The sequence below is a fragment of the Pelophylax lessonae genome (assembly GCF_965119305.1).
Source record: "Pelophylax lessonae genome assembly, chromosome: 7".
Classification (NCBI taxonomy): domain Eukaryota; kingdom Metazoa; phylum Chordata; class Amphibia; order Anura; family Ranidae; genus Pelophylax; species Pelophylax lessonae.
In genome coordinates, this window is record NC_138774.1 from 98,501,954 (window position 1) to 98,646,132 (window position 144,179).

A 144,179-nucleotide genomic window follows, 5' to 3' on the forward strand; every position below is an offset into this window, starting at 1 on the left:
AACAGGTGAGAGAGCAGGGGGATTTGTGAACAAGTGAGAGAGCCGGGGGGGGGGGTGGATTTGTGAACAGGTGAAAGAGTTTTTTGTGTGGGGGGGAGGGGAGGATTTTTAAACAGGTGAGAGAGCTGGGGGGGGGGGGGGATTTGTGTACAGGTGAGAGAGCTTTTTTGTGGGGGTGTCTTACAGTCACGTTACATATTAATGGCCCCTGAACAATACTCCCGAATTCTGCACTCTGTACAATGGCTTTCACGTTACATACTCCTGAGCCCTGCCCTTTGTATGTTGGAATGCACGTTACACTGGTCTCTGTGTGCTGGGCTCCTTGTTACATATTCCTGACCACTGCACTCTGTGCACAGGGCTATATGTTGCATAATCCAAAGACTCGGTATGTGGGGATTACAGCAGTCTAAAGCATGCAAAATACATCGCAGTGTACAGATTTCAGCAGCCAGGAGTATGTAAGGTACAGCAGAACTGACAGAGTGCAGTGGTCAGAAGTATGTAAAATACAGCCTAGTATATAGAGAGCATTGGGTCATGATTATATAATGTATAGCACAGTATACAGGGTAGCGGTTAGGAATGTGTATCATACACCTCAGATTATGTATGTACAGTGTACCTTACATGTTCCGGATCATAGTCTTTATGCTGTGCTGTGTGGTACATACTGTACCTTTTAATGTTATGTTCTGTATATGTTTATGGCTGCTGTACCCTGGTATGATATGCACTCCTCAGCACTGCACAATATATACTCCTGAGCCCTGTACTCTGTGTGCTTCACTTTTCTGAATCTTGCGCCATCTGCGATACGCAATTCGAAGCCTCGATCACACCCACTATTTGGCGACTGTGTCATTTTTATCTCTGAGAAAGGCATGGCGTACAGTCAGCACCAGTGTCTAGGTGCACAGCTATGCTAGCTCATGGGGTTGATTTACTAAAATGGGAGAGAACACAATCTGGTGCAGCTCCATACCTCCCAACCTTTGAACTTCAGAATGAGCGACATTCAACGGAGAAAGTGATCTGCAGCCTGCACAGCGCACCGTGGCAAAATGTGGGTGTGGCCAAATTTTTAACAGTGGGAGAGGTTTAAGGAGTGTGGTTAAACAAAACCTGGGCTTCCATGTACCTATACAGGGGTCAGCAGGGCAGGGCCCAGGGGTCAGTATGGCAGAGAAGAAGGGTCACAAGGGCAGAGGACAGGGATCAGCAGGACGGAGAACAGGAGTCAGTAGGGAAGGCACAGGGGTCACCAGAACAGAAGACAGGAGTCAGTAGGGCAGGGCACAGGGGTCGCCAAGACAGAGGACAGGAGTCAGTAGGGAAAGCACAGGGGTCACCAGAAAGGAAGACAGTAGTCAGTAGGGAAGGGTACAGGGGTCAGCAGGACAGAGAACAGGAGTAAGTAGGGAAAGGTACAGGGGTCAGCAGGACAGGGGACAGGAGTCAGCAGGCAAGGCACAGGGGTCACCAGGACAGAAGAGAGGAGTCAGTAGGGAAGGCACAGGGGTCACCAGGACAGAAGAGAGGAGTCAGTAGGGCAGGGCACAGGGGTCGCCAGGACAGAGGACAGGAGTCAGTAGGGCAGGGCACAGGGGTCAGCAGGAAGGAAGACAGTAGTCAGTAGGAAAGGGCACAGGGGTCAGCAGGACGGGAAACAGGAGTCAGTAGGGAAGGGTACAGGGGTCAGCAAGACAGAGAACAGGAGTAAGTAGGGAAGGGCACAGGGGTCAGCAGGAAGGAAGACAGTAGTCAGTAGGGAAAGGTACAGGGGTCAGCAGTACGGAAGACAGGAGTCAGTAGGGAAGGGTACAGGGGTCAGCAGGACAGAGAACAGGAGTAAGTAGGGAAGGGTACAGGGGTCAGCAGGACAGGGGACAGGGCTGCAGGGGGCACAGGTGAAATCTGGTTGGGAGGGCACTGGTGCAATCTGGGGGGAGGGCACTGGTGAAATCTGGGAGGGGGTCACAGGTGAAGTCTGGGGGGAGGGCACAGGCGAAATTTGGGGGAGGGCACTGGTAAAATCTTTGGGGAGGGCACAGGTGAAATCTGAGAAGAGGGCACAGGCGGAATCTGGGGAGAGGGCACAGGTGAAATCTGGGGGGAGGGCACAGGTGAAATCTGGAATTGGGGACAACCCCACCACCTCCGTAGCTCCGGGCATAACATGACTCTACTCACCTTCCCCCTCATGTCTGCATCACAGCCGAGGAGGAGGCGCTCTGCCATGCACTGTATATGCATCCCAATCCGCACAGTGCTCTGCTCCTCACCTGTACACTGACTGGCAGGGGTGTTGAACTTCCCTCTCCTGGTGCTCTCAGCACGTAATGTTGACAGTCCAGGCCGTGAGATTAGCGTTAATGTGGAGATCATCACCACCGGGCCTTACAGTGAGCGCACCCTGCACAGCATACACGGGAGTCGGGAGGGCACCCGCAGGACTAATTCTGTGCCCCTCTAGATGTTTCACCCGGGGGCCACCATCCCCCGTGCACCACTGGGAGGAGTCACAAGCTGCTCTGCCAAGCACTGTATATGTGTGCGGCAGTGGATATCTCTCACTGCCGGCTGCCTGTCACACATACACAGCAGCGCAGAACCCGAAACACCCCACACAAGACGCAGGGCGGGTGTTACCAATGCTGACGCTAGTGCATGCTTGCGGGCAAGCCACTGGAGCCAAGTGCTGGAACTTGTTCCAACACTTGGCTCCACTCCGGGACAAAGCCTTGATACGCTGGGACTTAGATTAAATGGGCAGGCGAATCCAGGACAGTTGGGAGGTATGCAGCCCTGCAAAGAAACCAATCAGCTTCCAGTTTCTTTTGTCAAAGCTTAAAGCGTTTGTTACCCCAACACTTCATATTCCTGATATGTGCCTGCTCTACCATGTACTTGTATGAGAAAGTATCCTGTACTCTTTGTATTGCTTCCATTATGTGAAATTCCTGGTGTTCCTGCCAGTGACCCTAGTCCCTCTGCTTTCTTATTAAAACTGACCACACCAAGCATGAGGGCGCATCGTAGTCAGTTCTCTAGCTGTGCTGGGGACTCAGTATGCTCTCCTCCAATGATCAGACTTCTCCTGACATGGTCCGCTGCACAGCCATTCACTGGGATGCTCAGTGTGTGTCTGCTTCTTCTCCCCCCAGCTCTTATGCAGCTGAGAACAGAGGGGATCTGATCACTTACAAAAAAAAAAAAAGGTATTTATTATGTTTTTTTTTTTTATATCTATACACAAATGTTTTGCCTTTTATTTCTATTTTAAAATGAATGGGTTGTTCTACGGGGTGATCGACGCAATCACTTTAAGGCCCCTTTCACACATGCGGACTGTTCAGATCCGCCTGTCAGTTTTTTTGGCGGATCTGAACGGTCCCCCCATGCATCCCTATGGGGCATATGGGGCAGAAAATCTTATAGTGTGTATGGCCCATTAGAAGCTGATTGGCTGCCATGCACAGCTGTACCAGATTTTGCACTCGCCAGTTTTCATAAGGCCCCTTTCACACTTGTGTGACCTAAAAGCCGCTCGATTTTGCTGCGATTTTGCCTGGACTTGAAGCAATGCCTGTGTAATCTTGAGGGCTATGGACCTCAAAACGCATCAAAGTCGGACCAAAGTAGTGCAGGGACTACACGCACAGATATGAATGGAACTGTACTCATTGGAAATCACGGGGTACGACTTGCATAGTTGCCAACATTTAAAATAAATTTCCAGGGACACTTTGCAGCACAACTATCAATTGCCACACCCATGTCCCTGAAGCTCCGCCCACTCTGCATAACTAATTTCGCCTATTTACCAGCTTATAGAGTCTACTCAATATAGAGAGAATTACAGGAAATTTAAAAGGGAATTTCAAACGTAAAGCCACAGTAGCAGAGTTGGAATAATTCTCCCATTCAGTTGCACTACTTCTGCGTAACATTTATGAGCAGTCCGATTAACAGGCGCTTCCAGGGACAAAATAAATTACCTGGGACAGGCTCCTATTTGCAGGGACTGTCCCAGGAAAAAGGGACAGTTGGCAAGTATGGACTTGCCATGGGACTTTGCAGGCCCAAGTTGCAGGACAAATCGCTCAAGTGTGAAAGAGGCCTAAATCAACCCCACTTGCCTCATCTCTCTTGCAGAAAAGCACTTCACAAGCTAGAGGGCGCTCTTGTTACTGGGCGCTAACCTATACTTTCTCTTGTATGCTTTCATGGTTTGCAGTGAACAGTTCACACACAAGAGGCGCTGTTGTACCTAAGCACCAACTACAATTAGCATTTGTCTCCATCACACGGGGTTTGCAGTGAGCACTTCACACACTAGAGGGCACTATTGTGGCTGGGCGCACAGCTTTTTTATTGCACTTCTCTCCATATAAAGTTTTTAGTGAGCGCTTCACGCACTAGAGAGCGCCGTGTCCCCGCGCAAGCGCGTATAGCAGGCGGCTTCCATCCAATCGCTGCAAGGGAAAGGATCACGTGACGCGTCAAAGGAAAGGGCGGGAAGAGTGAACGTCACGTGGACCGTCAATTAGGTAGTGACGTGTGCAGGCCCCGCCCCCCGTTGTCCTCCATTCATTCTGTGTGTGTGGATCGGCGGGAGAAGATGGTGGAGAAGGAACAGTCGGTGATCAGTGAGGAGGAGGCCGCGCAGTATGACCGCCAGATCCGCCTTTGGGGGCTGGAGGCGCAGAATAGGTGACTGTACCGAGAACACTGCACGACCTGACCGCTTCTTCTACTTTACACCATCAGTTCTATTCACTGTGCGGGGACTACAACTCCCAGCATTCCCTGCGTTCTGCGCTGGAGCATGCTGGGAGTTGTAGTTTCACCTGAACAGAGCATACGGAGACTGGTGACCCGTCCAGAGTGGGGGCAGTAGAGTCCAGGCTGGATCTTCCCTGCCATGTGAGGGGTGTGCTGGCTTTGTACTGGAAGGCCAGCCTGGGAGCACACACCACCACTTCTGGATGTGTATGCCCCTCTGATTTAGTTTCACTTTGTATTGGAGGGTTATGTACCTGACCTGTCCCACCTGACATTGCACTGGCCAGTCAGGTTCTCAGCAGCTGGTAGAGGTGCTCTGATTGGCCAGTGGGTGGAGCTTAGCCATGGATTAGATCAGTGGTTCTTAACCTTGTTGGAGGTACTGAACCCCACCAGTTTCATATGCGCATTCGCGGAACCCTTCTTAATTGGAAAAATAAAATATGATTTTTTCAAATTCAAAACATAGGTATATATTATTTTAGGTATATATTTATACATAGGTGCACAAAATGAACAAAACCATTAAAACATGTAATTTCACACAAAAACAAAAAAAAATAATGAATATTTACTGCAAATTAGTGTGACTTTGCTGTTGTCTTTCAGAGACCAGTTCAGAAATGCGCGGCTTTATCTTGGTAAGTGCCATTATCATGTCACCTCACCCTGGCCTGCTGTAAGGGGGAGATCTATATGGGGACGGGACCTCACCTCATCCTGGCCTGCTGTAAGGGGGATCTATATGGGGGACCTCACCTCATCCTGGCCTGCTGTAAGGGGGATCTATATGGGGGACCTGGTCCCCCATATAGATCCCCCTTATAGCAGGCCAGGGTGAGGTCCCCCATATAGATCCCAGGCCCCCCATATAGATCCCCCCTTACAGCAGGCCAGGGTGAGGAGAGGTCCTGTCCCCCATATAGATCCCCCCTTACAGCAGGCCAGGGTGAGGTGAGGTCCGGACCCTGGCCTGCTGTAGGGGGGATCTATATGGGGGACCCCAGAGTGACCTAACCTCACCCTGGCCTGCTGTAAGGGGGATCTATATGGGGGACCTCACCCTGGCCTATCATGTCCCCCATATAGATCCCCCCTTACAGCAGGCCAAGGTGAGGTCCCGTCCCCCATTTAGATCTCCCCCCTTACAGCAGGCCAGGTTCCCCATAAAATAGATCCCCTTTACATAGTCTTCTCAGTGTTCTCAGACAGTCAGTCACTAGACTAGTACAGCCAGTACTACTCCAGTCCTACCTTTTTTTCACCTGTGTCCCGACTCCCGATCACAGGCTAGGTTTTCCTCCTGCAGGCTGCAGCACCACTGGCTCTCTGGCCTCTCACCTGCCGGCTTCTTCTTCTGCTGCTGCTGCGGCTGGCTGGCCTGGTGGTTCTCTCCCGCGCTGCGCTGGGTGGCCGCTGCACGGGTTAGTCCCTCCCCCCACCACACCACAGTGTGGCTGGATCGGATTCGGCCGGGAGCCGAGCTGCACAGCCAGCAGTGAGAGTGAGTCAGGGGCAGAGAGAGCTGCGAGTGCAAGCGGAGCGGAAGGACATGCCCGAAACTGGAGAAATAGTACCTGACAGCGAAGTGGTACTAGCGGAGGGTGTGCCGAACCCTCGAGACTGACCCACCGAACCCCTGGGGTTCGATCGAACCCAGGTTAACAACCACTGGATTAGATGCAGCATTGATCTCTCTTTAACCCCTTCATGACTGGGAGGAAAACAAATCCTAATGGCTGGACACAATGTCTGCAACTCTGATAGTAATAATTACTACGTATCATCCCAACTACTTTGTGGATCATACTGCATTTTTTTCAGGACGAATTGGGCTTTTATTTGGTTGTAAATGGTAACCGGTATCTCCTGGTTTTTTTATTTCAAAGAAACTGTCCCAAAATAGTAAAAAAAATATATATATATTCCTTGCTATTATCAATTACCACCTAAAAACAACTACATTCTTCTGCTCCTGACGATCACAGCGATACCACGTATTTGTGTGTGTTAATTTGTACCCGTAGTACGGCCCAAATTATGGTGTGCATTTTGCTTTTTTTTAATCTTACCTAAAACATACTGACACTAAACAAAAAATATTTTAAAAATAAAATCCAAAAACTTACTGACGCTGACCTTTTCTCTAAATCTTTAACATTGACCTTTGACCCCAACACTAAACTTGATCTAGCTTTTTTTTTTTTTTTTTTAATAAACTCCTTGCTGACGCCCCTATAGAATTTTTACTACAGGGAGGCCGCACTGCGCAGGATTGTGTGTATGTGTGCACTTCCAGGTAGCGGGCTCGTTCCAGCTGTGATTCTACACAGCACATTCCACAGACTCAATGTCCACCCTCACCGCTGATCGTTCAGAACGGTGGCCTGCCTATTAAAACAAGGCAGATTGCCGTACACAGGCAGAATGGTGGCCTGCCTATATAAACAAGGTTACGTGTGGTTATGAGTAAGCGATCATCTGTATCGTGAAACGCGTCAACCTGACATGTCTGTTTTGGCACTGTCTGTATGAATTCATCTACGAGGAATAAAGGAATTTATTGATTTCAACTAATTGTTTTGTGTGCGGTCACACTTTTAGATTTCTACTATCTCGGGTGACGGATCTGACCTGCACCAGGCTTAACTACTACACCTGAGCGGCTTTCCTTTCTTTCATTCCAGAACGGTGGCCTGCCTATATAAACAAGGCAGATTGCCGATCTGTCAGTAAACAAGGCATGGAGCCTGTTTTCCTGCAAAGGGACACTGATCTATTTCTCCCCCTAGTGAAAGCACCTCTCACACTACACTAAAACACTGGCTAGGCACACAGTTAACCCTTTGATCGCCCCTGAATGTTAACCCCTTACCTGCCAGTGTCATTAGTACAGTGACAGTTCACATTTTTAGCACGGATTACTGTATTATCACTGGTTCCCAAAAAGTGTCAGGTATCTGGTTTGTCCTCCGCAATATCACAGTCCTGATGTAAGTCATTGATCACCGCCATTACTAGTAAAATAAATAAAAATTCCATAAATCTATCCCAAAGTTTGTAGATGCTATAACTTTTGTGCAAACCAATCAATAGATGCTTATTGGGATTTTCTTTCTTTTTTTTTTTTTTACCACAAATATGCAGCAGAATACATATTGGGCTAAATTGATGGACATTTGATTACTTTTTTTTTTTCTTGATACAGCAGTGCACGAGTGCGTAATTTATCAAAGTAACGCAGTGTCATATCACAAAAGATGGCCTGGTCTTGAAGGGGGATAAATCTTCAGGAGCTGAAGTAGTTAATATATATAACCCCCCCCCCCCCCAGCTTTCTCTCCATTCATAAAAGAAAGTAAACAGATGGACAGGTTGCACAGTGACTGTTCACACTGATAGCCAATCAGAGGCTATCGCAGTAATCGGGTGGCCCAGAAATGAAAGTCCCAGGACTGATTGTTAGTAGGAGACCTGGGGCTCTCAGTGAGGTGGGTGTGGTGCGCTCCCAGCAGAAAGGGTGGCATGTGCAAATGCAGCGCCATGCAAAAAAAAAAAAGCCCAGTTCAGTAAGGCTGCATATATGTGTACCAAGGGCGGGGGTTAAGAGTAGGTCCACATGTGCAGGCCTTGCTTGCATGTCTCAGGTATAGCAATCCGCTCATTTGAATGTGCTGATGTACCTGTGAGAAACGCAGGGAAAAAATTCACCGACCCTTTTGTAAAAAATGTGCTACAGTACCATGTGGCTTCATGCAACTAAAAAAGCCCCACATTTGCTGTTGCATTGGGGTGCCATTGAAAATTAATGAAACCGCCACATGGCTGCTGAAGAGCAGGGTGTTTTTACTGCTGGTGGGAAACACGTGTGATTTCTGAGCCGCACATGAGTAAACCCAGGCTTATGGTTCACTCACACTGCATGGCCCAACACCAGACTATAAAATGAGGTCCCTTCACACCACCTTGTGACAATCCACGCCATCACACCACACTGACATTAGTATGGCAATACAACTGAATGAAATGTCAAAGTATTGACGAATGAGTAAGCAGTCTGGGATCAGCACATTGTTTGCTCTGAGCGCAGACCATCAACCATGTCCAAGGTGGCTGCTGGTATGAACGAGCCCTCCAAAGTAAATCAAAACCTAACCACTAAAATCTACTATATGATTTAGGGCCCATTTTTAAAGTGGTTGTAAAACCTAAACATTTTTACCTTTTTAAAAGATAAGTATAGGAATTCAGTTTTTTTTATTTTTTTTTTTAGGAATTTGCTTAGGTGGAATTGGCCTAGGTGGATGCAACATCGGTGCGATGCATCTGTCCCCCTCCGGCTCAAACTCCTGGTAACCTAGCTATCAAACAGAACGATCGCTTGGTTCTAAACGCTCCCTAAGCAGAGAGCTGGTTACTTTCAGCCACTGTCTCTACTTTTCCTCTGCAGTCACTAGAGGGGGCGGGAGCAGCCAGCTCAGGCTCTCAGCACCTCGGCACAGGGGCGGATCCTGACTGTATGGTTGTGATCTTTCCTGAGCCTGGACCGGCTCTGTGACGTCAGCAGACAGGGACCAAAAAACAGGTCACAGGAATGCAGAACGAACTGCGCCCCTGTGATCCACAGGAGAAATAAAGCCAAACAGGCTTTCACTGTACTTCTCCTTTAGCTCCTTTCCTGCATTAACCACTTGCCAACCAGCCACCGTAGTTATAAGGCAGAAGGTTCCCGTGAATCGCTGTACATGTACGGCGGTCTGTGGAAGCGATCCTGGGGGCGCGCACGCACCAACTCGCCAGCGGGAAAGCAGATCCACAGGGCCGGTGGCTGTGATTGCCGCTGGGCACCCACGATCGCTCCCCGTGAAGAGAACAGCGGTCTGCTATTGTAAACACAGCGGACTGTTCTCTCAGCGGACTGTTCTCTCAGCGGACTGTTCTCTCAGCGCGCTGTTCTCTCAGCGCGCTGTTCTCTCAGCGCTCTGTTCTCTCAGCGCGCTGTTCTCTCAGCGCGCTGTTCTCTCAGCGCGCTGTTCTCTCAGCGCGCTGTTCTCTCAGCGCGCTGTTCTCTCAGCGCGCTGTTCTCTCAGCGCGCTGTTCTCTCAGCGCGCTGTTCTCTCAGCGCGCTGTTCTCTCGGTACTGTAGTTTGTCGCGAGTGTGCGCAATTTTTAAGTGTGACATGTTGGGTATCTATTTACTCTACGTAACATCATCTTTCACAATATACAAAAAAAATGTGGTACCTATTGTGTTTTTTATTTATTTTTATTCATTAAAGTGTGTTTTTTCCCCAAAAAGAATTGGAATCGGCAAAACCACTGTGCAAATCGCATGTGGCATAAAAAAATTGCAATAATTGCTATTTTATTCCCTCGGGTCTCTGCTTAAAAAAAAAAATGTATGTTTGGTGGTTATAAGTAATTTTCTAGCAAAAAATACTGATTTAAGGCTCTTTCACGCGGTCCGCCTCCGCAGGCGGATCCGTGTTGCTCAGCGGGGATCGATCCGCGATCCCCGCTGAGCCGGGCGGATGACAGCTCCGTCTCCGCTTGCAGAGCGGAGAGGGAGGTGTCTCAGCACCCGCTGCCCTCTATGGGGGATCGAAGGAGAGCGGACCGCTTGTCCGCTCTCATCAGATCCGCTCCGATTACTGAACGGATGGAAAAATAGGGTTTCCATCCGTCCAGATTTCAGCACAGGATCGGATGCGGATGGCAGCGGGTGTCAGCGGAGGTGATCTCCGCTGACACCCGCTGTCCCATAGAGCTGCATGGAGGATCCGATCAGATCCGCCTAAAAAACTGACAGGCGGATCTGATCGGACCGCCCGTGTGAAAGAGCCCTTAAACTTGTAAGCAAAAAGTGCCAAAAAAAAAGAAAAAAAGCCTGGTTGGCAGGTGGTTAACACGTATGCAAAAAAAAAAAAACACTGCCCCAGTAGGCAAGTGGTTAATGTTTCCAGTGAGCAAAATGTCAATTATGAGGTGTGTGTATTTCAGAAGTCTGTGTGGTCTCAGTTCTTTGTCAGTAACTTTTTTTTATTTTTTCTTCTTTAGGCTTCGCAAGTCGAAAGTCCTTCTGGTTGGTATGAGCGGTTTGGGTTCTGAAGTGGCAAAGAATCTCATCTTGGCAGGAGTTCAGGAGCTGACTTTACTGGACCATCAGCTGGTGGGTGATGCCACAAGTGTGAAGCATTTTTCTTGATTGTGTTCTTTTTATTGGCATGTTTTTTAACAGTACTTCAAGGCCATCTCTTTTTGACTAACATTTCTGGCTAATACTCATACTATTTTTTATTAGCATGCAGAGAGGGGTTAGAAAGGTAGGAAAGTGGGAGTAGATCTCACAAAATGTAATAAAGCAGTATTAGACCCCAAAGCAAACATAAAATTGCAGCTTACCAATTCTTAGATGTTATGGTTGCATTAGTTTTATTTTTTAGGCTTTCTTTGACTGACAGACATCCGGATTTGGAGAAGCTGGTCTGTATTACATATATTGGGGTACCTTCAATAAATATACATTGGGTTCAGGCTAGTAGTGTGCCAATCCAGTAGAGTATGTATCCCTTTTATGTGATGGTATATTTTAACAAGATTGTAATAAACTATTTGAATTTTATTCATTGTGGTTTCATGGTGTTCCAATAAAGTCCCGTCTTTATAGGGGTCCGGTGGGGGGTTATCCCCTTGTTCGAATCTCATATCCCCAATTAGAAACCCTGTAATGGTGAACTGAGAATTTTGCTTAAAGCCAACACTTCCTCCTTTAGTGCCGGTTCACCTTTGTGCGATCAGAGATCGCATGTAATTCGGAGCGCACTGCTCCTAAAATGACATGCGATCTCTGTGCGGTGCAAATTCAGCCATACAGTTTGTATGGCTGAATTTGCACTAAAAGACGCACAGGACCCTTTTTTTGGTCCGCAGCAGAATTGGATCGCATGGTGGTTCACACTAGTGCGATCTGATTCTGTGCGAACTGTCAGATCGCACTGCGATATGCGATCTTATCTGGGGGTGTCGTTAACTTTTAATTGACACCACCAGTGTATCGCATATGGCAGTGTGAACTGCCAGGGGTGCGGGTGCGATGCGGGAACATGCTGTATATTGGCAGCGTTCCCGCATCGCACAAATGTGAACCGGCACTTACTGTTTCTGTAGTATGCTTTATGTTGTCTAATTTTTGAAAAAAAAAGCAATAGCTAAACAATTCCTAAAAATATCTGTCAAATTTTAGTAAGAACAAATGTATTAAAGGAGATTGTGAAATTCTCTAGAGCGTTATAATAATAAAAAAATAATTCTGCTGTCAAATACATATTAATTGAAGGCAAATACAGGGCAGGCTGACAGCTTAATGATTCCCAAAATAGAACGAAGATACTCAACACTTTATGCTAAGCAATGAAAGTTTTCGGTTTCATTGCATTTTTTTTTTTGGTAATCTCTAATCTTGCCCCCTCATGTAAATAAAGATTGGAGTGCTTCTAAAGTGCTCCTGTTAAGAAACGCATAGTTTGCCTTTGCTCATTCCCTTTGAGAATGCTATCTGCCTGGCTGTACCTGACAATACATCTCATTCGGCCCTGGAACAAGCACGCAGAGAATGTTGAAATTCATTATTTCTATACTTGCGCTTCTTAAAGCGGAGCGCCAGCGTTTTCAATCGGCTCTTGGTGCTGCCACCACCATTTCTTGTAAGGGAAACCAGCAGTTAATCCTTAGCGTGATCAGCTTTACAGCTTGTTCTCTGTGTATGCGCAAAGTCACCAGGAAGTGGGAGCGGGTACCTCCCCCCGAAAGGTGCCAAATTTGGAAGGGTGGGGGGGGGGGGGCCGGGGAAGCAAACAAGCGGAGCTTCCCCTTTAAGATGGAGCTTTGCTTTAAGGGACTTTGTGAGCATTAAAGTTTACAATTACTTCAAATAAAACACAAGGGGCATTACTTGCCATCAAAGTTATGTCCCTTATACAGTTGTCCTCGTTTAGGTGAAATCTTCCTCTTTCAATAGACCCCTCATACCCCAGTAATCTTCCAGGATTGTGGGGCCTCTTAGAACTGAGGGAGTTGACAGGAATTAATCAAGAAAGCTTGACTTTGCCCACCCTTTCTGCCCATCTTCTCCATTCAGAGTAGTATAGTTTCCATGAATAAAGAATGATCTATAAATGGAAGGGGCGCTTTTCCCCTATACCTGTCTTGGAGACCGTGTGTACATCCACACCTGATTCCTAGGAGCTGCTAATAACAGCGAAAAGGCACTTAAGGAGGATGGTTAATCCTCCTCATTGTGTAAAAAAGGCTGTTTGATCCTGTCTCTTCTGATCATTCCCTTCTTCCACTGACTCCTAATAACATATTCTATGAAGTCAGGCTGCACATGCTCAGTTTGGAGTGTATTGTTAGTTTTTTTTTTTTTTTTTCCCTTGGAGGATGCATGTGATCAGCACAGGGCCAATCCGCACTGTCCAGACAGAGGGTCAGGGGTCTTGCAGAGTATCATAGGTCAGTCAGAAAACTCCTCCTACAAGCTTTAACCAGTGCTTGGCTGGACACTGATAGAAGTCGTAAGATTGCTCATGAGAAAAGGTATTTAGCAGTTTATATTTACAAAAATAATTGCATTTCCCTGTTCTGTGTACTGTGGGAGAGCAGATGAAGTGAATGCAGGGTCCTGGGTTTAGGAACACTTTAATAAAGGATTGTATTCAAAATTTGGAGACCTAAGGAGAACTAATCCGCGGTTTGAGTTTAGCCCAAGAAATTTTAAAGTGGAGTTCCACCCAAAAGTAGAACTTCTGCTTTAAGGCCTCCTGACCCCCTGTCATGCCACATTTGGTTTGTCATTTTTTTGGGCTGGGGTGGAGCAGATACCTAGATTTGACATTGGGCCACCTAAGACAGCTCGAGCGAGAGGTCTCCTCTCTCCCTCCCTGCAATCTTCTGGGACACATCACAGGTCCCAGAAGATTGCCACTCGGGGCGCGCGGCTCGCGCATGCACAGCATGCACCTAGCTGTGAAGCCCGAAGATGTCACAGCCAGGTACCCACACTAGAGATGCCGGTGCTGCAGGTGTAAGAGGGAGAGCACTGAGGCTACCTCTGGCCGCATCGCTGGACCATGGGACAGGTGAGTGTTTTTTAAAAGTCTGCAGCTACACTTTTGTAGCTGCTGACTTTTAATAAACCCCAAAATGGGTAGAACTCCGCTTTAACAATTTATAAGACAAGAGGTTATCCTTTTTTTTTTTTTTCTTTTCAATGCCTCCTGATTTTTTTTTTTTTAACCTGAATCAGATGAATGCAACCTGCAGGAATCTTCATATCCTCTGACCTAATTCTTATATTGCCCATAATGCTCCTGCACGGTCAATTGCCATAGATGTATGTGGGGCTATCTCCTCATACAGGATGATGAAAAGAGAGCCCAGTAAAAGTCTATGGTTTGCCAAGGACAAAGGAAGTGTTCATCCCCAGGCTCTGAAAATTTCTGCAAGCCTTTGCCATCTGATTTGGGCAACGTGTACACATAAAGATCCTAATACCAACACTCACTGTGCTGGTAATTATACTGTATAATGTACAATGAGTACCTAGAGCCACTGGGCGCTTTAAATAAATTAGTGTAAGGATGACATCACATGGGTGGAAGACATTGGTGTACGTTTATGAAAATTGAGAATTTTTTTCTCAGTTCACTTCTCGGCAGTTCTCAGAGGAAAATGACCTCCGGAGAACTTCAGTTCTCACAGGGAGAACAGAAGAGAAGTTTTTCCTCTGCAAATGGCCGAGATGGTGTACAAGTGAATGGGGGGCCGCCTGTAATCTCGTGAGACAAAGCGAGATTACAGTACAAGAAAATCACTGGTGCCCGTTTTATTAAGCAGTGATAGAATATATATATATGTATGTGTATATGTATGTGTGTGTGTGTGTGTGTGTGTGTATATATATATATATATATATATATATATATATATATATATATATATAGCAGGGGGACATGTTTTAATGTGTTGGGGAGTCTGATCGAGGAAGGAGGAACTCAATAATCTTCCTTCTTCCCCCTCAGTTTACCTCCAGGCTTGTGAATCTGGGAGTGTGAATTCTGGCGGCGATTGCAGCTTCATAAACTAGCCGTTTCTGTGTTAGTCAATGACAGATTCTCCATGTGCGGAGATGATCAGCGGGTAACATGTTCTCCCCCGATCATCTGTTTCATAAACCGATAATGATCCGAGATGAGCTGCGATCAGCAGGATCACTGCCCATCTCAGTTTCATAAACGGACACCATTGCCAGCAGCATAGTCCCAGAGGAGAGCCTTCCACTTTGATCTGTGGGATTCATTCCCTGCTAGAGAAGGAGTGATTCCATATGGACTGTAGGTTAGAGCATAGCTATCCTGACGCTAGCAAATTGTTGCCAGTGTCTAGATCACCCATGTGACCTCAATCAAAGATGGGAGGGTTGGGTGAAGTTATTGTTGCTTCTTCCCTAGGCTGTCCATTTGCTTTTTCTTCATTGATTTTTTTTTTTCAATATATGCGGTATTAGTCAATAATTCACATTTGAATTCTAATAAGACTACTGTTATCTTGTGCATGATGCATTATATTTTTTTAACCATTTCTTTACATTATAATATGAAATCTGTTCCATGACCCAGGGTTGTCTGTATACATGAAAAATTTATTATACAGGATTTATATAGTGCCTACAGTTTGCGCAGCTCTTTACAACATGAGGGCCGACCGTACAATTCCATACAGGAGGAATCAGAGGGCTCTGCCCGTTAAAGCTTACAATCTAGAAATTGTGACTTTATGTACTGCTTACACAAGTATATTGTTCAGTAATCATAGTGGTGTGTTTGTCTCTCCTTTTTTTTTTATTTTGTTTTTTACTTTTTCACTCTGCATTTGGGCCAATTTCATTATTGGTCATTTTGCTTAAACTTGTTTTTAGCATTAAAAAAACCCCATAATCTTATATCCATCCATTATTCATACAGTGTATGTGCAGCATAATACAATACAAATCTACCACACATCCAGAACAAGCTTTTACTAGCACAGGACCTTGCATTGCTTTTTTTATTTACTTGACCGGTTTTTCAACACTCAATGCCAAGTAACAATTGGGGAAATTTCCCTTCACTTTATGTTCCATAGCAAAAGCAGAAAATGCGAGGAAATCCCACAGAAGTGAGGGAAATCATGGTTGCCACTAGAACTAGTGTACCCATTGGAAGGTTCCCCTCTTTATGTTTTGGTAACAACCTGAAAATAGTTTTTCACTGATAATAGTTTACAGGACAAATAGAGAGGTGAATTTCCATAATGGGACACAGGCAGCAATAAAAACTTGACCGGTGTTCTTATCCCTCTCCACTGTGTCAAAAACTAGAAAGGTTTTTTTTTTTTTTTAGTTAAACTTTAACAAATGAAGAGGAGTTATGCAATATTTACTGAATTTCTATGATCTTTGTTTTTCTGTACAACATCCTCCCATAAATGTATACTGTCCCACCAACAGGTCATTTTGTTTGTGAAGTTTAGGTGTATATAAATATATCCTATGTGCATTCACATAATTGAAGATGCCTAGCCATAGCGGAGAATGGCCAGTCTGCCAAGACCTTGTGGTGATCTCTGTATATATGCCTTATTGAAGAGCTGGTAAATACAGTGCAGTCCAAGGCATATAGTGAATAAGGGGAGTGCAACTACAGTGCCATTGAAAATGTTGATTTTCCAGGTACACATCCTTTTACTTGGACCAATATTACTATGTAATACCATACCTGGCTGGTCTCCCTGATAGCTGGAAATCGCTGAAGTAGACATCACTATCTGCTTGGCATGGAACACGGAAGTGGAGATCACTAGAGTAGCAGTGTCTACTTCAGCCATTTCCAGCTTTCAGGGGGATCAGCCAGGTATGGGTATATTATAGATGGTTACATTGATCTAACTTGGACACTGCTACTCTAGTGATCTCCACTTCATGCTAAGCTGGTAGTGGTGTCTAATTCAGTGATTTAAAGCTTCCAGGTGGATTAGCCAGGTATGGTGTATATACACAGTTAAATTGGTCCAAGCTGGAACGACGTAACGAGGTGTAATCTAGGCATGCCTGGAGTTATTCTTTAAAGCCGTATTAAACCCAAAACTAAAAATGTAATATACTGTATGTAGTTTACCAATTCTTAGATGTGATGGCTCTGCATTAGTCTTTTTGTTATTTTTTTGTCTCCCTCTGGTTTCCACCTGGTAATCTGACAGAAACATTGTTAATCTGGGGGAAGGGGAAGCAAGTGTTTAGATGGACAAGCAGATTTAGATACACTAGCACATATCTGAGCTCCAGCTAATATTTTATAATCAGTTACATCAACAGTTCTGTTCCTTTCGGGATAAAGATTTACATAAAAGCTGATCACTGTAAATACCCGTCAGTTGTAAATGGTTTGTCTCAACACTATTAACTGATCTGCAGGATGGCTTGTTCTGTTGAAAAACAGCAGGATTACTAGCAGGATCACCAAGTGAAAAAGGAAAGCGCCTAAAAAAGATAATTAGAGCAGCCTTCTATAAATTGGTAAGCTGCAATATGTTTACCGTATATACTCGAGTATAAGCCGAGTTTTTCAGCACATTTTTTTTGTGCTGAAAACGTCCCCCCTTGGCTTAAACTCGAGTCAACAAAAAAAAAAAGTTCCCGGCCGCACCGACGTGTTTAAGATTTAAAAATGGCGCCGCCCGGCGTATACAGGTCACCGCGCATGCGCCGCCCCGCTCGGGACAGGCCGGGAATAGAGAAACGTATACCACCTTTCCTGAGCGGTGGCGGCGCGTGCGCAATGACGTGTCGGCGCCGGGCGGCGCCATTTTTAAAATGAAGGCGCCTCTGGAACAGGTAAGTGAAACACAGCCGCGCTAGTATGCCCGCATTCTCCTGTACCATGCCTGCCACCCTGCATTCTCCTGTACCATGCCTGCCACCCTGCATTCTCCTGTACCATGCCCGCCACCCTGCATTCTCACCCTAGGCTTATACTCGAGTCAGTCATTTTTCCCATCTTTTTGTGGTAAAAGTAGGGGCCTCGGCTTATACTCGGGTTGGCTTATACTCGAGTATATACGGTAATTGTGGGTTTAATACTACTTTAAAAGAGGTTAGGGAATTTTTTTTTTTTCTTGAGTCATACTTGCCTAGGTGGATGCAGTAGCAGTTCCACTGCCGACTCGAAGGTTGAGAACCGAGCACTCACACTGCTGATCGCTTGGTTCTCAGTGCTCAATGAGTGGAGAGCTGGTGTCTGTCAGTCATTGCTGTTTGCGCTGCCTCACCCATAACCCCCCCACATTCACTGGAGTGCTGGGATGTGAAGGGAGCTGGAACGGCAGGCTGAGAGGTGGAGCCAGGTGCTGGTCCAGGGTTCTGGGTAGATCCAGACATTTGGGGATGATTTCTCCAGCCTGGACCGGCTCTGTGATTGCAGCAGACAGTGGGCTTCAGCCCGTTGTCTACTGAAAACAGGTCACAGGAGTACAGAATCAACTGCAATTTTGGATCCATAGAAGTACAGCTTTGGCTGTATTTCTTTTAAAGCTGATGTCTGTCTCATAGCCGGAACCCAGTACTGTATATAGTTGAAGTTACATGCAATACATACAGTGCTTGGAGCCAGTGCAGCACTTAGTGAAGTAAATAGTTTGCTTTTTTTTCCCCCTTTGTAATATAATGCATTACAGTTGCATTCTGATCACCACAAGGTGGCAGTCACAATCTCCATTCTTCTAATTTTTAAGTGACTTGCTTTTTTTTTTTTTTTTTCTTACTAAACTTGGCATAATTGCATATCTATAACAAAAAAATATACTGTTAGTTTACTTTGCCCCAGTCTGCACAGGCCAGACAGTGTTTTAACCACTTGCCTACTGGGCACTTATACCCCCTTCCTATCCAGGCCAATTTTCAGCTTTCAGTGCTCTCACGCTTTGAATGACAATTGCGCGGTCATGCTACACTGTACCCATATTAAATTTTTATCATTTTCTTCACACAAATAGAGCTTTCTTTTGGTGGTATTTAATCACCTCTGGCTTTTTTATTTCTTACAAGAAAAAAAGACAGAAAATTTTGGAAAAAAAAAAAAAGTTTCTTATTTTCTGTGAGTAAATTTTGAAAATAAATAAATTTTTCTCCTTCACTGATGTGCGCTGATGAGGTGGCACTTATGGGCGCTGATGAGGTGGCACTTATGGGCGCTGATGAGGTGGCACTTATGGGCGCTGATGAGGTGGCACTTATGGGCGCTGATGAGGTGGCACTTATGGGCGCTGATGAGGTGGCACTTATGGGCGCTGATGAGGTGGCACTTATGGGCACTGATGAGGTGGCACTTATGGGCACTGATGAGGTGGCACTTATGGGCACTGATGAGGTGGCACTTATGGGCACTGATAAGGTGGCACTTATGGGCACTGATGAGGTGGCACTGATGAGGAGGTACTAATATGCCGCACTGATGAGCACTGAGAGGTGGCACTGCTGGGCACTGAGGTGGCACTGAGAGGTGGCACTGCTGGGCACTGAGAGGTGGCACTGCTGGGCACTGAGGGGGGGGCACTGAGGGGGGGCACTGAGGGGTGGCACTGATGGATACTGACGGGTGGCACTGATGGGCAGCACCATCAGTGCCCACACTCAGTGCCCATAGTGCTGCTAGTCAGTGCCTAGATGAGCAGGCACTGATGGGCACTGACTGGCAGCACTATGGGCACTGACTGTGGGCACTGATGGAGGGCACTGATGGTGGGCACTGTGGGCAGTTGTGGCATTATTTCCCCTCTTCAGTAATCAGGGCACTGGTGATCAGTGCCCTGATTACATTGCTGTGTGTTCCCTTACCGGTGATCGGGCTCTGCTCCTTCCTCACACTGCAGGCTCTGTGTGAGGAAGGAGCACTGGCGATGAGAGATGATCTCATATGTTTACATATGAGATCATCTCTTATTGCACGGCCCGATCACGTGGTAAATGGCCGCTGTGATTGGCCATTTACCACGATCTGTGATTGGCTGTGTCCAAGGGACACGGCCAACACAGATTTTCCCCGATGCGCGCTCGCGGGAGCCTGTTTCTGGGAGGCCGTAAAAAGACGGCCTCCCAAAAATTAGAGTCCGCGCTGCAGCCGTACTTCGGCTATAGCACGGACCGGAAGTGGTTAAACCGAATAGGTCAGACATTCCTGCTGTAGTGTACTTATGCCTGTACCTGGCTAAGCAGAGATGGCCTGTTCCTTTAGCTGACTATGGCTGTAAACCACCACTAGCACACTGAAGAGGAAACTCCTGCTTAAAGCACTGTCTGGCTCTGCGCAGGCTCCGCATTTTGAAGTTTGTTCTTGTATTTGTGAATTTGCTTATGAGAAGCATATTAGGCTAGGTATGTGCACTTGTCCTTTTAAAAGGCTTTCCCAGTTTCAGGATAAAAGTGGAAAAATGACCCTAATTCCTAGATCTATTGCACATGATATCTGATAACCGTTGTCATTTTTTTTCAGGTGTCAGAAGAAGACTCTCGGGCCCAGTTCTTAATACCTACTGGGTCACTTGGTAGCAACAGAGCAGAGGCTTCTGAAAAGCGGGCTCAGAACCTCAACCCCAATGTCAAAGTGAAAGTGGACACAGAAAACGTTGAGGCTAAACCTGAGGACTACTTCAAGCAGTTTGATGCTGTGAGTATTTTCACTAATGTTATGAGAACTGGGATTCATCCCACCCAATACTAATATTAAATTCTTAGGTTGGTGTTTGTTGGTTTAATCAGTTGACAGCTTTTTGTACCTTAGAAACCACAGTGACCAGATCTTGGTTTTTAGATTCTTTGGCTTGGCTGTGTCATGACATCAGTCCAAAGAGATCTCTGTTTACATGGAGATCTCACGGTTTGATGGACTGATAGTTGTGTTTTGTGAGCGAATCCAGAAATTATATTGATGGCTTTTCGCTTCTATGAGCTTTTATTTTAGATCAGTATCGCAACATTTAAAGGTCTTTTGACCTTAACGCATTCTTTGCATTAAGGTTAAAAACCTTAAACACCTCGGTTCTCTTCCTCTTCATTGGCTCAGAGACCACAGCAGGAGCCATTGGATCCTGCTGCTGTTGAACACAGCCAGCGAGGAGGGAGCGGGGCTCAGGATTGAGAATGCACAAGTGTCCCCATAGCTTGCTCTGGGGGCACACGGCGTAGGACCTGAGAAGAGGAGGATCGTGGCTGCTCTGTGAAAATCCACTGCATAGAGCAGTTAAGTATAAGCGTCCTTTCACACAGATCAGTTTTTCAGTTAAAAACTCTTCACACTGGTCAGTTGCGTTTTTGGCTGCTTTCACGCTGCTCTATTGCATAAACACAGAATCTTCCGCTTTTTAACTGAAAAACTGAACAGTGTGAAAGGCCCTAACATGTACCAAACACCAATAAAAATGCAGCAAGCAGGACTTTTAAAAACTGAACTGCAACTGACCGGTGTGAAGAGTTCCATAGGATTTAAGGGGATGCATTTTTAAGAGTTTGTTTTTAACTTAAAAACTGATCATTGTGAAAGGTCCCGAACGTGTTTGTGTGTGTGTTTTTTTTTTTTTTTTTTTTTTTTTTTTTTTTCAGTTTTTGGTTTTTCCCCCAATTAGAAAAAAAGTTTTAATATCACTTTAAAGCGGAGTTCCAGCCATTTCACTCACCTGTCCAACGATGCGGCCACCCGAAGCCTCGATCCTCTCCCTCGGCGCCGGCATCACTGCTGTGGGCACCCGGCTGTGACAGTTTGCGGCTTCACAGCCGGGTACCCACTGCGCATGCGCGAGTCCCGCTGCACGTCTTGATTGGCCGGCAATCTTCTGGGACCTCTGACATGTCCCAGAAGATTGCAGGGAGGGAGGGGGGAGAGGAGAACTTCCGCTCAGGGCGCCGCGGCGCTCCGAGCGGAAGTGGGTACCTGTCAAAATTAGGTACCCGCTCCCCCCAAAAAAAATTACATGCCAAATGTGGCATGTCAGAGGGTTAGAATACCTAAAGCGGAAGTTCCACTTTTGGGTGGAACTCCGCTTTAAAGCAGAACTTGAATTTCTAAATTTGTTTTCCAAATTAGTCCAGAAGCCTTGAGCATCATGGACACAGCGTCTGGGGGGTTGTCTCCATGTTATCCTGGGCTCACAGAGAGCAATGCTGTTAAACATTTGGCACTGTTCTCTATAATATTGAAGCTGAACTCTGATCAAAAAACTTGATCATCTAATCTTTCATATCTCGCATCTGGAGGGCTTCTGGGGATGCTGAAATTCACTGTGTTAGTCTGTGCTACATACAATCAGTCCTGTCCCATTCCGGGTGCTACTCAAGTTATTCTGTATACTGAGCACAGGGGGTTGTTCACTCGGCACCTCCACTATTCAGAGAGCATTTTTGTTTTTTCAATTATTCACAAGTCATTCTGTCAGAAATGGATTAGGTTGATGCGGAAAAGCGGATGGTGTCACAAACTCCACCTTTGTCCAAAAAAAAAAAAAAAAAAATGCTTTGAATAGCATGAAAAAAAATATAGGGTTTTCTCTGAATGGTGTAGATGCTGAGTGACCGACTCTGTGATCAGTATACAGAAGTCAAGTTGTGTGACCAGCACCCTGAAGAGACCAGTGCTTACTGTATGCTGCACAGACTACAGTGGATTTCTGCATCCCCAGTGGACTTCGGTTTTGAGATATAAAGGATTAGATGTAACCAAGTTAGACCAAAGTGAGTTAAAAAAAAAAAAGAAGAAAAAATATATATTACTGGAGTTCAGCTGTAGGCCATACCAAGAAAGGCCCTGGTATGGCCTATGACCACTCGGAAGACTGATAGGTTTAAAGTGGTATCCCTGCTTTACATTAACTATGCTTACAAATGTTCTCTGCTACCTATCCTGCCTACCCTATGTGTTTAAAAGAAACACCAGTTCCAGTGAACAGCGGCTACAGGGGAGAGGTTGGGAGCTGCAACAATGGCTGGGCTATGGTTGACACCACCTCTCTAAGAATTCCAAACTGTTGAGTGATCCCTGATACAGGGCAGCCAGAGTCGCAGGATCGCTGACTGTCTGGGGTAGCTTATTAACCAATAAAAACACAACCTGAAATTCATCATTTTTTTTTTTTCTTCCTTTTCAACTGTATGAGTCTTTTTCTAACAAGTAGCAGGATGTTTTGGGAGAGCATGACTCCAGTCTCTGGGGAGTATCCATGACCTCTGTGGTACAAGTGATCGGGGAAGTAATTGTTCCGCACTTGCTCATTTTTTCTCTGTATTAAGTGAAAACAATAGTCTACTCATTGTTGGCACAAAAGGAAGAATAGTTTCCCGAGGCTGTGCAGGAACGTGCTGTATGACTGTTGACATGGGCGCCTTCATGATATAAGCTGCTATTGCTGGTTCTGCACAGTGCCAGTGTTTTGTGTCTATCAGGAAATATAGAGGAACAACAGGAAGCAGCTTCGCTGGGAGAAATTGTTTTTCTCTCTCCTAGCAGAAACTTTTTTTTTTTTTTCTCTTTATCTAAAAGCCATTGTGAAGAAAAAAAAAAAAAAAACCCTCCCCCTCATGGGCCCTTTTGTACACACTTGGCATTGTGTCTGCTGTTAGACCTACTGAATTTTGATGACTGGCTACAGTCTTGCCCCTGTGCATTCAGATAAAGAAAAAAATCATGTTCAAATATTTAATAATGCTGTGTTTTTCTGACTGTCTGAGTTGCCACATGCTAGCTCAAATTTGAAATCTTACAAATATTGGAGGCGCTACAGAGACTTTTCTTTTTACCTTCTTGTGCCATACATCTGAATCGGTGGATCGTAAGAGTTCAGAGAATTTTTAGATGGATAGGAGCTACAATGTTTGTTTCAACTGTTTGCTCAGCGGTATGGCTAAAGCTGTACTTTAAATTCAAACTACCGTAGTTTGCGTCCGTTTTAGCACACCCTCTCATGATCTTTGATCTACGAATAAACACAGGATCTACAAATGATTTCCTGAACACTATGGGTTTTCTAAGGAGAATCCACAGCTGTATTTTACACTTTGAAGCTCTGAGCCTTTAGTGCCGGTTTACATTTGTGCGATCAGAGTTCGCATGTAATTCGGAGCGCACTGCCCCTAAAATTACATGCGATCTCTGTGCGGTGAAAATTCAGCTATACAGTTTGTATGGATGAATTCGCACCGCAATCACACCCAACACGCACAGGACCCTTTTTTTGGTCCGCAGCAGAATCGGAACTTTCAGATCGCACTGCGATATGCGATCTGATCTGGGGGTTTTGTTACTTTTAGTTGACACCCCCCAGCGTATCGCATATGGCAGTGTGAGCTGCCAGGGGTGCGGATGCGATGCGGGGACACGCTGTATGTTCACAGCGTTCCCGCATCGCAGAAATGTGAACCGGCACTTAACATGATTCTGCCTTATGTTATACAATATAGTATTTTTAGATAACCCAAAATATCTTTGGTTACATAAGGCAGAATTTTTTTAAAGTATACTATTGGTGCCGGTTCCCACTTCTGCGGGTGCGCTGATCGCATGTAATATCGGAGCGCACTGCTCCTTCATTACATGCAATCTCTGTGCGGATGCGAATTCAGCCATACACTTTGTATGGCTGAAATTCGCACTGCACCTGCACAAAAGACGCACAGGACCCTTTTTTTCAGCCGCGTCAGGATCGTATCGCACAGTGGTTCAGACTTGTGCGAACTGTCAGATCGCACTGCGATATGCGATCAAACTGGGGGTGTCGTTAACATTTCATTGACACCCCCTGCGTATCGCATATGGCAGTGTGGAACTGCCTCTTGTGCGGATGCGATGCGGGAACAGGCTGCGAATTTGCAGCCTTCCCGCATCGCACAAGTGTGAACCGGCACTTCTGTATTAATCTGATGCTATCACAATTATGGCTATACCTGGTAGTCTTATAATATCCTATTTTTACATTGACAATACACCATTAAACCACCTGTCTATTCACTGGCACTTTGGTAGGTTTTTGTATGCAGTATATACAGTATGCATGATTGATGTTACACATCCAGTAATGTCTGTAAAAGCACTTAGGACTAATATGCTGTGCCCACCATGTTAACGGCTTGTAGTCCTGAAAAGCTTCAGTGTCTCAAGTGGGCTAAAACAACCAGTTCAGACATATCCCAATATGGTAAAAGTTTAGTTTTATTTCCAAACCTTGGAGATCACATAATTTAAAATATAACCTTAATTGTCTTGAAAAGTCATAATAAAAAACAGGTTTTTAACTGGGGGATTCTGCTGTAATTAAACAGTTTACCATACCCAAGAGTAGACCCTAGCCTTATCAAGGTAGCAATTGAAGCCTATTTGCCCACTGATGGAGATGTTGTTGTGTTGGAAGCCTTCGGCTGCTGGAATGTCTGCTGCAAGCGGTGCCGTCTCTCAGGGCCCACTGATGGAATGGATGTACTGGTAACCTTTTTGGCTGCTGGAATAACCACCTGCAAGCGGTGCCGACTCTTAGTGTCTGTGGCAGGAATCCGCTGATATTCCCCTGTATGGGGGCGCAGAATCCAAGCTTTACAACCGGAGATGACGTGACCGAGACTGAAGGAGGCCGCTGTGGGTGGTTGCGGGGTGGAACGCATGCCAGTGTATTTGGGTCGCCGTGACAATGTGTCTTGCGTGCATGCACGTTTTCAGGTCGCATGACACTATCCACGAATCAAAAATTTAAGGGGGAAAAAAACCGGAAGGGAGCAATAATTGAATATGCAAAAACTGGCCTCAAGCTTACCCATACCATCTTCATCCAAATTTTTAACCCTTGTAAAACCTCAGAAAAACAAAAAAAAATAGAAGCCTTTTTAGCAATTGCCAGTAAGAACATGTATATGCAAATATACAGATAAAGGAGAAAAAAAATATATTCTAAATTTGAGCTAAAAATGTTTATAAATGTGGTGTTTACATAAACTATGGTATACTTCTTCTTTACTGCCGTAAATAGTATGTTTTAATGGGATTGCTGCATATATTCTATTATCCAAAAATTATATATATATCCATCATGCAAAATAATATTAACTAAAGTGAAATTTATTACAGTAGTAAACCAGACTGAGTTTGCATTATGAGGAATAGATGTTTCATGTTCTTATGTACCTCTCATTATCCATCTGATACTATTTCTTAGAATAAACCTATACAGCAGTGGTCTCCAAACTATGGCCCAAGGGTCAAATGCGGCCCTTTTACTTGCTTTACTTGCTTTTATGTGGCCCTTGGAGCACTATTCCTCTCATTGATTCCAGGCATTATTTCCTCCTACTGGCACCAATGATGAAGCACTATTCTTTCCACAGACGCCAACAATGAGGCATAATTCCTCTCATTGATGAACAGTGGGTTCTTATTCCTTCCACTTGCATCAGTGATGGGCCATACTTTTCTTCTACTGATATAAATCAAATTTTGAAACACTATTTCTGGCACTGACACCAATGATGGGGCACTATACCTCCCACTGACGCCAATGGTGGGGCACTATTCCTGCCACTGAAACTAATAACGTGGCACTATTCCTGCCACTGACATCAATGATGGGGTTCAATGTCTTCTACTCACACAAATGAAGGGGCACCGTTACTTCCACAGACACCAATGATAAAGCATTATTTCTTTGACTGCCACCAATAATGGGGAAACTATTTCTCACTGATACCAATGATGGGGCACTATGCCTCCTCCTGCTGACCACAGGTGCAATGCAATTTTTTTTTTTACTCCTACTGGCCCTCTTTAGGTCTGAAGGCCCGTAAATTGGCCCTTTGTTTAAAAAGTTTGGAGACCCGTGCTATACAGTATATTTCTTATAACTTGACCTACATTTTAGTAGACTTTAGGGGCTATGGGAACCATCCCCCCAACAAATGGGAACAAATGTTTTTTATTCCAAAGAAGTTTTCATTCGGTTAGTAGGAAACATTGCATATAAGGCTCACACATGCGAACCGTTCATTTCATCAGTTCAGTCTTGTCAAAAATGTACGAAGTATTCATCAGTGCTCATCAGTTTTTCATTAGTTTTTTTTTTTTTTTACATCCACTACCAATGCAAAAATGGATGAAAAACGGCCATTTGTCAATGTACATCTGATTTTCGTCCGATCCGTTTAATGGAAGAAAAATAGAGAATTGATCAGTTTCAAAAAAACGGATGATGGCAAATGTGAATAGATTATCGTCCATTTACATCTGTTGTTCTATAGAGATGCATTGAAGTCAGTTTTTCTTCCGTCAACAGATGGATGAAAAACGGACAGCATGTGTGAAAGGGGCCTAAACCTCCATTTATCACTTGCATATGGTAGATTCCAGACAAGCGCATGGTGTGTAATAGTTCTTAATAGCAGGGCAGTTGGCTTACACACACTGCAAAATATCTTAAAGGGGGGAAACTATCCTCCAAACCTCCCCTCTCCTCCTCCTAGTGGATTTAGGTCTAATCTGAGTGTTCTCATTTAAAGAACCCCTCCACCTTTAAACAATGAACAATTGTTGAAATAGGGTTGCGTTTTCCCTGTAAATGTTGAATAGCAGTCTTTTGGTCAGTGTCACGTAGTACTGTTGCAGGTATTTATTTTCTTCCTCTTGTTGCTCCCAGGTATGTCTGAGCTGCTGCTCGAGAGACTTGCTCGTAAAAGTGGACCAGATCTGCCACCAAAACGGCATCAAGTTCTTTGCGGGAGATGTCTTTGGTTATCATGGATACATGTTTGCTGATCTGGGAGAACATGAATTTGTTGAGTAAGTTAATCTGTAGGCTGACTTTCATGGTATCTGCCCAGCTTTCTTAGTACCTGCACACATTGAATTTTGTGTTGTTTGCATATGACAAATTAGCCCTTGATCGGTTTTTGAGTGTCAATGGGGAATACAAGTGCAATGTACAAGTGTATACTACTGAGCTAAACTTTTATTATGAGCACCTTATCTCTGCTTGCTCTTAAGTGCAGTGAACTGGAAGTTAACACACCCCTCTCTTGCATTTCTGGCAGAACAGCAAGTAATTGTCTGTACTTGTAGTGTTCGTTACCCACTTCAATAACGGGCACTTTTACCCCCTTCCTGCCCTGGCCATTATTTTTTTTTTTTTTTTTTACACACATGGTTTGCTTATAGAAATTAAATTGCTATATGCAACTATTTTACTGAATGAAATCAATTAATTCAGGTTTTGTTGATTGGCCACAGCTATCACATGGCACAATTGGGCTGTGATTGGCCCGGTCTGTACCATGTGTTCACTGTGACCAACACAATTGTACACAATGGATGGCTTGATATGAAGCCATCCATTGTTTACAACTGGCAGGTGACCTGCTGTGATTTGTTTACAGCAGTCACATGGTACCGGCAGCGGGCCGGTACAGTGATCAGTCATCTGCTGTGTCCGGTGGATGCAGCTGGTGACAGATCATGCCGCTGCGTGGCCCGCTCTACTCAAACTTGACTTACTAGAGCTGCCCCCATGGTCCTCCATTGCAGCCAGCAAAAATACCTTGTGCTTTCACTATATGAAAGTATATGACCACCATCCATAGCACTGTTGCAGCACCTAGGGAGTGACATCACTGCTCCCCCTAGTGTCTGGCAATAGGGACTTTGTTCCTGGCTATTTCTACTTTCTTTGTTTTTTTTTCACCCAGACTGTTAGCAGAGCAGTATAGTGTTCCCATAGTGACACTGTACTACTCTGGGGAAGTGATTTAAGAGTTTTTTTTTTTTTTATACTCGCGTGATCAGTTATAAGCAAACAATTTTAATGAATGGCATCCATTCATCCAATCTGTACCATTGTGAAACTGGGATTGGCCACAGATATCGCATGGTTCAGACGCACTGTAATTGGACCTGTTTATATCATGTGCTCACTGTGACCAATCCTAAAAATCAACACAATAGTACACAATAAATGGATATGAATGAAATCCATTGGGATCTGCTGTGATTGGTCACAGCGATCACATGGTACCAGCAGCGACCCGGTACAATGATCTGTCATCTGCTGTGTCTGGTGGACACAGCGGGTGACAGATTGCGCTGCAGCATGGCCCCCAGGGCGTGCACCAGGCATGAACCTGGGAGGACATCCTATGAGAGCTCCCATTCGGCTGTCATTTGACAATAGGCCAGGTAGAAGCAGTAAATTATTGCTATACTGGCCTACTTCTGATGCAGCTTAAGCACTATGCAGTGTTATTCCTAAACCTTTTCTAATAAGACATTTGTTTCTAATCAGCTGTTTTAACAAAATGACAAGCTCCATTGAGGACACCATTTACCATCACCTGGAGCTACTTTGGTCTCTTTGTTGAGAGGCAGCCGTGACTTGGAAGTACATTGAAGGCAAATTGACTCAAAAGTCGAAATCCTTTTTTTAATGAGCGATTTTTCTTTAATGTGTTTGAGCTTCTTGTTCAGAGGAAAGTGAATCAGCAGATTTCTTTTTAACCATCTGTATACTGTATGTGGCTGCCCAATATGTATTTGGCTTAGAGTAGTATTAATTTATGTGCTACAGAGAATCTTCCATCTGAAGAAAATTACAATTCTTGCCATTTTCTGTACATAGAAATGTAGGGTTTCCTGTACTGCAAAGTGATGAGGTTTTATCTCTGACAGCTGTTTGTCTAAGCCAAGTGGCTTTGAGCTATTGCCCTTTGTCATTACTGACACTTTAACAACAAATACATTCTTGCTAATTTATTCCAATCTGCATCATTAAAAAGCGTAGTGAGAACCACATGTTCTTTAAATGTGAAAGTTAGAACTTGTCTTCTGTACATTGAGTTGGTTGCAAAATGTAACATGTTGGTGACTTGTTGTTTGCACAGATTTGTGTTTTATGTAAAGCTGACGATTTTGATGTTTGTAGACCTGAGCAGACGTGCCTGACTTTGGAAGTGAATGGTACATATATTTGGAGTGTGTCTGCCTTGTATGTAAACATTCATGCTTATGATACAAGCCTGAGGGTCTGTAATAAAGATCACATGGAAATAAAAAAAAATAATTTTTATCCATTCTAAATTTACAGCCAACTTTAAAGCGAAGTTAAAGCCTAATAATACTTCTGATAACTGGAAATGTTTCTGTTCTCCTTTCTGTTCCTGACCTTTACTTTTTTTTTTTTTTTTAAGGGCTTGACCTTGGATATGTCCTAGGCCAGTGATGGCGAACCTTGGCACCCCAGATGTTTTGGAACTACATTTCCCATGATGCTCAACTACACTGTAGAGTGCATGAGCATCATTGGAAACATAGTTCCAAAACATCTGGGGTGCCAAAGTTCCCCATCACTGTCCTAGGGGGAGGCACTCCCTCTTCATAGGATAGTACAGGTGATGAATAGACTGGACTGAGTTTGCGTTTATGATTGTTGGCTTTAAAGTTGAGGAAATTGACTCCTTAGGTACAAATGAAGCCAGAATAAGAGGGTGCACAGAATGGGTGTCTTTTTTTTTTTTTTTTTTTGTTAGAGGTTGTAAACTCAGTAATTTTTTTTTTTTTTTTTTTTACAAGCTGAAAGCGAAAGACATAATGAGCTAGTATGCATCGCATACTAGCTCATTATGAAATACTTACCTTAGAACGAGCCCCCGCTGTGCCGTTTGCTCACCTCTGACGAGCGACATGTCCAGTCACCCGTCTTCCGGGATCGCGGCATCCGGCCATCTGATTGGCCGGAGCCACGGTGACGTCACTCCCGCGCACACGCGCGGGAGCCGACAGGCACGGGTCTCTTTAGAAACGGCACCAGCGGCCGTTCCTTCAGAGCGCTGATGTCACTGGCTGCGTGTAAGGTAAATATCTCCTAAACAGTGCATGTTTAGGAGATATTTAAAGTACCTATAGGTAAGCCTTATCATAGGCTTACCTATAGGTAAAAGTGTCAGAGGAGGGATTAATTCCTCTTTAAATTCCAAAACATTTAGTGGTGTCTGCTGTTGGGAAATACTTTTATTACAAATCTTTCTGTTTTCTATTTTGTGTTACAGGATGTAGTATTTTCCCACAAGAATAGCTGTGCCAATCTGAGGGTTTTTTTTTTTTTGTTTCAGGGAGAAGATGAAGGTGACAAAAGGTAATAAGGATGTTGAAGATGGTCCAGAGGCTAAGAAAGCAAAGATTGATGCGGCAGAGAGTACAATGATTAAAAAGGTACCACGTGTAAGGGGGAGGGGGGGGGGGTTAGCTTGCTTCGGGTGAAAAGCTGTAAATAGAACAAAGTGTACATTATACTTCAGATAATTTGCATTAAAGGGGAATCCAAGGAAAATGGAATTTCCCTTCTTGATTGCGGTCCCTTTGTGTTGTAAGAAGGGTTCCTGACCTTCCTGCCAGAGTTACCATGCAGAGGGGTCCTGAGCAGATGGGGGGATTTCCAGTTTTCCTAAAAATACTGTTTGAAGATCTGAGTGTTTGTAAGCCTTACTGTGCATAATAATATAGCTGGTGTGAAAATATATTATCAATGTAATGTGAAGACTAATTTGTTCTGGTCTCTGAAATCCTGCGTGGTTGTTTACCACTTCAGCTCTGGAATTTACTCTTCTTCATGACCAGGCCATTTTTTTTGAGATATGGCACTGCTTTACTTTAACTGACAATTGCGTGGTCTTGCGACACTACCCAGATAAAATTCCCCACAAATAGAGCTTTATTTTGGTTATTTGGTCACCTCCTACAGTATTTTTTTTTTTTTTATGCTTTAAACAAAAATACCAACAATTTCGAAAAAATATGGTTTACTTTCTGCTGTAAAAACACCCAATAAAATGTAAAAAAATCAAATTTCTTCATTAGTTTAGGCCAAAATGTATTCTGCTACATAGTTTTGGTTAAAAAATAAAAAAATATCCCTATAGCGTATATTGATTGGTTTGTGCAAAAGTTAAGCATCTACAAACTGGGGGATATATTTATGGATTTTTTTTCTTTTTTATTAGTAATGGCAGTGATCATGGACTTATAGTGGGACTGCGATATTGCGTTGTACAAATTGGACACCTGACTTTTTTTTTTTTTTTTTTTTGGTAACTGACACCAATACAGTGATCATTGCTAAAAATATGCTTTGCAGGAAGAAAAAAACAGCACATTGCTGCTGTCAGAAGAGAGCCTGTTATTGTTTTCCTGCACAGGGCTCTCTTCAGTAATGTCCGGAGCTGATCAGAGGGTGCTGGTGATTAATTCAGTGACCAGCACCTGCTGATTGTTTGGTGCTGCAGCCAATCGCAGCGTGGGCGTGCTACTTACACTGGTGCTACCGCAGTACATCTACAGTGTGCGGGTTATAAAAAAGTGCATTTTGAAGCACAAGACCACTTACAAAATCACAACTACTTTTTTTTTCTTTTTTCACTTCTGCCCATACTGGACATCGTTTGCTGTATCTAACCAAGAACTGTTTGGAGCCTGGTGCATAGACTGTTTAAAACCATCTCCCTTTTATTCTTTCTCGTTTTATGCTCTGAAGATCGGAGCGCTTTCTCTTTTTTTTAGTTGATAGTACTATGAAACATTATTTCCAGCAAGACTGTTGCAGCTGTTATGGTAACAATGGCTGAAAATCTCATATAAAATTGCTAATGGTAAACATAACAAATATTGTACTTAGTTGAGACAAAAAAAAAAAAACTAGGCAAAAAGAAAATGTAAAATACCGAACCATTTATTCACACTAATGTCCAGTATATCCATGAATGAAAGTGAGTGGTCTATGGAAATCATTTGGAAGCTTTGTTTCTCTTAATATAGAAACTGTAAACTGACTGGTAATTATGAGCAGCAGCTAATTTTTTCCTTATTTTCTCTTGTTTTGTTGCTAGAATCTTCCATTTTTTTTTATTTTTTTTGTTTCCCCGTGGAGCCTAAGCCTTTTTCTGACATGTTGCTTACAAGTTAAAATCATTATTTTGTGCTAGAAAATTGCTTAGTACTTAGAACCCTCCAAACATTTTATATATATTATATATATATATATATATATATATATATATATATATATATATATATATATATATATATATATATATATATATATATATATATATATATATATATATATAATTTTTTATTTTTTACAGAGGCCCTAGAAAATGAAATGGCAATCATTGCAATATTTTGTCACACGGTAATTGCGCAACGGTCTTTCAAATGCAATTTTTTGGGAAGAAATACACTTTCATGCATTAAAAAAAAAAAAAAACCCAGTAAAGTTAGCCCAATTTTTTTGTATAATGTGAAATATGTTACGCCCAGTAAATAGATAACCGAACATGTCACGCTTTATAATTGTGCACTCCTGTGGACTTGGCGACAAACTACGGTACTTATTTTTTTCAAGCGTCGCCTGTGGAGATTTTTAATGGTTACCTCTTTAGAGTTACAGGGGGGGTCTTGTGGGTCTTGTGCTAGAATTATTGCTCTTGCCCGAACAGTCGCGGTGATGCCTCACATGTGGTTTGAACACCATTTTCATATGCGTGTTTGACTTGAGTATGCGTTCGCTTCTTCACCCGAGCATGGAGGGACGGGGCACCTTAAATGTATTTTTCTCTTAATTGTTTTTTATTTTTACGCTGTCAATTTAAAAAAAAAAAATGTATCAATTTCATTGCTGTCACAAGGAATGTAAACCTCTCTTAATGACAGTAATAGGCAGTGCCAGGTACTGTTTATTGAAGGATCTGGGGTCTAAAACACCCCAAACCCCTCCTCTGCATTTAAAAGCATTCAAAATGCCAAATTTTTTTTTTTTTCTTTGGTTCTTTTAAGGCTCCAGTACCCAGAAGTGATGTCATGACATCGCTTGCAGGTTTTTACATCGAAGATCCGTTCAAAGTCGAATCCAGCTTTGTTCGGGTCTTCAGCCAGCAGAAATGTTGGCTGGTCGTCCCGCTTCCTGCTCCTTGTAATGACGACCGGGCGGCTGCTCACCACCTCAGTTGTCATTACAAGAAAGCCGACCGTTGGCTCTAAACAAAGGTAACGGGTGATGCCTCGAGCTGCAAGCATCACCTCGATACAACCCCCTAAAACCGAGGCTGCATATTTGCATTCCTTTGGCGTGAAGGGGTTAAATTAAACACTGAGTTATTTTACACTGTATAACCTCAGTATGTAGTTTCAAAACTGTATTTGGCTTGTGCGTTCTACCAAATAGGTGGACTATTTTTGTTTGAAGTGAATTTTTCTCTAATCGTCTTCCAGGGCAGCATCTGAGATGGGCTCCTTCCAGCTGAAACAGGAAACACAATAATCCACCATTATAAAAATGTCAGTCATACCTTCTGCCTCAATTTGATTGTGTTTTCCTTCAGGACCACAGGAGCTGCTACTTTTATTTTTCAGTCTCTGTGCTAAATTGCAGGAGGCTCCCTGACCAGCCTTCCGTCCAGTTCAGCGAGCCTTGGGCAGTCCAGGTCAGGGGCGGCACATGGGGCAAGCTGGCCTCTGCCGGAGGCTTCACCCCCTACTGAGGGGTATGCAACCAACCCCCCCCCAGCTGTCAAGATGCCTGTGGAATTTCCTCCAAAACCGCACCTGAAGCCAGCGACCCTGCCAAACTTCTAGGCTAGTTCCTGCTAGCCGCAGTGATCCTTCCTTCCGGCCAGCGTGCCTGTGGAGCAGGGGGTCACCTCCGCTTACAGCACTCCTGGTTCTTACCCCTTCAGGCACCAGTCAGGCCAACCGTGGTAGCATTCCTTGCTCAGCATCAACGCTGTTGGAGGAGCAAATTTGCAGTGGGACTGGAGCTTCGCGACACTTCCGGGGACGCGCTTCCGGTCTGCAGCCAACTTGGGGAAGGCGGAAGTCGTACAGAGCGGGGAACGTCCGCTGATGTCCCTTCCGGGCGGCGGCACGATTTTCAAAAAGGAAATTTCACAAAATTAAAACTAAACAAGCCGAAGAGAAATGGACTCCCTTCCCCAAAGAGAAGCTGACCGTACGATACCAGGGGGTGACAATGCAGGTACCGTATGTCAACCAACCTGCATAGGGGTGGGGCTGGAGCTGGGCAGGAAGCATGTAAAAGGTCCCTATGCAGGGGTTTCATTTTAGATGCTTCCCACCCTGCCCGGCAGATCCTGCCGGTCAGGATAGCTCCAAGGTAAGCCAGAGCACTCTGGAGTTCCCTCTGTCTTTACCTCACTAGAAACTATCTGTCATTGTTGTGTATGGCAACTGCCTGCCTCTATGGGTCCTTTGTGCTTGTTTACAAAGACCCCAGAAGAGAAAAAGGCAAAGGCCAGAAGCAAGACATGCGCCTCTTGCGGTCACAGATTTCTTCCAGAATGGAAAAAACCCCTATGCCAGAAATGCATCAACAAAATGGTAGCCAAAGAGTCACAGGGGTTCCTTAAAGACATGCTTGACTCTTTTTTAAAAAGGAAATTAAAAGCACGATTGGGCCTCTTCGTACATCTAAAATAAAACTGGAGGCTCTAGCCTGGCCAGCACTCTATCCACCAATAAGACACCCATTCCCCTCATGCAGCGGGGATGAGGTGGACCAAGTGGGGCAGGAAACTGGTTCAGGAACATCAGAATCCGAAGATTCGGACCCAACTTAAAAACAGTTTGAGACAGATCCGCAGCCAAAAACAAGGGGTTGCCTCAAACCAAAAAGGACCAGGGGAAAAATGCCCTTTCGTCATCCAGGAGACTAAATAAGGCAGAACCAAAAAAGTGCTGGACAAAACAAAAATGGCAAGGGAGATTTTATCCTCAAGCCTTCTGTTCCAAAGAACAAAAAAATCAGTGACGGTCTCCAGGTGGGGGGCAGATTGGCGTTTTTTGCTGATCAGTGGAAGAAAGTCGGATTTGTTTCGCACAGTAGCGGAAGGCTACTCAAGTTTTCCGCTCGCCCCCCCTAACCAAGTATCTGGTGACGACACTCCCGAATTCACAGACCAAACCGAAACCGTTCTATCTTCGTTGAAAATATAATAAAACAAAAAGTGATTTGTTATATACCACCAGAGGAAGAAAAAAATAGGAGTCTATTCGCACATCAGGCAAACTAAGGCTCATATTGAACCTAAAACTACTCAACAAAAAGATCAGGTACACAAGATTCAGGATGGAATCCATCTACTCGGTCAGAAATATCCTCCCGGCGGGAGCATTCATAGCCACAGTAGACCTGCAAGATGCATATCTTCATGTACCGATTTAAAAAGAGCTATGAAAGATACCTAAGATTTGTGGTCCAGGGTCTGGCTACCACTGTACATTTTCAATACACAGCTCTACCTTTTGGCATTTCTTCACCCAGGATCTTCTCAACTATAATGGCAGAAGCCTTAAAAAATAAATAAGAAAACCTAAGACAGCAAGGCATAAGAGTAATGCCATATCCAGACGATCTACTGTTCTTTGCAGACAGGCTGGATGCCAATCCACACGAGCATATCCTACTTGCAGGGTTTAGGGTGGATCGTGAAGAAAAATCGCAACTAACACCAAGCCAGAGTGTCATATACTTGGGCTACATACTAGATGCCAAAATAACCAACATTTTCCTGACGGAGAAAAAAGTTGAAAAGATCAAGGAAGCTATAGTACTATCCCTGATAGAGACCAAATTCATTAACATGAGACTGGGCATGGCAGTGTTGGGACTAATGACGTCCTCAATCCCGGCCATCACCTGGGCTCAGCTCCACATGAGACCTTTACAAAATCAAATTTTTGCCTGATGGGATGGCAATCCATCATCCCTAGAGGCGACTATCTTGGTTCCTCGTGCAATCAAAGGAACACTTCAGTGGTGGCTCAGACTGCTAATTTACCTTGAAGGGGTGCAGAGTGACGCGGATCATTACGGACACCAGCGCTCTGGGCTGGGGAGCAAATATGGCGGACCACTGCACACAAGGAAAATGGAACCCCCACTGGTCTCAAGCATGCTCAAACCTGAGGGAGTAAAAAGCGTTCCAACCGGCATTCGATTGTAAGCTCTTCTGAGCAGGGCCCTCTAAATCCTCTTGTATTTTATTGTATATGTACTGTCTCCCTCTATTATTGTAAAGCGCTGCGTAAATTGCTGGCGCTATAGAAATCCTTAATAATAATAATAATAATAATTCAGGGCAAAGACGTCAGGATTCAGTCAGTCAAGGCTACAACTTTGGCATACCTGAATAAACAAGGGGGGACAAAATCGTCCCGTCTAATGGACCTGACAGAAACAACACTATCCTGGAGTGGGAAAAACATACGATCCATCTTTGCCATCCATCTGAAGGGAACCGACAATACGCTGACAGATTTCTTAAGCAGAAAGATCCTAGAACAGAGTGAAAGGTCTTTAAATCAAGAAACTTTAAAAATATGAAGCTCCCAAAATTCTTCTCTAAACCCTATAGATTGGAACATCGGGGTGGATGCATTCAACCAAAGCTGGGCTGCATTCCCCCCCAACTGTCCTAATACCAAAGTTGGTACAAAAGATCAAGGAAGAAAGGGTTACAGTGATACTTATTGCACGCCATTGGCCTCAGAGACCATTGTTCTGTCATTTAAAAAAAACCTCAGCATTCAGCCTCATCGAACACTTCCAGACATGCCAAACCTCCTATCGGAAGGGCCAGTCAACCACCCGAACCACAATGTCCTAAAGCTTTCAGGTGGGTTCCTGAAAGAGCAAGGTTGCAAAACAAAGGTCTGTCAAACAGGGCGATTGACACCATCTTAGCCAGCAGAAAACCTGTGACTAGAGCCATCTACGGAAAATGAGGAAAACGTTTGTCTTCTGGTATGAGAACAAAGGAAACCCCCGACGAGGGAACTATTCCAGAAATCTTTTAGATTTTTTTACGGTAAGGAGCGGACAATGACATTTTCTAGAACGCTTTGAAGGTTCAAGTCTTCCCATCTAGACATTAGGCTGGCAGAAGACCCGCTTGGAAGAAGATTCCTTCTCTCATTAAAAAAATCAGACCCATAAAGTTCAGCAAAACTGACATGGGACCTCTCCACGGTACTTGAAGGATTCCTCTCCGCACCCTTTGAACCACTGGAGGAATAATTGGATAAATATCTAAAAACAGTGCTCCTGGTGGCGCTTTTGTCAGCAAGAAGAGTCAGCGAAATAGAGAGATGATAGAACTATACTGTTTAATTCTGACAGATAAAATTATCCTCACGCCAGACCCAGCCTTCCTGCCAAAAGTCTCCAACTTTCCACAGAATTCAGGAGGTGGTTATTCCCTCCCTTCCAAATTCAATAGATAGCAGGAAGAGTCGCTTACAACAAGCCTAGATGTAGGAAAGATCCTGATAATTTACTGTGAAAAATAACCACACTGTTCATTCTCCATGCAGGAGTCAACAAAGGAAAGCCAGCCTCAAAGTACGATAGCCAGATGGCTAAAGCTTGCTATTCAGACAGCTTACCAGGCACTAAACCTTGCCCACGCCGAGCCAAGTCACGGCCCACTCAACCAGAGCTTGGGCATTAAGTGCAGAAAGAGTCTGGTAACACCAGAGCAGATCTGCAGGGCAGCGACATGGTTGAACTTCAATACCTTTGCAAGGCATTACCGCATTGACCAATTGTCTAGTCGGGACCAGACATTCGCAAGGTTCTCCAGAATTTTTCCCTTCCCTAGTAAGTGTTGTTTGGTACATCCTCTTAGAAGGCTGCCCTGGAAGACTATTAGTTAGGTACCTGTATACTTTTTTTCTAAGAATTCTTCCAGGGCAGCACTCGTTCCCGCCCTAAACAACAATATAAAAAGGGTTTGCGGATTCATAAGCTTTCTGAGGGTTCCTTCGGTGCTTTGATATTACTGAGGCAGAAGGTATGACTGACAATTTTTTAATGGTGGACTATTGTTTCCTGTTTCAGGTGGGAGGAGCCTATCTCTGATGCTGCCCTGGAAGATTTCTTAGAAAAAGTTACCAGGTACCTAACTGTGTTTGCATGCACTGCATGAATGCAAAGCAACAAGCTTGCTTTATGTCCTCCTTCTTCACATCAGCACATACCCACATTTGCTTCACTCTGTTCAGCTGGGAGGAGCCTGGAAAGTACTTTGTACTTTTCAGTGTGGAACAGCATGTGACTCACTCCCTGTGACAGCGCTAGACTGATTGCCAAACACCAGCACAGTCACAGAGGGAGGGTTCATGGCCCTGAAAACTACAGTTTGAGCAATTCCTTTGAGCAAAGCTAACCTTTCCTTGAGATGACCTTTTAAAATTTAGCTCCAACCCCAGTAAGTCATGGTTGTTGCTGGGCTTTATTTCTGCTCACCTAAAGAGGTGGTAAACCTCCAGGAAAAAAAAAAAAAACTGAAAGCCAAAGGCATAATAAGCTAGTATGCATCAAATACTAGCTCATTATGAAATACTTACCTTAAAACGAAGCCCCCGCAGTGCCGCCCGCTCACCAGTAACACGGCAGACATGTTCGGCCATTCTGGTTCGCGCCCTCCGGTCATCTGATTAGGACGGCGCGGGAGCCGCCGTTCAAGGCTCAGGGTTCTAAAGGAACGGCACGGGGGGGCGGTTCCTTCAGAACGCATGCGCTGATGTCATCGGCTGCATTCAAAGTAAATATCTTCTAAACAGTGCAAGTTTAGAAGATATTTGCAGTACCTATAGGTAAGCCTTACCTATAGGTACACGTTATTAAGGTGGGTTTACAACCTCTTTAACGTGATTGGAAGTTCTTTTTTTTTTTTCTATAAAATTAACAAACCTGTTATACTTGCCACCTCTGTGCAGTGATTTTGCACAGAGCAGCCCGGATCCTCCTCTTCTCGGGCCCCTGTCTGGAGCTCCTGGCCCCTCCCTGTTGCAAGCCCCCAAGCAGCTTGTTATGGGGGCTCCCGAGCCAAGCTACAGCTCAGTGTATCCATTCAGATAGAGCTGCTATGCGGCCCTACCCGCTCTCTCTATCTCCTGATTGGCCATAGAGTTTGACAGAACCGGGAGCCAATGGCGCCACTGCTGTCTCGGCCAATCGGGAGAGAGAGTCCTGGACAGTTGAAGCACTCGTGGACATCGCTGGATAGAGATGGGCCTCAGGTAAGTATTAGGAGGGCTGCTGCACACAGAAGGCTTTTTATCTAAATGCATAGAATGCGTTAAGATAAACCTTCTGACTTTACAACTCCTTTTAACCTTTTTATGGTAACATTCATAGCAGAGATTTAAAGATGTTTATGTGCAATGTTTTTAAACTAGGCACTCTGGGGGAGGAACCTTTCACACATTTCTTCACATAGGGATGAAAATTCAAAGCTGTTTTCAAATATTTTTTATTAACTTCAATCTCCACACAAATGTCAATGCGATGCAAAAGTTATCAATGACAATTGGTAAACCTACATACGAAGTACATAAATGCGTTTTTCATAACTAATTTTGCTAACTTCCCCTTCTGATCTTCTGACAGTTACCAGCCACAACTGTGGCAATAACCTCTTCTTTTATTGTGCTCTTTGAGTCTTCCTTGCTACAAACCATGCCCCATGGCTTGAATAGGCCTGCAATCTTTGTTGCTATGTTGTACTCGGGTAGCGGTCTCTTTAAGGAGCACTGGCACATGTACTGTATAAAGGCCTTTTGGTGTGACCCAACAGGTTTAGACTGGGTGCTGTATGCACGTATCTAGATCAATTATGTATTGGCATCTTTTTTTTTTTTTTTTTTTGCTGGGTAGAACAGATAGTCTTTAAATGCCAGTTACTATGGAAACCAAAGAATATGGTCTGATAATTGTGTGATTGATACACAAATTTGTTTTATGTATTGTCCTTGCATGCTTTTATTCAAAGTTTCTGCACATTGTCAGACAAGGCTGTCTAGAAAATGTGATGGTGGCAGGAGTCGGGACAAGTAAACACACTGCCAGGGGGCTGGGAATGTCACAGCAATAGTTTTTCCCTTTTTGTCCATTGAGGGATACAGGAAGATGTGCCTTCAGCTCACACTCTAATGGCTCCAGGGCTGAATACACTGTGCCTCCTGACATCCTGCAGCTTTGTGTACTGTTGCCCTATGCTCCTAGCCTATTCTGCCACTGGGAGCCCTTTAGCTCTGTCTGGTGTGGCTTGTTTCTCTGCCTTTTCATCTCAGTCATGCAATATTTTATGGGCCAAATTACCCAATTGCAGGCTCTCACTGATGAGCTTGCCCCTGCATCGGTCCACTGTTCTTAACTCCCAAGTTAAGAGACTATTCTGGGCTTTTATCAATGCGGCATACACCACTGTGAAATGAGGATCAGCCTTTTTCTACAAGTTCCATTCTTCCTTTAAGGCAGCAAAGACTTTCCCATTACACCCACTGATCCAACTCTGATTGTAAACATCCTGACAAGCTGTTATAAGCATTCAACCCATTTCGGGTAGATTTTGTTAAAAAGTGGTTTATCCCCACTGTTAAACTGGCAGTGTCCTAGCAAAGTGACTGCCATACAGTAGAGGGTGCACCTGTCTTTAAGAACCTAACCGATAAGCCGTTGTAAACCTTTTCTAGATTTCTCTTCTCATTAGTAGGCCCTACTATTGTCCCATTCTAGTGGTTGATCCCTTGCTTATAGAATGCATGCAGCCAATGACTGTAGGTTTATACTTCAATAAGATTCTTTTGCTGGAGGCTTCCTGGCTTATCGTGCTTGGATCTTCTGTCAATACACATGAGTGGGACACAGGCTTAAGAGCTGAACTGCAGAATTCCCCCCCCAAACCAAGATACATTTAATCTGCATGATGCCTAAATCCACAAATCAACATACCAAAATATAAATAAAACTGAAAACCTAAAGGGTCCTTTCACACGGCCGCTCCGTGTGTCCGCAAATCATCCCATCCGTTTGCGGATGATTTGCGGACATAATGTAAGTGAATGGCATTGCGGATGTCAGCGGAATACCATCGGAGCGGCCGTGTGAAAGAAGCCAAAGTAATCAAGATAAAAATGGTGTTTAAAAAATGTAGTGAATCCTAAACACCATGTGAAACAATGTAACCATCTGTCAAGTAGTATAACTAACAGTTCATCATATATCAATAAACTAGTATAACGTCCACAGAACAAGTCCACTGTGGTTCTCTGTATGAATGGATTTTTAAATAAACCCAAAAGGTGCTCAGTGCCTTCAGCATCCTCCAGACACTCGCCACAAAACATGCCTCTCTAATCCAAGATCAGCATGTAAAGCTTGATCATTGGCTGTTCACTCCTCCAGATTCCCCTCCGTCAGATAATAGTTCTCTCCTCTATAAATCCACCAGGCATGTTGTAAAATTACAATGACTTCCAAAAGTGTAATATCAGGATGCAGTTAAAGCAGTATTAAACCCAAAACCAAAAATGTTACAACTTACCAACCCTTCGATGTGGTGTCTGCATCAGTTTTCTTTTCTTCGGCTTTTTTTAAGGTTTTCACCTGGTGATCTGGCCATTAGAACTGGCCGATATTCAGCCTGTGTGTACCAGGTTTAACAGAAACCGGGTCTGTGTACACCAAACTGTTAAACAGGCATACTGGAAAACTAGGTTCCGATCGGCATCCAACATCAGATAGTACAGCAAACTGCTCCCAAGCTCCTCAGGTTTATTTTTTCGTTCAGCCCACCGGGTTGAATGAGAATAAAACAGATAGCGTGTACTAGGCTTACCACCCTTTCAGTAATAGTGAAACACATATCTAGAGGAATGAGAACGGGAGGCACAGGCGACCGCAAACAAAATGCAGCCATCACATCTAAGAATTGGTAAACTGCAATATAGTGTTTGCTTTTGGGTTTAATACTGCTTTAGATAAAAGAAAATCGCTCCTACAGGGAAAAAAATATGTAAATATGTCTCTCACTGAATCCAGATAAATCGTTATATAAGATCACATCAGCCTGCTTGCAGAATCTAAAGCTGGTCGCTCTACAAGCACCCATATCGCACCAGACTGGATCAGCATGGAATCGCTAACACTGCTCGTTCCGCATTAACACATTTTATCATCACAAACAGAGTGACCTGTTTGTCTCTACAAGCTGGCCGATGTGATCTTTCACAGCAGAGTTTTTTTTTTTTTTTTCTTGATATACCAAACATGTTATACTTACCTGGTCTATGCAATGGTTTTGCACAGGGCAGCCCCGATCCTCTTCTGTAGTCCCTACCAGCACTCCACTACACATTGTATTACTGTTCCTCTGTCTGGCTCCAGTTTACCAAAAGGAAATTTTCTTCTTCGTGATCTAGGTGTGGTTCAGGCTCCAAAATTGTCATTCTGGATGATCCCCATAAGGGCACACTGGATTTTCATTCCACTGTTTCTAGAGGGCTCATACAGGCCACCATTCAAGTTTATGGTCTCAAAGATTGGGAAACACTACTAGATCTGCGAATGCTTTTTGGGCTTTTGGCATCAAGCGGCTGTTTTTCCAGATTAGCAAGGCTGCCATCTAGTTTTCTACCGGTGTCTGATCCTACTGAAGGTGATAGCCTTTTGTGTTTGGAAATGAAGGGTGACCCCTTTTTTGTGTGTGTGGAGTACTATAATTTCATGTGTTGACATGCGATTATCAGAATGTAGTGCGTCTCAAAGGAAATCTCAGAGGCTTCATTGCCGTTGGTGTTCTGGTATATAGATTCTAAATGTTGGATGGCAAGGCGCAAGTTCTCCCAAGGAGTTTTCTGGTAGGGAGCAAGTTCTCCCAAGGAGTTTGCTGGTAGGAAGCAAGTTCTCCCAAGGAGTTGTTCAACGTGAAGCCAAGTTTTACATGGGTTTGCACATCCTAGTACTGACTTTCTGATTCATTCACTTTACGGGTTTTTTTTCCAGTCTAAATACAGCATTTATAAGGCATTTATCAATGCGCGCTGTCTTTCGCAGCCATTTAACTTCTCCCTTTTCATATTCTAACCTACAGTGGTTGTACAGTGGAGCACAGTGGGTGAGAACCTATTGGTTGTACTAGGCATACAGATCTTTAAGGCTTTGGTGAATTATAAACTCGACCATTGTTTATCCAGAGGGTTGCAGGATATCTAATACTTTGTCAATTAAAGAATGAAAATGTTTGGAACGTTCTTCTACAGCAGCACAGCACTTTCCCTTTAACGTATAGATGACTTGATGGTTACATGGTGATATCATTGTGTAATCTGCTCATGCTGCTGAGGACAGTCCCGCCCCTTACATTAATTTATTCCTTTCTGACATAAATTAGGATGCCTTAGGTGCTCACACACGCTTAAGTGTTGCAAATGGGACTTCGTTTTTACTTGACAGACTTTGCAAAGTGACATATTTAAATTAGAAAATGCTTGGGGGATGTGTGTGTTTTTATTCCCTACTGGTGAGCGAATGCACAGCCGGGAAGAACACAATAGTGTCTGAACATTTTGCAATTTAGCTTAATGTCTCACCGGAGCCTTAACTCCCTCGGTACTCGAGCACTTGAAAAGGCTGGCAGTCTCTCATAGCGTATCATGTTCACTAGTGTGAAACATTGGCCCTGGGGTTATTCAGGTGTGGCAGAATGCTAAACTGTATAGAGGGGTATGCTAAGCACATTTAACCTGGAATTGTGGAACTTTGGTAGACCATAACTGTTCAAAGATAAGTTAAGGCATCCTGGGGTTGTAGGTGAGGAATTTCTGTTTGGAGAAGCCTGCGAAGTATGACCCAGATAATGGTACAGATGAAAAGGTTAGTTTAACTCCAGGCAACTGTAAGGGGTGCAAATTAATGAAGCTCCAAGTTCATTACATGAATAGGTTTTCCTTCATCATCCATTGAAGGACACAGGAAGTTAACTGTCAGATTATACTGCCACCTACAGGATGATCTGACACTGAAAACGGAAAATGTTACTCAGCCAAGGATAACCCCCTCCTATAACTCAATTTTTGTAGTGTCATTGGCAGATGGGTGTCTCTGCTTCAGCTCTGCTAGGAAAAAAGTCTAAAACCTAACCCCCCCCCCCCCTCACCCCCAATTATTTATTTATTCTCTAAATTCTTCACTACATTCTTGCCTGAGCTGATCTCCAAAATCACAGCTAGCCGTGTTGACCTTCCCTCAGCCTTTCCAAACCCTGCTGGACTGAACATTGCAGGGCTGGTCTGGGGGTGAACTTTGGCCACTGGGCCCCACAACATATGTACACCCCCCTGCCAGAGGTATCTTCAGACTACTCTCATGGTCAGCCAGGACGTGCACATTTAGTTCACTGACCCCTCTCAGCCTCTACTCTTCAGTCCTGCCAATGCTCCTTTGGGCTCCCTTCAGTGTTTTTCCTAATGCCTCTGTATAGTGTTCACATTGTGGGACTGTCCTAACCTCCTATGCAAATCAGTTAATGCGAGTTGGTTCTAGTTGAAACAGCTTCCTGGCTGGGTAGGTCGGACCCCCGGGTTCCCCTCCTTCCCACACTGCGTCCCCCCCCCCCTCCAATATATCTGGGTCCCCTGTGGATCACCCCCCTCATCTACCCACACCTAGTCCCCCCCCCCCCCCAGGGGTGGCCATACCTGTTAAGGATCACCTGTGGGGTGTCGAGCGGGTCATTGGGGCCGGGGAGTGGTGGCACCCCGCCGACAACCGAATGCATGGTTTTTAGGGGGGGTTGTCCAGGTAGGGGCTCCTGCCAGTGCCCCCCTTCTACTGTAATATTGTCCTGGGAGACGCCTTTTTGTCGTGGCTGGCTGTACATGCGGCGGCCATGTTTGTGTAGTCCGGCGGGCATTTTCTTGGTGGTTTCCTAGTTAATAAAGCGGCTTACATGTTTTTGGAGCCTTGTGGGCGGTGACTGTGGCAGTGGACCTCCTAGTGCTGACTCCTGGACTTCCTTTCTCTCTAATTGCCACATGGTGTACAGCATCCAGCGCTCTGCTCTGTGCTAACGGGGATGGTGAGTTATTGTGGGTGGAAAAAAAAACAAGCAAAGAAGGGTGCCTCTGAGTGTAGACTGTATAATCAATTTTAATGGCAATAAACCTAAACTTGCATTGAAGATCGTGAGATGGAGCATGTAAAGTGATGAAATGCCCAAGGAGGATGTCTGGAGGAGTAAGGGCAGTGATGCTGGTGCTGTCTTAGGATCTTCCTCTTTACCGCTGGATCTGGCCAGTGATGGAATGCGGTGAACCCCCAGCTTGTAGCGAGGGCGGGGACGCACGATAGAGGGCAGCGTCGCTCCTGACGTCACAAGCCTGCACAGCGTTTCGGAGCATGCGCAGTGGGTAAAGGTAATGCGGGTTCCTTTTTCAAGCTAATGTGGGAGAGAGAGCTCTCCCTATTTATTTATAGGCATTGCCAGCACCATCTAGTGGCAAAATGTGGTAATACCGGGCATCACAATTAGAAGTAGAATGGACAATAATAATACGAATGGATGGTCGTTGAAACACGATATAAAGCCCCCTAATTGTAAAATGGTGGTATAGCCGGGAAAATAAAATTATGAATACAATGACCAGCAATAATACAGGGTAACAATCAATACAATAAGAATAAAACCGGTAATATTAAAAAGCACAATTTATGAATATTAATATAGAACACCCTAAAATATGTTCCTGTGTGAACTATAAGACAAAAAAAGAGCAAAAAATTAACAAAAAAAATTATGATAAATTATGTAAAAATTAGTTAATAAATGGATGAACTGGGATGATTGTAATATATCCAATATATGTAATATAAGTATAGGAAATATTGAAGGATAATAGGAATTGGAATAAATTTAAATAAAAAATAATAAATATGCAATTTCATGCACAGATGCACATGTATTGGCGCCTAACCATTCACATGTCTTTAGTTATTGTGGTTGCCCTGAGAATCTCCCTCTCCCTGTTATAGCAGCGATTCAGCTATGCTGGGACCTGTAGTGCCACTAGCGCGGCGGCGGGGGGTTCAACCACTCAGCAGTTTTTTTCTTTTTCTACTTTTGCCTGGGTGGTCCCTGGTTAACATGGAACAAATTTCACCCCCTGATCCCCTTTCAGAAGCGGCGTGCCCTTCTGGGTCCCAGTCCACCCTGCCTGCAATGGCGGCGGTTCTGGAGTCCTTGGTGTCCAAGGTTGATTTGGTCCTGCAAAAAAGGACCAGCTAAAAGCGTCCGCCGCATTCATCTGCCGCCTCCTGTCTCCTGTCTCATCAGGTTCTGAGCCTGATCTAGCTGCGAGTCACCCTGCTGGGTCTGCGTCCATGCACCCCGAGTGCTCTGATAGGGAGGATGATTCCTCTTCCACTACAGCCGCACATGAAAAAGCGCTGGTGTGTGCACTGATTGTATCAGTGCGGGAAACCTTTAAATTGGAGGATGCGGCTGCGTCAGAGGTGCCGGTCACCTTCGGTACCCGAAAAACCTCATGAGCGGCAAAGGCTTTTTCTTTTCCCGCCTATTTTGATAAAATTGTCGCAGATCAGTGGGGTTGACCTTGACGGAGTGGGCTAAGCTTTTGCACCAGGATTTGGAGCTTCCTCCTGCCTTTGTGGTGCTAACAGACCAGTTGGTCCAGGGGTGACAGTTCTTTCCTTCCAACCTGCGTTTGTCCCCAGACCGCTTGCGTGGTCTCCTCGGGGGTGGTACAGGATTTGCTACTAAAAGGGGTGATTGTACCAGTTCCAAACGAACATTTTTGGGGTTTTTATTCAAACCTGTTTAGTTCCCAGGAAGAAAGGAAAAGTTTGTCCAATCCTGGACCTCAAACCCCTGAACCGCTTTGTGTGGGTACAGAAATACCAAATGGAATTCATACATACGGTAGTGGCATCCCTTCATCAAGGGGATCTTCTGGCCTCTATCGATATCAAGGACGCTTGCCTCCATATCCTGATATATACATTGGGCATCAGCGCTTTCTCTGCTTTGCCGTGGGCGGGGAACATTATCAATTCGTGGTGTTACCCTTTGGTCTTGCCTCAGCTTCTCGGGTATTTTCAAAAAATGTTGGCTCCGGTGTCAGCATTGTTACGTTAGTGGGGGATTGCGGTACTGGAGTACCTGAACGATCGTCTTCTGTGAGCAGAGTCTCTGACTGCTCTAAAGGACAACCTGGACAACACTGTCTCTGCAGGAGTTCGGTTGGACTTTGAATTTCCAGAAGTCTGCTCGGATTCTGTTAAAGCTGGGCTATCTGGGTCCGACTCTGGACTCAGCCTCAGCCAGATTGTTTCTTCCACTGGACAAGCTCCAGAAGCTGCAGGATGCCATCCGTCTTCTGTTGTCCAGCAGTCTGTCGTCTCTCAGAACTTGCACTGCTGGTGCTGGGCCTGATGGTGTCTACCTTCGAGGCGGTTCCATTTGCACAGTTCGACACGAGACCTCTGCAGAGAAATTCTTGCCAAACAGGTCAAGAGTCCACAGTCTCTAGACAATCTGATTCTGCTGAGCTGGGGTACGAGAGGGTCCTTGATATGGTGGCTTCATTCTCCTGCTCTTCCTTGATATGGTGGCTTCATTCTCCTGCTCTTCCTTGATATGGTGGCTTCATTCTCCTGCTCTTGGACAGGGAAAATCCTTCCTTCCCCTGTACTGAACGGTGGTAACCATGGATGCCAGTCTGTCCGGGTGGGGAGGGGTCTTGGGCATGGAATGTGCTCAGGGGGTTTGGACTCTGGAGGAGTCCAGACTTCTGATCAATGTACTGGAACATAAGGCACTCAGACTGTCTGGTCCATTGGAAGGTTCGTCTTTAGGGGTGTCCGGTACCGATTCAATCGGACAATGCCTTGGCTGTGGCATATTTCAATCACCAATTGGGGACAAAGTGTCATAGCGGCTAAGGAAGTAGCTGGCATTCTAGGGTGGGCAGAACGTTTCATTCCAGCTCTCTGCTGTACATATTCCAGGGGTGGAAAATTGGCAGGCGGATTACCTCAGTCGCCAGGCCTTGGACAAGGCAGAATGGTCACTTCATGCGGAGGTGTTTCATCAGCTGTGTATCGGGTGGGGAACTCCCTTGATGGACCTGTTGGCCTCTCGCCTCAACAAGAAGGTTCAGAGATTCATGGCAAGGTCTCGGAATCTTGTAGCCAATGCGACAGACGCACTCATGGCTCCTTGGGGGCCAGTACAGTCTGATATACACCTTTTCCTTCTGAAACTTCTGCCAAGACTTCTGCGAAGGTTTGCGGCAGAAGTAATTCCGGTTATCCTAGTGGCCCCAGACTGGCCTTGGCGGTCTTGGTATGCGGATCTAATTCGGCTGGTCGCCGATGTCCTTTGGCGACTCCCTCTCTCCTATCCTGCTTTACAGTCGCTGGCTTGAACGGCCTGGCTGTTGAAAGCCAGGTGCTGAAAGATAGGGGGTTGTCTGACTCGGTGATTCCCAGGCTTTTGAAAGCTAGGAAATCTACCGCTAGGAAGATTTACTATCGCGTCTGGAAATCGTACATTGCGTGGTGGAAGTCTCTGGGCGTTTCTCCCTGTTCCTTATCGGTGGCTCGAACTTTGGCATTCCTCCAAAGAGGTGTGGAACAGCGCCTGGCCTTGGGTACCATCAAGGGCCAGTTTTTGGTCTTGGCAATTTTTTTTTTTTTTTTCTTTCAACGTCCTTTGGCTGCACATTCCTTGGTTCGCACCTTTGTTCAGGGGGTTCGCCACCTGGCTCCACCTCTACAGTCTCCATTGCGTAGGTGGGATCTCAATTTGGTACTGTTGGTTCTTCAGAAACCGCCCTTCTAAAATATTTGCTAGATTCCTCTGCTTGCATTGTCCCAGAAGGTAGCCTTCTTGGTGGCGATTACGTCTGCATGCAGTGTGTCGGAGCTGGCTGCTTTGTCTTGTTGTTCACCTTATTTGGTGGTTCAGAGATAGTGATGCCTCACCCTTGTCAGTCATGCCTTCCTAAGGTTGTCTCTCGTTTCCATCTGAATGAAGACATTGTTTTGCTCTCATTGTGTCCTAAGCATCCTCAGTAGAATGTCCTGCATTCCCTGGATGTGGTTTGGGCGATCAGGGTCTACTTGGCAGTCATTTAGGAAATCAGGCTCTTTTTTTTTTGTCCTTACGGATGAACCTCGCAAGGGGTTGGCCGCGTCTCCTGCTACCATTTCCAGATGGATCAGACAGACGGCAGTGCAGGCCTATTCAGTCAAGGGTCCCGTTCCTCCTTTCCCTAAGGCGCATTCTACAGGGGAGCTTAGTGCCTCCTGGGCCTTCCGCCATCAGGAGTCAGTGGCGCAGGTTTTCAAGGCGGCCACCTTGTTGTCTGTGCACACTTTCACAAAATTTTATAAAATGGATGTGCTGGCATCTGCAAATGCTGCTTTTGGTCGCAAAGTTTGGCAGGCCGCTGTTTGAGAGGTCTAGCCCTCTTTGAGGGTGTATGTTTGTTTTTATTTTCAGGTGAGCTCCAGTTCCTGGTTTGCTAGGTTGAGCCTTTTTGGGAATTTTATTTCTGCTGTTTTTTCCCACCCCTCATTTTTAACACTGCTTTGGGACGTCCCAATGGTCAAGATTCTGGAGCTGGGTCCGTCAATGAACGATAGAGAAAATTGGATTTTTGTCTTACCGTAAAATCATTTTCTCTGTAGTTCATTGACGGACACAGCACCCACCTCCTCTATTGAGTTGGGTTATTTTTCTTCTGACACTGCTTGCAACTAAACTGAATGCCTATAGCAGGAAGTGGGAGTATATCCCCTGGGACTGCCCCATAGGCGTGGTAAAGCTTTTTCCTGCCTAGTGTCTTACTCCTGTATTGGGCAGCATAACCAATAGGCAAGAAGATTCTGGAGCCGTGTCCGTCAATGAACATCAGAGAAAAGGATTTTACGGTAAGACAAAAATCCAATTTTTTCCCCATCCACACATTTAGGGTGGATAGGGGAATCCATCCCGCTGTGGTATTGTATTCTGAGAGCAGGGAGACTTCCTCACCATCAGAATACACTGATCAGTGTTGCCCACTATAGCCAGTGGCACTGATCGATAAGGGAAAACCCTGACTGGCTGGTTGTACATGAATTGGTCGATTGACTTGTGTACAACCAGACTGCCTGTACATAGGTCGAAATTCAGCCAGTCCCTGCTGAACCACTCACATTTTGATCTGTGAATTGTGGTCTTAATGTATCCTAATTTAAAGAAAAACTCTGTAGCTTCCCTTTTTTAGAACTGCCTATTAAAGATTTTATTCATATACATTTCAACCTGCCATCACTTCTGAAAGTGTGAAGCTTGCCAAGTAGTAGTTTGGGGTCACTGATGGGGAAAGGTTATCACAAATAGATTCTACCATTATTCCAAGATCTAATGACAGCTAATAGCCCACTTACTGCTATGACCAGACATAATTGCCTTGAGCTTTATTTTGTTACATAGCTTTACTTCTATATAATCTTGACCTTACCCTTGAGTGTCATTAGTGCTGACACAGACTCACCTTTCCCCATTCCATGGATTCATTGTGACACTGACAAGACAGGTCTGGACAGGCTCTCCTGCAGGCAATTGTCAGACTAAATGAAGTTTGGTTTTTGCTTCAAGTAGACCCGTTGTTTGTAGATGTCAAAGGAGGTATGGTACTCAGACAGTCTAGATTATCTTTTTTTCTTTTTTTTAAATCTACAGGATATGAGTCCAAAGGTCGCACTGCCCTGGGGCTGATCTTCGCGAAGACAGAGGTGCCTTTGTTATATGGGAAACTCTGTGGTTGGGTTTGGCCTACCTAAACAAAAGGCAACAAACTATGTAGCAGAATTCCAGTTTGGTTTTATTTCAGCTTGCCTGTTAGAGCAGTGCCTCCTGTTTCTGTTTCCACATCTTGTCTTTAAACACTTCTACTTCTCTATTCAGCAGTGACCAAAAATGGTGATTACTTCAGCGGGCACACAGCTTTCATTAACATGCCTCTGTAGTTCTTTGGACTACAGGGATGACTTGGTGGCATTGGCTCTGTTACCAGTACTACCATACCGTAGAGATGCAGGACCTACTTGGACATTTAGGCTCTGAGCCGTGGACATCATCACTTTGTGGCCTGGTAATCCTGCCTGTAATGTTCTGAAATCTCATGCAGTGTCAGCTTGACCTGAGTTCCCCCCCCCCCCCACTGGATTACAGAAGACCCCCTTGTTTTATTACAATTTAGTGCGGAAGGTGTTGTGTAGACCTACAGCACTGACAACACAGTTTAAGATTTCAGTGCAGTGAAGGCAGCTTTGTCAGTCCATAAAAGGTAAAGAAGTTAGGAGCTCATTGGATTTCTTGCAGGATCAGCAGTTGCTTTACTTTAAAGGGACAAAATATAGCAAAATTTGCATACATTGAAGAGCGGTTCTGAACATTTCCCAGACATGTGCTATAACTAAACCTATACAAACTTTCTCTACTTTCATACTCCAAGGATTCTTCGTAGGGACTTGTGATTTAGGAAATTTGCCTGTTGCAATAAACCTTTATAGCCATGTGGTAATTTAACCCTGGCCTCAACCAACTTTAAGTTGCAAAATCAACACCGCTAATCAAACTTGACAATCTCCAACAATTTGGATCTTTTCACAAAGTTGAAAGAAACTCTTGGTGGTAGGTTGCCGTCATTGGTTGACTTTTTTATATACAGCTAGCTGAAATAAATATGTAGCATGTGTAGCCAGCCTTGACACTCACTCAGAAACATCTGGTGCTTCCTTTGCACCGTTGTGAGACTTAAGCTGACCGCACACATTCAGATTCCTCTATCCATGCTAAAGGGCTCCGATCTCCAACTGTAGACCTGCTGGCTATCAAAATGTCCAAACACTGTACCTGCATCTGATTAAAGGCACTGTTCAGCCGACAGTTTTCCACCTGGCTCCTTCAAAGGATATTGGACAGGATGGTACCAGCAGGGCTACCCACCGAGTACATGGTTACTGTAAACAGTAAACTGGTTTTATCTTCAGCGGGCCAAAAATCTGTGTATGGTCAGCTTTGTGTACTCCTTTGCAGAATGGGAAGGAATGTTGGTAAGGCTCACTGGCGGTATGTGCCAGAGTTTGATAGGGCTGTGAAATGATGTAATGCTTTTGGTTTGTCTAGGAATCCATTACAGCTTCCAAAAAATATAATTTCTACCTGAGTAAAGTTGAAAAAACACGAGAGAAGTATTCTGAGAAAGTAGAACACAATGTCCTCAGCAGCTGGAACACTCAGTCTCATTATCCACAAGTGACATTGCAACGGCCCCAATCAATGTTCCTCTTGCTGTCTAAATGTTTTAAAGAGCTGGAGGGGTGGGGGCTGAAAAGGAGGGAGGCGGGTTGTTAAAATGACAGTAAGTTCAACTTTTCCCCGTGACTGTATTCCCATTGCGACTCAAAACTTCTACTCTTTTGTCCTTGTCAGAAAATAGACTTCTGCCGCTTGAAGGACGCTTTGGAAATTGACTGGAGCAGCGAAAAAGAAAAAGCTGTTCTCAAGAAAACACCTGCGGACTTCTTCCTTTTGCAAGGTAAGAATTGTGTGGAGCACTTAAGGGTCTGTGTGTCAGAATGGGGAGATCTGGAACATTCATCGGTGCACCCCCTAACTAGATTTATTGAGCTTCCGGGCAAATTTTAGAATTGGGGTGAAATGCATTAAATGCAAGTTGCAAAAGAGCAGTGCATGGTTTGCATAGCCTGTAGGCAGGACTAATATCAAACCTGGGAACTATGCGACTAGGCAGCCATTTCCCCTTCTTAATGCCAACCCCCCCCCCCCCCCCCCCCCCCCACACACACACCTTTTCAGTCTTCCAATTTATCACATATTTTGTTTGGGGGGGGGAAGCAGGTACCCGCACCCGCCGCAACGATCCAAGCGGAAGTTAGGGGGAGTGATCTGGCTTTTTCTGGAACCTCGATACAGGGGAAATTATACTCTTAAGCCGGGTTTACATATGTGCAGCCACAGGTTAGTGCCTGGGGTCTGGTGCGTGTCAGTTCACTGGTTCAATATTCTGGGTCAAAAATTCAGGTCTGAACTGGACCCAAATACGCACATGCAGGTCTGTGGCCACCCCAGACCTGCGTGAACCAGCTCCATTGAGAGCCGGTCACACTCGCATGTCATGAGAATTGGATGCGGAGAAACCCGCATCCAATTCGCACACATGTGAACTCAGCCCTTTCTGCCTATCTTTCACGATACTGACCCCCATTTTCTACGTTTCCAGCCTGATTTGATATTGTGTGTTACATATCCATACCTCGCTGATGCTGGTGGAAACCAACTTTACCTTTTTTTTTTTTTTATAACTTGTAATTGCAAAGCTGTTTCTTTCCAAATCTAAATTATTACCACAGTTGTCTTGTTTCTGAAGGCTGCCAGTATACAGATTAGTTGACCAGACCCTAAAAAAAAAATTAGTTTTGTGTCTGCCCAGCTTTTGGCATCACTGTAATTCAGTGCTAACCATGCTGCCTGTGACTTTCAATGGCTTTTGCTTGCTGAGTGGGAGACTTCCCATGTGTATGACTAGTAGAGACATTGAGACAATGTAAGTAGTGGCATTGACTGCATTGAATGGTCATACATTTACTATATAACCGTGTGCCAAAAATGCCTTCGGGGTACAAGGCAAGTAAACACTTTGTTGATACTTTATACTCTAGTATGGCTCATATTAAAGTGGACCTGTGTTGGGCAATGCAACATAATAACTTAACCCCAATATAGTGAATTAAATCATTCATCCTAATATCCCATCTAACAGTACCTGTGGATAAAGGCTGTTGTAAGCTCTGTAATGCTTTTTTTCTTTTTTTTTTATTTCTTTTTTTGTTACAACACAACTTCCAACCAGTGGGGAAATAAGGGGTAAGGCATGTAAAAGTAGATCCTTTTACACAGATGTAAATTTCTCTATCGTTCATTGACAGACGCAGCTCCATATTCTTCTTGACCATTGGGTTATGCTGCCCCCTACAGGATTAGGGCACGCTCGGCAAGAAAAATCTTTACCACGCCTATGAGGCAGTCCCTGCAGGCATACACCCACTTACTCTGCTATAGGATTCAGTTTGTTTCTGCCTAGTTTAGTAGGAGTGGTCCCGGCTGGGACTTTGGTTTTAGCTTGTCTTTTTTTATTTTAAAGGGAACCATTGTTAAAAAAATTAATTTTTTAGCTAGTTATGTTCTTGACAGACCTGCAATCAAAAGCCGGACTGGGTTTCGGACTGGATATCCTAGATCCTTAAGGTCTCCCAGTCCAGCCAGCGAGCATCTGCAGGTTATTGCCCAGCGCTGGGCTTCAACAACGACAAAGCCCCAATGGACGGGGCTGGCCTGCGAGTGAAACACCTCGCCGGGACGCACATGACCTTGCTCAGCCTGAGTTGCAGCATACCCCTTGGCCACCCTGAGTGGAGAGGTAGTCTGTCCGGAGTGGCGCCCACCCGATGTCGGTGGTATGGTGAGTAGTGCCCCCCCATAGCTTTGGCAGTCTCGGGCGGACGTGGGCCCCTCCCTGGGAAGGTTGAACCCTCGGGTACCGCTCTTTCCCCCTATCCTCTCTGTATGTACCAGGCTCCCCCAAGGCCTCCCTCCCTACCATCATAGAGATCCCTACCTCTGTCAGCAACGTGGGTCGTTACCCCTTGGTCTCGCGTCCGCCCCCAGGGTCTTCACCAAAGTGTTTGCTCCGGTATTGCCATTACTGCAACAACGGGGGATTGCGGTACTGGGGTACCTGGACGATCTCTTAAGGGCAGACTTACATTAAGTCCTGTTGGGCGACTTGACAATCACTGTACAGACTCTGCAAGAGTTCGGTTGGAACTTCAATTTAAAAAAATCTGCTCTGGTATTCTAGGTACCATCTTCAAAACTGGATTATCTGGGCCTAACTCTGGACTCCGCTTCGGCGAAGGGGTTTCTTCCCCCGGAAAAGCTGCAGAAGTTGCAGAGGGCGATTCGTTTGCGGTTATCCAGCAACCTGTCCTCTCTGCAGACTTGAGAGCGAGCCTTAGGTCTGATGGTGTCGATCTTTGAGGCGGTTCAGTTTGCCCAGTTCACACGAGACCCTTAAAAGGGAAATTCTTGTCAAATGAAACAAAGATCCAAAATCCTTGGACACTTTGATTCGGTTGAGTCATAGCACAAAGGGTGCTCTTCTGTGGTGGCTTCGCTCGTTGGCTTTATGCCAGGGCAAGTCCTTCCTCCCATTGTATTGGACCGTGGTAGCCACAGATGCTAGCATGTCCAGCTGGGGAGGAGTGCTCTGGAAGCTCTGTGTCCTGGACCGTGGAGGAGTCCAGACTACTGATCAATATTCTGGAACTCACAGCGATAAAGCTTTTCCTGAGTCACTGTACAAATCGTCTGCCAGGTTGTCCAGTTCGGATTCAATCGAACAATGCCATGGCCGTGGCTTACGTCAATCAAGGGGGCACCAAGGGTGTCTTGGCGGACCGGTTGGTGGCAGAGATCCTGAAATGGGCAGAAACTTTTGTTCCGGCCCTTTCCTCCGTGCATATCTCAGGAGTGAACTGGCAGGCGGATTACCTTAGTAGTCAGGTGTTTATCAGAGGGAATGGTTCCTGCACCCGAAGCTGTTTCACCTGCTGTGTGTCCGGGGGGGGGGGGGGGGGAAAGAACACCCAACGTCGACTTGTTAGCCTCTTGACTCAACAAGAAGGTACAGAGGTATGTAGCCAAGTCTTGTGATCTTCTGGCCGACGCCACAGACTCACTGGTTGCTCCTTGGGGTCAGTATCGGCTGATCTACGCGTTCCCTCCGCTTAAACTCCTGCCTGCCGAGGCTTCTGCGCAGAATAGAGGTGGAAAGGATTCCGGTCCTTCTGGTGGCCCCAGACTGGCGTCACCGGTCTTGGTACTCTTGGTTGCCCATGCTCCTCGGAGACTTCCTCTCAGGGAAGATCTGCTGTCTCTCTTCCATCCTGCTTTAGTCGCTGGCTTTAACATCGTGGCTGTTGGACAGGGGTCTTTCTGACTCAGTGATTCCTACACTGTTGAAGGCTAGAAAATCTACCTCCCAGGAAGATCCATCTTACCCGGAAATCATACATCTCGTGGTGTGAATTAGGGCTGAACGATAGTCGATGTGATATCGACTATCGTTCTGCAGGCATGGGCGATATTCATATCGCCGAAGACACGATATTCAGGCATGAGGCAGGGAGAAGTCGGGACTCGAGGGGAGGAGGAGGACTCAGTGATTACATCCGTCCCACACTTACCTCCCAGCTCTGCCTCTAGTATCCAGCCGACCATTACTCCGCCCTGCTCCGCCCATTGTCTCTCCTGGCTGCATCGGGGGCGGGATCAGGCTGTAATGTTTTGTAAATAGATTCAATGGAGAGACAATGGGCGGAGTAATGGTCGGCTGTTGACTAAGAGGCAGAGGGGGGGAGAGATGTCCGGAGCATGGCGGAGGAGCACTTCGGGACAAAGGCTGCTACCGACACTTCACTCAGCCCGCTTCCTCTACACTCCGGCTCCGACACAAGGCTCGGGCTTTCCGGGTGGGAGAAGTTCTACAAGTGTGGCGGATCCCCTGGCAGAAAGCTGAGCTCTGCTCACTGATCCCTCCTCCGGAGACTGTCTTGGAGCAATATCGCGATATACATCGTTAAAAACAAAATATCGCAATGTACTTTTTTCCCCAATATCGTGCAGCCCTAGTGTGAATCGCTGAGGGTGCATCCTCGCCTTTTTTCGGTGACTATGTTTTTGACCTTTCTTCAAAGAGGGATTGAACAGCGGTTGGCCTTAAAGGCCAAGTGTCGGCTTTGGCTGTGTTTTTCCAACGCCCTTTAGCTACACATGGTTTGATTTGCACTTCTATTCAAGGAGTTCGCCATATGGCTCCTTTGATACGATCTCAGTTACCTCCATGAGATCTTAACCTGGTACTGTCTGTTCTTCAAAAACCTCCCTTTGAGAACATTAGGGAGATTTCTCTGCTTACACTGTCACAGAAGCAGTGTTAATTTTGGCAGCAAATTTCAATTTAATTTCAGTCTTAGTCTTAGGACTAAAATGGCATTTTAGTTTTAGTCCCATTTTAGTCTTCTGCAAGTGTTTTAGTTTTAGTCGTATTTAGTCGACTAAAACTCCAGTACATTTTAGTCGACTAAAACATCTTACATTTTAGTCGACTAAAACTCATTTTAGTCATCTATAATCGAATGGGTGTAGTTCAATTGTAATTTGTAATGCATTATTTAAGCATTTCTCTACAATTTCCAAACTCATTATATACTACTGCTGGTCCTGGAGTGAAAAATCGAATGTTATTATTTATGGTATTAAGCTTTGAGCATGCACTAGCACAGCACTACACCAGTGTTAATATTGGCAGCAAATTTCAATTTAGTTTTAGTTAATCTTATGACTAAAATGCCATTTTAGTTTTAGTCGTATTTTAGTCATCTGAATTGTTTTAGTCGACGAAAACGTTTTAGTCGACTAAATTAACACTGCACAGAAGGTAGCCTTTTTAGTGGCTATTACCTCTGCTCGCAGAGTATCTGAATTGGTGGCACTATCCTGCTGTTCACGTTATCTGGTGGTCCACAGAGATAAGGTGGTACTTCAACCAAATCAGTTGTTTCTTCCTAAGGTGGTTTCTGATTTCCATTTGAATGAAGACATTGTGCTGCCTTCACTCTGTCCTAAGCCCAAGCATCCCAAGGAAATTGCCTTGCATTCTTTGGATGTGGTTTGGGCAATTGGGATTTACCTGGCAGCTACTGAATCTTTCAGAAGATCAGTCTTTTTTTTGTCCTCATGGAAGGACTTTGAAAGGAATTGGCTGCGTCTGCCACGACCATATCCAGATAGATCAGGCAGACGGTGGTACAGGCTTATTCACTGAAGTGATAAAAATCAATAAAAAAGGCAGCGCTAACAGGTAATATAATAAATATATCCGTATAACTGTGTTCAAAAATCCAAAAATACATATAAAGTAAAGTGCATATCGTGATCAATAGGTATAAAATTCATACATATTAAAGTGCAAAAGAATGTTACAATGGTATGTCCATGGTGCAACAATGTGCAGAAATATACTGTGCAAAATACAAAATATATTAATAAAAGTGCAGTCCAAAAAAGTTCCTTCAAAGGATTAAGGTGCTCAAAAAATCCATAAGGTGCCCAAGTGCTCTTCAAAAGGAGAAACCCCCCCCCCCATGGGGATGCACTCACTAGATTGAGGATATATATAAATCTTGAGCAGATATATTATCCCCTGGACAATCTGGTGAGTGCTTCCCCATGGGGGGTTTCTCCTTTTGAAGAGCACTTGGGCACCTTATGGATTTTTTGAGCACCTTTCCAGCACCTTAATCCTTTGAAGGAACTTTTTTGGACTGCACTTTTATTAATATATTTTGTATTTTGCACAGTATATTTCTGCACATTGTTGCACCATGGACATACCATTGTAACATTCTTTTGCACTTTAATATGTATGAATTTTATACCTATTGATCACGATATGCACTTTACTTTATATGTATTTTTGGATTTTTGAACACAGTTATACGGATATATTTATTATATTACCTGTTAGCGCTGCCTTTTTTATTGATTTTCACATTCTGGTCTTTTACTTAGTGAGCAGCAGCTCCAGGAAGCACAGTTTTATTCACATTCCTTTACATTTATACACTTTTTAGCGCGGGTTTTAACTATTTAGTTTTCACTTATTCACTGAAGGATCGGGTTTCACCTTTCCCTGTGAAGACGCATTCTACTAGGACGCTGAGTGTCTCTTAGGCTTTTCACCACCAGGCGTCAGTAATGCAAGTTTGCAAGGTGGCAACTTGGTAGTCTGTGCATACGTTCACAAAATTCTACAAAGTAGATATGTTGACATCCGCCGATGATTCTTTTGGCCGCAAGGTTTTGCAGGCTGCTGTTTAAAAGAGAAAAAATTCTCTGAGGATGTATGTTTTCTAGGTAAGCCCCAGCTGTTCCTAGTAGAGCTCCATGTTCACTGGTTGGCTAAGTTTAGCCTTTGGGGAATTGCATTCTTTTCTGCGTTGTTTACCCACCCCTCATGCAAATACCGCTTTGGGATGTCCCAATGGTCAAGAAGAATATAGAGCTGCGTCTGTCTATGAACGATAGAGAAAACTGGATTTTTTGACTTACCCTAAAATCCTTTTCTCTCAAGTTCATTGACAGACGCAGCACCCGCCTCTCTATTTCTGAGTGGGATGGGGTTTTTTCTTCTAAACACTGCTTGCAACAAAACTAATCCTATAGCAGAGTGAGTGGGTGTATGCCTGCAGGGACTGCCCCATAGGTTAAGATTTTAACTGACTATTGTCCTCCTTTCGGGGGCAGCATAGCCCAATGGTCAAGAAGAATATGGAGCTGCGTCTGTCAATGAACCTAAGTGAAGGATTTAACGGTAAGTCAAAAATCCGTTTTTTGCTACCTGCTGGTTACTAGAAGGCTTTGACATGAGTGAGGGAGTGATTAAAGGGCTTGCAACAGCTTCTATGCACAGATACACATAGGATGGCAAGAGGATTAGCACAAGTCACTTTAAGGTACGTGTGATTCTGAATGGGGCTTACAACAAGTGAGGCATACTTTTTTCTTAGTGTTAGTCCACTAGTATACAATAAGTTATTGCTAATGAAATGGTCAGTAAGCCAATAATTCAAAAAATGGGCATGTTAGGCTCATTTTAACTACTGCATTCGGATAGTTTTAGCTTTTAAAGCTGGATCACACTTCCTGCACGATAAAACACTGCATCTTACTGTGCTAGGAAGTCTGTTCTGACATTTTTAAATACTTTTCTCAAACATATTTTATTTTTTTTCTGAGACCTAAAGGTGTTTTCCAATTGTCTATTAGCAATCAGGCTTATAGCTTTGTAATTTATTTTTCTAAGTGGATATAATGTATCCTCCCTGTCAAAGTTTTTAAAGCAAAGGGAAATATGTTTGGTATACTGGATTACAGGCATTTCAACTGGAGTGTCTTGCATTGCTAGTTTGCCTTGTGTGTGTATTGACTTTATTTTCCTTCTGCTTAAAGTGATTGTAAAGCTAGGTTTTTTTTTTTTAGTTTTTTTTCATCTTCATGCATTCTCTGCATTAGGGTAAAAAAACTCTATGATCGGCTCTCCCCAACCTCCCCTAAATACTTACCGGAGTCCTATCTTGAGATCCAGAGCTGCTCTTCTCACAGGACTCAGAGGCAGCATCGGAGCTATTGGCTGCTCCTGCTGTCAATCAAATCCTGGGGGTGGGGCTGAGCCGTGCTGTGTGTATTTATAGACACGCATTGCCTGACTGAATTAAGCCCTTCTGGGGTGTCCCCCATAGCAAGCTGCTTGCAGGCAAGTATAACATGTTTGTTTGAGGGGACAAGCTTTTACAATCCCTTTTAGGGTAAATAACATTTTGTGTATCATGAACACTTTTTTTTTCTTTTTTTATAGGATCACAACACATTCAAAATTGGGAGTGTTGTCTCCTGTAAGAGGAAGTGTCTAAACACAGGCAGGATCACCTAGTTTAAAGCGAAGTTCCACCCAAAAGTGGAACTTCCGCATTAGGTATTCTAACCCCCTGACATGCCACATTTGGCATGTCATTTTTCTCTATCGCTCATTGACAGACGTAGTCTTCTTGATTCTCAAGAGCTGGGTTATGTTGTCTCCGCAGGAGTAGGACTAGGCAGAATGACAAAACGTTCTGGCTCCACCCTAGGGGGCAGTCCCTGAGGGTATATCCTCCCTCTCTCTGCTACAGGGAATCAGTTTTTTTCTGTCTAGTCAGGAGTAAGGACCTAAGTTCCTTGCTGGGATCTTTTGGTCCTGGCAAGACTTTTTTTCTTTAAGAAAAAGACATTTTTTAGGTAGTTTTCTCCAGTGTTTTTTTCCTGTGAGATCTTCAAGCAAAAATGCCGGACTGGGCGACACTTGTGGTCACCCCAGCCGGCCTACGAGCGCGTGCAGACCATGGCATTGCGCTTGGTCGGCCGCGACATATTCAAGTAAGTATGCGGGGCCGGGCGACGGGCTGGATGTTGAGATCCAGTGGTCACCCCGGTTTCTGCCTAAAAGCGCGTGCAGACCAGTGCGCTGAGTCGGCCGCGACGGAGTCCCAGTAAAGGGACTGACTTTGCGAGTTAAAAGCTCGCTTGGACGCCAGGACCAGAGAGTCGAGGCGTCCACAAACCCCCACCCCGGTGGAGAGGGTATTGTGAAGAGAGGGTGCCTGTCGGTTCGGTATGGTGAGTAAACGTTCCCTTTTTTCCTCATTTATGAGGCAGTATATATTATGGGCCCCTCCATATATGGTCAGTATATATCTGATACTTACAAGTCCCCCTTGTAATACAGCATGTGTTTGTGGGAAGTGGACTTGGTTCAAGAGCTAACACTCTACCCAGCAGACTGTAACATTACAGCAGACATAGGAGGTATAATCCTACCTTATGTGCAGTGTATCTCTGTAGATCCATATGTCACCTCTCAGCAGAGTGCAGGTGGATGTGCTGGGAAGACGATATCGGCGGTCCGCCGCCATTTTGCCGTAGACCGAATGCATATATGTCCTCAGGTCACGCCGGCCGCCATGTTTTTGGAGTCTTATGTCTCTTCTATGGGGGCGGCCATGTTTTGTGAGCCCAGCTTCCTCGTGGAGGGCTGGGAACGCCGGAAGGCGTACACAGGGGGCGGAGCCACGCCTTCTGCCCGGGAAAAAGCAAACAGCTCCTTCCAGTCTGTGTAAGACAGACGCTGGCTGCAGTTTGTTGGAAACTGCACTGCATCGGTTGGTGAGCCTTGGGGGTCCCTCTCTCTCTCTCTGGGATCGAGAAGCAGGTACTCTGAGGGGCGCTATTGCGCTAGGGGGAGACACACAAAAAAAAAAAAGAAAAAGTTTTTTTGTTTTTGCTGGCAAAAGTGTCCTGTATTAACATGGACCCTGCCACTCATGTATCTCCTCCGGATCCCCTCGAGGGGTCTGCGGGATCCTCCAGCACCCCATTGACAATTGAATCTTTGTCAGCTATTATGGAAACTTTTGTGTCCCGGGTGGAAGTGGCTTGTCAGGGACAGGGCGCAAGAAAGCGACCCCCGCCTAACCCCTTATTATCTGAAACTTCGGATTCAGACTCTGAGCCTATTTCTGCAGTTGCAGGTACTTCATCTGGTATTGGTGTCTCGGGTCCTGTCTCTTCAGACAGTGAGGAGGATGTTTCGGCATCCGCCATAGCCCGAGAGGAAGCGTTGGTAAACGCACTCATTGTATCTGTTCAAGAGACTTTAAGGTTACAGGGTATTCCATCAGAAATAGCTGAAACTGAGATCCCCTTTGGGACTAAAAAGCGCATCAAAGTAGCAAAGGTTTTTCCATTGCCCAAATGTTTTGGCAATCCAATCGATGAAGAATGGCGTCTGCCAAAACGCACTTTTAATATTTCTAAACGCATTGACAGGCGTTATCCGTTTGAGGAAACCCTTATTAAGAAATGGACAGAACCACCTGTGGTGGATTCACCTATTGCTAGATTGAATAAAGCCACGGTTATTCCTTTAGAAGACGCTCCGTCTTTTAAAGATCCAATGGATCGCAAGATAGAAGCTATGTCTCGCACCATGTTTTCCTTGATTGGATCAGCTTTCTAGCCAATAATTGCTATTGGTCTGGTTTCGCAGGCTGTAACTGAATGGACCAAGTGGTTACGCCGGGACTTAGAAGAAGTCCCTCAGGCGGTATCAGATTTGTTGGAACAAATGATACAGGGGTTACAGTTTGTATGTGATGCGGCGTTAGACGCCACTCCATTAATGGCGCGAGCATCAGTCTCAGCAGTGGTTCTCAGGCGTACACTGTGGCTAAAAGGTTGGTTAGCCGACCAAGGTTCCAAAAAAGCATTGGCTAATATCCCCTTTTCAGGAGAGCGTCTATTTGGAGCCAACTTAGATGAGATCATTAAGGATCTCACCGGTGGAAAAAGCACCTTTTTACCGCAAAATTTTAAAGGTAGAGGAACTCGTCAAAGACGAGGGCCTTCTTTTTCTGCTCACAAGAGGTTTTTTCGTCCAGCGGGTGAAAAAACTAAGTCCTCCAAAGCTCCTGCAGGAGGCGTCAGGGGTCGTTGGTCGGGCAAGCAAAAGCCCGCCCCCTCCAGACCTGAAGATAAACCATCCAAAGCCTGAAGGTGCGCCCCCACCCATAACTGGGGTGGGGGGACGTCTTCGCCGGTTCCCGGATCCATGGCTTTCCAGAATCCCGGACAAATGGGTTTGCGAAGTCATAAAGTCAGGGTACAAGATCGAGTTTCGATCTCTCCCACCGGCGCGATTCTTCCCTTCCAAATATCCGACTATCTCCGGATCGTCTAGAAGATCTGCGGAGAGCAGTCACAGATCTACTACAACAAGGAGTGGTAGTCCACGTTCCTTGGACAGAACGGTTTCAAGGGTTTTATTCAAACCTGTTTACAATACCCAGGAAAGAGGGCAAAGTGCGTCCAATTCTGGACTTAAGAGCGCTCAATTCTTTCGTCAACATAAGAAGATTCAGAATGGAGTCCATTCGCACGGTAGCAGCCTTCCTGCATCCAGGGGATGTCTTAGCGTCCATAGACATCAAGGACGCCTATCTTCACATTCCCATTTTCGCAGGACATCAGCGTTTTCTACGCTTTTCCGTAGAGGAGAACCACTATCAGTTTGTGGCGTTACCTTTCGGTCTCGCCACGGCTCCGCGGGTCTTCACAAAGGTGTTGGCCCCAATGTTGGCACTTCTGCGCCAAAGAGGTATATCGATTCTAGGTTACCTAGACGATCTTCTGCTTCATGCAGAGTCTCCTCAGACCTTGCTACAAAACATAGAAATTACTATGATTTCTTTACAGGAATTCGGGTGGCTGGTGAACCAGCAAAAGTCATTTCTGGTTCCCACCCAGAGGCTCGAATATCTGGGTCTAATTCTAGACACAGTCAGGACAAGAGTTTTCCTTCCGGTAGGGAAACTCCGAAAGATTCAATCAGCAGTCCAGTTGTTACTGTCCAACAGCTGGTCTTCCCTTCGGACTTGCATGAGGGTTCTGGGGTTGATGGTGGCTTCATTCGAAGCAGTCCCATTTGCCCAGTCCCATACCCGAATTCTTCAGCAAGAGATTCTTCTCAGATGGAATCGGAATCCGGAATCCCTGGACAATCAGATCCGATTGAGCAAACAGACCAGAGAGTCTCTGGTTTGGTGGCTTCGGTCTCCAATGCTCAGCCAGGGAAAGTCATTTCTGCCAATATATTGGACGATAGTGACCACGGATGCCAGTCTATCCGGATGGGGAGGAATTCTCGGTCAGTTATCTGTCCAGGGACTTTGGTCCCCGGAAGAATCCAGATTATCGATAAATGTATTGGAACTGAGAGCGATCAGACTTTGTCTGATTCACTGGACCGAGCAGCTCCAGGGCAGCCCGGTTCGGATCCAGTCGGACAATGCCACGGCCGTGGCTTATGTCAATCACCAGGGGGGCACCAAGAGTGTCCGAGCGGCCAAAGAAGTGGCTTGCATTCTTCGCTGGGCGGAACGATTTGTTCCAGCAATCTCTGCGGTATTCATTCCGGGGGTGGAGAATTGGCAGGCAGATTATCTCAGCCGTCAGACCCTGGATCAGGGGGAATGGTCCCTCCATCCAGACGTTTTCCACCAGTTGTGCCTATGGTGGGGCACCCCGGATGTGGATCTGTTGGCATCACGATTCAACAGGAAAGTTCAGAGATTCGTGGCTCGCTCCCGCGATCCTCTAGCAGAAACCGCAGACGCACTGATCGCCCCGTGGGGGCAATACCAGCTAATATATGCCTTCCCTCCTCTCGCGTTACTGCCAAGACTTCTTCGCAGGGTAGAGGAGGAAGGAATCCCAGTAATCCTGGTAGCTCCGGACTGGCCTCGTCGAGCTTGGTACGCCGACGTGGTCAGACTGGTGGCGGACGTCCCATGGAGACTTCCTCTCAGGGAGGATCTACTGTCTCAGGGACCGATCTTCCATCCTGCTTTACGATCACTGGCTTTAACGGCCTGGCTATTGAGACCCAGGTGCTGAAGGACAAAGGTTTGTCAGCTTCAGTTATTCCTACTCTAGTTGAAGCAAGGAAAGCGACTTCCAGAAAGATTTATCATCGCACATGGAAGTCCTACATTGCATGGTGTGAACCTTTGTGGTTCCGTCCTCGGTCTTATTCGATTAGTCGAATATTGGCTTTTCTGCAACAGGGGGTTGAGCAGAAACTGGCCTTGAGTACTATCAAGGGTCAGGTCTCAGCATTAGCCATCTTCTTTCAGAAGCCTTTGGCTACTCATTCCTTGGTGCGGAATTTCATCCAGGGGGTGCGACATCTGGCTCCGCCAGTGCACGCGCCGTTACCCCCCTGGGATCTTAATTTAGTGTTGTCGGTTCTTCAGAAACCTCCCTTTGAAGATACTAGGGAGATTCCTCTACCCACGTTGTCCCAGAAGGTGGCCTTCTTGGTGGCTATTACTTCTGCACGCAGGGTGTCAGAACTGGCCGCATTATCTTGTCGTTCACCATATCTGGTGGTTCATAGAGATAAGGTGGTTCTTCGTCCGAATCCATCCTTTCTACCAAAAGTGGTTTCAGAATTTCATCTGAATGAAGAAATTGTATTACCTTCCCTGTGTCCTAAGCCCAGTCATCCTCGGGAATTTGCTTTGCACTCCTTGGATGTGGTCCGGGCGATCAGGGTATACTTGAAAACGACAGACTCGTTTCGCAAGACGGATTCACTTTTTGTGATCCCAGATGGACCCAAAAAGGGGTTGCCTGCATCTGCCGCGACCATTTCCAGATGGATCAGACAGACGGTAGTACAGGCTTATTCTATTAAGGGTCGGGAGCCCCCGTTCCCTGTTAAGGCGCACTCCACTCGGGCACTTAGTGCGTCATGGGCCTTTCGCCATCAGGCGTCAGTGGTCCAGGTGTGCAAGGCGGCTACCTGGTCGTCGGTGCACACCTTCTCTAAACATTATAAAGTTGATGTAATGGCATCGTCTGATGCCTCATTTGGCCGCAAGGTTTTGCAGGCCGCAATTTGAGGAGACCAGTGGTCTACCTCGAGGGTTTTTTTCTGTTGGAAAATTTTTTCTTTTAGTCTCATTCTTTGTTTATAATGAGCCTTTAAAACTTCTAGTTTGGCACCGGTTGGGCCTACTAGATTGGATTTGATTTTGTCAATCCCACCCCTCATTTGTGGCACTGCTTCTGGATGTCCCAGCTCTTGAGAATCAAGAAGACTACGTCTGTCAATGAGCGATAGAGAAAAATGGATTTTTGTAAGAACTTACCGTAAAATCCTTTTCTCTTAAGCTCATTGACAGACGTAGTACCCGCCCCTCTATCATTGAGTTGGGTTGGGTTAAATTCTCTGTACTGCTTTAAACAGAACTGATTCCCTGTAGCAGAGAGAGGGAGGATATACCCTCAGGGACTGCCCCCTAGGGTGGAGCCAGAACGTTTTGTCATTCTGCCTAGTCCTACTCCTGCGGAGACAACATAACCCAGCTCTTGAGAATCAAGAAGACTACGTCTGTCAATGAGCTTAAGAGAAAAGGATTTTACGGTAAGTTCTTACAAAAATCCATTTTTTGGGGGGGGGGGGAGCGGGTACCTAGTTTTGACAGGTATCCGCTCCCACTTCCGCTCGGAGTGCCGCGGCGCCCTGAACGGAAGTTCTCCTCTCCCCCTCCCTTCCTGCAATCTTCTGGGACATGTCAGAGGTCCCAGAAGATTGCCGGCCAATCAAGACGCGCAGCGCGACTCGCGCATGCGCATTGGGTACCCAGCTGTGAAGCCCGCAAACTGTCACAGCCGGGTGCCCACAGCAGTGATGCCGAGGGAGAGGATCGAGGCTTCGGGCGGCCGCATCGCTGGACCGTTGGACAGGTGAGTGAAATGGCTGGAACTCCGCTTTAATTTCAATGGATTATTTTTAAAGTATTGCAAATTACCTTTGAAATTTTACATGTAAAGGGTCCTTTCACATGGGCTTTCTGCCCGGCGGTCTCCTGTTTTGCTCAGTGGGGATCAATCCGCCAATCCCCGCTGAGCAGGCGAATGACAGGTCCGTCTCCGTTCTGTGTGCAGAGACAGACCTGTCAAGATCCCCGCTCTCCTATATGGGAGATCGGATGAAAACGGACTGCCTGTCCATTTTCATCTGATCCTATCTGACCTATCCGATCTGATCCTCCGGATGGATGGAAAATAGGGTTTCTATCCGTCTGGATTTCACGGACTGGATCGTAGAGCAGCGGGTGTCAGCAGACATGTCACTGCTAACATCTGCTGCCCTATAGAGGTGCATGGAGCATCTGGTCAGGTAACAAAATTAACAGGCGGACCTGATTGGAAAGCCCGTGTGAAAGGGGCCTAAAGCATATCGGAGACCCTACTTATTGGGAAATGTGATTCATCTGTGTGTCAACTGCATACATTGTAAATGCAAATAGTCCAGTACACTCCATGCAGCAGTGAGACCCAGTCATAGGAGGTTGCTGTGGTGAAATGGCACCCATAGCATAAATCCCATTACAAGATACCCTTCGCACACCATGTGCAGATAAACAGACAGGACACTTTAACAAATGCAAAAGAAAACTGCTTTTCAAGGCCACAAGGGCCTTTTCCTCGTGCATCTGTCTTAGCGGACTTGAAAAGTTGCCTGCTGTTGGTGACATTTAAAGTGTCCTGTCTATCTATCTGAACACGGTTATAAATTGGACTGGACATTGGCAAACACTATTCTTATGATTGGTCCCTGATTTCCTTTTACTCTGATTCTTGAGTGTAACTTTATTGGTATCTCAGCAACCTCATTTGTCCACCTAAGGTTTGGATAATTATGGACAATATGTTTTCTAGTAATGACCCATATTTGTACAGCTTCCTTCCTGCTGCTACATACATGTGTTCTAGGCCCACTCCACCCCCATGCAGCAACTGGGTAGTGAAAGGGAGCCTGAGGGCGTCCATACTGCTCTGCTTCCTCCTTGGGGTGTGGTGTACACCTGCTCTGCTATTCTCAGTTACCCTGTGACCTGCATTCCTCGCAGTCTATGTACTTGCACTTTTCCTGACACTCATGCACATTATTATATTTCTGCCGAGGGATATATCTCCACATTTAGAATGTGTTAGCTATGTGGCGGAAGTTGCCAATGGCCTCGGCGTATTCATTGTTGTGGGTCGATCGAATTACACAGTGGTTGCTATTATGGTCAGAGGACTGATTGTTGCTGTTTTTCTCTTGAACAGATGTAGTGGACTGATGTTCTCTACACATACTTCTGGCAGTATTGCTGTCTGCTTCAGATTTCCAAGTACAATGTCGTGTCTTCTCATTAACTAAATTGCAACTGTCATGATTGGTATTGGTTATTGTGGTGTATTTCTATCATGCCTCCTAAAGCTGATCTCCATGTTTTAGTGAGGGTTAAATAGTTTTAGACCAAGCTGGTCCAATTAAACAAATACCTTCACTATTAGACGTGCCCTCTTTGTGCGCTGAAGATATTGTACGTAGTCTCATCTACAAATGGTATACAGCGCTTTGTTCCAGCATCAGAACAGAGCCTCTAAAACCTCTAATTGCTGCTTTGTCAAAGTAAATTGAAACGTTACAGACTGGCGAGAAGACCAGTTGAAAATAAAGGAACAAAAATTAAAAAGAAAACAAATGCAGCCAGCACATCTAAGAACTGGTTCATGGCTAAGGTAATGTGTGAGCAAACCCTTAAAAATCCATCATCAGCCAAAGCTCATCAGCCTGAGCCTGGACCAATGGAGAAGCTCAGAGAAAGTAAAGAGCGAGTTAAAAAAAAAAAAAAAATCAAGATTAATATATAGTTGTCTATATCTTTAGATATACTGATTGTTTGACATATGGGCTTTACGATCACCCTCTGCTTTATGCAATTTCTAAGATATATTTATAATTTTGTATTCGATTAACAGATTTAGGGTCCTTTCACACGGCACGGCCCGTTTTTTTTTCATCCGCTCAGGCACTTTTTTTTTTAAACAGACATGGATGACACTTTGGAGTGTCCGTTCCGTATGTCCGTTTATCATCCCATCCATTTGCGGATGATAAACGGAGATAATGTATGTCAATGGGATTGCGGATGTCAGCGGATGACGCGGCTGACATCCGTTTTTGAGAAGTCCCTCCCCCCATGTCCTGCCCTGATGACATTAGTTGCACAAAAAAAGAAGCGTGCATCTTCAACATGAATACTAATAGAAATAAAAATGCTGTTTTTAGCAGAATAGGGAAGGACTAGAACCCCTACCAGCTTTTTTTTTTTTTTTTTTTTTCTGTCTGGTGAAACCATTAAGGGGATAGAAACGAAGGAAAAACAGTAAAGCAGGTGTTTTATACCTTTTCCCACTCTTCACAAAATGGAGAAGTCACAATCTTAGAATCTGTGCACAAATGTATGTATATGTGTTTCTAGTTGAAGAGAAATGAAGGCTTTGTTCATATTGGTGTACCTAAGTGTACAGCTGTGTAAGGGCTGTGTTTTGATGCATGGGTGTGTGTGCATCAACCTGCAGGTAGTACCATGCATGGCATTCAGGGTGCAGCAGCTTTACGGACACAGCCGCTGCTTCCAGTTTACATCCGTGTGGGTGTGTCCCTGAACTGGCAACGTCTGCATTCAGGGGCATGCACCCACACAGACGCCAATTTAATAGCTGCTGCTGCATCCCAATTGAATGGGACTGCTTGCAAACAGATTCACGGCACGCCTGTGCATCCCATGTGGACAAAACATGGCCAAACACTTGTACACCCATATGAACAAGGCCTGTTATATTTATATGCTCAGAATTGTGTAGTAGGGCTGCACGATATTGGAAAAAAAGTACATTGCGATATTTTTTTTTCAACTATATATATTGCGATATTGAGAGACCTGTCAATCCAGGCTAAAGTCAACAATTACCTTACCATATACATTACAGGGTTAATGTTACTGTAGGGAAGTAGTGCAGCCTTCTGATTGTACAAGGGACACATGGGACAGCCAGGGTAATGTTACTGTAGGGATGGGATGAGTTTTGCAGCAGCCTTCTTCTGATTGTATATATACTGCACTGGGAGTCCGGGGCAGCCAGGGTTAATGTTACTGTAGTATTGCAGGCAGCAGCACAGCCGCCTTCTGATTGTAATTGCAGCCAAGGCAGGCCAGGGTTAATAATGGTATTGTAGGGATTGACAGTCAGTGTGGATTAGGCACAGTCTCGGGACTCAGTGGTAGTAGGAGCCGGTAGAAGAACACAGCCTGACTCGACATCCATCCAGCCCACACGTTTAGTCTGCCGCTCTGCAGCTAGTTCTCTTGATTGGCACAGCGAACCAATCAGGTGTGCAGGCACGCATGATTGGTTAGCTGTGCTGCTGCTCACGGTGCGCTGCTCACCGCTGTACGTGGGGGACGGATGTCGGGCTGCTACAGCCCAACAATCACCGTGAGTCCTCCGCCCCCCCCGAGACCCGACTTCTCCCTGCCTAATGCCTATGTGCCTTAATATCATATCTTTGGCGATGTGACTATCGCCCACACCCGCAGCATGATGGTCGATATCACATCGACTATCGTTCAGCCCTATTGTGTAGTTTGTTTTTGTTATTGAACTTGTAGAATAAACCATAGTGTTTTCAGAGATCCCAACCTGCAAAAACTCATTTCAGGGAGTTGTCACTTTGCGCCCATCCCGCTCCCTCCACCAATTAAACACAACTAGAGGATGATCAAATGAAATGCAATCAGTATACAGAGGTTTACTTCTTCTCTAACCACCATGACCACTTTAGTGATTTGAAGTGGTGATGGTGGTAGGAGTCAGAAACACTGCACATGCTGGGATATTTAGTTATGTGCTGGGGGCTAGTTGCACCCCTAGCACATGTGACTTACTGCTGGCTGGGTACTGTTGGTGCTTACTGTTGGCTGGTACTACTGGCGGGAAATGCTGGCTCCTCTGAGAGACATTAACAGTGTGATGAGCGGTGCTGGAGGACGCATGCAGAGCCGGTGCTCCCTGTGTGTCTCCTCACAGGCGGAGTGCATTTGATATCCCTCTCTTTGACAGGACAGAGCCGAAACTATACAGGAAGCATCGTCTCCGTGCTGACAGCCCTGAGCACGGCACTTGCAGGTGTCGGGGAGCCGCAGCCCGCATGTGGGAGACTCCCGCACCTCGTGGGAGACTTGGGGGATATCTGTGGGTTTTTTTTTTTTTTTGAGGCCTTTACCTAATCAGTGTGCATCGTTTGTCTCTCTGCTGTATGATGTGAGCTGAGATACGGAGCAGAAATCGGCATATTTCTGCACCTGCTGCCAGGCCAGGACCTGCCCCTTCTGGAAGACAAGCCAGAGAAAACCGGTGTTATTTTTGGGTCTTCGCATACTGCTGTCGCCTCAGCCTTAGGGAAGCTGTGGAACAGATGCCACCACTCCCTGCCAGCCCACACTTTTTATTTTATTTGCTTTGGATCTGAATTCTGACCAGGGATTTTACTTGTTCTCCAGCAATGAATATTTTTTGGCTCCAGTGTGTATGTCAGGAATGCGAAAAAGTCAGTGCAGGTTAAAATAAGGAGGTTGCCTGTTTTGGCTTCCACAACAGGAATAAAGTAGGTTTTGGTGCCAGCCAATAAAATCTGGGAAGTAACTTATTTTTATGAAGTTTTTTAGTTGGCTGGAGGTAATGTGCTGGCTAACAGGCTGATAAACTATGTAAAGTAGTCTGTCCCTACCATCTGTACCCTTTAATCTGAGATGCACAGATATCACCTCTAAGCATTGTTGCATTGATTCCTAAGGCTACCATAGACATTATATAGCGGGTTAAAGAATTGGGAAATGTCAACCCAAATGTTCTAAATTTGAAAGAGAATCTGTATTGTAAGCAAGATCTTAAACCATATTTTCCAGAAAAATCTATAGTACTGGTATTTTATTTATGTTTAAAGATGATCCTGTACGCTTCCATTTTTCATTTTCAGATCATGCCCAGTGCATGTGCATTTCTTGGATCTAGAAGATTTGTTATTCCGGTATATTATGTGGCATTTTCTATATGTATTTTGCCAGTGAACAATCTTTTTATCAGGAAGGAATGTTACAATTTTTATGTAAAAGTTTTTTTTTCATTTGAAACATCTCTGCTATATTTGAATTACAGCTATGAGAAATCTGTGCGCTGGCCCATTGTCGAAGGGATCTGCTTTCACACTGCTCCGTTGAAAAGACAGCTTAAAAATACATTAGTGGCGTTGATGCGTTTCCGGTGCGATTTGTTTGGCATGCACCTGTGAAACACATATGACTCAAAAACGCAACTGTGGTGCATGTTAAACACGTTTTTAACCTGTTCATTTATTTCACTGGGGAGCATCAAAAATGCAGCATGTAGGACTTTTCAAAACGCCCTGCACCTGCAGCACAGTATGCATAGCCCCGTAGTAATTAAATTCTTGTTTTTGGGGGGGTTTTCTTTTTTAGCATGGCAAAAATGTATCAATGTGAAAGGGCCCTTATGATGAAAGCAAATTATTTTACAATCTGATTGTACCACCAACATCCACAACAAAGAGTGGATACTGCTATCCACTGCACACCACAAAGCAAATTGTAAAGTTGGCCAAATACCTAAACACTTTCAATTGATTTTCTCTCTAATATTTTGACTGTGGAATGCTTCTATATTCTTACCATTTAATCTGAAGTTAGCAGATTGTTAATCATGTGTATATGGCAAGCTTAAAAGTACCCCATCAGGTCCCAAAACGAATCAAAATACCAGTATCCTACAAGAGTAGCATCTTCGTACCCACCTCTTTAGCACCTCACATGTCCAAACTCTCCCACCTCTGTTCTATGGTTGCAGTCTCCAGAAGTGTTGGATGCCTGTGTCCCCTGCAGCATGTTATGGTCTCATCCTCCAACTCCTATGAAAAACGCTGGCTAATGCTGCAGTGCTTGAACTGAAAGGGAAATATCAGACACGCAGGCCATCGGAGAAATAGTAGAACAGTTCTTCTCTTGCAGGGTAATGGTATTTGGGTTTGTTTAGGGACCTGATAGGGTCTCTTTAATACATCAGGCTGCTTTTAGAGGTAGTGTTGATGGCTTTACTTTTATTACTGCCAGTTCAATGGTGAGGAAGAGAGCACCATAAAGACAGTTCCCCCATAGTGGGTGATTCTGTCAGTACTCGTTGACTTCTCAGTGGTGGACTTGCAAATGCAAACACATACAGCATTTCTTCTGTGTAAGCCACTGTGCAAAGTGTGCATGGGTACCAAGTTGCGGTAAGAAAACTGAAAGAACAACCAAAGCTCATTTGGCTGTACTTCTGTGGATCACAGGAGTGGAGTTCGTTCTGCACTCCTCCTGTGACCTGTTTTCAGCAGACAGTGTGCTGAAGTCATCGCGCCGGTCCAGGCTCAGGAGAGATCGTAACCTTACGGTTGGGATCCACCCAGGAGCCTGAGCCGTCCGCTTCCGCTGCCTCAACAGCCCAGCGCTCCAGTGAGCACGTGGGGGGGGGGGGGGTGCCTGAGCAGAGAGCCAGTGACTAACAGTCACCAGCTCTCTGCTTGGGGAGCTGAGAACCGAGTGATCAGGTGTGTTGGATCGCTTAGTTCTCAGTGTTGGAGCCAGCGGGGGACAGATGCAGCATCAGACCGATGCTGCATCCACCTAGGTAAGTTTGATTCCAAAATAAAAGGTAATCCTAGACTTCTCTTTAAAACAAGTGGCACATTTGCCCTTAGCAGTCATTTACAATACCTCACTGTTGCCAGTTCAGACTTTGCTTTTCTCATGGGGTATTGCCTGGTTGTCTTTGCGGTTTAGTTAATCAAAGAACTTCATCAAGTATATAAATCCTTAAATCAAGTACACAAGAATGTATGTGCCGTATTGGCTCCTATTTTATTGCTCTATAAAAAAACTCACATTTGAATGCCACTGTTAGCACGGAATTGAACAGCGGCATGGCGTCGGCACCAAAATCTCAGCAGAATTGTAATTTCAATAGCTGTACTTTATTGCAATATTTATGGTTTGCTTTTTAGGCCTTTATGCACACTGGACGTTTTTACAGCTGCTGTTTTTGGTATCGGACGTTTTTTTTTTTTCTCTACAGCCAGTAAACTCCCCAGCATGTTATCCTATGTGTCCATGCACACACAGGCTGTTTTAAGCAGTTTTTGGCAGGAGAGTTTTCTGGCCGTTAAAAAAAAAAAAAAAAAGTGAGAAAAAAACTTTCTCTAGCGCTCATTGACAGACGTAGTCCTCGGTGATACACCACCTTCGGGTTATGTTGCCTCCACAGGAGCAGGACTAGACAGGAAATTAAAAAGCTCTGGCCACACCCCAGGGGCAGTCCCAGAGGGTATATCCTCTCTCTCTCTGCCTCAGCAAATCAGTTATTTTCTGTCTAGTTAGGAGTAAGGACCTAGATACCTTGCTGGGATCTTAGGTCCTGGCAAGAATTTTTTCTTAAAGGATTTTTTAGACCGCTTTTTTCTCCAGTGTTCCTGTGAGATCTTCAAGCAAGAAAGCTGAACTGGGCGACGGGCTGGATGTTGAGATCCGGTGGTCACCCCAGTTCAGCCTACGAGCGCGTGCAGGCCATAGCTCCGCGCTGGGTCGGCCGCGACAAAGTCCCATTAAAGGACTGTCCACGCGAGTTTAACGTCTCGCTGAAACGCCAAAGACCATGAGTCACGGCGTCCGTATCGGTCGACAGCCCTCCCGCCCCGGTGGAGAGGGGTACTGTCAGGAGTTGGTGCCCGCCTGGTTCCGGTATGGTGAGTAGTATGTTCCCCCTTTCCCCCTGACGGGTTTTGTGGTGAACGCGGGCCCCTCTCTGTATGGTAAGATAGAGTCCCTTTCTATCCTACAACATGACACAGATCCTCCTACTTTGAGTGTGATTTTATGTGTGCAAAAAGCCAGGAGGCTTGGTTTGGGAGCTAACAATCTAATTGTATACATGTTTTAAAGATGTAATCTGTGGCATTCTGGGAATCTTATGGGTTAAGAATAAGCTACCTACCAGTCAGAAGCCACGGACATGTAGACTGCCTTCCTAATCAGATCTCCAGCTATTAGCAGGCCTCCCGAACGGCCATGCGGTCCGCCAGGGCCGGTACCGCCAACCACGCCATATCCCCATGCAGTGAGAGTGTTGTGTGCCCTGCAGCACACCGCTATTCAGTACGGGCCGCCGCCATTTTTTTTGCTGGATCGCACGAGCCGCCATTTTGGCGTAGCCTCGTGTCTCCAGCATGGGGGCGGCCATGTTTGAGGTGATCCAAACACCTCGTGGAGCTTGGGGGAGGCGCCGGAAGGCGTACAGAGGGGCGGAGCCGCCTCCTTTCTTCCTGGGCAGCCTACCCAAAAGACTTCCTGTTTGTTAAGACAGCGCTGTAACCTGTTGCAGTTAAACTCTGAGCATCAAGTGGTGAGCCTGGGGGTCTATCTCTCTCTCTCTCTTGATCGATAGGGATCCCTAGCAGGTAACACTAAGGGGCTTTTGTGGCGCTGGGGGTCGAAAAAAAAAAAAAAAAAAAGTTTTATTTTTGAATTATATTATCCAGGAAGTAACTGGAGTTATCATGGACCCTGCCACACATATTCCCCCACCTGTTTCCCTCGAGGGGGCCACGGGACCCGCCGGTGCACAGAGTATAGAGTCATTTACAGCAATTTTGGAGTCTATGGTGGCTCGGGTGGAGGCGGCCTGTCAGGGACGGGGGTCAAGGAAGCGACCCCCGCCTACCCCTATACCATCTGACACCTCTGACTCAGATTCAGAGGTGGTCACGGCAGTTGCAGGTTCCTCTGCAAGGGCTGTTATCCCAGGTAAAGCCCCCTCAGACAGTGAGGAGGACGCTTCTTCTCCTGCTATTATTCAGGAAGAAGCATTGGTGGACGCACTAGTTGTGGCAGTGCAGGAAACCTTAAAACTTGAGGCTTTACCGGCAGAGGCAACTGAAACAGAGATTCCTTTTGGTACTAATAAGCCCATCAAGACGATGAAGGCTTTTCCTGTACCTAAATGTTTCGGTAATCAGATTAAAGGAGAATGGGAGCATTCTAAACGTACCTTTACTATTTCCAAGCGTATTGCTAGACGCTATCCGTTTGAGGAATCCATCATTAAGAAATGGACGGTACCACCAGTCGTGGATCCGCCTATTTCCAGGCTGAATAAAGCCACGGTTATTCCAGTGGAGGACACTTCGTCCTTTAAGGATCCGGTGGATCGAAAGATGGAAGCAGAGTCCCGCACCATCTTCTCTCTGATAGGGTCAGCTTTTAGACCAGTAATTGTTATTGGTCTAGTTTCCCAGACACTTACGGAATGGGCGAAAATGGTACGCCAAGATCTTAGGGGAAAAGATATTCCCCAGGAGACATCTGATTTGATGGAACAGATTATACAAGGGCTACAGTTTATCTGTGACGCAGCCTTGGACACTACTCCCTTATTAGGGCATGCATCTAAGACAGCGGTGATCCTCAGACGTGTGCTGTGGTTAAAATGCTGGTCAGCTGACCTAGGTTCCAAGAAGACCTTGACAAATCTCCCCTTTCAGGGGAATCGTCTATTTGGGGCCAACCTAGATGAAATCATTAAGGATGCCACTGGGGGCAAGAGCACTTTTTTGCCACAGGCTGCTAAAGCTAAGGGACCTCGCAACAAGCGAGGACCTTTCTTTACCGCCCATAAAGGGCGCCCGGCTGGTACTAGCGGGAAAGGCAAGACTCCTCCAGGAGGGTTCAAGAAGGGCTGGTCGGACAAGCAAAGGACCAACCCAGCCAAACCCGAAGCAAAGGAGTACACAGCCTGAAGGTGCGCCCCCACCCGGTTTCAGGGTGGGGGGACGTTTTCACCGGTATTCAGGACATTAGATCGAGCATCAACCACTACTACCGGTGCGATTCTTCCCTTCCAACATTTAAGTACTACAGGAAGCGGTAATTACCGTTCCCTGAATAGATCTTTTCCTTTACCTTTTCCTAAGATTAGTCCCGATACCTCACAGGAATCGGATCTGGTTGACCAGATAGGCCAAGTAGCCTCTAGTCGGGTGACTTCGGTCCCTGAGGTTCAACCAGAAAAGATCACCTTTCCTGATAACTATCAGGTATCTGATAAATGTGTGGGAACAGATTACGACCAGACTTTCTCGGATGGTCGGGGCCAGATACCTCTAGGGACGCCTGGTTCAGATCCAATCAGCGCCAGTGGTCCTAGAAATTCTAGGCTGGCCTCCTCAAGCCGGCCTGGCCGACTTGGACATGTTAGTCGTAGACGTTCCGTGGGAACTTCGTCTCAGGGAGTGTCTGTGGTCTCAAGGACCAATTTACCATCATGCTTTACAGTCGCTGGGTTTAATGGCCTGGCCATTGAGACCCAAGTACTGAAGGACAGGGGTTTGTCAGCTTCAGTCATTCCTACCCTTATTAAAGCAAGGAAAGCGACTTCCAGCAAAGTCTATTATCACACATGGAAAACTTATATTGCGTGGTGCGAATCTTTAGGATTTCCTCCACGTACCTATTCGGTGTCTCGAATATTGGCCTTTTTGCAACAAGGGGTTGAGCAGAAGCTAGCCTTGAGCACCATCAAGGGTCAAGTTTCAGCATTAGCAATCTTCTTTCAGAAGCCTTTAGCTACCAAATCCTTGGTGCGGAATTTCATCCAGGGGGTGCGGCACCTGGCTCCTCCAGTCCGCGCGCCCTTACCGCCTTGGGATCTTAATTTGGTTTTGTCGGTTCTACAGAAACCTCCTTTTGAAAACATCAGGGAGATTCCCTTGCTTACTTTATCCCAGAAAGTGGCCTTCTTGGTGGCTATTACTTCTGCTCGCAGGGTGTCAGAACTGGCTGCATTATCATGCCAGTCCCCATACCTAGTGATTCATAGGGATAAGGCAGTACTTCATCCTAAGCCATCTTTTCTTCCCAAGGTGGTTTCAGATTTTCATCTGAATGAAGATATTGTACTACCTTCCTTGTGTCCTCAGCCCAAGCATCATCGGGAACATGCGTTGCATTCCTTAGATGTGGTTCGGGCAATCAGGGTATACCTGAAAGCTACGGAATCATTCCGTAAGACGGATTCACTTTTTGTGATCACGGATGGCCCCAGAAAGGGTTTGCCTGCATCTGCCGCGACCATTGCCAAATGGATTAGACAAACGGTGGTACAGGCTTATTCTATTAAGGGTCAGAGTCCTCCGTTCCCTGTTAGGGCGCACTCCACTCGAGCGCTCAGTACTTCCTGGGCCTTTCGCCATCAGGCGTCAGTGGTCCAGGTATGTAAGGCGGCCACCTGGTCGTCCGTACATACCTTTACAAAATTCTATAAAATTGATGTGACGGCATCGGCGGATGCCTCATTTGGCCGCAAGGTTTTGCAGGCCGCAATTTGAGGAGACCGGTGGTCTACCTCGAGGGTTTTTTTCTGTTTAAAAAAAAAAAATTTTTTCTCTTTTTTTGTTGAGTCTCATCATTAAGGATGAGCATTGTAAACTTCTAGTTGGCACCGGTTGGGCCTTCTAGATTGGGATTTGATTTCCATTTTCCCACCCCTCAGTTGTGATACTGCTCTGGGACGTCCCGAAGGTGGTGTATCACCGAGGACTACGTCTGTCAATGAGCGCTAGAGAAAAATGGATTTTTGTAAAATCTTACCGTAAAATCCTTTTCTCTTAGCTCATTGACAGACGTAGTCCCCGCCCCTCTGTTTTTTTGAGTTGGGTTAAAATCTCTAAAGACTGCTTTTTCACATAACTGATTTGCTGAGGCAGAGAGAGAGAGGATATACCCTCTGGGACTGCCCCTGGGGTGTGGCCAGAGCTTTTTAATTTCCTGTCTAGTCCTGCTCCTGTGGAGGCAACATAACCCGAAGGTGGTGTATCACCGAGGACTACGTCTGTCAATGAGCTAAGAGAAAAGGATTTTACGGTAAGATTTTACAAAAATCCATTTTTTTCAGCTGTAAAAACGCTCTAACTTCCCTAAACGCCAAAATATGTCAAATGCCAGTTAGCAGCATTTTTTGGCGTTTTTGATTCCATTGCTTGATTTAAGACTGGGTTCTCTTTGGAGGTGTCGTTCATGGAACATAGCCTGGGTTCACACTGGTGCATGCTGAACACCGGATGTGATTTTGCACCAAAAACACACCTCATTCCTGTGCACATCACATGTGATGTCTGTGTTTTGATTTGAGCCATATGGTTTGTATGGCTCAAATTGCATCACATTTGCCCCAAAATGTTGGACCCTTTTTTTCCTCCACACCTAATTGCACCCATGCGATGCGATTCTGGCGATTTTTGCAATTTGTTTCAAGAAAGAAACATGAAGCCCCCGTTGACATTGTGCCGATTTGGCATGCGATTTGTCAGGGCCAATCGCATGTCAAATCAGTCTATTGCCGGCGACGGCACAGGTTCACACTAAGGGTGGGTTTGAAATCATTCAGCTGATTGCGCACCATTTCAAACTCGCATGTCAGTACGAGTTTGGGGGCGATTTGACAGACATCTGTACGGGTTCATGCACAGATGTCGATTGAAATCGCCCTGAAATTGCCAAAAATAGTGCAGAAACTACTTTTGGGAATCGGTGCGGCGCCGCAAAGTCAGGGTTTGCCCCAATTCGAACAGTGATGTTGCTGGCAATAGGCTCTGATTTGGCATGCGATTTGACATGTCAAATCTGCCTGATGTGAACGGGGGCTTAATGTTCCATGAACGACACCCCGAAACGGGTTGCAAAATGCAGTGAGCTTGACAGAATCGCATTGCATGAGTGTTCACACCCATGAGAATGCAATTTTGATGAGGGGAAGAAAGGGTCCACATTTGCACTAAAATGTTATAGGACCTTTTTTTCCCCACGCCTATATTATCACATGGGTGTCAACACCCATGCGATGCAATTCTGGCAAGCTTTGCATTGTGGGAAAGTGGGAGTTACTAAGAGGTGATTTTTAGCTAAAAATGTTGAAAAACGCCAATGAAAAAAAGCTGAAAAACTCACTACAAAGCTACTGGCGTTTTTATAAAGTCCAGCGTGCAGAAGGCCTTATGCTTTTGAGGAGCTTCACTATTTTGTATATTTTCACTAAAACAGTTATACAGCTTTCTGCTGTAGGCAGCCTTACTGGAAATTATTTTACACAGCTAGAAATAATATTTTTGTATATTAATCCTACCATAATGCTTGACCCTTGTCTAGTAAGTACAAGACTCAGTCACAGTTCCTGCTATATTAAATGTACTAGTAAGCAATCCTTTAGATTTAAACCTGATCATGTATGTAGATGTTTTTAGTCTTGCAGCAGCTTTATTCTCAGCTCACATTAACACGTTGACAGCATCTGTTATCACATATTGTGTTGCTGGTCTCTTCATGTCCAGTGGGGGGCAGTGCAGGAAAGAGAATTGCCAAGATTTCATCTTCAAACAATGTTTACTTCATCATCTAGTAGTCTTGGTTCTGTGTTGGCTTTCTCATCGAAAACATGTCTTGTCCCATCTATCTTTATTATCTTTACAGTTTCATGTCTGTAAACGATTAACTGGTCAGTTGTGTCCTAGTGAGATTTAAAAACGAGTGTACATTAGAGTGTAGGCACGAGCCAGACGCTAGTCAGCAGAGCATGTCTGCTTTGTGGTGTAGATCTAATCAGGGATCCGAGTGATCAGAGCTTATCTGCATTGCTTTGAGACACAGAAGCTGAAACTGGTGAAAACGCGTCTTATCCAATGGAGACCGAAGTGAATAATTCTTGACCATAGCTATTCTCTCTCAAGATACAGGTAGAATATGAAAGCCCAAAGTGGTCAAAGATTAATATCTTTCATATACAGTGGGTACGGAAAGTATTCAGACCCCCTTAAATTTTTCACTCTGTTATATTGCAGCCATTTGCTAAAATCATTTAAGTTCATTCTTCTTCCTCATGAATGTACACATAGTACCCCATATTGACAGAAAAACACAGAATTGTTGACATTGTTGCAGATTTATTAAAAAAGAAAAACTGAAATATCACATGGTCCTAAGTATTCAGACCCTTTGCTGTGACACTCATATATTTAACTCAGGTGCTTTCCATTTCTTCTGATCATCCTTGAGATGGTTCTACACCTTCATTTGAGTCCAGCTGTGTTTGATTATACTGATTGGACTTGATTAGTAAAGCCACACACCTGTCTATATAAGACCTTCCAGATCACAATGCATGTCAGAGCAAATGAGAATCATGAGGTCAAAGGAACTGCCTGAAGAGCTCAGAGACAGAATTGTGGCAAGGCACATATCTGGCCAAGGTTACAAAAAGATTTCTGCTGCACTTAAGGTTCCTAAGAGCACAGTGGCCTCCATAATCCTCAAATGGAAGACGTTTGGGACGACCAGAACCCTTCCTAGAGCTGGCCGTGCGGCCAAACTGAGCTATCGGGGGAGAAGAGCCTTGTTGAGAGAGCTAAAGAAGAAACCAAAGATCACCATGGCTGAGCTCCAGAGATGCAGTCAGGAGATGGGAGAAAGTTGTAGAAAGTCAACCATCACTGCAGCCCTCCACCAGTCGGGGCTTTATGGCAGAGTGGCCCGACGGAAGCCTCTCCTCAGTGTAAGACACATGAAAGCCCGCATGGAGTTTGCTAAAAAACACCTGAAGGACTCCAAGATGGTGAGAAATAAGATTCTCTGGTCTGATGAGACCAAAATAGAACTTTTTGGCCTTAATTCTAAGTGGTATGTGTGGAGAAAACCAGGCACTGCTCATCACCTGTCCAATACAGTCCCAACAGTGAAGCATGGTGGTGGCAGCATCATGCTGTGGGGGTGTTTTTCAGCTGCAGGGACAGGACAACTGGTTGCAATCGAGGGAAAGATGATGCAGCCAAGTACAGGGATATCCTGGACAAAAACCTTCTCCAGAGTGCTCTGGACCTCAGACTGGGCCGAAGGTTTACCTTCCAACAAGGCAATGACCCTAAGCACACAGCTAAAATAACGAAGGAGTGGCTTCACAACAACTCCGTGACTGTTCTTGAATGGCCCAGCCAGAGCCCTGACTTAAACCCAATTGAGCATCTCTGGAGAGACCTAAAAATGGCTGTCCACCAACGTTTACCATCCAACCTGACAGAACTGGAGAGGATCTGCAAGGAGGAATGGCAGAGGATCCCCAAATCCAGGTGTGAAAGACTTGTTGCATCTTTCCCAAAAAGACTCCTGGCTGTATTCGATCAAAAGGGGGCTTCTACTAAATACTGAGCAAAGGGTCTGAATACTTGGGACCATGTGATATTTCAGTTTTTCTTTTTTAATAAATCTGCAACAATGTCAACAATTCTGTGTTTTTCTGTCAGTATGGGGTGCTATGTGTACATTCATGAGGAAGAAGAATGAACTTAAATGATTTTAGCAAATGGCTGCAATATAACGGAGTGAAAAATTTAAGGGGGTCTGAATACTTTCCGTACCCACTGTATCTGGCTCACTGTCTCATCTTATTCAGCAAGTGGAAAGAATGGTCTGTCTGTTCTGTACATAGCACTGTTCTGTCTCAGCCAATGCATGTATACAGCATGCATGACCAAAGTTTATCCCCCCACAGTGGACTGGAGAATGGTCAAATGTCAGTTGTGGAAATTTTTTTCCAGTATTCTGAACTGTAAAAACATTTGGCTGTAAAGGCTTGTCTTTGTCTGGAACAGGCTTGGATATATCTTCCTAAAATCTAGGACTTGGCTCCAAATAGTTGGGAGCCAGTAAGGGCCCATACACACGAAGATTTTCAGAAGACTTTTTCCTTTAGGTTTGACCTCATATTATATGGTTTTGGTAAATCTAAACACTTTCAGTTTGTATGCAATCTGGCAGGCTCTTGCACAACATAGAAAAGGGAAATCTGACCACAAAAGTTGGATAGTGTGTATTGGGCTTAACAATGTGGGTGATCTGACATGGCTGTGTGTATTGTAGTAGCCAATCATATTCGTCTCCTGCTATACAGCATTGTGTACATTCAGAAATCAATACTGTATATACACTTTATACACACAGCTTTGTAGAACAGCTAGTTATGTTAATTTTATCTCCTATTGCGCTATGCTTATCTGGATATACACTAGATTACCAGAAGTATTGGGTCGCCTGTCTTTGCACACGCATGAAATTTAATGGGTCTTAGTTCGTAGGGTTCAATATTGAGTTGGCCCACCCTTTGCAGCTATAACAGCTTCAACTCTCCTGTGTAGGCTGTCCACAGGGTTTAGGAGTTTCTCTACAGGAATGTTTGACTGTTCTTCCAGAAGAGCTTGTGAGGTCAGGCACTGATGTTGGATGAGCAGGCCTGGCTCGCAGTTTCCTGTTCCTACGTGACAAGGTCCATAAAGACATGGATGAGCGAGTTCCATAATTTATCCCAAATGGGTTCTATTGGGTTGGGGTCTGGACTTTGTGCAGGCCAGTCTAGTTCCTCCACCCCAAACTTGCTCATCTTTTGTTATGGACCTTGCTTTGTGCACTGGTGCGCAGTCATGTTGGAACATGAAGGGGCTGTCCCCAAACTGTTCCCACAAAGTTGGGAGTACAAAATTGTCCAAAATGTCTTGGTATGCTGATGCCTTTAAATTCCCTTTACTGAAATGAAGTGGCCAAGCCCAACCCCTGAAAAACAACCCTACGCCATAATCCGATCCAACCCCCCCCCCCCCCCCCCCCCCACACCACCACCACCAAATGATTTGGACGAGTGCACAAAGCAAGGTCCATTAAGACATGGATGAGTGAGTTTGGGGTAAAGGAACTTGACTGGTCTGCACAGAGTTCTGCCCTCAACCCGATGGAACGCCTTTGGGATGAATTAGAGCAGAGACTACGAGCCAGGCCTTCTCGTCCACATCAGTGCCTGACCTCACAAACGTGCTTCTGGCAGAATGGTTATTCCCATAGACACACTCCTAAACCTTGTAGACAGCCTTCCCAGAGGAGTTGAAGCTATTATAGCTGCAAAGGGTGAGCCAGGTCCATATTGAACCCTAAGGACCAAGACTAGGGTGCCTTTAGAGTTCATGTGCGTATAAAGGCAGGCGTCCCAATACTTTTGGTAATAGTGTATACACTGAAAACAGCTGTGTAGATCATAAGGTTAACATTGAGGCTAAATTCACACTGCTGCTACACACAGTGGATGTGCCGTGTTCAGGCTGGTGTTTGTAGTGTTGCTAAGCTCTACTTAACAAAAATTTTTATTTTTTTTTACCAAAACCTCAAGCCCTTCACTGGTGCATGGAGGCTTGCAACCTTCTAACGCTATTCTCTGTGCAGTGACACTAAGTTACATAACCCGATGTTCTCATCACTCCGGTCCCACCAAGGGTGGTAAATGGAAGCAGTCTACAAAAGAGAAGAAGGTTCAAACTGCAGCCGGGAAATCGAATGGATATACAGAAAGCAATGCTGCTATACCCTTCCTGCCAACCTTCACTGTGTTCTAGGTTACAACACCAACTACAGGCTGCAAAAATCAGGAGAACTGGAATAGCAGGGTTGGGAGACTGCGTAACAGTATATAAAAGTCTCAAACTTTTTAAGTTATGGACAGAGTAGAGAAGGGTTAAAGTATAGGTTAACTCTAACAATAAATCTATTTTTTGCTCCATTGGTATATTTATCTGTTTTTAAAAAGTGTATAAAAGAATTAAACCAGAAATCCAGTGAGCTGATAATTTCCTGCACTGTCTCTGGACTGTTATCAGTTAGCATTGTTCCCTGCTAGCTCTGTGGAGTTCCCCCCTGTCAGAGCACAGCAGGGAGATCACTATACTAATATATATATATATATATATATATATATATATATATATATATATATATATATATGGGGAAAAAAAAAAACTGAGGAGCTTTCTGTACCATCTAGGAGATGGTATGTGTGTGTGTGTGTGTATGTATATGTGTGTGTATGTATGTATATATATATGTATATGTGTATGTGTGTGTATATATATGTATATATATATATATATATATATATATATATATGTGTGTATATATATATATACACATATAATATACACCATCTCCTAGATGGTACAGAAAGCTCCTCAGTTTTTTTTTTTTTTTTTTTTTTCATTCATCCCACGTACCTGTGTACCAGGCAAAGATCCTGTTCTGCTGGTCATGTGATGCATCATGTCCTCAATCTTGTTTTTAATTTGAGTTTTCTTTGTGTAAAATTCACCAATTTTTTATTTTTAATTGGTATTTGAAATATGTACATTTTTAATCTGGATTACAAACGTTTGCGACCACTGTTGGGTCTCACGCACATGAATTTATGCTCAAAATGTGGTGAATTTTTTCTCCCAAGTATCCACTTTTATGTGTGTATTGCATTAAGTGTAGATGGATTCTGCTGGCCAGAATATTCATTTATTCTGGCCATTGTATTTTACTTGAACACATACAGCCGTGGCCAATGAGAATGACACAAATTTTAAATATTTACAAAGTCTGCTGCGTCAGTATTTATGACGACAATTTGCATGTACTCCAGAATGTTATGAAGAGTGATCAGATAAATTGCAATTAATTGCCAAGTCCCTCTTTGTCATGAAAATTAACCTAATCCCATAAACATTTCCACTGCATTTGTGAAGAAGGCTTCAGGGTGCCCAAGAAAGTCCAGCAAGTGCCAGGACCGTCTCCTACAGTTGATTCCGCTGCGGGATCGGGGCACCACCAGTGCAGAGCTTGCTCAGGAATGGCAGCAGCCAGGTGTGAGTGCATCTCCATGCACAGTGAGGCAAAGACTTTGGAAGGATGGCCTGGTGTCGGAGGGCAGCAAAGAAGCCACTTCTCTCCAGGAAAAACTTTAGAGACGACTAAAGCCTAGTACACGCAACGAATTTCCGCCGACCGGTCGTCCGCCTTTTGTCCAGAGTGGTGTCTGTTGGTTGGAATGTGCTCTAGACTGCACACGAATTTTCCCGTACGACAGAATTCTACTTCAGAAGTGATGTCGTGTTGGATTGCTTTCTATGTGTTCTTTCTTCTCTGAGCATGCCCAGTTCTGCGCATAAGTTTTTTTCCCCGTCTAAATCTGTACTAACGAGACGAAAATCGGACATGTGTTGACGGTCGACAAAAATTTTATAGCCTGCACACCAGGATTTTTTCGGCCGAAAAGTCGGAGTCGGTTGTCGGAAGCACCATACTAACAAGCCGAAAATCGGCAGATCGGTCGTCGGACGAAATTTCCTGGCCGAATTTCTTCTCGTGTGTACGGGGCTTAAGTCTGCAAAAGGTACTGGGATTTGACAGCTGAGGATTGGGGTAAAGTTGGGGCATCTGGAAAAAACCTTGTCCGTCGAGGGGAAGAAAAGGTGAGCACTACCATCAAGTCCTGTATCAGGCCAACATTAAAACATCCTGAGACCATTCATGTGTGGGATTGGTTCTCAGCCAAGGGAGTGGGCTCACTCACAATTTTCCAACAACCATCCAAAAACAGTTTGGGGACTAACAATGCCTTTTTCCAGCATGATGGAGCATCTCGCCATAAGGCAAAAGTGATAACGAAGTGGCTTGGGGAACAAAACATTGAGATTTTGTTTCCACGGCCAGGAAACTCCTCAGACATTAATCCCATTGCAAACTTGTGGTCAATCCTCAAGAGGCGGGTCAACAAACCCCCCCCCCCCCCCCCACACAAATTCTGATAAACTCCAAACATTGATTATGCAAGAATGGGTTGCCATCAGTCAGGAAGTTGATTGACCGCATGCCAGGGCAACTGGCAGAGGTCTTGAAAAAGAAGGCTTAACACTGCAAATGTTGACTCTTAATAAATTAACTTAATGCAGTTGTCAATAAAAAGCCTTTGACAGTTATGAAATGCTTGTAATTCTACTTCAGTATACCATAGTAACATCTGACAAAAATATCTAAAAACTGAAGCAGCCGATAAATGATGCTCATAAGCTCCCATCAGAATGCACGTTTTGTTTTTTTTTTTTTTCTTTGCCTGTAAACGTTCCTCTTCAAATACGGCGTTAAATACCTGTGTACATAGCCACATAGGTTAACAGAGTCAACCCCAGTATTAACCCCTTTTCTGCCAGTGTCATTTATACAGAAACAGTGCATAATATTTAGCACGGATTACTGTATTGTCACTGGTCCCCAAAAAGTGTCAATGTCAGGGATCCGATCTGTCCGCCGCAATGTCGCAGTCCCGCTAAAAATCGCTGATTGCCGCCAATACTAATAAAAACAAAAAAGTACAATTAAAAGTCCAAGAATCTATCCCGTAGTTTGTAAATGCTATAACTTTTGCGCAAACCAATAAAAATACAGTAAAACCTTGGTTTGAGAGTAACTTGGTTTAAGAGCGCTTTGCAAGACAAGCAAAATTTTCAAATAAATGTTGACTTGATATACAAGCGATGTCTTGATATACAAGTAGCCTCAAGTCACAGCTGAGTATAAAAGAGAAGAGAGGCGCCTCTAAGTGTAGCAATATGGTTAAATTTAATGAAGGTACAAAATTTAGCAACTCACATGGTTGATGATTGGAACAGGGACATCTAAGGATGCAGGCATCCAGGCTAAAGCTGTCCACATAGACCATCCTCCGCACCGCCATCTACGTCATCCCTTCCATGCTGTCCCTTGCTTTCAGATCGATTTACTGCAGGGTGGTCTTCCTGGTCAGGACTACAGACTGGCAGCCGGTGGTGCAGAAGATAGTCTATGTGGACAGCTTTACCCTGAATGCCTGCATACTTAGATGTGCCTGTTTTATTCATCAATCATGTGAGTTGCTAAATGTTGTACCTTCATTAAATGGAACCATATTGCTACACTTAGAGGCGCCTCTCTTCTCTTTAATACTCTGTAGCTCCTGCTGGATTTTGCTTCTAATCCCCTTGTGGAAGCGGCTATTTGTGGATGGACATTTTATGGTTGTATAACCTCTCGCAATGCTATAATCTTTTTATATGGACTATAAACTGAAGGATTTATGAATAAATGGTTGTGGAACGAATCATCTGAGTTTCCATTATATCTTATGGGGAAATTCGCTTTGATATAAGAGTGCTTTGGATTACAAGCATGTTTCCGGAACGAATTATGCTCGCAATCCAAGGTTTTACTGTACGCTTTTTGGAATATTATTTTTTTTACCAAAAATATGTAACCGAATACAAATTGGCCGACACTGATAAATTGTGTTTTTTTTTTTTTTTTTTTTTTTTTTAATTTATATTGGGAATGTTTTATAGCTGAAAGCAAAAAATATGTATTTTTTTTTTTTTTTTTTTCCAAAATTGTTGCTCTTTTTTTTTTGTTTATAGCGCAAAATCTAAAAACTGCAGAGGTGATCAAATACCACCAAAAGAAAGCTCTATTTGTGAGGAAAAAGGACATCAATTGTATTTGGGTAAAGCGTCGCACGACTGCGCAATTAAAATAACGTTGTTCTGAATCTCAAAAAATGGCCTGGTCATTAAGGGGGTAAAACCTTCCGGAGCTGAATTGGTTAAAGGATAAGTTCACCTTTAGTAACATAGTACACGTTACACCTGTATTCAAGGCGTAACCTTTTACTTAAGCACCTGCTGTCACAATTTAAAAACTGCGGTTCTTTAGGGTCCGCCCACACATCTGTGTCATTCACACAGATCTGTGAATGTACTACAAGTACCACTGTGGCAGATGGCTTGCATTTCTTAATGAACTGTGGGGGCACTGGTGAGCGCTCTTGTAGTTCATTGTCCCTGAAGTCCAGGAAGAATCAGACGGTCTGCCTGTATGGGAGGTACGGGCAGACAGTGTACTGTGAGCCTAACCTTGTACCCGTCATCTGCTGATTGTGGGTGAAATGCTCTGCAGGCACTTTTTTTTTTTTACCTGCAAAATGCGTAATTTTTTAAGTAAATGTATTCTTTAAGCTCCCATGTGCATGAGCCCTTACTGACTGGTACACTGCACAGTGAAATGCACACCAGCCTAGGGTGAAATGTGCAAAGTATTCTTTAGTTTTCGTCCACCTGTGGCTTCTGAACATTCACATAAAAACACTACAGCTGTAACTTGTACACAGTCCATTACTGACACCTGGCAGGAAGTTTTTTTACATATTCATAGGATATAAGAACAATTAAGTTTGTTTTCTGTAACTCCCTGTCACTGATACAGAGAATAGCTGTAGAGGTGGTGAAGGAATGGACCACATAATGTTATTGCATGTCTTGTATCGTTTGATAATTTCCTCCTATTCATAAATTGAGGGTATGCAGCTCATGCACTGATGAATCTCCTCTCTCCACAGTAATAATGAAGTTCCGTACCGATAAGGGGAGAGACCCCCAGCCCAGCACATTTCAGGAAGACTGTGATCTCTTGCTGCAGATTCGCAATGATCTGCTGGATTCCATGAGTGTTAACCCTGATCGCCTGGAAGAAGACTTTGCTAGGTAATTTTGATGTTTTTGGAATTTCATTTTTTGCTATAATTGAAAGTTCACTAAAGAATAGTGATACAACAATGGTTGTCATGCAGATGTTTGCATAACTTGTAAAACAATAGTTAAGCCTGCACACAATGTAAAAATTTGTGGGAGTATATCACATAATTGTGGGACTAGGCTTCATTCACAAAGCTTTACACGAGGGAAAAAAAAAATCTTTATTTTGAACCTTGTGACTAACTTGCAAATCTCATTGGACTTGGCTAATGCTTTTTTATTTTTCCTTAATGATCAGGATAGTTACCCTGGTGTGTTAGCCTTGTGTGTTAAACCCAAAGGCAAACATTTTATTTTATTGCCACTAACCAATTCTTAGATATAATGCCTGCAATAGTTTTTTTTTTTTTTTTTTTTTTAGCTTTCTATTTTTACTGAATGATCCACCCAATAAGTCTGTTGGTTTTTAACAGGACAAGCTCCCTTGCATATGTAGCAGTTAATGTTGGCACAAACTACCACTGACAGGGCTGCTTGCAATAATTCACTTCTACTTATGTAAAACCTTTATCCGAAAAGGAACAAAACAGTTTTCTGTAACTGCTTATAAAGTGTAAGCTGAAATCTGACTTCAATTTTGTTAGTGTATCTAAATCTGCTAGTCCATCTTAACACTACCCGCACCCCAGACTGACCATACTGCTGTCTGCTGTGCTCCTTCATCTAGAGTGGGGGGGGTCACTCTAATACAAGGCGTGTTACTGGCCAGATCACTAAGTGAAAACAGACGAAAGCCTAAAAAAATAAATAAAATGCAACCACCACATTTTGATTAGTAAGCTTCAATTAATATTTTTGGTTTTGGATTGAATACCAATTAAAGTCCTGAATATTGAAGTTTCTTTTTAGGCCCCTTTCACATGACTATTCTAATCAGGTCCTGTCACTTTTTCAGGGAGACCTGATTGGAGCCTCCATTGACCACCACGGACCAGCGGGTGTAAACGGACTTGTCAATTTACAACCTCCTGCTTTTGATCCGGTCCACTAAAAACAAACAAGAATTTGACTTCTGTCTAGGCGGACCCAATCAGAGGTAGTCTGGTGTACATGGACAGCGAAGTTCATTTAAACCCAACCACCCATAGAACAGTGTGGGCTTTGTCCATATCCACTCTGCATAAACGGAGCGGACAGACCTGTCATCTGCTCACCCGGCTCTGATCAGCAGTGGATCAGTGGACAGATTTGTTGCTGATCAAAATAAGTCTGCCCAGTGTGAAAAGGGCTCTTGGTTTTTCATAACTGGTTATTATACTGGATTTATATAGCACCAACAGTTTGCACAGCGTTTTACAATGTGAGGGCAAACAGTACAGATACAATTCAATACAGGAGGAATTAGAGCGCCCTGCTCGTTAGAACTTACAATCTAAAAGGGAGCGTCAAGTGATACAAAAGGTAATAACTGTGGGGGATGAGCTGATGGAGAAAATAAAAGTATAGTTATGCGGAAGCAGGATAAGCTTCTCTAAAGAGAGGTTTTCAGGGATCACCTAAAAGTGGATAAGGTAGGGAATTCCAAAGGATGGGAGAGGCTCAGGAGAAGAACTGGAGGAGCGCATAGGAGGCAGTGACCAGGGAACTAGAGAGCAAGAGGCCTTGGGACGAATAAAGAGATCGATTTAGTTGTTATTTTGAGACTAGGTTAGTGATGTTGCTAGGGGTGGAGAGGTGAATGACTATGTGAGTTATTAGTGTTTTGAATTTAATTTGTTGGGTGAGTGGCAGCCAATGGAGGGATTGGCAGAGCGGGGTGGCAGATACTGAGCAGTTTGTAAGGTGGATTAGTGGCAGCAGCATTCATGATGGACTGGAAGGGGGCTAGCCTATGTAAAGGTAAGTCAGTGAGGAGGGAGTTGCAGTAGTCGAAGTGAGAGAACCAGGAAATTGATTAGAAGCTTTGTAGTGCGTTTTGTTAGGAAGGGGAGTATTTTGGAGATGTTGCAGCGGTTGAGGCAGCAAGCTTTGGACTGTGAATGGATGTGGGGTCGAAAGGAGAGTCAGAGTCCGAAATAACACTTAGCACCCTGGCATGTGGGGGATGGGTTGATGGTTGCGTCACTGATCTTGACAGTCAGGGGAAAAGGCTTGTGGGGGAGGAAATATGAGCTCTGTTTTGGAAAAGTTGAGTTTGAGGAAGTGGTGTGACATCCAGACTGATCATCCCTTTTTTTTTTTTTTGGCTTTTGTGGACACTTATTTGAGCAAAAATGTGTCCAACTATTTAACAAGAAAGCAGATAATGTGGCAATACAAGGGCTCATGTATTGCGCACCTTTGCACAATTACGACACTCAATACAGTGTAGGGTCTCCAGTAGGCAAATATTTGTATGTAGACCTGATGTAAGCCATTCAAAAGTTTTTAAAAACCTGGACTGTGAACATTTATAAAACTCGTAGCTTGTAAGTGTTGGTTTTCCCTGTCTTGTGACAAGGTACATTTTCAGACCAACCCATATAACCTGTCCCAACTTTTCCAAACCACCCAAATACCACTAAAAGTGTCATGCTTATTCTAGAAGTTGTTTTTTTATTTAATGAACCATTCCCCCATTACTGTGGCTGTGTAGGTTAGGGTTGAGGCATTAAGCGGTATACAGAAGGTGAGGCACTAGAGACTTTGTGTAACATAGTTAGGTGTTGGTGTCTCGTAGGATAACATAGCCAATGGGGGATAAACAATGAGATGCACAAGTACTGGATACTTTTGTCCAGAGAGGTTTTATTTCTGAACATTTTCACTAAAGGTGGGAGAAAGTCACCCATACCACACCAATCTTCAAATATTTCTTGGTGGACAGGCCTCCGTAACCTGTTAGCATTGCCTTCCTAATCCAACCAGGAAACTTTATTTTATTTGGTACTTAAAAATCTCCATCAAACTGATGTTGAGCAGGGCAGTTGATGGCTACTTTACTTCTTTTTCAGCTATTGTTTTTCTGAGATGGCACCTGTCTGTGCAGTGGTAGGAGGCGTTTTGGGTCAAGAAATTGTGAAGGTAAATATGACCATGCAGTAGGCATATATGATTTGTATTTTTGTATTTTTCACATATTGACAAATGTATTTCTCTTTTCATCTAGGCCCTGTCCCAACGAGATGCCCCACATAACAACTTCTTTTTCTTCAACGGGCTTAGGAGTAATGGCGTTGTTGACTGTTTAGGGGGCAAATGATTCGAAGGATGCTCTTTGGCTGTTTTGGAGAGTGTAATGGGATATTTGGAAAGATAGGACCAATGGCACTTTTAGATGCTTTACCTCACCATTAAAGGACATCTCCACCTGAAGGTGATATCAGTTTTTTTGATGGACACAGCTGGGTTATTACCTGGCTGCTTCATATTTTTCACAGTTGGCCTTGATAAGATTTTCCTGCAATGAACTGTTTTTTTGCTCCTCCACAAGGCCACTCACCGTTGACCACCTGGGTTGTTTTTTTTTTATGACAGTCTGTGAGGCAGTGTAACTTCATCATTTGGTGTTTTGTTTGCTAGGTAACTGGGAATTCTGTGTGGGATCTTTCCATCTCACAGATGTACAAAAGTTGGCGTATCATTCAGCTTGCCCGCAATTGTGCAAAATTATATCCCTTTTGGATGGATTTGCCCTTTATGGCAGATGAGCTGATTTGTGAAGATGGCAATCAAATTAAATCAGGCTTGTTGAAGTGGGTATTTCAGCCTTTCTGAGAATTGTAATACCAAATGGTGAATAAACAAGCCTGTTCCATTATTCTGTGCATTCTTTATGTACAATGGATACATAAATCCTTTGTTATGGAATATCGGTCTACAGAGATCTTCATTTTACAGCTGGATTTTCCTACAGGCACACCAGTAGACTGTATCAGCTGTTTGCTTCATGGGAACATGCAACATGTGGGCAATTACTATTGGATAGAGTGGGATCTTCCAGGATCCAGTACAAGCAAAAGCAACGAAGTAGGCAATCAAGGCTAGTTAAAAAAAATGTATTTGCTGCTTTGCCTTGCTAATGGAAGTTTTAATGCTTAGACGTACTTGGTATGGGGTGTGACAAAATGACCTGTTACAAAGCCACTAGTGCTTTCAATAAAAAGAAGGCAGCTTGCGATTTAATTTCCCCGTAAAGCCACATTTGTCTGTTCTGGGTGGGGTTTGCCTTTAAGGCTGATAAATTAATGTTGATGAAAAATGCCTGTTGCTCGAAGGAAACAGCAGCTTCAGATGTGATAGTAAAAGCTGGACTCTGGCTTCTTTTTCAACAGTCAAAAACCATATTTGAATATCCATGCTGATGCCATTCAGCATTGTACCACCAGCCTGTTAAAATAATGGTTACTTGTAATCTGCAGTGTTTTTTGATCCAATGTCTTTTGTAATTGCATGTTAAGTTTTTTTTTTTTTTTTTTGCAGGGGGGGGGTGGGGTGATTTTTCTTTTTAGTTTTTAATAAATACTTTTTTGTGATGTGTGGGTTTAATTTTTCTTAAAAGATTGTAATTATAGATACTGCAGGAATCGCACTAAGCCCATGTTCACATTGGTCTGTTTTGACATTTGATTCGACATGTCAAATCAAAACCAATTGTTGCAAATGGCACCGTCTGAATCGGTTCAACGCCAACTTTGCGGTGCTGCACCGATTCCCAAAAGTTATTTCTGTACTACTTTTGGCGACTTCAGGGGGAGATTTCTATAGACATCTCTGTGAAATTGCCCCCAATGTCGTACTGAAAATGGTGGTAAACCGGCCTCAGTGTGATCCTACACTCAAAGTGGAGGAAACCAATTCCCAGTTCTCGAGGACGGACCTATACGCCAAAAAAAAATCTTGTTTTGTGGAACACAAGCAATCCAGAAAGAAACTTTCTTAGATCACTGTCTCAATGCAGCAGTTTACAGTTTTAGGGATCATTAAGATGGACTCAGGCACCTGTCCTGCGTGCATGAGCCATTTTTGTTTCCCCCTGGAGCTCCATCTGGGGCAGCATTAAGAAATGTTTGCAGATCCAGCAGCTGCTCGGAGTCGTATGTGAAAGTCGGACTAGTGTGCAGCATGGGAATGCACAGACAAGAATGCAGACAGTGTATATTCAGGTCCTTGCAACCACTCCTGCTCGGGGTGGACGGAGACAAAAAAAGGCTCGTGCAGGATGGATGCAAGTACCCCTCTGAATGAACTCTTACAGCTCTGTCTGGCTTTGTGAGTGGACACACATACAAGCTGAGCAGCCCAGCTTGGTCCAGCCATGCCTAATCCACAAACCTGTTAGGGAGAGATCAAAATGTGGTCCATGGAATTGGGAATCCATCTGCTTGTGAGGATTCCCAGTGAAGGTAGCTCCAGTACAGGTTTTGTAAAGATATCTTTCTCTACTATAAGTATTAGCAGCTGGTATTTTATGTATTGTATAATTTTTGTTTGTACATCACTCCAGACAACCGCCAAAGATTATGCAGTTGGCATATTATAATACACATGGAATCAAGCAGTTCAGATCCTGGGCTATCCAGTATAAGCTGTAAAACTATATTTCTCTCCTCGCCTTCCAGGACGGCCCAAACATGAGATGATAGGCTCCTCCTACTGGAAACACAATCAATTACAGTTGTTAAAAGGCCCCACCCTTCCCTCTGCCCCTCAGTTTAGATTGTGTTTCTTCCTACAAAACATTTGTTGTTTTCACTGACCTGCAGACTTTGGAAGTCAGATGGTCCCCCTGTGAGCCAGGTTCAGCAAACTGCCGTGAGAGCGGAGCTCTACCTGCCGCCTCCTCAGGCTTCTCACAGGTCGCCCCCATGATAGCAAACCGTCGGTCACCCGGTGTGCCCCTCTAGGTTTGTCTCCGGCGCCAGCAGCTCTCCTCCACAGGAATATTTTTTGAAAAGCTGCCGGACGGGTGTCTCAAGCCTCGTGTTCAGACTGGTACTTCCGGTGACATCAGACGCTACCGCATGATGCGGTAGAGGAAGGTGGAACCGCTAGTGAGCGGTAAAGCAGACTCCCAGGCTACAGGAGCCCGGACAGCTGCAAGGGAGATGAAGCCCTCCACGACTCACCCTCCAGGAAAGGAGGAAGGGCTGGGCCAGGTGTTGGCAGCCAAACCCAGGTCGGAGCCAGGTAAGTGCTGGAATGTATCATTGATGGTGCTTTTTTTCTAAGTCTGCTGGGTACTGACATAGAAATGCCTGAGGGTAAAAACCCCTTCTCCCTGACCTTAGTCGGACTTACTGAGTGTCCTTTCTTTGGTCTTTATGCATGCAAGTTGGGAAGAGTGATACTTATTTGATGTTGTATCCTGTCTTCCAGAGTCCCAGAGCGGTTCTCAAGAAACCTCCACTACTACACCAGCCTTATCAGGCTCCGTTGCCTCTAGGAAGTGTGGTAATTGTGCTGATAGATTACCTAGTTCCCACACCAAGCCTTTCTGCTACAAATGTATCTACAAATTAGCAGGAAAAGAATCCTAGGCCTTAATGAAAAAGACTTCTTAAAGTCTGTTCAAGAAGAAATGCTGGCTACAATTCAGTTAGTACGCTCTTCATTGGGAACTCCAGGAATCTCAGAGCCCAGGGAACCTCCTGTAATGGAAGGTACCTCTTCACAGGAAAGCTATTTATCCAAGGCAAGACCCTCGGGTCTAGTACCCTCATCTCAAGATCTCCCTTCAGCTCAGCACAGAAGTAGATTATCAGCAGAGGAAAACCGCTCAGACTCCCAAACCAGTTCAGAAGGTGAGAGAGACAGGGACTCAGAGGAACCGGGAGAGACAGAACCAACTAGAAATCGGTTTGGTTTAGATAACAACATGCAGGGACTCCTTCAGGCAGTTTATGCCTCTGAAGAGATACCCGATCTGCCAAAAGAAACCTCAGCCCAGTATAGACTCTATAAAGGACTGGGGAAGACTCCTTCCAGAGCTTTACCTATCCACCAATCCCTAAAGGGATTAATCCTTCAACAATGGCAACGGCCAGAAAATAGGTTGAACAGACCAGGATCCTGGAAAAGGAGATTTCCCTTTAAAGAAGAAGAAATAGAAAAATTTATAAAAAAAAAGTCCAAAACTAGATGCACCATTGGCACAGGCGACTAAAAGGTCAGATCTCTCCTTTGTTGATACAGGCAGCATAAAGGAGGTCATGAACCGTAAAGCAGAGTCACTTCTGAGGAAGGCCTGGGATGCCAATGCTTCAGCAATGGCCCCAGCATTAGCTGCTTCCTATGTGGCAAGGAATGCCTTTTGTTGGGTTGACAGACTAAACAAAAACCTGCCGCAGTCAAAAACCCAAGACTTGCAAGATTCCCTTTCAGTAATGGGGAAAGCAGTAGCCTATCTGGCAGATGCAGCAGTGGAATCTGTTATAGCATCCACCAAGACTGGGGCTCTCCTGAATTTTGCCAGAAGAACCATTTGGCTCAAAGAGTGGGAAGGGGATTTTGCCTCTAAGACTAAACTCTGTGGTTTGCCTTTTGAAGGGTCTCTACTATTTGGGTCTGGTCTGGATGAAGTTCTGACCAGATCTTCGGAGAAAGGGAAGAAGTTTCTGGCAAAACCCAAAAAGGAGGTTGCCAGGAAATTTTTTCGTGGCCCCCAGGAACAAAGCCAGCAAAGGCACAAAAGAGAGCCTGCCAAAAGTTGGGGTTTTAGGAAAGGAAAACAAAGAAATAGTTTGCTCTTCCCTTCCGCTTCAGGCTCAAGGGATAACAAGTGATGTCAAAGTGGGGGGCAGACTAAGTCAATTTCTGGCCCAATGGGAAGAAATTTCAGTCTCCCCATATATTTACTCCCTCATACAGGAAGGGTACTGCCTACAATTTGCCTCGATACCTCCTAACAGTAACTCTTACTCATGTCCCCAAAAAGATTTGGGAACTGGCAGAACAGTTGGTGATAATCCTGGTCCCAGAAGATCAACTCTTCCAGGGTTTCTACTTCCATGTGTTCGTGGTCCCAAAACCATCAGGAAAATATCGCCTAATAATAAACTTGAAAAACCTCAACAAGTTTCTACTTTACAAAAAATTTTCAATGGAAACCATATATTCAGTACGAAAGAATCTACTGAAAGACATTTTCATGACCATGCTAGACCTCAGAGATGCATATCTGCATGTCCCCATTCACCAGGAACATCAGCCTTTCCTGAGGTTTGCGATAGTGACAAAGAAGGGACTAATCACTGGCAGTTCAGAGCACTGTCCTTTGTATTAGCAGCCAGTCCAAGAATCTTTACAAAGATCCTGGCAGAGGGGGTGGCCCACCTACACCTTCAAGGGATAGCCCTGATTCCATATTTAGATGACCTACTGATTTTCGGCAAATCGGCAGCTCAGGTAAACTTGGATACCCAACAGGTGATAGACTCCCTACAAAAGTTAGGATGGCTCATCAACCTGGAAAAGTCATCCCTGAAACCTACACAAATACAGACCTTTCTGGGTTTCCAGGTAGACTCAAGGGCTCAAACTTTTTCTACCCAAAGAAAAGAGGGAGAAAATAGTTTCCTCAGTTTTGACGCTCAAGGGAGCTCCCTCCTGTTCCAGAAGAGAGATTCTAAGAGTCTTGGGACTAATGTCGGCCAGCATACCAGCGGTTGTCTGGGCACAACTCCACGCAAAAGATCTTCTTTTCTTCCATCTGTCCTCCTGGGACAGAAAGATAGAGTCCCTAGACGAAGACGTCAATCTCACTCCTCAGGTGCAGATATCTTTTTGGAGTGGTGGACAAACCCAAACAACCTGGGAGAAAGCAGACCCTGGGGGCAGTGGAATCCCATAAAGATTACCACAGATGCCAGCAGGAAGGGTTGTGGAGCTCACCTGGAGGGGGCTCAGGTACAAGGGATCTGGGACAAAAGAACAGCACAGGCCTCATCCAACTTCAGAGAGTTAAAGGCAGTGGGGGAAGCTTTAAAAGCTTTCCAAAAGTTCATTTTAAACAGAGAGGTTCTAATTCTGTCGGACAATACCACAACTGTGGTCTATTTGAATCGACAAGGAGGAACCAGGTCAAGTCCCCTCTTAGCCCTGACCAAAGAGATCCTGGGTTGGGCTGAAGAGAGGATAGTTTCCCTTGTGGCCATTCACATCAAGGGTAAGAACAACTTGCAGGCAGACTTCCTCAGCCTCCACCTCATAAAAGGAGAATGGGAACTAAGTCCCAAAATCTTCCTGTCAGTGGTGCAAAGGTTCGGACAGCCGGAGATAGACCTGTTTGCCTCCGCTCAGAACAAAAAGGTGAAAAGATTCTTCTCCCTCACACGGTCCAAAGGGATGGACGGTCTGGATGCTCTAGCCCAGGCCGTGGCAGTTCAGTCTAGCTTATGCCTTCCCTCCTCTGATGCTAATTCTTAGAGTCCTACAGAAATTGAGCCAGTCTCAGAACCTGCAATTGATTCTAATTGCCCCATGGTGGCCAAAAAGGCCTTGGTTTGCCATTTTGAAAGCCATGTCAGTAGCTTCCCATGGCAACTCCCAGTTTCCCCAGACCTGCTGTCTCAGGGACCAGTTCTGTGTCAGATTCCAGGATTCTTCCAGTTGACAGCTTGGTTACTGAGCGCCAACTCCTAATTTCTAAGGGCTGCTCAGAGAGAGTAGTGGACACTCTCTTGATGAGCAGAAAGCCGGTTCCAAAAAAGATTTATACAAAGGTTTGGAAAAGATTTTGTACCTGGCGTAGGCAAAAAGATTTTGCCTCTACCTCTGTTCCCACAATCCTAGAGTTCTTACAGGATGGAGTAGATAAGGGTGTGGCAACGAACACCCTTAGGGTACAAATAGCGGCTCTTTCAGTATTTTTGGACACTAGTCTGGCAAAAGAGCCGTTAATCAAAAGATTTTTGTTGGCTAGACAGAGGGTTACCCCTATTGTAAAAGACAGGTTCCCCCCTTGGGACCTGACCAGGGTCCTAGAGGCATTATCTAGGGATCCCTTCGAACCTTTAAAGGAAATCTCTCTTAAATTTTTGTCTTTGAAATTGGCCTTCCTGCTAGCCATTACAACAGCAAGAAGAGTATGGGACCTACAAGCTCTCTCTATTAAAGAACCATTTATGGTGTTTTTTCCAGATAGAAATGTCCTAAAACCAGATCCTCTGTATCTGCCAAAGCTAGCATCTTCTTTCCACAGGACACAGGAAATAAATCTACCATCCTTTTGTGATAACCCCAAAAATAGTAAGGAAAGGGGTTTCCATTGTATTGATGTGAGAAGAGCCCTTCTCACTTATTTAGAAAGAACAAAAACCTTCAGGAGATCCAACCATCTTTTAGTCCTTCACGCTGGGCCCAGAAAGGGACTGCAGGCCTCCAAGCATTCAGTGGCTAGGTGGATTAGACAAGCAATTACCTCTTATGAGGCATCCGGTGTTCCTGCTCCAACTAAGATTAAAGCGCACTTGACAAGAGCCCTAGCTACATCCTTGGCCAAAAAGGCTGGAGCATAATGGGAATGCAGCCACCAGGTCCAGTCATGACCCATTCCTGAAGCATTACCGTGTAGAAGTACTGTCTCAACAAGACCTAACCTTTGGCCAAAAGGTCTTACAGGCAGTGGTCCCACCCTAAGGTAGGCCTATGGGTAATCTATTATCCTCTCATGTTTGGGCCATCCTGGAAGGCGAGGAGAGAACTTACTGTTAGTTTACCGGTAATGGTCTTTCTGACGAGCCTTCAGGACGGCCGGCCTATTCCCGCCCTGTTAAAAGGGTAGGGTAACCATGGATAAAACATAGGTGGGAAGTACCTATAGAATTAATTGAAACACTTCCCTCGGAAAATGGTTGTGGAAGATACTTTTTTACAACTGAGGGGCAGTAATTGATTGTGTTTCCAGTAGGAGGAGCCTATCATCTCTCATGTTTGGGCCGTCCTGGAAGGCTCGTCAGAAAGATCGTTACTGGTAAACTAACGTTAAGTTCTCTTACATCCTCTGACAGACGCAGCCCTTCCAAGTTTCATCACAATTGGGTAATGGCGCCCTCTGCAGGAGCAGGCTAGGTAGTGAAACTTCATTAAAAACAACTTTCACTAGACACACCTTTAGGGGCTGTCCCTTCAGACATTACCCCTAGACACATAGAGCTTACTAATCAGTTTCTTGCTGCCTAGTTTAGGAGTAGGTCCTAGGTTTCCTTGCTGGCACTCCGGTCTCAGTTTTTGTTTTTTCTTTGAGAAATGTTTGTTTTATTTTTTCTTCGCTCACTATTGCTAGCTAGTGTCAGGGGGATCCTCCTGGTGACCAACAGGCGACAGCCGGGCTGGGCTTCGCACTGGATAATCTAGATCCTTATGGAACCCCAGCTTGGCCAACAAGCATGCGCAGGTTGTGGTCCGCCCAGGCCTCGCCACAACGGTGCCCTGACAGATGGGGATGAGCCTGCAGAGAGCATCTTCGCCAGGACGCAATCAACCTGGTACGCCCTGAGTTGCAGCGTCCCCTCTTGGCTGACAGCACCCCCCACTCAGGGTGGTCCATGGTATGGTGAGTGATACTCCCCCCATGTCCCTGGGACAGTCCTGTGAGGGGGGTGATGTGGGCCCACTCCTTGGAATGTCAGAGCTGCGGTTGGTCTCTGTGATATCCCCCTGGTCAGTCAGGACGGATCCTGCCTTCCTGCTCCATATGGGGGCTCTCTAGCGGCATCCACTGGTTTTGGGGGGGGTGGTATGGCTCCTACCTTGTCCTGGGGGGGGGGGGGGTCCTGTGGTGGATTCCCGCGGTGGATTCCCGCGGTGGCCAGGGACCCTGGGCTCCTGATTGCTGCCGCAGTTTTTGGCCGGCATCTTGGGTGTGGGCAGCCTGGCTGCATCAGTTTAAGGGCACCAGCCATTTTTGCCTTGCAGTGTGCTTCTGGCGCCGGTTTCCGGCGCCATCTTCGATGTGGGCAAGACGCATAGTGAGGGCGGCACCCATTTTCCCTGTGCTTCCCCTATACTTTCTATTGGCACAGTGTTGGTGTGGCTCAGGGCACTTTGGCCTCTAGTGGTGTTAGGTCACTTCCTCCTGCCATTTTCACTTGCTGCAGAGAAGCGTGGAGAGCAGTTTGTCGTCCTCTCTCAGGCACAGTAAGGGGGTTTTTGGTCTTTTGGGGCATTTCCTCAGACACATTTGCTTTGATCAGTTTACTTATTAAAGGGGGACTCCAGCGGCAGCGCAGATTTACAGGGCCAGCATTCATTTTTTATATCATTGCCAAAATGGAGTCCCAGAATGACAATTTCCCCACTGATCTGGTGTGTGCATCCGGGACCTCCCGATCACCTTCCCTAGGCTCTTTATCTGCAGCCATTGAAGCTTTGGTTTCCAAAGTTGATCTTGTCATGTCACAAGTTCCTATTCAAAAAAAGGCTGATGCCCTCTCAGTCCTCAGATTCAGAGCCTGATGTGGTTGCCACGGACACTGCCCTCCCTGAGGGATCCCTGTCCTCACTCTGTCGGCGAGGAGGAAGTCCTCATCCGCTGCAGCGTGGGAATGCGCTTTGGTTGAAGCACTTGTTCGCTCCGTCAGGGAGACTTTGAATATTGATAATGAGTCCACCCAATCAGGAAGCAGGTTGTCTTTGGCTCCCACAGAACTCGGGTCAGGTTTTCCCCTGCCCTGTAGAGTTTCACGATATCATGAACGAACAGTGACAACACATTAAGCACGTGCTGGGGGTGCCTAAGTGGTTTCAATGCCGCTACCCTTTTGCGGACCCAGTTTCCAATCGCTGGACAGTGTCACCTAAGGTGGACCACACTGTTTCCAGGTTAAATAAATCCATGGTGGTGCCCGTGGAGGACTCCCCAGTGTTTAAAGACCCGATGGACTGGCGCGTGGAGTTACTTTCCCGCCACATGTACTTGGTGGCGGGCTCGCTCCTCAAGCCTGTGTTCGCTTCCATTCTGGTTTCCTCTAAGAAGACCGTGTCTGATCTCCCCTATTTGGGGGAACGTCTTTTTGGGGACTCCTTGGATTAGACCAGTGGTCCTTAACTCCGGTCCTCGGGGCCCACTAACAGGCCAGGTTTGCAAGATAACTAAATTGCATCACAGGTGATCTCATTTGCTGCTCAGTGATTGCAGTATTCTAGTCTGCATCTCCCCAAGGTAATACTTAAAATCTGGCCTGTTAGTGGGCCCCGAGGACCAGGGTTGAGAACCACTGGATTAGATGGTCAAGGGTCTCACAGGGGGGTAAGAGTACCCTTCTACCCCAATCCGCGAAGGGTTAAGCCCCCTGCGCGCGGAGGGGTCCTTCCTTCAAGGCTCACGGGGGGCTTTTTCGTGCCTCAAGGGCGCAGGAAAAAGGAAAATCCTTCAAAGCCTCCAGAGGTAATAAGTCTTGGTCGGGTAAGCCTAAGGATGTTCAAGTCCGGTGCTGTGGCCCAGTCTTCTTCCACATGAAGGGATGCACTCATCTGTTTCAGGGGTGGGGGGACGTTTGCGTTTCTGGGCATCCCTGCTCCAGGACAAATGGTTTCACGAACTGATACGTTCAGGGTACGAATTTCGATCTCGTCCAGCAGACAGGTTCTTTCCATCAAATCTCCGTCTGTCTCCGGCTCGTTTAACGGATCTCCCAGGGGGGGCAGCACAAAATCTTCTTGCTCACGGCGTTATTTTCCCTGTTCCACAGCGGGACAGATTTTGCGTGTTTTATTCAAACCTGTTCACGGTGCCCAGGAAGGAGGGCAAGGTACATCCAATTCTGGACCTCAAATCTCTGAACCACTTTGTGCAGGTGCAGAAGTTCTGGATGGAATCCATCCAGTCGGTGGTGGCGTCTTTAAATCAAGGAGATTTTCTGGACTCCATTGACCTAAAGGATGCGTATCTGCACATCCCGATCTACGAAGGTCATCAGCGGCAGAGGAGCATTTTCAATTTGTGGCGTTACCCTTTGGTCTAGCTTCGCCTCCCAGGGTCTTCAAAAAGGTTTTGGCCCGGTGCCGGCTCTGCTGCGCAACAGGGGGATTGCGGTCCTCGGTTATCTGGACGATCTCTTGAGGGCAAGCTCGTGTGCCGCTCTGTCAGACGATCTGACGGTCACGGTTCAGACGCTCCAGGAGTTCGGGTGGACCATCAACTTCCAGAAGTCGGCACTGACTCAGTCCATCTCCGCTACCTGGGCATGACTCCCCCACAAGTGAAAATCTCACTCCCCTCCCCCTTCCTCTGGTGAACTCACACTCCGCGCCACGATATATAAATAGGGAATATAAACAAGACTCTCTAGTGCTCTCCTTTAAAAGTATATTCGGCTCAACCAGGTAAATAAACGTACAAACCGGGCACTTAGAGCAGTGCGGGCTTGTCATATTATACACACAATACAAACTTCCATGGGGATGGCCAAGATGTGGCGTCAGTGCACAGGCTCCGCCCCAAATGCGTTGCATACAATCACAGACGTCTTCAGTAGAGGTAAAGCTAGACTGGTCAAAACACACCCTCAACCTGCTAATTTGCCAATGAAAGAGCAGCAGCACACTGATGAGGTCATCAATCACTCTTCTCCTGCCAGAATCCTAATCTGCTGTACAGGGGCATTCTATGATGCTGATATCAAGGCAAATTCAGTTACACCTTAAAAATGTTTGTAAATATAGTTAGTGTGTGTATATGTGTATAATAGGTTTTGGATATAGTTAGGAATGATTAGAATTGTCTGTCTCTTGGGCAGGAAATTAGGAGAACCTTCCCCAGTAACATACAGCAAAAAATAAACTGATTAATTTGAACCATCCCTTTTCTATTGAGAACTATTTTATTTATTTATTTTTTAAACAGTTTGGCTGTGTATACATATTAACTACCTCCAATTAATATTTTTTTCCCTTATGCTTGTGTTGGAGGTGTTTATTTATAGTTCTAGGTTACTGACTGTCATGCTGATACTGACATGCAGTACAGGAGTTACCAGTCTTTGACATATGTCCATGGATATTCGCTGTTTCTTTGTTTTATCCCATCTTTACAGTGGCAAAAGTCAATGCTGCCTTAAATTCCATTTTAACACACTAATTCTCACCATCCAGTAGGTAGTAGTATCCAGTAATAGTCAACATCTCCAAGGTGGCCATTAGATGACATTCACTATTGGTTTCATTATGACTTCTGCTAGCTGACAATAGAATGAAGATACTCCACAAATCCTGAGCCACGTACTGTCTACAATGGGAATTGGTATATCTCTCATGGTACATGTCCCAGTCAACAGTACCATGTTGCTCTTGTAAAAATCACAAAGAAACATAAACTTCATTAGTCAGTGAGGACAAAAGAAAAGCAGATGGGAATTGTTTGAAATCTCTCCACCATGTCTAATGTAGTCAGGCTATGTGAGGTTAAACCATCCTCATGTCTTGTATGTGTGACTCAGTGTTCTCTCATAAGACAGGTTAATTCTGCTCCCCCATTTAACTGGAAATATGTAGGCGGGCTGTCTGCTGCGGGAACATTATGCCTGTCGCCTGGTAATTTTCATATTGTCTTGCAGTGTTAGTTGGCGCGCACCACTGATGGCGCACTTAGAGGGCAGCCTTTGCCGCTTGCTCTCTTTATCGCTTGTATTCATCGCCATGTTTTCATAGCGCCTTTACGTGGGCCAGAGTCGGGTTTTTATAACTGCTTGTACGATTGTACGAGACTTTCTCTGTTTGTCCTGATTACTATTGTCGCTGGCAATCTAGAAGTAAGAATTCAAAATTTTGAGTTGTCACCAGAAAAAAATAAAGGGTAAATATTCTATAGCACATGTGTCAAACACAAGGCCTGCGGGCCGAATGCGGCCCTCAAGGCCATTTCATGTGGCCCTCGCACCTCTCCTGCAGCTGCGGCAACCCCCTTATCTCTGTCCAAACCTTGTCTCCGCATTTGGCAGCAAAGAGGACAGACTTCATCAGACAGATTCTGTGCTGCTGCAGCACCCACCACGCCCTCCTCTGGTCCTCCTCCAGGCCCTGCACTTTCTGCTTCCCAGCTACATCCACAGCTTCTTCCAGGCAGCAGCACAAGGTAAAGGGGGTGTACTGTGATGTAAGAGAGGGTGGGGGACTTTTGACCTCTGATAGTGGGGGGGGGGGGGGCTCTTGACATCTGATGTAAGGGGGGGAGTAGGGTGCCTTGGAAAACTAGTCTTACAGATGCAACTGGCCCTTTGAGGGCAACCATAATGCTGATGCATCTTGTGATGAAATGGAGTTTGACACCCCTGTTCTATAGGGACACTTGTTCTGGTGTTAGCTTCCTAAGGGTTTCATTTACTTTGGAGAGATTTGCTCTTACTTTAGGTTGCGTTTACAGGACAGGAGGTGAAGGGAATGGGCTATAGATGGCAAAAATGAATCCTAAAATTAAAAAATAGTTTTAGATACATTTTAAGAGCCTTACAGCTTAAGGCAGAGGTCACCAAACTTTCTAAACAAAGGGTCAGTTAACTGTCCTTCAGACTTTAGGGGGGGGGTGGACTATACCTAGTAGGAGTATAAAATGCCCAAGCAATGGTGGTCAGTGGGGGTAGAAAAATGACATAACATCAGAATTTGTGCCCCGTCATTGGTGTCTGTGGAAGGAATCATGCTCCTTCAATATTGGTTTCAGAGGGAGGAATAGTGCCCCATCATTGGTTTCAGTGGGAGAAATGGTGCCCAACTGTTGGTGTCAATGGAAGGAATGGTGCTTCATCATTGAGGTCATCAGAGGAATAGTTATAGAGGAGGAAGGTAATCGAGGGACAATATAAGATTGTTTGCAACAGGTATGTGGAAAGTGATTAGACCTACCTTTTTTCACATTGGCACAAAACTGTGTTTTCTCAGAGAACACCATCTGAAACATGACTTCTTATAAAAGTCAGCCAATCACACAACAAGCAATGACATTTTGGAGGGCATTGTGTATATAAATGGTGTACTAAACGGAAATTATCCTGCTTTATTGTAAAATGGCATGTGAAATTTCTGGCAAAATTATGTGTCTGCCAGTTTTAAAACCATTTTAATTTTGAAAAACCTAATGACTACAGGAGGATTGCACACTCACAAAGAATAACTATGTAAGCTCAGGATCCCCACCACCAGCATGCTTCTGTGTTTTTTTTTTTTTATTTTTTTTTTGTTTTTTTATTTTATGGTCCTAAGAGAATTGACTCATTTTCTACTGTAGTTGCCCTCTGCCTGGCCTTTAGAGTACCAGATGCAGACGTTGCTTGACTGAGTGTTACTTGCTTGGGCACTACCTCATTTAGGTTGCTGAGTGTCTTTAATCCACCATCCCTTCTGAATTTATGGAAAGCGGTTATAGCTGTGGAACTGAGTGATGTCTGCTGGGTACAGTCCCACACTACACTAGCGAGGACGCATCTCCCTGCTGCTGCTCTTGCTTGAAAAGAACCATGAGGAGCATTGATCTTTTAATCCGTTCATGATGCCCACCTACAGTGACCAGGGTCGTCGCCTCCAGTCATCTGACCCTCCTCTGCTACCAGCTGTCTGTTCATGGGTACCTAGGTTCTTGCCTCTTACCCTGAGCCTTTACATTGCTTTATCACTATGCATTTACAACATGCCCTCTACTGCAGATTTAGTATCTGATTTTCCCACATTTCTCATGACTTCTGAGGCATCGTTCACAAAACCAGTCTAATTCTAAGTTGCTACAGTACTTTACTACTATTCACAGCTTAAAGGAGATAGTTGTGGCTTTTTTTGATGCAGTTTACATCACTCTGAAGCTAGAGGATTGGCCTGTTGCATTTACCAATGCCATCTCCAGCTATCAATAACCGGTACTTAAAACTCCTAGGCCTAAGACTTTCACATTGCACCCACTTTTCCAAAATAAAATTCCCTATAGAGATTGTAAAAATTATGACAAGCTTCCTGTGAATGCCTATTAGCTTTGTATCAATTAAGTGTGGATTTTGTTCACAAGTCTGTTCCCAATGTTGATCTGGCAGTGTCCTGCTTTGGCAGAGCACCTACCATTCTGGTAAAGGACATGCGTTTCCTTAAGGACACAACTGATATGTGGTTGGAAGCTCTTTCTAGAGCTCTGTTCTTGCTAGTGGGTCCTGCCCTTCCAATTCTAGCTATACCCTTGTCAACCCAAGCCTATCTTCTCATTCTTGCATGAGTTTCATGTCCATTCATGCCTAGAGCACTTTTTTTCTTCTCCCTCAGCTGAAAAAGTGTTATTCTCCACTTCCTCATCTTCGAATTCTCTTTTCTTTTGGATCGTGGTATTGCCTCAGTTCCTCTGGCAGAATAATTCCACTAGTTTTTACTCCAACCTTTCCCAAGCACAAAGAGGACATTCTTGATTCAAAGCTCTAAATCTTTTTTTCTAGCTCAAAAAAATCCACATGAAAACTCCCAAATCTGTAATACCCTCCCTTCACCAGGGAGACTATCTGGCTTCTGTGAATGTCAGATACTTGCATGTCACTATTTTTACCGCACATTGTGATTCCTACTTTGCTGCAGGACCCCTGCAGTTCTAGTTTATGACCCTATCCTTTGGGCTTTTGTCTGCACCATGGGTATTCACCAAGGTGCTGGCCCCTGTGATAGCCCTGCTGTATTATAGTGGCATCCACCTATTTTGATAACCTCTTGAGGGAACAGTCAACCCCATCAGTGTGAATTGACCACCTAGTTTCATTTGGATAGGTCCTAAACCTTCAAATACAGTCACTGGAACAGAATCATAATTTGGAGTATCTGGGTTTAATCCCTGGCTCAGTCTAGAGTATTCTTCCTTAGGAGAAACCTCAGACATTCCAGTCCAGGAGCTGTCCAGCTCCCTACTTTTACTTGAGAATGCTAGGTATGTTAATAGTCTGTTTCAAGCTAGTTCCCTCGGCCCAGTTTTATGCCTTACCTCTACAACGCAACATTTTATTATGAGACAAGTCCAGGTGACTTGGTCATTGGGGGATTCTCATCTTCTGATTAACATTCTGAAACATCCGCAGTCTGGCTATCTCTACAGTGTAGATAATTGGTAGGCAGACTTCCTCTGTTAGCAATGCCTGGACCTGGGGGGAGTGGTCCCTACACTCAGATGTTCCAAGGACTGTTGCAGGTGAGGAACATCTTAAGTGGACCTCCCATTTCAACAGGAAACTGGATTGGCTTTTCTCCAGGTGTAAGGATCCTCTTAACAGAAGCTCTGATGGCTCTGAGGGATTTGTACACTCTGATATACTGTATACCTTTCCTCTCCACTAACTTCTTCCTTGATTGCTTTGCAGACTTGCTAAGACTCCTGGCAGACCATCTTTAGGCTGTGTCAGATCGTCACGATCTTCTGTTCAAAGAACCAAATTGCCACCCTTTTTCATAGTCATTAGCTTTAATGGTATGGCAGTTAAAGCCCAAGTTTTGCGGAACAGGGGCACCTCTGAGTCTGATTCCTAAGATGTTAAAGGCTTGGAAGTCTACTTCTCGTAATGTCTATCATCAGACATGGAAGGCATACTTTACTTCGCAAAAGTCTCTAGGCTTACACCCCAGGAGTTTCTCCATGGGTCAAGTTCTTTCCTTCCTGCAGCTGGTTCTGGACCAGTGTCTGACAGATCCATCAAGGGTCACATTTCTTCCCTTTCCTTTTTTATTTCAGAAACCATTGGCCTTTGTTCTTTACAGACCAAAGTAGTGTTGTGGTCCAAGACTTCCTTTTTGCCTAGGTAGTTTCTGCCTTTTCCCTTGACCAGAACATTGTTCTTCTGTCCCTCCTTCCCAGCAGCAGTTCAAAAGAAAAATACAAAAGTTCATAGGGATGAATAGTAACATAAAAAAATGTAGGTTTCCTCTAAAACAGAGGTGGTAATGCAGCCTAACCCTGCGTTTTTAGGGTCAGATTTTTTTAAGTTACATGCATTATCTTAACTGATATTACCTCACAATTTTCTCATGAAACTGTTTCATTTCTCTTTTTTGTTGGCGGACACAGCTCCTTATCTTCTTGACCATTGGGTTATGCTGCCTCCTACAGGAGTAGGATGCTAGGCAGGAAAAAGAGCTTGACTACACCTATGGAGCAGTCCCAGGGGGTATACTCCCAATCTCGGCTATAGGCATTCAGTTTTTTTTTTTCTGCCTAGGCAGGAGTAAGGATATAGTTCCTTGCTAGGATCTCTGGTCCTGACAATCTTTTTCCTTTTCAAATGGAATTTTTTCTTCTTTGGTTTGTTCCTGTGAGAATCTACTATTAACTGCCAAACTGGGCGACAGACTGGATAATCTACATCCAGAGGGTCACCCCAGTCTGGCCAGTGAGGGCAAACGCAGGCCTCAGCTCTGTGCTAGGTCGGCTGTGACATAACCCTACTGGACAGGGGCTGGCCTGCGAGTTAAATGTATCCCGAGGGCAAATACAACCTGGTCTCGGCCTGAGTCGCGTTCCTCCTGTCTGACAGCCCCCCTATTCAGATGGAGCGGTGGTCTGTCAGGAGTGGTACCCACCCTGTTCCTGGTATGGTAAGTAGCTGTCCCCCCTCTAACCCTGGAGGTTTTTGGGGTGGACGCGGGCCCCTCACTGGGATGGTTTGACCCCTGGGTTCCTCTCCCTCCCCCCCCCCCCCGGTGGTCCTCTGTGGACTTGTTACCCCCCATCTGCCCACTCCCTTCCTCCCCTCCTTGGGGTGACCACACCTTTTAGGTCGGTCTGGGGTGTCGAGGTGGGGGGGGGAGCACGCCGCCAGCGACCGAACGATTGACCTTTTTGAGGGGGCTGTACCTGGTGGAGGCTCCTGCCAGGGCCCCCCTTCCTGCTGGGATCATGGCGTGCTCCTGGGTCCCCTGGGAGCGTCATTTTCTTGGGGCCTTTTGTGCTGTGGATCGGCAGTCATGTTTGTGTAGCCTCAGCGGCCATTTTATTGTGGTTTTCTCATTTTAAATAGCGGCAGCAATGTTTTTGAAGCTATATGGGTGGTGATTTTGGTGGTGGGAGCCCCTCCTCCTCCCCTAGTGCTGACTCCTGGATCTTTCTCTTCCTGATCGCAGAATGGTGTGCAGTTTACCTGGTGCTGTAAATGGCTGATCCGTAGTGGTGAGTCTTTTTTTTTTTTTTGTGGGGTTTTCTCTCCCTCTCTCTGCTATAGCAGAGGTAGTGCTTTGTGCTGAACCCTGTGGTGCCGCCAGCGTGGTGGGGATGTCTCTACCAGTGTTATACACTTTTTTTGTGTGGGGCCTCCTTCTCTAATGGAGTCCCTGGAGCACATTTCCCCAACTGATCCCTTCTCAGAGGCTGCCAGGCCCTCTGGGTCCCAACAATCCCTGACTGCACTGACGGCGGTCCTGGAGTCCTTAGTGTCCAAGGTGGATTTGGTCCTGGGAAAACAGGCTTTTAAAAAGCGTCAGACAGAAAAAAGTCACCAGTTTAGGCGCTGATCTAAGATTCACAGTAACAGGTTACTGGTCCTTTAAGAACACGGTTTCCGAATGTCTGGGCGTTGCAGCTCACTTAAGCTCCACTGGGTGGTGGGCAAGAAGTCCCCAGCCGCCCTAGCATGATGCCGCTTTATTAAAAATTACAAGCAACTCATTAAAATGTGACTCACATGGGGGAGTTCAGTACGAGCATGTGAAATGGTGGTGTGCCGTGCTCTCCGACAGTTCCTTTTACTTCATTGAGTGCAGTGCCGGCTGGTCCGGGCACTGGTCGGTGGTTGACGTAGGAGAACCTGGAAGTAATTGACTGGGGATGGAGGTGTTGGAGGTGTAAGCTGTCGGCGGCTGTTGGTGATCCAGGAGAGGGATATCGATGGCACACTACCATTTTACATGCTTGTACTAAAGTCCCTCATGTGAGTTGCATTTGAATGATTTGCTTGTCATTTTTAATAAAGACGTATTATGCTAGGGTAGCCATGCGCTCTTTTTCATTTATTTATTAAAAAGCGATTCAGATCCTGAATCTGATTCCGCCGCCGCTGATGCGAGTTACCCTTCTGGGTCTGTGTCCATGCACCCTGCGTGCTCAAATAGTGAAGATGATTCCTCTGCTCCTCTAGCCAAGCATGAAAAGACGCTGGTGGATGTGCTATTTGTCAGTGCGTAATATTTAAAGATGGAGTATGCGGCTGATGCTGCGTCAGAGAAGTCGGTCCCTTTTGGCACCCACAGGCCCTTCAAGGCGGGAAAGGTGTTTCCCTTTCCCACCTACTTTTGATGATCTTGTCACTAAACAGTGGGGTTGTCCAAAATGCACCATTGCAGTTTCTAATTATTTTGTGATGCGGTATCCTTATGAGAATTCCTTGCTTGAAAATTGGAAGGTCCCACCTGTAGTGGACTCGCCGGTTTCCAGGTTAAATAAAGCCACCTTAATTCCGGTTAAGGTGTCCCCAGCCTTTAAAGATCCGGCTGATAGGTCAGAGGCTCTGACCTGCCATATGTTAACTGTTAGGCTGGTATTTACTATTGCCCTGGTGTCGCAAACTCTGACTGGGCTAAACTTTTACGCCGGGACCTGGAGGGGGAACAGCTTCCCCCTGCCTTTTCAGGGCTGCCGGATCAATTGGTCCAGGGGGCTACAGTTTGTCTGTGATGCCTCTTTGGATGCGGCTCCCATAATTTCCAGACTGTCTCAGCAGTGGTCCTTTGGCGTATTATCTGGCTGAAATGCTGGTCTGCAGATAAGACTTCTAAGAAGGCCTGATCTGATCTACCATTTGTGGGTGGATCGCCTGTTTGGAGCTTCCTTGGATGACATCATTAAGGGCCTCACGAGGGGAAGAGTACTCTTCTTTCGCAGGCTTCCAAGGGCAAGGAGCCCCGTCGCAATCAGGGGCCATTCTTCTTGGCTCGTAAGAGGCATTTTCGTCCTGAAGGGTCTCAAGATAAGGGATCTAAGCCCTCCAGAGCCTCGTCGGGAGGTTCCAGGAGGATCTAGTCTGGCAAGTCACAAGCGGGCTCTTCCAGACCTGCGGACAAGGCTTCCTCTGCATGAAAGGGCACCCGTATCTGGGGGGGATCGTCTTCGCTGGTTTCTGGATTTGTGGACCTTCCTGGTAAAGGACAAGTGGGTCCATGGAGGCATTCGGTCTGACTACAAGATTGAGTTTTGGTCTTATCCTCTGGGAAGGTTCTTCCCTTTCTAACCTGCACTTGTCCCCAGATCACTTACGAGGTCTCTTTGGGGTGGTGCAAGACTTGTTACTTCAAGGGGTGATTGTCCTGGTTCCGACATCGGACCATTTTCAGGGGTTTTACTTAAACCTGTTTACAGTTCCCAGGAAGGAAGGCAAGGTGCGTCCAATTCTGGACCTCAAGGCGCTAAACCACTTTGTGCAGGTACAGAAGTTCCGAATGGAGTCCTATCGCACGGTAGTGGCCTCCCTTCATCAGGGTGATTTTCTCGCTTCTATCTACATCGAGGATGCCTACCTTCACATTCCAATAAGTGCTGGTCACCAGTGCTTCCTCTGTTTTTCCGTGGGCGAGCAGCATTATCAGTTTGTGGCGTTACCCTTTGGTCTCGCCTCCAGTCCTCGGGTCTTCAGGAAAGTGTTGGCCCCGTTACCAGCATTGTTGCATTAGCGGGGGATCGGGGTACTGGGGTACCTGGACAATCTTCTTTTGTGAGCAGAGTCTCTGACTGCTCTGATGGACAACTTGGAGATTACTCTGTGAACTCTGAGGGAGTTCTGTTGAATTCTGAACATTCAGAAGTCTGCTCTGTTTCCATCCACGAGACTGGACTATCTGGGTCTGACTCTGGACTCGGCCTCAGCCAGTGTTTCCTCCTCTGGAAAATTGCAGGAAGCAATCCAGCTCCAGTTGCCTAGCAGACGGTCATCCCTCCGGGCTTGCATGTGGGTGCTGGGCCTGATGATGTCTACCTTCGAGGCAGTTCAGTTTGCACAGTTCCACAGGAGATCTCTGCAAAGAGATCCTGGTGAAATTGGACAGGAATCCAAAATCTCCTCTAGAAAATCTGATCCTGTTGAGCTGGGGTACGAGAGGGTCCCTGTTCTGTTGGCTTCATTCTCCAGGCACTTCAACAGGGAAAATACTTTCTCCCTCTGTACTGGACGGTTGTCACCAGGGATGCCAGCTTGTCGGGGTAAGGTGTCCTTTGCACAGATTGTGCTCAGGGGTCTGGACTCTTCCAGAGTCCAGACTGCCGATCAATGTACCGTAACTCCGAGCAATCAGACCTTGCTTGGATCATTGGACCGTTTGCCTTTAGAGGTGTCTGGTACGCATTCAATCGGACAATGCCACGGCCGTGGCCTATGTCCATCACCAAGGGGGCACAAGCAGTGCCCTGGCAGCTCTGGAGGAAGCCGGTATTCTAAGGTGGGCAGAATGATTTGTTACAGCCCTCTCTGATGTACACATTCCAGGGGTGGAAAATTGGCAAGCAGATTATCTCAATCCACAGGCGTTGGACCAGGGGGAATGGTCACTTCTTCTGGAGGTGTTTCATCAGTTGTGTCTCCGGTGGTGTACTCCCGAGATGGACCTGTTGGCCTCTCGTCTCAACAGGAAGGTACAGAGGTTTGTGGCACAGTCTCGGGATCCTCTAGCTTATGCCACGGATGCCTTAGTGACTCCTTGGAGCCAGTATAATCTGATTTACGCCTTCCCCCCTCTCAAACATCTTCCAAGACTCCTGCGCAGGATCAAGGCAAAAGGGATTCTGGCCCTTCTAGTGGCTCCAGACTGGCCTCGCCAGTCTTGGTACACTGATCTGGTACGGCTAGTCGCCGATGCTCCTTGGAGACTTCCTCTCAGTGAAGATATGCTGTCCCAATGACCAATCTTTTATACTGCTGGCTTTAACGGCTTGGCTGTTGAAAAGCAGGTGCTGAAGGATAGAGGTTTGTCTGAATCAGTGATTCCTACGCTGTTAAAGGATAGAAAATCTACCTCTTGGGAGATTTACCATCGTACTTGGAAGACATATGTAGCAGATTTTCCAGGCTTTGGGCCTGATGTGGGCCTGCCATGGTTACACCCTCAGCCCATTTAAGCTGAAAACACAAGTGTGAGATTGGAGACAATGACCACTCCGGCATCTTTGGTTTGTTTTGTATATTTGAGATAGGGGATAGGAGAAGGGAATGAGTGGAATACTACTCTGGCTCAACTAGGTACAAATGGGACACTTTGTAGAAAAATGCCTTTCAGCGCTGTCTTGACGCCCGCTGGATGCCTACCAACGCTTGCTAGCGCTTGAAAAACACTGACTTGCTGAACTGTACTTGAACTTGACTTCTGGCACTCTGATCAGCTCAAAAGTCCTGAAGTATATGAGGAAGGCAGCGCATGAACCACACCGGGATGCAATGGATAAAGAAGTCAGGTGAACATCCAGTATTGACTTCTGGACTGGATTTTTTCCCATGGCTGCCTGGGGTGCGAATCTCTTTACTGAGCCATTAGTTGGCTAACAGCAGAACAACCGCTCGGAAGCCTCACAGGCTTACTTCTATCCCTCCACCCTACAGGCACCCCAGGAGCGCCTGGCAGGGCCGGACTGGGTATGAAAACCAGCCCTGGAAAAAATTACATACCAGCCCCATAGCATTGTGTCATTATACCAGCGCAACGTCATTTCAGCGCAATGTCCCTCCCCCTAATACAATGCTGATCCCCCCTCCCCCTAATACAATGCTGATGATCCCCCCTCCCCCTAATACAATGCTGATCCCCCCACCCACTAATACAATGCTTACCCCCCCTCCCTCTAATACAATGCTGACCCCCCTCCCCCTAATACAATGCTGTACCCCCCTCCCCCTAATACAATGCTGACCCCCCGGCCCCCCTCCCCCTAATACAATGCTTATTCCCCCCCTCCCGAATACAATTCTGATCCCCCTCCCTCCCCTAATACACTGCTGTCCCCCAGCCCCCTCCCCCTAATACAATGCGGTTCCCCCCTCCCCCTAATACAATCTTTCCCCCCCTCCCCTAATACAATGCTGACCCCCCCCCTAATACAGTGCCGGCCCCCTCCCCCTTATACAATGCTGACCCCCTCCCCCTAATACAATTCTGATCCCCCTCCCTTTAATAAAATGCTGATCCCCTCCCCCTAATACACTGCTGCCCCCCCCCCCCAAATTTGGGGGATCAGCATTGCATTAGGGGGAGGAGGCCGGGGGGCAGCAGTGTATTAGGGGGAGGGGGATCAGCATTTTATTAAAGGGAGGGGGTTTAGCATTGTATTAGGGCCCACCCACCTAGTACAGACCACTTAGTAAGCCCCCCTGCCAGTACAGACCCCTCAGTAAGCCCCCCCCCACCTAGTACAGACCCTTCAGTAAGCCACCCTCCCATTACAGACATCTCAGTAAGCCCCCCTCTCAGTGCAGACCCCTCAGTAAACCCCCCTCCCAGTACAGACCCCTCAGTAAGCCCCCTCCCAGGACAGACCCCTCAGTAAGCCCCCCTCCCAGTACAGACCACTCAGTAAACCCCCCTCCCAGAAGATACGGACCGTCACTCTGGAGCGCAGCGGGGGCCGGGGCTGCAGCCTGCAGCGGCCATCATCACATCGGCCGGCCCCAATGCTTAAAGCGGTGCTGCGACCCTATCTTAAAGCGGCCCCAGGGTATCCCGGTAGGCCAGTCCGGCCCTGGCGCCTGGTTTGTGATTATAACTCAAAAGTCCTGGACTGTACTTAGACTTGACTTCTGACACTCTGGGTAGCTCAAAAGTCCTGCATCCAGCTCCCTCCAGTCCTTCCTGACTGAGGTAGCTCCTGTAACTGCTTGTGCTTCTGCAACTCTCAACACTGCACGCTGTACACCTTAACACTTCAGGGCCTTTGTCCCTGTCCATTGTTCCTTCCAAAGGTCGTCTTTGATTTCCATTTGAATGAAGACATTGTGTTGCCTTCCCTATTTCCCAGGCCTTAACATCCTAAGGAAATTGCCTTGCATTCCCTGGGTGTGGTTTGGGCAATCAGGGTGTACCTGGCAGCTACGAAGTCTTTTCAGAAGTCAGACTCACTATTTGTACTCACGGTTGGACCTCAAAGTGTTGGCTGCTTCTGCTGTGACCATTTCCAGATAGATCAGACAGATGGTGATTCAGGCCTATTTAATTAAAGGACAGGTTTCTCCTATCCCTGTTAAGGCGCACACTATTTGGGCAATTAGTGCCTCCTGGGCCTTCCGTCATCAGCCGTCAGTGCTGCAGGTTTGCAAGGTGGCCACCTGGTCATCTGTGCACACTTTCACAAAGTTTTATAAGGTGGATGTGTTGGCATCTGTGGATGCTTCTTTTGGCCGCAAGGATTTGCAGTCTGCTGTTTAGAGGACCTGGTCCTCTTTGAGGGTGTATTGTTTTTTTCAGGTGAGCTCCAGTTGTTTATCATTGAGCTCCATGTTAGCTAGTTGACTATGGTTTAGCCTTGGGAATTTTTTCTTGCTGTTCCCACCCCTCATGTTTGGCATGGCTTTGGGACGTCCCAGTGGTCAAGAAGATCAGGAGCTGAACGAAAGAGAAAACGGGATTTTTGACTTACCGTAAAACCCATTTGTCTGATGTTCATTGACAGATACTGCACCCACCCCTCTGTGGAGTTGGTTTTCTTCTGACACTGCTTGTAACAAAACTGAATGCCTAAAGCTGAGAGTGGGACTGCCCCATAGGCGTAGTCAAGCTTTTTCCTGCCTAGTGTCCTACTCCTATAGGGGGCAGCATAACCCAACGGTCAAGAAGATAAGGAGTTGTGTTCGTCAATGAACATCAGAGAAATGGATTTTACGGTAAGTCAAAAATTCTATTTTTTGCAAAAAAATTGCTTGGGTAAAGAATCAGTGTTTTAAGTAGTTGTAAGCACTAACTAGATGATATTCAGTTTGCTAAATTACAGTAAATGATAAATGCTGGGTGTCTTTCAACCCACTTTTATTGCATTAAGGGTGCCTTGGAACCCCTCCACACACCCCTGGCAGTGTGTTATTCCTCTCTGCAAAACTGTGTACAGAATGGCTGTGACATCATAACGCCAGTACTGCTGTCTACATCAATGAAGACCACACACTACTGAAGAGGTAGAAGAGACCATGCAAGTCGCATGACCAACCAAAGGATCTAAGAAAATAAGGTAAGGTAAGTTACAAAAAAATCCAGTGGTAGGACTGAAATTTGGCCCTTAAAGCGGAGTTCCACCCTGGATTTTTTTTTTTTTTTTTTTTTTTTTAATACCCCCGGGACAGTCAGGGCTAGTGCATTCCACAATGGCTAGCCTCTGATCTGTCCCGGGTTGCACTTACCTGTTAGGACAAATACTTACCTTGCAAACGTCTTGTCCAGCGCTGCCATCTCAGATGTGGGCAGCTTGAAGCCAGCGAGATCCCCTTCGGCGTCTTCTTCCGCCTTCTTTGGTCCCACGATGCTCTGCGCCGGCCCCGACGTCACTCCCGGGTCGCGCGCGTCATCCCTCTACAGCTTCTGGGCATGCCCAGAAGCTGTTTAGAAGGGGATGACGCGCGCGACCCGGAACTGACGTCGGGGCCGGTGCAGGCGCAATGATTCCTGGGAGCTATGACGTTCAGCTCCCAGGAATCATTGCAGAGCCAGGAAGTGACGACGGGCCGCGGCCGAGGAAGGAGGAAGAAGGAAGTAAGGTAAGTATTTTTTCTTCGCTACGAGGTAAGTAAAAAAAAAAAAAAATATGCGATTATCCATTTCTTTTTCAGGTGACCCGGAGCGAGAAGATGGAGGTAAGTATAAAAAAAAATAGGGTGGAACTCCACTTTAAGAAGTTATTCTTTTAATAATTGACCCCCTTTGTTTTTTTTTTTGTTTTTTTTGAGAGTATGCAGTTGCCAATTTTGATTGTCGTCTAATAGAATGATACAAGAATAACTCTTTGCAGCTTATTAGTATAGTCTAAGGTTGGATTAGCGGTACTGGTTCTGGGAATGAGCATTAATTAGTATTTGGTTATCAGTTGGTCTGTTAACTAGCAATTGGAGAAAGGGGATTTACCCCTTAGTTTGGTTTTTTGATTTAAAAAAAAAAAAAAAAAAGACCTTGGGACTGTCTGGTTTTACCGATCTTTTCTGACTTTGGACAGTTGTAACCCTTCTGCATTGTCTATAGATGATTGGCATGCCTCTGTAAATAAATTGCATATAGAATCCATGTAATGTTCTGTACATCTTTTTTTCAGTGAAAGGAAATCATAGCTGATGAAGATATTGAGGTTTTAGCATGGGGATAGTCATAAACAGGAAAGACATGTCATGCTTCTCTGGCACTGGGCTCTCACTGTCTTTTTCCCACCAACAGCACTGACTGAAAAACAGGAATTCAACACTCCTATCAGAGCCACAATGAGCCTTTCCTCTGCCTCATGTCTCCATGGACTCCGGGAAGGCAGGAGGCTCATCGTAGCTTGTGCAATGACTTCCTGGGACATGCTTTTGGCAATCCTCCATTTTTGTGACTGGTTTAAAACCACATTTTAGATGTTTTTTGAGTCATTTATATTTGAACATTTTTATTTTTTTGTTTAGTACAGAACACAGGATCTTGGTCATACCCATTATTATGCAGTTATATGCAGCTACCTTCAAGTGAGTGGACACTGGCAAAAAAAAAAAAATCTGCAGGGACATTTTTTTTTTTTTTTTTTTATAACTCTCTCCACTCCCACTAAGCCCCAGTTTTTTTTCTGTTATGTCCTTAGGTAATGCACGTCTTTGTTCTTCTGAGAGGAGCTAAATTCTCCCTTTTGAAGAAGACATTTTCTTGATTTCTTCTATCAAACTCTAGCTGCTCCTGCAGTTTACCAGATCAATTGACTTTTTGGTTGGGTCTTGAAGGACAATACAAGTACCCACCTCAATGAATATGTAACTCTTCAGGCACCGAATCCTGCGTGGGTGCTTACATTGGCATGTTGTGCAACCAACTGAGTTGGCTGCAGGGTGGTATACAAGTTTGGGGCTGTGTTCTGCTCGTGGTGGAACCATCTCTGTGAAGACCTCTTTGGGGGTAAGCTCACTGAAGAGGGTAAAGCCAGGATGGAACTTGTCCCGAACATCCTGCTCCTGAAAAAAATATATTTTCAAGGCTTTTATGAATACCCCTCTGGGAACACTGTACCAAGACACATGGTAGATCTAGGTGTGAAGGTGCCTGATCAGGATGCCTTACTGGCTTCCAGTCTGTTAACGCCCCAGGGTAAAGTTTTTTTTTCCCCAAATTTGGTTCTTGCAGTCCTGATCTTGGGTTGGTAATGTCTCATTCTGTTTTGTTGGTATGTTGACCTAATCATGGACAGCCATTACTCTTCCGTTCTGCAGTGGTATGTGAGCAATCCCTGGTTAGTAATGTCTCACTGTGTGCTGTTTGGCCTATGGTGACCTAGTCATGGAGAGCTATTGGTCTGAAGCAGCCTGTGATGTGTAAGTGTTGGTAATGTCTCACTGTATACTATTTGTACACTATGGTGATTTAAGCTGGGCATAGATCGTTCAAATCTCTGCCGGTTCAGCAGGGACCAGCTGAGATTCGAACCATCTATGGGCAGGCTGATTGTACCCAAGTTGATCCATTGATTGACTTGGGTACAACCAGCATGTCAAATTTTTACATGCGATTATTGCCAGAGTTGAAGGTTGTTCATGGCTGAGGCACCCTTATCTTACTACCAAAAAAAAAAAAAACAGTGCTCTTTGTCATGCAGTTTTTTTACATACTAACGGGCAAACTGCAGGGCAAGAGGGACAATGGTCATTGAGACTAGGCCAGCAGCAGGCTGCAAGTGGGACATTACCATCACTCATGGGAAAACTGAAGCAGATGGTGTTAAAGGCCATATGTGACATGTACGTTATAAATCATAGGGTACTCTGTGCAAACAGTATGCTAGTAAGAACGACCAGTCACTCACAGACCAACTGTAGAGCAGAAGAGTTCAACAGCTTGCATGACCAGGTCAAGGTAAACAAGTGAAATGGGACCACTGCAGAGAAGTAGGCCTAGTGGTCATTTATGATCAGACCCCAAAGCCCATATCGCAAGCAGCACAAGAAAATCGTTTGGTTCCCCTATCAATACAGTCAGTGTTGATGGATTCCTTCCTGTGTAGTTTTTAAAAATGGGTGTACCTGCGTGCTGCGATTTTGTTGCTGCTATGTTGTGCTATAAGACTACAAAACTTACGAAAGTGGAAAGCTCACACCTATACACACTCTCTACACGTGTATCAATGTGCAAAATTATATTCAAAAGTTGTGCCATGCTCCCAAACGCTAATGAGCTAGTATCCCTTTAAATAGGTTTGCATAGCAATTTTCAGAATCTAATATCCTATCAAACCATATGTAACATTAACAAAACAAACCAAACAATGCATCAGTCCATAAAGTGTCCTTTGGTATGAATTTGCTTGCATATGCTCAATCTTTCATAAATAAACAGGCTTGTGTTGACATATCCAAACCACTGCTTCCTTATTTTGTGTTCACCACTATGTGCTCCAATCATTGACATACATTAGGGATAATCCCCTCATCTGATGTGCCCTCACCTGGGGGAAATCCCCCTGAGGAAGCCACGCGACTCTGTGACGTAATGTATAGGAGAGGGGCCAATCTGTTGTCACACTGAGGCATGCATTTTTAGCATTCCGTGGTAATATTATCGGATTGTCCTATACCTGCACTGTGAGGACTGAATGCTTTTTACAGTTTGGTGCGCTCTAAGCACCAGGAAAATGTGAGTGTTTTTATATTTACTGTTTAATAAACTGGTTGTTTTAAAAGCTAAAGTACTACCTCCAGTTTTCTTTTTTTAATGATTTGGGCATATGAAGATAAGTGTAAGAGAAGGACTCTAAACTCAAGATTGCCACCAAAGGAGTGAAACTGCATAAAACAGAACTCCAGAGAGGGACAAAAGCGCATATAGACCATTGGTTGGTCTTCTCCCCCAGGTGAGGGCACCTCAAATGAGGGGATTATCACCAATGTATGGGGATGATTGCAGCAAATAGTGGTGAACACTAATTAAGGAAGCAGTAGTTTGGATATGTGAACACAAGCCTGTTTTTTTATGAAAGATTGAGCATATGCAAGCAAATTCATACCAAAGGACACTTTATGGACTGATGCATTGTTTGGTTTGCTTTGTTACTGTTATATATGGTTTGATATGATATGCTGATTCTTAAAAATTCTTACACAAACAGATTAAAAGGAAAACCTAGCTCATCAGCAGTTTGGAGCGTGGCACCACTTTTGAATATAATTCCTGTGTAGCTATTGTAGTCTTGGGCTACTTTATGTGAAAGATACTATAAACATGAAATGTTGGTATCCTCATTGTTGATAGATTCTCTGAGCCCAATAACCCTTTTGCCCAATCCTGTTGAGTGGTACCCTACATCTGTGCCTTCCTGCTTGTTTACTTTGCTCAATTGCTGCCATCTTTAATGCTCTATCAGCTTGATTTAACAGCATTAACTTTACTGCTTGCTCTTTAGCTAGCTTTGGCTTTAATTTTTATTTTCTTGCTGATAACTGATGTTCATACAAGTGCAACTTGACTGATCACCCCATGGTTTTTCTGCATTGGTTTACCCCATATTTAATGCTACTATTTGTCATTTAATTGTTCTCTTTCCTGAGCCGGTGGGTAATCCTCAGTATAAGAAACACCTGGTATCTAACTAAATGTTTACCGTCATGCCCAGGCTCTGGCTTTTTAAAGATAGATGACTGAGCTTGGAGCTGGGTGTGGGGTGGAGATATTACTTTTGACTTTTTTTTTTTTTTCCCCTCCCCACTTATTGTCCTTTTACTATTTGGTGTCTTAATAACATTTTAGTTTGTACCTGTCATACTAGATGGGCTGCATCATACCTGCTTTATTGGGGGGGGGCTCTTCCCCTAATTTTTATGTTTTGATACGCTGACCCATGCCTGTACTGGTGAGTTAGCGGACAGTATTTGAGTGGCCCCTAGCCAAAGGTGCTGCTTTTGTGGCAATATCCTATTTAGGTTAATAAAATCCAGCCATGGGCTCCAAACCTTGAAAAATTTTGCATGGATGTCATCAAATATAGAGGTTAGTTTTTCATGTATCCTCTAATATATAAGAAATAATAAAAACAGTGGCACACCTTCAGTGCTATAAATACATCTCCCACACTAATGTTACATAGGTTGAAAAAAGACACAAGTCAATCCGGTTCAACCATAAAAAAAAAAAAAAAACAGTATTGAAAACCCTACCATACAATCCCATATACATACACAATCCTATACCTGCTGTTGATCCAGAGGAAGGCGAAAATAAACCCCAGTTAAGCATGATCCAATTTGCTACAGCAAGGGAAAAAAATTCCTTCCTGATCCCCCGAGAGGCAATCAGATATTCCCTGGATCAACTTTACCTAAAAAAAAAATGTAGTACCCATTTATATTATGTACACCTAGGAAAGAATCCAGGCCTTTTTTTAAAGCAATCTAGTCAGAACCACCTCTGGAGGGAGTCTATTCCACATTTTCACAGCTCTTATGGTGAAGAAACCTTTCCGTATTTGGAGACTAAATCTGTTTTCCTCTAGACGTAAAGAGTGCCCCTTGTCCTCTTTGTTGACCTTAAAGTGAACAACTCAAACCCAAGTTCACTATATGGACCACTTATGTATTTATACATGATCAAATCCCCCCTTAATCTCCTCTTCTCAAGAGAGAATAAATTCAGTTCCTCTAATCTTTTCTCATAGCTGAGGTCCTCCATGCCTCTTATGAGTTTGGTTGCCCTTCTCTGCACTTTCTCCAGTTCCCCAATATCCTTTTTAAGAACTGGTGCCCAAAACTGAACTGCATATTCCAGATGAGGTCTTACTAATGATTTGTACAGGGTCAAAATTGTATCTCTCTCTCTCTGGAGTCCATGCCTCTGTTAATACAAGAAAGGACTTTGCTTGCTTTGGAAACAGCAACTTGACATTGCATTCTTTTATTAAGCATATTATCTACCAGAACACCCAGATCCTTCTCCGCTATGGATTCCCCCAGTTCTACTCCACCTAGTATGTATGATGCATGCATATTCTTACCCTCCAAGTGCATAACTTTACATTTATCAACATTAAACCTCATTTGCCACATAGTTGCCCAATGAAACAGTGCATTGAGGTCAGATTGTAAAGAAGTTCCTCCTGTAAAGAAGTTATTCCACTGCAAAGCTTGGTGTCATCTGCAAAGACTGAAATGGTACTTTTAATCCCAGACCCTATATCATTTATAAAGATATTAAAAAGTAAGGGTCCCAACACTGAACCTTGGGGTACACCACTGATAACTTTAGACCAATCAGAGTAAGAATCATTAACCACTACTCTCTGAATTCTATCTTTTAGCGAATTTTCTATCCAATTACAAACCGATCTTTCCAAGCCAGTAGACTTTACCTTACACATTAGCCGTGTGTGGGGAACTGTGTCAAACGCTTTTGCAAAATCCAAGTATACTACATCCACAACCACCCCTCTGTCCAAGGTTTTTCTTACCACCTCATAAAAAGAAATCAGGTTTGTTTGACAACTTCTGTCTCTCATGAATCCATGCTGTCTGTTGCTTAAAATATTTTTTTCCAGCAAGAACTCATCTATGTGGTCTTTTATTAAACTCTGCAATATCTTCCCGACTGAAGTTAAACTAACAGGTCTATAGTTACTTGGCAAAGACTTTGATCCCTTTTTAAATATAGGCACCACATTGGCCCTACGCCAATCCAGTGGTACTATTCCAGTCCTTAACGAGTCCCTAAAAATTTGAAACAAAGGCTTAGAAATTACAGCGCTCAATTCTTTTAGGATGCGTGGGTGGATGCCATCTGGTCCAGGTGCTTTATCCACCCTTATTCTGTCTAAATATTTCTGGACCATATCACTTTTGAGCCATTGTGGATAATTTGGGGCTGTGTCAATACCGTCCTCATTATGGTCATGAGCTCCCCCATGCTCCTTTGTATATACAGAGCTGAAGAAAGTATTTAATAAATTTGCCTTCTCTTTGTCCCCAGTCACCCACTCCTGGTTATTTTGTAAAGGGCCTACATGCTCAGACCTAACCTTTTTTTACTGTTAATATATTTGAAGAATTTTTGGGGGTTTGTCCTACTATCTTTTGCAATCTGTCGTTCATTTTGAATTTTTACGTCCCTGATTTCCTTTTTACATATTCTGTTATATTCTTTGTTACAATTAAACAATGATAGTGTTCCTTCATTTTTATATTTATCTATTGCTTTTTTAACTTTTGCTGTGAGCCACATATTATTTTTAGCCTTTTAAACGTATTACCCATGGGAATATACTTTGCAGTGAGTTTGCATAAAGTCTTTTTGAAAAATTCCCATTTCTGTTCTGTGCTCATCGATGCCAATATTCCCTCCCAGTCTAAATCCTGGAGAGCAGCCCTCATCCTTGGAAAATTTGATCTCTTAAAGTTAAGTGTTTTTGTATTTCCTGTATGCGTTTTTTGCTTACAGCTAACATTAAATGAAATCATATTATGGTCACTGCTACCCATATGTTCTTGTTGATGAATGGACTCATGTAATATACTGTATATCATATACAGTAAGTCTGTACTATTTATATATTTCACTCAAGGTCATCAGTGGGACTTGTCTCTCTCAAGATGGAATCCATGTGTGCAGTTGGGATGTCAGGGGCCCCTTAAAGCATTATGTTCATCACTCCACCTCAGTGCTGTATCTTGGCCCAGGCCTAGGACGGCACTTTGCAGGGGGGCAGCAAAAAAGTGGGAACTGATAAGCTTCACACTCATGGGGCTGCATTAATATTCTGCACTGATGGCTACTGATGAGGCTGCGCTGATGGCAACTGATAAGGCAGCACTGATGGGCACTGATAGGCTGCACTGATGGCCACTGATGAGGCTGCACTGATGGCCAGTAATGAGGCTGCACTCATAAGGCTGCACTGATGAGGCTGAACTTATGGAAACTGATGGGCACTGAAAAACTGGTTGTAGTCTGTGGTTTACAGATAACGGGGCGGGTCATAAACATGAAGGGGTGTGGCCTGTACAGGAAGGGGTGGGTCATATTTAAATTAGGGGGTGCCCAAGTTTAGTCAGGACTAGGGCAGCACAAAACCTAAATACACTACTGCTCCACCTCAAGGGTGTCACTCCAGACAAAAAAGAATGAACACCAATGGTGCAGTAAACATAAACTAGTTGACTCAAATTGTAGGTACTCACATTTTTAAAACCGCCTGTATGTAATGTAGTTTGCAAAAGACACTTTCTCATTCATTTCTGGTTTCGGTTGTGACCGGAAAGGACATCACCTGGGTCAACCCCCTATTTTTTAGTATTTATTTCTTTCCTCAGGATCAACTGTTAAGATCACGTGGTCTCAATTATCACTTCTGTGCTGAAGATAATTGAATATATACTACTGTTCAAAAGTTTGGGGTCACCCAGACAATTTCATGCTTTACATGAAAACTCACACTTTTATTCATCAAATGAGTTGCAAAATGAATAGAAAATATAGTCAAGACGTCGAGGAGGTTAGAAATAAGGGTTTTTATTTGAAATAATAATTTTGGCCTTCAATTGCTTTCATCAAAGAATTCTCCATTTGCAGCAATTACAGCCTTGCAGACCTTTGGCATTCTAGCTGTCAATTTGTTGAGGTAATCTGAACACGCCATTACAGACAGAATACCAGCTGATTGCTTCTTCCCTAAATAGTTCTTGCATAGTTTGGAGGTGTGCTTTGGGTCATTGTCCTGTTGTAGAAGGAAATTGGCTCCATTCAAGTGCTGTCCACAGGGTATGGTATGGCGTTGCAAAATGCTATGCCATACCCTGTGGTAGCGTTCCTTATTCAAAATCCCTTTTACCTTGTACAAATCTCCCACTTTAACAGCAAGCACCAAAGCAGCCCCAGACCATAACATTACCTCCACCATGCTTGACCGATCACGTCAGGCACTCCTCCAGCAGCTGTTCACTTGTTATTTGTCTCACAAATGTTCTTCTATGTGATCCAAACACCTCAAACTTTTTTTTCCAATCTTCCTATGTCCAATGTCTGTGTTCTTTTACCCATCTTAATCTTTTACTTTTATCGGCCAGTCTCAGATATGGCTTTTTCTTTGCCACTCTGCCTAGAAGGCCAGCATCCCGGAGTCGCCTCTTCACTGTGGACGTTGAGACTGGTGTTTTGCGGGTACCATTTCATGAAGCTGCCAGTTGAGGACCTGTAAAGCGTCTATTTCTAAAACTAGAGACTCTAATGTACTTGTCCTCTTGCTTAGTTGTGCACCGTGGGCCTCCCACTTCTCTTTCTATTCTGTTTAGAGCCCGTTTGTGCTGTTCTCTGAAGGGAGTAGTACACACCATTGTAGGAAATCTTCGGTGTCTTGGCAATTTCTTACGTGGAATAGCCTTCATTTCTCAGAACAAGAATGGACTGTTGTTTCAGAAGAGAGCTCTCTTTTTCTAAACATTTTGAGAGTATAATTGAACCCACAAATGCTGATGCTCCAGATACTCAACTAGCTCAAAGGAAGGCCAGTTTTATAGCTTCTCTAATCAGCACAACAGTTTTCAGCTGTGCTAACATAATTGCACAAGTGTTTTATAATTAGTTAGCTTTTTAACACGATTAGCTAACACAATGTACCATTGTAACACAGGAGTGATGGTTGCTGGAAATGGGCCTCAGTACACCTATGTAAATATTCCATTAAAAATCAGCCGTTTCCAGCTAGAATTGTCATTTACCACATTACCAATGTCTAGACTGTATTTCTGATTACTTTAATGTTATCTTCATTGAAAAAAACAGTGCTTTTCTTTAAAAAAAAATAAGGACATTTTTAAGTGACCCCAAACTTTTTGAACGGTAGTGTACATCCATACCAAACCAGATTCTGATTTGGCTGTCTCTGTCCTATTCAACTGTATCTGTGACCTAAAATGAATGACTCCAAATTTTCTTCAATGAAACTGACAAGACATGCTTATTGGCACCCTCCTCAACTTTGCAAAGCCAGTCCTTTAACGCTATCTGTTGATAGTGCCATACTTGAGCTTCTGTCTAAATTGAATCTGGGACTAATTTTTGACAATAGCTTAACATTTGATCCATATCTTTTTCCACACAAGAAACCTCACTCAATCACCCTGTTATATACTCTGGCTGAAAAGTTGATCAATATCTTTGTGTTCTTCTGACTGACTACTGTAATGATCTTCAATAAATAATTTACCATAGTAAAAGGGTTTTTAAGGTGCCATAGAAACAAACCAGTGTCAATTTATAAAAATATTACATTTTTATTATATAAATGTTAAAAAAAATGTAAAGCCGTTTTCCTTTTAACATGACAGTAAAGCAAAAAATCCAGTCATTCCTTGACATGTTTTGCTATACATACATAGTGTCTTCAGGAGATTAGTCTGGGTATTGCTCATGTAAGCTATTAAAAAATATAACACACAATTATCACAAAACTGGAACTATATGAACACACATAATGTTTGTAAATCAAAGGCATATATACCATGCAAACTAGACAGATATACGTGCTTACATTTTGTAGGTCCTTAGAAAGGACATATAGGCCTATTTAATCTGTATGTGTGTGTATGTATGTATATTTATAATATACCAAAATTTCCAAAGAAATGAAACTAGGTGGAAGACACTTAGGATTTGTCTAAAAAGTGCTTGTAGGTGGATATCAGTATACCACAAGGGACAATAGGACCCAGAGTTTAAGAAACTTAGTGGAGAACATAAGAAACAATCAACGTACATGTAGGACTTATGTTAGTTAAAACGTATTCATTTTATGCTTTTATCTCAAAAATAAGATGAAATAAAAATCTGGATAAGGGTAATTACCTATGATCACCTATGTTGTAGCAAAGCCACAGATCATATAAGGGCATTGTAGCTTACAAGGAATTTGTATATTAAAGTGGACGTATTCCCTCTTCACGGATAGCAGAGCATCTTTCGATCTCAACACCTAGGAAAGGAAAGCCATATAAGCCATAAGCTTCTCCCACTTCATTATCAAAAACTAATAAGGGATTCATTAGAAAGCTCCATAATTACCTTAAGTGTCTATTTTCTTCACTAGCCCCTCTAGATTTCTACAGAGCTTGAAAGCGCTGCTACTAGGCTCCTTTTAAATGCCCCTCACCTCCGGTGTACTGCAACGCTTTAGGGAGGCACGGACGCCGTACTTTGTCATCTGCGCATGCACAAGATGGCGCAGAGTGATGACATCACGAAGGGCCGTGAGTCCCTTGGTGCCATCTTGGAATCTCCTATTGTCAGCCGCGGCAACACCATGTGCTGCTAGCGGATGACACATGGGGAATTAGGATAATAACTGCGCAAAATGACAGAAATTGGACATTTGATGCTCCACAGATGATCAGGCATAAAAACACCTGGAGTAGAGCATTCCATGTCCCTGGGCGTCCGTATGGTCACCCATCCATCCCTCAGCACATATCACTATTCTTTTATCATGCCATCTAGTGGTCAAAATTGAAACAAAAGTATTAATCCAAACTGGGGACCTTTACAGGTAAGTAATCAACACAGGTCAGCTTTATAAACAATACCATAGATCACAAACAGTAATTTACAACAAAGTATTCCTTTGTGCATAGTTTAACCTTCATCAACATACCATATAAGTGTATGTCATCAAATTAAAAAAACACAGACCTCTAATAGAGAGCTGCATATCAAAATTGAATTGGATGAAAATCCAATTTTCAAGACAAAAAAATGGCCTACTCTTTGTTTGAGAAGTTTTAAAGCTCATGGACTCATTGAGAAACTAGGTGGCTAAGAGGGTATAAATCCATCTGGATTCTCGTTGCAACAAAAGTTGGTCTATATCACCACCCCTCTCATGCTTAGGAATATGGTCTAGAGCAAAAAATGTCATTTTAGAAGAATCAAAGTTGTGATGGAGCCCAATAAGCCTACTGATTGGGGTCTTCATTCTTTTCTTAGATAGAAAGAAAACCCCCCTAAAGGGAATGGGACTTTTATGGCCAAAATAACACCAAATATAAAATTAAAACATATGTTTATTAAGTAGACATAAAATCAACTGAATAGAAAAAACAACAACTATGAAATGCATACACATAACATGATAAAATACTTGTCGGATCAGACAAGAATAGGGTGGAGCACAGACTTCCAAAGAGCACCCATCACCCTACGCATTGCGGGAAACCCTTCATCAGGGGTGTGAGTGATGAAGTTCAAAGTGCTGATGTAAATGTATTTCTGCACTAGAAAATACACAATAATCGTATACAGACAATAGGTATATGACCAAAAGAGTTTCTGAAAAATACATAATATGCCAGAAAACCATAATATCAATTAACACAATACTGCAATATTGTAAACATGAAAATAAATTCAAAATAGATGACGTACCCTGAAGAAATGACCAAATCAAGATGGAGAGAAGATGTTGAAGAAAGTCGACTAAGGGGGGGTAGGAGGAGCGTCAGATGTGGAGATCAAATTCACCCATACCTCCAGTCCGTCTGCCATCACATTTCTTGATGTCACGATCATCAAGGAAAATTCCCACGGCTGGGAATCTTATTCTTCACGCCAACAGTTCACATCCAGCTCCTCTTATTCGGTCCATCCCGTTTGGGCAATACTTGCGTCTAAGACGCAACTGTTCCACAGACCAACTTTTTTTGCAAGAGGCCCTCCAATTGAGAAATAGGCTCTTGGGGAGAGGCTACTCCAACACTTGCCTCAAAAAGGCCTATAGCAAATCTCGACAACAGTTGCTTTATGGCGAAAAAAAGCCTAAAGCCAATCCTACTCAACAAGAACAATTACGCATCATCACACGCTATACACAACATCAGGAAATTCAAAAAATCTTAGAGAAACATTGGCACATCCTCCAAATCGATCCGACTTTGAAACCTTTTCTTGCCTCTAACCCCTCTATTTGATATAAAAAGGCCAAATCACTTCGTGATATTCTAACTTCAAGTGAATTAAAAGGGGAATTTAGAAGAGATCCTTGCAAGAGATTTTGTGCGTACAAATGCGGAGGATGTCCTTATTGCCAATACATAAACATACAATCTAACTTCAAACTCCCAAATGGCAAGATCTTTAGACCGAAACACTATGTTAACTGCCAGACCATCGGCGTGGTTTATATATTGTCTTGCCCCTGTGGCTGTTTTTACGTCGGAAAGACGAAGCAAGAACTGTGGAGGAGAATATATAAACACACGTATACCATGAAGAGTAGTAATCCCGACTTCCCTTTGGGCAGACATGTTAGAGATGTCCACCACAAACTGTTTCCTCCAGTGAGGTTTCTGGCACTGGATCGCATTCATCCCAGCCTGCGGGGTGGTGACTGGGACAAGACCCTGCTCCAGCATGAGGCGCGCTGGATCATGGCCTTGGAGGCCACCTCCCCCCCCCCCGGGCCTCAATGAAGTCCTGAGTTTCCGTCCATTCCTGGAGGGCTTTTCCTCTGGAGGATGGTTCAATGAGTAATTGGTTCTTTCTTCACAAAAATGTTTTTACACACATTTTTACTAGTTTCATCTTTACTTTCCTGTTTTTTTTTTTTTTCCTTTTTTCCATTCTTATTATTATTTTTTATTTTATTTTTTCCAATATTTATTATTTTTTCTTTTCTTTGCCCCCTTTTTTCTTCCTTTTCTGTTTTTTTCTTTTTCTCAGGTGGTTCTTACATTGTCTTCACCCGGCACACCCAGAGGCTCATGTGATAGATCGATAGATGGCGCACTGGTCACACTCTGTCCTTTGTTTCACCTTTCCCCCTGTTCTCAGTGTTGACTGGGCGGTTCTCTCATCCAGCGCCGCCCATTTGACCTGGTTGCTGCGTCGGAGACCGGGGAGCGCATGGCGCGGCCCCTACCTCTTTGGGGGCGGCGCCATGCGCTCCACTGTCTGCGAGTTCCCTATTGGCCGCCTGCCACGGGTGATTGGTTCGCGCAGCGTGCGTCCTGGCCTTTGGTGGCCTTATTAGACTCTACATGTCTCGCTAGTCGGCCGGTCACTTCGACCCAGGCGGCACCTCCAAGCTGCTTCTCCTGACAAGGTAACGCTTTTCCCCATTTATCTATATGGAAACCTAGTTTGGATGTTATTCATTGCTTGCACCGTTTGCCTCCATTGGCACTAAGCAGTGTCTTGTTCTAGTACTAGAAGCATTATATTTTTTTGCTTATACATCCATTCATGATTGTTTTCCTGCAGCTCATGTGTGCAATACCTGGGCTTTCAGGATTGGATCATCTGTACTTTCCTCAGGAATTGACCAACGGCCATGATTTAACACTGCCTCTTGCTGGGCTTGAATAAGATTGCTCCAGTCTTATACATTTACATTTACCCACTACCAGGAATTTGCTGCAAGTGAGCTTACCGACCTTTGCATGACAGGTATTTAGGTGCAATATAGGTTATATATACCTCTATACATTTTTTCTATATATGTGAGATTCCTACAGATATCATTTTCTAGTTGATACATCCACTTTTTATCCCACACATGGACTCTCTAGGGACTTGTGTTTGGAGACATTTTTTGGCCACCTCCTTTTCATCATTTCATCTCAACATCTGACGCTCCTCCTACCCCCCCTTAGTCGACTTTCTTCAACATCTTCTCTCCATCTTGATTTGGTCATTTCTTCAGGGTACGTCATCTATTTTGAATTTATTTTCATGTTTAAAATATTGCAGTATTGTGTTAATTGATATTTTGGTTTTCTGGCATATGTATTTTTCAGAAACTCTTTTGGTCATATACCTATTGTCTGTATACTATTATTGTGTACTTTCTATTGCAGAAATACATTTACATCAGCACTTTGAACTTCATCACTCACACCCCTGATGAAGGGTTTCCCGCAACGCGTAGGGTGATGGGTGCTCTTTGGAAGTCTGTGCTCCACCCTATTCTTGTCTGATCTGACAAGTATTTTATCATGTTATGTGTATGCATTTCATATTTGTTGTTTTTTTCATTCAGTTGATTTTATGTCTACTTAATAAACATATGTTTTAATTTTATATTTGGTGTTATTTTGGCCATAAAAGTCCCATTCCCTTTAGGGGGGGTTTTCTTTCTATCCATTTTTCCAGGGATGTCGGCCTTATAACACCTTGCCCTGCTTAGATGAGTGATCTTTTGTATTTTCATTTTTTTCTTAGAGATCAGCGACACATGGTCTCTTATTCCATGAAAGAACAGTCTTTTTGTTTTGCCAATATAGAATACTTGACACTCACAAATTATATAGTATACTACCCCAAGCGTTTGACAATTTTCTTGAAAATTGGGCCTATACACCTGTCCATTTGGTAGGAATACCTCTTGGGTGTTCATAACCAAGTGGCAGAAATTACACCTGTCACATGGTTTAGTTCATTTATCAAAGTAAATCAGGACCTTAACTTCGGTGATTAATGACTTTTGACCAACTGGTCCTTGAAAGAGGAGGATCGTCTAAAGGTGATTTGGGGCCGTACATTTACATATTTGGATACGGTATCATCTGCCACCAACAATTTCTCCATAATGCGTCGTACATGACTATGATGGCCTGAATACCTCGTAATAAGTTGTCCACATCCACAAAATACCTTGTGATTTATAATAGTTTACATGAGCAATACCCAGACTAATCTCTTGAATAAACTATGTATGTAAAGCGAAACATGTCGAGGAATGACTGGATTTTTTGCTTTTTTTTAAAGATTTTTTTAACATTTATATAATAAAAATTGAACATTTTTATAAATTGACACTTGTTTGTTTCTACGGCACCTTAAAAACCCTATTACAGTAATACCTTGGTTTGCGAGTATAATTTGTTCCAGCAGCATGCTTGTAATCCAAAACACTCGTGTATCAAAGAAATCATGGAAACTCAGATGATTCGTTCCACAGCCATTTACGGTGCTTTCACACGGGCGTTCCACATGTCCGTCTATCATCCTATTTTTTTGCGGGTGATATACGGACATTATGTATGTCAATGGCATTGCAGATGTCAGCGGATAACCATCCGCTGACATCCGATTTTCGTCCTTTCAGTTCTGTTCCGTTTTTTGGAACGGAACAGAACCCTATTTTTGTTCCGTTTAAAAAACGGAACGGATGCAAAATCGGATGTCAGCGGTGTCATCCGCTGACATCCGCAATGCCCATAGACATACATTATGTCCGTATATCATCCGCAAACGGATGGGATGATATGCGGACATACGGAGCGTATGACACAAGTGTCAGTCGCTCCATGAAAAAAAAAAAAGTGCCGGAGCGGGTCGCAATGCGGTCCGCTCCGTGTGAAAGAGCCCTGAATGGTATAAATAAAGATATGCTACTATCATATATAAAGTACATTACTGTACAGTATAAGCATACCATCTCCTCTGTTAAATAACATCATTATGTGTCCCTCTGTCTGTACTGTATATAAAGATGCCGATTTATACTGTATTAGAGCGTCTCTGGCGCTCGTGTTACTCCTCAGCTCTCTGCTTCTCTCCTCCCCTCCTCTTCAGATGTCAGCGGAAGTGATCGGCCCCGCCCACCGGGTAGAGCAGAGAGACGAGGAGTCACATAAGCGCCGGGAGACGCTCTGAAACAGTAGAAATCAGCATCTTTATATACAGTACAGGCACAGGGACACATAATGGTATGTAACAGAGGGCATTAACAGAGGGGATGGCATGCTTATACTGTACTAAACTGCTCGTATATCAAGACGGTGCTCGCATATCAAGACAGATTTTTTTTAAAAATTTTGCTCATCTTTTAAAATGCTCGTAAACAAAGTTACTCGCAAACCAAGGTATTACTGTACTTTGGTAAATTCTTTATTGATGGTAATCTTCTCAGGGTGTGGTGCAATTGACTTCTGCCACACTCATCTATTTGTTTAACCACTTGCCAACTGCCCCACGCAGATTTACTGCGGCAGGGCGGCTCGGCTGCGCATAGATCTATGTGATTATGTGGACGCGGTCTTGGCGGCACGCACGCGCCGTCGGAGCCGCACTCCCACTGTGATTCGACACAGCGGGAGCCAGACCGCGGGAGAAGTGGGCTCGATCGCTGCCGGCCTTCCGCGATCTTCAGAGAAACTGACAGGAGAGCCGCCCGCCTATGTAAACAAAGCAGGCGGCTCTTCTGTCAGGCACAATGAGATCATGTGTCTCAGCTAAGCTGAAACACTGATCTCTGTGTGCGTGTCACAGAACCCTCCCCTCCATAGTTAGTAAGCACAATTTAGGCTCAGACTTAACTTTTTGATCACCCCCAGTATTACCCCTTCCCTGTCAGTGTCATTTGTAAAGTAACCGTGCCTATTTAGCACTGATTACTGTATTGGTGTCACTGGTCCCCAAAAAGTGTTACTTAGTGTCAGATTTGTCCGCCGCAGTCCCGCTAAAAATCGCTGATGGCCGCCATTACTAATAAAAACAACAAAAAAAATAAAAAGTCCAAAAATCTATCCCATAGTTTGTAAACGCTAAAACTTTTGCGCAAACCAATTAATACACGCTTTTTGGGATTTTTTTTTTTTACATCTTTTATTGGGAATGTTTTTTAGCAGAAAGTAAAAAAAAAAATATATATATATATATATATTTTTAAATTGCCGCTATTTTTTTGTTTATAGCGCAAAACCTAAAAACCGCAGAGGTGATTGAATATTACCAAAAGAAAGCACTATTTGTGGGAAAAAAGGACATCAATTGTATTTGGGTACAACGTCGCACGACCATGCAATTGTCATTTAAAGCAACGCAGTGCAGAATCGCAAAAAATGACCTGGTCATTAAGGGAGTAAAACTTTCCGGGGCGGAAGTGGTTAAATACTGTAATGATTTACTTGCTGGGAAGCTGAGCTCTTCACCAATAAGACCGTATGTCCAAAATTCAGCTGCCAGAATCCTGACTAGGTCTGGTGCAAGTGATTATAATAATCCTTGCACTGGCTATCTGTCAAGTTTCACATTGATTTAAAAATCCTCATGCTCACCTATAAGTCTCTGCACCCCATTATTTGTCTGTCACCATACCCCTCTTGTAACCTTTACCCCCCCCCCCCCCCCCAAAATCCTTGTCTTTTTTGTGTCCCTCATATTTGTCTATACTCTGTGGGTGACAGGGTCTTCTGCTGTTAAAGTGGTAGTTAACTTTTTGTTAAAAAAAAAAAAGTGGGCCCTCCAGGTGGTTTAAGCCACAATGTGCTAGTATTCACCAGATACTAGCACATTATGGCACACTTACCTTAAAACAAAACTCTCCAGTGGCGCAATGTCACTACTAATGCGGCTTCCATCTTCACCCAGTCTTCCTCATGGGTGCGCAGGCTCAAACCGTTTGAATAACTGAATTGTGATGAGGCCGAGGCACAGAGCAAGAGGGGACAGCATGTCATTCAATCAGAGCGCAGTGTGTATGTGCTGGTAATGTCACTGGCTGCTTCCAGTAGGAACATTTCCTAAACACCACAAGTTTAGGAGATGTTCACTGTACCCACAGGGGTATGCCCTATTACAGTGATGGTGAACTTTGGCACCCCAGATGTTTTGGAACTACATTTCCCATGATGCTCATGCACTCTGCATTGTAGGTGAGCATCATGGGAAATGTAGTTCCAAAACATCTGGGGTGCCAAGGTTTGCCATCACTGCCCTATTATATGCTTACCTGTAGGCACAAGTTCAAAACCGGAGTTTACTACTGCTTTAGGGCCCAAAAACTCTGGAATTCTTTCAGAGATTAATCTTTCTTACAGTAGAACTATAGGAAAAACTTACATTTTTATTTTATTTTGGATAGAGCATGGGAAGGTTACAACCCCTGTCAGATTTTTTTTTTCACCATCTGTGTCCTATTGCGTAGATTTTCCTTCTCTTCCTGTCCCATAGATAAATAGAAAGTGAGAGGAAATCCCTGCAAATTAAGGGAATTCCTTGGGGACCAGCAGGTCAACAGAACTAGTGTCCCCCATTGGAAGATTTTCTCTCAATTACTTTTCTGGGGACAACCCAAAATTTGGGATTTTCTTTCACTTTCAATGATAATGGTAAACAGGACAAATAGGGTGAATCCCTAACGTGGGCACAGCCGGCAATAAAGATTGACCAGTGTTCTAGGCCCTCTCCCCAAAACTAAAAAAAAAATTGCCTTTAGTTACACCTTAAACTTTCTTCTTTAGACCAGCCTTCAAAATAAAGTTTATTAACCGGTTGCCGACCGCCGCAAGGACATATACTGCGGCGGTCAGCCCCGGCCAGGCAAAGTGACATATATATACGTTACTAGCCTGTTAGTTGCTTGTGAGCCAATAGCGGGCGAGCGTGCGCCCACCCCGGCTCGTTCCCTGGGAAGTCCGTGCGTGTGACCGGCGGACCTGATGTCCGCCAGTCACTCGCGATCGTCCTCCGTGAAGGGAGAAAGGCAGGCGGCTGATGTAAACAAGCCGCCTGTCATTCTCCCCTGTGTAGGAATGGTGATCATACGGTTCTACTTTGTAGGACCGTTGATCACTGTTCCTACACCAGTAGCCATGTCCAATCACAGTAAGAAGCACGCCCCTAGGGACACACTTAACCCCTCCTTCCCCAATAAAGTTAACCCCCTTCCCTGCCAGTGTCATTTTGCAGTAACAGTGCATATATATAGCACTGATTACTGTAGTAATGTCACTGGTAACCCCAAAAGTGTCAAAAATGTCAGTCAAGGGTCCGATCTGTCCGCCGCAATGTCGCAAAAAAAATCGTAGATCGCTGCCATTACGCGTTAAAAAAAAAAACACCAAAAATGACAGAAATCTTTCCCTTAGTTAGTAAACGCAATAACTTTTGCGCAAACCAATCAAAAGCTTTTGCAATTTTTTTTTTTTTTTACCAAACATATGTAGCAGAAAACAAATTGGCCAAAAATGTTAAAACATTTTGATTTTTACATTTTTTTTGGGGAATTTCATTTAAAACAATGTGAAAAATATTGTTATTTTTGCAAAATGTACGCTCTTTTTTTGTTTATAGCGCAAAAAGTAAAAATCACACAGGTGATCAAATACCACCAAAAGAAAGCTCTGTTTGTGGGGAAAAAAAAGGACGTCAAATTCGTTTAGGTCGCACGACCGTGCAATTGTCCGTTAAAGTCACGCAGTGCCGAATCACAAAAAAGGCCCTGGTCAGGAAGGGGGTAAAATCTTCCGGGGCTTAAGTGGTTAATATTATTATATACATTTAGATACATTAAAAGTGATGCCTCGGCAGTCATCATCCCTACTTGCAGGGATCACAGGGTGTCGGCACCTTACCGGTATTGTTAGATTAAACGTTTTGTAGGCTCTGACAGGTTCACTTCATAAAACAGATAAAATCCAGCAGCCGGATTCCTGTACAGGATGGTACCGCTCACAGCTAAACCTGGCAATGGTGAGAATTCAGGGGCAGAGTCTTTCAGACATAATTAACCCTTTAAAGAATATCTGAAACCAAATAAACATTAAAAGCATAACTCCAATTTTATTGAGAAAAAAACATTCCCTTCTGGGTGATCTCTGTACATTGCAAGGATTTTACCAATCTTTGTTGCAGATTCCTACCTTTTGTTATTCTGAAGACATCCCTGTGTGTTTCTCTGTGTCCATGTGGGAAAGTGAGTCTAATGTGAGTGGTTTTATAACTAGCAATCAGCTGTGCACCTGCAGGTCATTATTGAGAAAAATTTGCAGGGTCTGCATCCCTTTAGATGTGTTCCTATTTGGGAATATCTTACCAAAAATGACATTTTTGTTGCAGGGGATGCCAGAAATCTGACTTGTACCTTAAAGCAGACTTCTGGGAAAATTGGTGAGCCAATCACACAAGCAGGAAATGTTTCTGGGGGAGCACTTTGTGTTTAGAACACCTCCAGGTAGCCATATTGCATAGCTTTTTCAGAAAATTACAGAACTGCAGATTGAAAAGGAAAGGTCATTTTTATAACATTACAGTACAATATGACTTGTGCCGCAATTGTAAATGCTACATTATTTTTTTCTTTATTTGCTATTGTTTTCCCCACTAAATAGGAGTTACCCTTTAATATATTGCAGGTTACCAGTCCTTAGATGTGAAGGCAGTTTTTGGTTATCTTTTCTTTTTTTTTTTTTTTTTTAAAAACATTTTCAGTAAGAAAACAAAATACCATTTATCTTTCCGAAGACGCGATGCCTTTGTCACTTCCTGTGAACTGAGCTGACAGTACAAACAATACAAACAATATTATATTCCAAGCTATCTTCTGTAAAATACTCATTTCCCTGTTCCTGATGTAATGTGGTGGATGAAGTCTTCTGGGACCTCTCACTGTCCCAGAAGACTACAACGAGAGGGAGGAAGGAGAACTTCTGTGGACACTTCTGCGCTGGGAACGGAAGTGGGAAGCGAGTACCTGTTTAAATCGGGTACCCGCTCCTCAATGGTGCCAATTGTTGAGGAGTGGGGAAAAAGTCCTTTAAGCGGAACTTCCCCTTTTGGGTAGAGCTCCGCTTTAATGTGGTGTTAAACTCAAAAGCAAACACTTATTTTATTGCGCCAACCTCTAAAAAAAAAAAAATATATATATATATATATATATATATATATATATATATAGCGAGATTAATAAGGCACAACTAACACAAAAGTTTTTGTTTTTTAAATACAAAACACATTTTTATTACAATTGAGCAAAAGATAAAATCTAGACTAATCATTTTATAAAAGCAATACAGAGCAACCCACTTGTCATAGTCTGTTGACCGTTACAAAATGTAGCATATAAAAGTTGTCTGATGGAAACAACCACTCTTCTTATATCATTTAAATGTCATAGCTTGACGCATTTCTTGGATAATCCACTTTTTCAGGAGCAGACATAGAAGTGCAAAGAAAACTATTATAAATAAGAATCAAAATATATACAAAAGGATAACGTCTAAAATAGGAACACATTGAATTCCATTCATTTGTTTTGTGTGAAGTCTCCATCAGGGGGAAAAAAAATGGCAACCATGACCAACAAGACTGTTGACGAGGAGGACCCAAAACAGCAGAGACACACCCCCTGTCAGTAAGTCTGTTGGTTTTTCAACCAAACAAGCTTTCTTACAGATGTAACAGTTACGGGTTTGAGATAAATCATTTAACACTGACAGGGGTGCTTAAAATGATCAGCTTTTATTTATGTAAAACCTTTTTCTCCTACGTCCTCTGACAGTTGCAGCTCATTCAGAATACCTTCATGAGAAGGTAATGGCACCCTCTGCAGGAGTAAGCTAGGCAGTGAAAGGTTAATAAAAATACTTCACACTGAGACACACCTCTAGGGGGCAGAACCTCAGCCATTATCCTGACACAGTGAGCACTGTTCTCCAGTTTTCGTGCTGCCTAGCGTCAGGAGTAGGTCTAGGTCTTACCAGCTGGGACCTATGTCTCAGTTCTTTTGTTTTTTTCTTTGAAAATAGTCTTTTATTTCTCTTTCACTCACTATTGCTAGTTAGTCAGGGGGATCCCTGGAGAACTACAAGCGACAGCAGAGCTGGGCCTCACACAGGATAATCTAGATCCTTATGGATTCCCAGCCTGCAAACCAGCATCGCAGGTCATTGGTGCACTCAGGCCTCACAACGACAGTGCCCCTGAGGATGCTGATGAGCCTGTGGAGATCCATCTTCACCGGGATGTCTCAACTTTGGAACGCCCATGTGTTGCTAGCATCCCTTCCTGGCTGACGGCACCCCCACTCAGGGTGGGAGGTGTTCCGTATCGGAGCGGAGCTCGCTATCCATGTAATGGTGAGTGTCCCTGGGACAGTTGTCTGTGGGGTGTTATGTGGGCCCACTCATGGGGGATGGCAGGAAAAGGTGGTCTCTGTGGTATCCCCCCTCCTGGCCATTTTGTGCGGCCCCTACCTCCCTGCCCCCGCTGGGGGCGCACTGTGGTGTACACTGCTATGGATGGGGGGTGTGGGGGCTTAGTGCATTCTTGGGGGTATTTCTGAGGTTCCCTGCGGTGGTCAGCTCTTGGGTTTTACACTACCTTGCGCCGATTGCTCGGCCGCCATTTTGGGTGAGGGCAGGCTGCTTTGTCTTCTTTGTGTGGGCGCCGCCATTTTGCGAGTGCTTCCTCCTATTTGTTTCTATTAGGCAACATATTACTGTGGCTCAGGGCATGCATCGGTCTCTAGTGCATGAGGTCACTTCCTTTTTCACTTCTCTTCACTGCAGCAGCGTGTGTGGAGGTCTGGGCAAGTATACAGTGACACTGTGGGCTGATGTTTGGCTGTTTTTTTCAGGCATTTTCCTGCAAAACTGTACTTTCTCTGTGGCTATAGCTGTTTTTAAGGGGTCACCACCGGCGGTGCAGATTTGCAGTGTGGACCGCGGGCCAGTGTCCCAAAAAAATTTTTATGGCAAAATGGAGTCCCAGGATGACAAATTCCCCGCAGACCTGGTCGATGCTTCAGGAACCCCTGAATCCTCTTCCATGGCCTCCTTATTTGCTGCACTTGCGACTTTGGCATCCAAGGTGGATCTGCTGATGTCTGAACGCACTACTAAAAAACAGCCGATGCCCTCTGTCTTCTGACTCAGAACCTGATTTGGTTGCCATGGACAACGTTCCCCCTGAGGGGTCCCACTCCTCACATTCGGAGGGGGAGGAGGAGCAGTCCTCTTCTACTGCGGCGCAGGAACACACTATAGTGGATGCACTCATTAGCTCCGTCAGGGAGACTTTAAATATTGATGATGAGCCCACCCAGTCAGGTAAGCGGGTTTCCTTCAGGTCCCGCAAAGCCCAGAAGTCGGGTCCGGTTTTTCCCTGCCCGAGTAGTTTCACGAAACTGTGACCGACCAATGGCATTGCATCAAACATATGCTGGCAGTGCCTAAGCGGTTTAAATACCGCTATCCCTTTGCGGATCCTGTGGACAATTGTTGGACGGTGTCACCAAAGTTGGACCACACTGTTTCTAGGTTGAATAGATCCACATTGATGCCTGTGGAGGACTCCCCGTTGTTCAAGGATCCGGCAGATAGGCGCGTGGCGACGATTGGAGGCTCCCTGCTAAAGTCTGTGTTTGCTTTGGTGATGGTTTCTCAAGCTGTCACGGAATGGTCCAAGGTGCTTAGGCGCACCTTATTGGCGGAATTGGCTTCTCCGGCTGCCCCTGACATGGTGGATCAAATGGCCCAGGCTGTGAGGTACCTGTGTGATGCGGCCTTAGACGAGGCTCCTTTGGTCGCAAGGTTGTCTGCGGTTGGGGTCGCATTCCGCGCATTATTTGCCTAAAAAGTTGGTCGGCTGACCACGCTTCCAAGAAGATGGCTGACCACGCTTCCAAGAATATGATGTCCTTTATGTGGGTAATCGTCTGTTTGGGGATATCTTGGATGAGTTGATCAACGGTTTCACGGATGGTAAAAGTACCCTTTTGCCCCAAGCCTCTAAGGGAAAATCTCCCTGCGCTGGGCAGGGTCCTCCTTTCGTGCCTCAGGGGCACAGGAAAAAGGTAAATCCTTCAAGACTTCAGGCGGCCCCAGGGAGCCATGGTCCGGGAAACCCAAGACCGGTCAGGCCGGTTTGGCAGCCCGGCCCTCCTCTGCCTGAAGGGACGCCCTCACCGTTGCAGGGGTGGGGGGACGCCTGCATTACTTTCAGGAACCCTGGTTGTCTCAAATTCGGGACAGGTGGGTTCACAAACTGATTCGTTCAGGGTACAAGATCGAGTTTCGATCTCGCCCCGCAAACAGGTTCTTTCCATCAAATTTCCGTCTGACTCCCAATCTCAAAGGGGCAGTGCAAGATATTCTCAATAAGGTGCGTCCAATTCTGGACCTAAAGTCGCTAAACCGCTTTGTGCGGGTACAAAAGTTCCGGATGGAATCCATCCGGTCAGTTGTGGCATCGTTGAGTCCAGGGGACTTTCTGGCTTCCATCGACTTAAAGGATGCGTGTCTGCACATTCCTATCTTCGAGGGTCATCATCGGTATCTCCACTTCGCAGTGGCAGAGGAGCATTTTCAGTTTGTGGCATTACCCTTCGGTCTCGCTTTGGCTCCCAGTGTATTCACCAAGGTTTTGGCTCCAGTGCTGGCTTTGCTGCGCATGAAGGGGATTGCGGTCCTCGGTTATCTGGACGACCTCCTGTTAAGGGCGAGCTTGTGTGCTACTTTGGCGAGCGATCTGACAGTCACGGTTAAGACGCTCCAGGAGTTTGGGTGGACCATCAACTTTCAGAAGTCGGCTCTGACCCTGTCAGTTTGCCTCAATTACCTGGGGATGGTCTTGGACTCCGCTCAAGCAAAGGATTTTCTCCCGGAGGAAAAACTTCGGGCCTTACAGGGCGAGATCAAGTCTCTCAGGGACAATGATCTCTCCTTGCTGCGGGCCTGCATACGGTCTCTGGGTCTGATGGTGCAAGCAGAGATTCTTGCCAGGTGGGACAGAAAACCTCAGTCGTTGGAAAGGAGGATATCTCTGAGCCACCTCACAAGGACATACCTTTTGTGGTGGCTCCTGTCGCCAGCTCTGACACAAGGTAAATCTTTTCGGCCTCTACTGTGGATGGTGATGACCACGGATGCCAGC

General features: G+C 44.8%; 1 protein-coding gene across 1 annotated transcript; it reads left to right on the forward strand.

Moving 5' to 3' along the window:
• The first annotated feature begins 4,578 nt into the window (after nt 1-4,578).
• SAE1 (SUMO1 activating enzyme subunit 1) lies at nt 4,579-93,928 on the forward strand. Its single transcript, XM_082264364.1, has 9 exons — nt 4,579-4,719; nt 10,849-10,960; nt 20,373-20,546; nt 27,538-27,680; nt 30,998-31,097; nt 53,249-53,354; nt 90,320-90,464; nt 93,449-93,518; nt 93,604-93,928. The coding sequence occupies exons 1-9, from the start codon at nt 4,628-4,630 to the stop codon at nt 93,694-93,696; spliced, it is 1,035 nt and encodes a 344-aa protein (XP_082120490.1). The 5' UTR covers nt 4,579-4,627; the 3' UTR covers nt 93,697-93,928.
• Nucleotides 93,929-144,179: the final 50,251 nt, after the last annotated feature.

Bases quoted from the DNA above. Each gene is read 5' to 3' on its own strand.
- SAE1 (XM_082264364.1), top strand. From the start codon at position 4,628: ATGGTGGAGAAGGAACAGTCGGTGATCAGTGAGGAGGAGGCCGCGCAG. The intron at 4,720-10,848 runs GTGACTGTACCG...TTTCTTCTTTAG, and splicing joins GGGCTGGAGGCGCAGAATAG to GCTTCGCAAGTCGAAAGTCC. The intron at 27,681-30,997 runs GTAAGTTAATCT...TTTTTGTTTCAG, and splicing joins GGAGAACATGAATTTGTTGA to GGAGAAGATGAAGGTGACAA.